Raw genomic sequence first — 144,179 nt, 5'->3', positions numbered from 1 at the left:
ATCCTGCCTGGGCTCTTGTGAGGGGCTCCCTGCACACAGGCCCAGGGATCAGAATGGAGGCTGAGGGCCACCCTCTTTGGAGTCATAGGATATGTGGTCCCTGGTGGCTGGCTTCTGTTGCATGAGATAATGTTTTCAAGGGTCATCCAGGTTGTAGCGTCGCTCTCTATAGCTGCACGGTATTTTCCTGTGCAGAGGTAGCACTCTTTGCTAAATAAATTCCCCTATCAGAAGCGTGGGTTCTTCCCAGTCTTTGCTTCTTCAAGCAATGCCACCACGAGTGACCTTGAACACATGTCATTCCCTGTGTGTGCTGGCACGTATGTATAATACCTTCTCAGAAGTGGGATTTCTGGAGCAGGTAGTATACGCAACCGTTATTTTGTTAGATGTGGCTGACTTACTCTATTACACTGCCACCGGCAATGTATGAGAAGCCTAATTCTTCATAGCCTTACGAGCAGAGCATACTGTCAAGTTCTTGAATTTTTGCCAGTTTGTGGGCTTTAAAAAAAAAATCTCTCTATAGTTTTCATTTGCATGTTTCTTATGATGGTGAAGATGGATGTCCATATATATATTGACAACCCTCATGACGTCCTTGTTTGAACGACCTTCCCTTGGCTTCACCAGAGTGATGGGTTGAGGGGCTTCCCGCAAATGTTTGATTTTCACGGTTTTGCATTTGGCAACAGGGTCCCGGTCATTTTAGTACTGATGGTTATAATAAAGGTGTATGTATTGTTTATTTTTACTTATTTTGAGAAAGAGATAGAGAGCAAGCAGGGAAGAGGCAGAGAGAGAGAGAGAGAGAGAGAGACCAACAGATTCCCACGCAGGCTCCTCTCTGCCAGCACAGAGCCTGATGCGGGGCTTGATCTCATGAACCAGGAGATCATGACCTGAGCCGGGATCAAGAGTTGGACACTTAACCAACCGAGCCACCCAAGTGCCCCATAAAGGCACATATTTTTAAGGATAAGTAATTATCTTTATAACATGAGTATCAAGAGGACTATAATTTGCTTACTTCCAAATCAGCTTGCTCTTTTTTTTAGATTAATTGAGTAAGAAATGATCTTTCAGTGGTGAATCATTTTGGTTGGCAACACGACTGTCCTTTTCAGGAGACTGCAACTCACATGAAATAAAAACAAAACATCTATTTATAACCAATCGAATTACTTCATTATAGGTTAGATGCTCCTCACCAGTCCCATTTGGAATTTCTCTGAAACAAACAAACAACAACAAAAAAGGCTCTAATATTTCCTGGCAGGGGGAGGGGAGGCCGTTTCTCTGAATATTCTCCCCTTTTTGTTAGCCATTTTACCAAGCAAGTTTTTCCATTTGAAACTAAGGTTTCTCTAAAGGACATGCAAAGACGTATACGCTTTGACTAATTTACAATTAATGTCCTGAGGTTCTGAGACTGGTGCACGAGATTTATATGTTTTTCTTAGCAGTGAGCCATCCGTCTCTCAAAGAACACTGTTGATTTGAGGTCTGATCTGCGTATCCGCCCAGGGGCCTCCTGTGTGGGTGACCCTGTATCTCCTGAAAGGAGCAGTGACGGGAGTAGGACTGATGGCCAGGCCCTCAGGGCTCTGACATTGACGCTCTTGCAGAAAAGGCAGAAGCAAGCCTGCCTTAACTTGTAAGGGGGCCATCCTGGTGCTTCGGGAGGACCAGGCACGAGACAGGAGGGCTTCAGTTCCAGAGTCTGGAACCATGATTAATTGCCAGCAGGCGGCCAGAAATCCTTTTGAGGCTACAAAGGAGGGGGTGACAGCTCCTCAGCATTCGTGGCAGGAAGACGTATACATTAAAGGTCGGACTCTGTTGACTAAGCCTAAAGCGTAAGCTGGAACTCTGAGAGGCCACGTCATTTTTCGTTGGGAAAGAACACCAACAGCCACGATAAGAATACAGCTGTTTCCGCTTACCCGTGGTAGCTCTGTCCCTCAAAGCCACAGTAAACTTTGAATTAGCCAATCTTGAAGCATTGCTCCTGGGCCTAACACACCGTTACACTCCTCCAAGCTTCCAGTAACAACATTTTTATCAACCTATCAGCGCATAACTTGTTTGCCATGTGAACTCAGAGTCAACAGCTCTGTAACTCGCGGCTGAAGGAACCGGATTTAACACACAAGTCTTCTCCGCGCTCGAGAGCACTCAGTAGCTCTTTGGTACTGCACCTGGGGGCCATTTTAAAATGGCAAAATCAGGGGCGCCTGGGTGGCCCGGTCAGTTGAACATCCGACTTGGGCTCAGGTCATGATCTCACGGTTCGTGAGTTCGAGCCCCGCCTCGGGCTCTGTGCTGATGGCTCAGAGCCTGCAGCCTGCTTCGGATTCCGTGTCTCCCTCTCTCTCTGCCCCTCCCCCACCCTTGCTCTGTCTCTCAAAAAAAGAATAAACGTTTGAAAAAATACATAAAATATAAATGGCAAAATCAACGACAAGAGCACAAAACCGCAGGTGATGTGCACTAAAGAGACTGCTGAGAGGACACTGGTTTCCAGTCTGAGAGCTGAAGCCAGAAAGTAGAGTGTCCCCTTGTTTGAGCTCAGCTGAGAACGGGTGCAAAGAGGGGCTGCAATTCGTGGCTGCCTGTCCACGAGTTGGTCCAACGCGGGAGGAATTGATCTGGGGGTTAGAATAAATATTAGCAAGTAGGCGAATTTGCAAGTCGGAAACCTGCGAATCATGAGGAGGGAGTGTAATCATAATTAATGAAAAAAAAGTCCTCTCTCCATTTGAGGAACATCACACTGGCTGCAGAAGCAATGGAACAGGTAAGCGGACCTATACAGAAGGGCAGCCTGGGGGGCCACCTTGTGCAGCCACCAAGGGGCCAGCCAGGGTCTCCGGCTGGTATTCGGTGGCCCACTGGCCACGTCATGGAATTTCACCGGGCCTCAGTTTCCTCATCAGCGAAATTGACATAATTCCTGACCTACCTTCATTCAAGGGGATGTTTTGAGGTTTAACTGTAGGGAACTTTTAAATAAGTTAGAATAAATTAGAAAGAAAAAAAAAAAACCCCAAGGGCCCACCACGGTGATTTCTCTCTTTCTTTTAAAAAATTTTTTTGTAATGTTTATTTGTTTTTTTTTTTTTTTTTTAATTTTTTTTTTCAACGTTTTTTATTTATTTTGGGGACAGAGAGAGACAGAGCATGAACGGGGGAGGGGCAGAGAGAGAGGGAGACACAGAATCGGAAACAGGCTCCAGGCTCTGAGCCATCAGCCCAGAGCCCGACGCGGGGCTCGAACTCACGGGCCGCGAGATCGTGACCTGGCTGAAGTCGGACGCTTAACCGACTGCGCCACCCAGGCGCCCCTGTTTATTTGTTTTTGAGAGAAAGAGAGAGAAAGAGTGGGAGCAGGGGAAGGGCAGAGAGGGAGAGACACAGAATCTGAAGCAGGCTCCAGGCTCTGAGCTGTTAGCACAGAGCCCCATGTGGGGCTTGAACTCACGGATTGTGAGGTCATGACCAGGGTTGAAGTTGGAAGCTTAATTGACTGAGCCACCCAGGCGCCCCTACCGTGGTGATTTCTGTGTAAGAATAGTAAAGGCAATTTTTATTTTCTTCTCAGTATATCTCTGAATTATTTCACCCTGATTTGTATTTAGTGTGTGTGTGTTTTCTTTTTTAATGCTTATTTATTTTTGAGAGAGAGGGAGAAACAGAGTGTGAGCCGAGGAGAAGCAGAGAGGGAGGCACAGAATCTGAAGCAGGCTCCATGCTCTGAACTGTCAGCACAGAGCCCGACGTGGGGCTGGAACTCACAAACCGCGAGATCACGACCTGAGCCCGAAGTCGGAGGCTTAACCAACTGAGCCACCCAGGCGCCCCTAGGGTGTATGTTTCCAATCCAAGAAAAGTTGAAAAGGAAAGAGCACCCATGAGCATAAGATTAATTCATAGGAAACTGCTTTGAAAAAGCTCAGCTAATGTTAAGAAGGTGTTGTGTTTCCATGAAATAAATCAATATATACAACGGGTTTGTAAACTGAAGTGGCATGCCAACCTGCCCCGTCATGCATGGAAAAACAAGTCCCACCTGGTCTGGGTAGTTAATCTTGTTGTCAGAGCCATTTGAGTCAGACTGGCTCTTATAACATTTCAGAAGCGCTCCTGCACCGGCGGCCTGCCTCCTGAGGCTGTCAGAACCGCCCTTGACTTCATTTGTACTGAAAGGAAAACAAAGGGGGCGGTGGGTTATTTTCCCCTTCCTAACGGCAGCATGGGCTATAAACGGGGAGAAAGGGAATGGTGTAGAGTGAGGTCTGCACCAGGTTTCCCCTTGATTTAGTAATGCAGTTTGTAAAATGCAACGCTCCTGTGTTCTTTTGGTTCCGGGAACCGACTCGAGTCACCGTTGTCGAAGCACAGATTCCTCTCTGCGCTTTTGAACAAAGAACAGGTTTGTCTCCCTCAGAAGTTCACTGCCTTCCATAAACAGTCGTTTACACACTCCTCCCGGTCTTTTCCATTGGACACGGGATTCTTTTTCATTTTCTAATCTAAACTGTCCCCTGGCGTCGTTGAGGGCATTTCAATGGCTGTGATGTTTTGTGATAGAGATGTTTGGCTCTCCATGCTAGGTAATGTGATCCTAAAATAGATTAAAGAGAGAAGCCTAAGCCCTTCAGCGCTGGCCTCTGGCTTACATAAAACACAAACCTAGTTGATATATCGGATCTATTCCTAGACAATTAGGTCTCCTGCAAAATTCTGCAGAACAGAAGCATCACTGTTGAAAGATTTAAAGGCATTTTAGATGTGTCAGAATGGAAATAAAACCCACAAGCCTCGCAGAAATAATCAAAAAAAAATGATTGCATGGTTATTATTTAATAAGAAATATGAAGTAATTAGTGTTCACCAAAGCGAACATTGTTTTAACATTCTGTTTACATAACTGATGTACTGTGTTAGGCAGATTTAGAACGTTAAGCGTGTTCCATGCAGAAATCCGTTCAGACTTCACAGAGAAGTCGGTGGTTTCACAATAACCCTTCGAAAGGTCACTTGAAAGGAGCCCAGAAATGCTTGCTCACTGGGTGAGAGATTAGAGAGCAGAGGGAGCCTGGGGTAATTAACAGGCTGGATGGAATCTTTTTTGCACCCAGCAAATGACTTAGAGCGGTCTAGGCAAGATCTGCTCCTGGAACGACTATCCAAATGCGAGAGATTTCGATTAAGCCATTCCTCATTTTTTAAGACGGATTAATTAGGAAGATGTTGCTTCCTATAATTCTCTTTTAGAAAGAAAAAAAAAAAAAAAAACCAAGCCCATGGTGACACTGCTGTTTGAGAATCACTAGAAAGTGCTTTCCTGTGGGAGGCAGTTGATCCCAATCCGAAAGAAGGAAATTTGGTTGTGGTGTGTGTAAGAATACCCGTGGAAGGAAACTCAGTCTGGAACGTGACAAAATTGATGATGATAGCCCTGGAGGAAACCAGTCTATTTGGACCTCTCTACTATTTCACATAAAAAGCCCTATTTGAATATATTTAGCATCATCTAGGGGCAATGCAGGCATCCTCTTGATTGTTGGGTTCTCAGACTGTTAGAATTTTCCAGGAGCAAGGGGGAAGAAGGACAGAGAGAGAAACAAGTGAAAATAAAATAAATCATGGGCCATCAGACCAAGCTTTGGTTTCAAGGAACATTCAGAGAAATCTACAGGCGAAGATCCTTTGCTGACATAAAATGCGCCTTTCTTTTTAAGCAGGGGACATAAGTGGATGCCAAGAAGTGATGAAAGGAGGTAGAATCTTGGGTTGGCCGAACTCCGAGGGACCCCTGACGTTATCCCACCAGCTCTGTCATCCGAAAGCTGGAGACAGTGGAGCCTCAAGAACTTACGTGACTTGCCCCACTGAGGCATTTTTTTTTTTCCTCCGCGCCTCACTTCTCTTGAAATAAAACACACTGAGGAAGCTAGCAGTTCACAGACCGTCTCTTGACTAGAAGGAAGAAGAGAAGAAAGGCAAGAAGCAAGAGGGAGAGATCCTAGTTCAAGGAGGAAGCCATCCCTTCTTGTGGCTTGGCCCAAAGCCCCCTAAGTATGTGTTTCTTAAACTTCGGGCTGCCTCTCCATCTGCCCTCTTCTTGCTATCTATGCTGATACATTAGCTCTTGAGGCTCTGCCCCCTATTAAAAATGAAATGAACTTGAGGATAGAATGTAAGAAAAGGTTACAAATAGCACGTGATATATCTGTATCAAAGAATAGATTGGCTGTTTAAATTTTAATATTAATGAGCCCACTGTCTTCCCCCTGCCAAAAAAAAAAAAATGTTTATGCATAACGCTAACCTGATAAAATGTGCTCCGTGGCCTGAATGTCCCTAATTTTAATTAGCAGGAGGATGCATGCCTGCAAGCGTGAAAGAATGACTGACGAGTCTTGGATTTTGTCTCTAATCTGTTGTGTGACCTTGGGCATGTGACTACACTTTTGTTGTAGCTTCTGAGTCCATAAAAAGGGTAGTAAAATTATCCACTGAGGTAACCTCAAAGAAATGTTGATGCTGATGAGGATGATGGCTTACGCACCTGAGATGAAAGGCAGCGTACAAACATGTCACGTCAGTGTTGTTGTAATCACTCTTACTGTTCGTGCACAACAGCGTTAGCCAGTTCAACGCCACTCAACCCCAACTCCTTGCAAAGTGCCCCCCCCCCAAGTACGCAGGATGGCTTTCACCTGTGCTCGCAGCCACGGTTTATTCTCAGACTTTTCATCCACGAGTTCATTCATCTAGGCACTTGTTTATTTATGTAACAAGCACTTTCTGAGTCCCTGGGATGCCATGCACGGTGCTAAATACCAAGATACGGTTTTGAATAAGACAATCCAATCCCCCTTAGGGACCTTATATTCTAACGACATCGAAACTTCTTCTAATACCTCTTCTCTTCTCCTGGACCTATTTGCTTGTCTCTTAATGCAGAGCAGGACCTTCGAGGTGATAAAGGCCCCCGACACCCGCATTCATTTGGAAAGTGGAGAAGGTACCTCTCGGTGTTGGCACTGGCTTGAGATCTGACACTTCTTCGTCGTGACAGATGCCGTCTGTTGGATGGTTTTCTGTGTCAGGCACTATGCTACACGCTTGTTTTTAATTACCTCATTTGATCGTACTCAGTAAGGCAGGTAGGATTACTAATGCTTTTTGACAGAGGAGGAAACTGAGGCATAGGAAGTTTAAAGCAGCTTGACCACGTTGGAAGACCAGTACGTGATCGAACTGGTTTTCCGGGGGTTAAAACGAGAATCGTGTGGCTCTGTGCTGCTGCTTTGTCTCGAGGAGGTTTACGGAACCACCTGTTTTGTGTTCTACTTACAGCCCCTCTCTCCCTGACTACTTCCCAGCCCCGCCCCCCACCGCCTCCATAAGATTGACGGTCACTACGGAGAATGTGCCAGACCTAGATGTGAACAAGAGGCTTGGTGCTCTCCCAGGAAGCACTCCTCTCCTCCTCTCCAGGGTTGGCGACTTTGCTCCTGGGTCAAAGTCTCTTGGGCATGGCTCCCTCTTCCCTTAGAAGAGGCTGTTTCTCAGCAGGAGGTTCCCAGCCTTTCATGTATATAAACCCCTGGCAGGCAATTCTAGTCGTGGGTATCACTGCCCTGTCCTGCAGAATTAGACAACACATAGAAGTTTGAGGGATCTAGGTTTTCATTAATTCTTTTTTTATTTTTTTTAATGCTTAGTTTTGAGAGAGAGAGAGAGAGAGAGAGAACGAGTGAGGAGAGGCAGAGAGAGAGGGAGACACAGAATCCGAAGCAGGCTCTAGGCTCTGAGTTGCTGGCACAGAGCGCAAAGCGGGGCTCGAACTCATGAACCGTGAGATCGTGACCTGAGCCGAAGTCAGATGCTTAACCAACAGAGCCACCCAAGCGCCCTTAGGTTTTCATTAATTCTAGTAAGGATATCAGCAAAACACCTTCGTGATTGTGGAGGTGGAAAAAACCTCATTAGATCACACCCCATTCTATCCACACATATATATATTTTAAATTTTATCTTCTCTGGGCATGACCAATGTATGCACGTATGCGGTTGTTGGGACAGAGAAACCATTCCATTCACCTTGCCACGCCTAGGAGCCAAAGTAGCAGTTAGCTTGCGTTAGGGCTGTGCTGCTTTACAGGACCTCCTCTTTCTAGCAGCAAAGGTACAGAGCGGGTGAAGACGGGCATGCACTGAGTGGGAAAAGAAAACCTTCCCTATGTTAAGGGCAGTCTTACTGTTCAGGCTAGCTCACTGTCCCGACGCAGAGGAGTGAGATCCGGAGACAAGCTTCCTTGTATCTTACATAAATGTTGTTATGGTATGCGGTCCTTGAAGATTTATAAAAAGCCATGCATAACTCAAAATCGAAGAGGCATAAAGAGTGAAACCAGAGTATCCGTCTTCCAAGATGAGAGGGATGTGAAGAGATCACGGTAGAATACACCAGAGGTGTTTGCATAGGTGTTCCAGGGACCTGAGAGAAACCGGGGAACCAGAACTCACTCTGTGTGCTGTGAAAAATTGGGTACTTTGGAAGGTGTGGGCAAATACCTTTCTAATGAGGTTTCTTAGTGCTGGACTTCCCAAACTGGGAGCATTGGGGGAAGAGAGGGCATTCAAATTAAAAACAGGTTTGGGGGCACTTGGGTAGCTCAGTGGATTATGCATCTGACTTTGGCTCAGGTCAGGATTTCTTGGTTCGTGAGTTCAAGCCCTGCATGTGGCTCTCTGCTGTCAGAGTGAAGCCCACCTCGGGTCCTCTGTTCCTCACTCTCTCTGCGCCTCCCCAGCTTGCGTGCTCTCTCTCTCTCTCAAACAAATATTAAAAAAAAAAAAAAAAAATTACAAACAGGTTTTTAGAAAATACCAGAAAATAAGTGTTGTTCTATGAAATGTTTGTACATATGTCTACGTATATACACACTGGGTTGCACACATTTCTCTGTGGGGGTGATAGTTTAAATGTTTGAAAGTCACCTCTAATATCTTCAGTAAAGGCCTAGAATATGAGAGAGGTTTATATTATAAAATTATTCTCTTGTTCCAAAAATGACCATGGGCACAGTTTAACTGCTACTGATGCCATTTTTTTCCTTCTCTTCCTTCTTTCTTCCCCCTTTATTTATTCATTCATTCATTCATTCATTCATTTTTGAGCGAGAGACAGAGAGAGCGAGCTGGGGAGGGGCAGAGAGAGAGAGGGAGAGAGAGAATCCTAAGCAGGCTATGCATTGTCAGCACAGAGCCCCACGTGGGGCCTGAACCCACAAACCGTGAGACCATGACCTGAGCCGGAACCAAGAGTCAGACGCTGAGCCAACTGAGCCACCCAGGCGCCCCTTCCCCTTCACTTTTGACAAGTATAATTTGCTGGTGTTCAATAGTGAGTTAAAGGACTTACACCTTCTTTTATGAGACAGTGGTTTTCTTTGGAAATCTCCTGTTTATTTTATTTTTTATTTTTTATTTTTTTTTAAATTTTTTTTTCAATGTTTATTTATTTTTGGGACAGAGAGAGACAGAGCATGAACGGGGGAGGGGCAGAGAGAGAGGGAGACACAGAATCGGAAACAGGCTCCAGGCTCTGAGCCATCAGCCCAGAGCCCGACGTGGGGCTCGAACTCACGGACCGCGAGATCGTGACCTGGCTGAAGTCGGACGCTTAACCGACTGCGCCACCCAGGCGCCCCTATTTTTTATTTTTTAAAAGAAAACTACAAGTTTAAATTGAAAGATGTGAAAGATGTAGATAAAAAGAGAGAAATGTGCCATATCCTTGAAGGCAAAGACTAAATTGCGTTGCAAGTTTATTGCGAATTGGATTTTTATTCCTTCGTAGGTATGCTTCACTTTTTGGTTTTATTTTTTCAATCCTTGCACTAATATTTATCTATTACACTTAAAAATTTCCAAGACACGGGTACCTGGGTGGCTCAGTTGGTTAAGGATCCTACTCTCAGTTTTGCTCAGGTCATGATCCCACGGTTCCATGAGTTCGAGCCCTGCAGTGGCCTCCCTACTGACAGTGCAGAGCCTGCTTGGGATTGTCTTTCTGCCTCTCTCTCTCTGTTTCTCTCAAAATAAATGAGAAAACTTTAAAAAAAAAGAAAAGAAAAGAAACAAAAATTTCCAAAACATGTAGTTATTTTTTTCTATGATATCCTCTCAAATCTTTCTAAGGATGCCACCTGTTAGAACATTTTTGCCAGCCTAATTAACTGTATTTCTTCAGGTATTTACTCTTTTTAAAAATTTTTTTTTAAAGAATTTTTGTTTTCAACGTTTATTTATTTTTGGGACAGAGAGAGACAGAGCATGAACGGGGGAGGGGCAGAGAGAGAGGGAGACACAGAATCGGAAACAGGCTCCAGGCTCTGAGCCATCGGCCCAGAGCCCGACGCGGGGCTCGAACTCACGGACCGTGAGATCGTGACCTGGCTGAAGTCGGACGCTTAACCGACTGCGCCACCCAGGCGCCCCTCTTTTTTAAAAATTATTATTGAATTTGATGTCTTTTTATGGTAGTGTTTCCCCCCCTAAAATCTTGATGATACTTGCTTTCCACTTATCTTTGTGTTGAAATTTTCTGGCTGTGTGCCCATCATATCTTGTGTTCTGGGGAGATGTGAGAGTGGATTGGAGAAGCCATGTTGGTAAGGGAATCTACCTTTAGCTTCTCCTCCGAGTACGGAAGCCTTTAGTGCCCATGGGGATGTGTAATTCCCCAGATCTTGCTTTTCCAGCACCAATGTCTACACTCAAGCTTTTTCCATGGGCAAACCCCCCAGTTCAACAAATAGCCCACTTCCCCCCCTCTCCAAAGTCATCTTCCCATTCATCACCTTCTGTGTATGCTGCTCTTTAGCTCCATGGCGTCTGAGCTGAGTGCTCTTCTGGGTGCTCTTAATGTGCTCCCCACATTAAGCTTTGTTTCCTTTTCCTGATTCATCCACAGTGCTGACCCTTAGGGCTTTCTGTTAGTAATTCTTCAACTGTTCTGGTCCGTTGGGGACACTCTTGTTTTCCAAGATAATGTTAATTTATTGCTGATATTGATCAGGCTTAAAGTTTGCCTCAACTCCAAACACAAAGTCTGACATAAAGTATGTCTCCTGATCCAGTCTTTTAACCGTCCCTTTGATGTTTGATATTAACTTTTCATATCTTGAATCGTCAGCTCTCCTAAAGTGGGTAAATAGTATCTCCATTACAGGTATTCTTATTTTAGCAGAGCAATATAGATTTTTTGCTTAGAAAAAGTAAGAAGTCCCAAGCATATACAGTTATGTTTTTCTTGTGGAATTATTTGTGTTTTTAATGTAGGGTGGGTCATAGTTAATGCTTAATATATATAGTTAATGCTTAATATATGCGGTGTGTATTTCCTTCTGGTCTTATCTAGGTAATTTCTATATCACCAGGTGAAGTAGTAAATTTCAAGTCCAGCACATTGGTTCTTATCTACATGATAGGTTTCCGTGTCCTTTTATTTTCTACAGGATTATCGGGGCAGACACTCCACTCATGCCTTTACGAGAATTGGCTTCTATCCCTTAGTAGATAGAAACAAGCAGAGACTGTTGAGTAAACAGGGTCAAAAGCCAAAAGACCCATCTTCTGAACGTCCCTCCGTGAAGTGAGGCTTGTTGCTTTCGCCTTTGTGTTTCTGCATTCTCTTTGCAGCTTTGCCTAATTGCCCAGATTACAATCTATATCTCCTTCAAGTCCCAGTGCAGAAGAGCCTTCTGGGGAGGTTATCCGAGGAAAGGCTGAATCTCTGATAAAATGAACGCTGACCTAGAACCAGACAAAAACCGTGTGTTGGTGGGAACTCTTTCCCGAGGGGATCAAAATCAACAGCGGCACACTTCCCACGACTAAACAGAAAACCCCCTCAAAAGCAAAGCCCATCAGAAACGAGTTTCAATAGGAATGATTTCACGAAATCAGAGAAGACCGGGAGAGCAGAGAAAAACCATCGAGAAATCTCTGCGGTGACTACATAGGAGTCATTACAGGAAAGACTGGGGACGTTTGCCTTCATTTGTTCTGGCATGAGAGATAAATCGGGGCCTGCTTTTCTCTGCAGCCTTACGTAACAGTCTTACTTTTTCAGGTTGAATGGAGCTCACAGTGGTTCCTAACCTCATTCTCTTCTAACGAAAATTGTGACTCATTTTAGATATGTAATTGCCTTACTCTTTCATTTTTCAGTGGAGCTAAAGGGAGGGAGGAGGAGGGAGGGGTAGAAGGAGATGGGAGGGGCAGGTCCTTAAGGGGAAGCCCAAAAGACGGGATGAAAGGTACTGATGCTGGCGAAGAAGCCCAGGCTTCTGCCTGCTTGGGTTTCTGGGACTCAATCCTCCTCTGCTTGGAATGTTGCCTCCTTTCTATCTGGGCTTGAACGTCATCTCCTCTGGGCAGGCTGCCCTGCCCCCACCCCCACCCAGGCTAAACCTGTCCCTAACTTTCTGTCCTTATCCTTCTTTAGATACTCATGTGATTATGTCTCCTGGACCTGAAGGTCACAAAGACGGTGTCTTGATTTTGCTAATAAGCCACACGGCCAAGTGACTAGAGCATCAGCAGCGTACTTTGCTGAAGGGGAGGATGACTTTTCTCCCCATCATCTAAACTGACATTCTGGGGCGCCTGGGTGACTCAGTCAGTTAAGACTCTGGCTCCTGATTTGGGCTCAGGTCATGATCTCCTGGTGGTGGGATCGAGCCCCACCGTCGGGCTCCACACGGGGTGTTAGGGATTCTCTCTCTCCTCTCTCTCTCTGCCTCTCCCCTGCTCTTGCACCTGCGTGCTCTCTCTCTCTCTCTCTCTCTCTCTCAAAAAAAAAAATTAATACATAAGAAATAAACCGACAATCTGATTAGGTGTGCATCTGAGTCATTGGGGAAAGTGAGGTGTGCCTGGAGCTCAGCAGAATGTTTTCCGTTTTCGCCTTGTCTCCCTTGAGTTTCCATTTTCATGCACCTGCTCCTCTCTCAAGCTTGGCCTCAAAGTGCAAAACATGACTTTGCTATTCTGCTGAAGGGCTTCTGCCTTTTTTTAAATCTGTTTAAATATCTCCCTAACACAACATTGGTTTTCTTTGTAGAATACAATAAGAACGCAGTTATAAAGTCCCTGGGGTAAATTGGTTATACGTTTTCTAAACTGGAAATGAAATATTAATGACATAAGAGTTCAGACACTTCTATTGCTATTCCTGTAGGAAGTAGTCTCTTTGGATATCGAATTTGTGACATACTCTTTTCGAAACAAGGAGTATTTTGATTGCAAAAAGTAAGCGGAGGGGGGAATTTTTTAAAATGATAACAAAAAAGCCCAATTATCATTCAAAATAGAATTTGTCACCCTGATAATTTAATGTTATCAAGTGAAGCACCATCTTCACAAAAGTTTAAAATTGAGGGGAAATAAAAACTCTGTGAAGCAATTTTGCCTAAAAAATTAACTAAATATAATAATTTAATAAGAAAGAGCTTTTAGGGGCACCTGGCTGGCTCAGTTGGTAGAGTGTATGACTCTTGATCTTGGAGTTGTGATTAAGAGTCTCTTTCCGGGGTGCCTGGGTGGCTCAGTCAGTTAAATATCTGACTCTTGATTTTGGCTCAGGTCATGATTTCATGGTTCATGGGATCAAGCTCTGTGCTGACAGCATGGAGCCTACTTGGGATTCTCTCTCTCTCTCTCTCTCTCTCTCTGTCTTCCACCCGCCTCAAAATAAGTAAAAATTAAAAAAAAAAAAAAAAAAGATTCTCTCTCCCCCTTTCCCCCATCTGTGTGCTCTCTCTCTCCAAAATTAAAAAAGAGAAAAGAAGTATACTAACTTGGACAAGTCTGTATATGAAGGTTAACTGTCTTCTATTGTAGTCTGGCCATGAATACAGAGGAAACGATTGTGTTGAAGCAAACACACCCATTTGGTCATTTATGGATATAGCACATTAATAGCTGGAGAATATCCAACACCTGCTGAGATCATAGCATTGTATTATTTAAATTAAGCCTAACCTGCTCTATCATGTTCAAGGTTCAAATAAGGTCACATCTCCCTTTAATCAATGGGGCCCTACTTGCCAGTTTGTGCAACGAATCTGCTTTCTCGCCTGGGGGGCTTTCTCGAGAACATCAACAGGTTACACAGCCGAGCCTGGCCAGGCCTGTTTCCAAACATCTCACCAACAGAATCTGAAGAATACGATTAGTCCGCTGATGGAGCTCACATTTGCTGAGGTCGCTGCTTCCACAGATGCCCTCGGTTTATGCTTATATGTTCTGCCTCAGTTCCCAAAGCACGGCTTTCTTGCCAGGATAAGCCATGGATTCTGCTGGAACCAGCTGTCAGTAATCTAGACCCTGATATCAGGCCTTGGAGTCCAAGCAAGTTTGTCTTTTCCTTCTTGGCAAGATTCCCCTTGCATACCGTTTCAACCCCTAAGGAGAATCAGAACCCCAAAGGGTAGGACTTGTAAGCCTCTCCACGTTCCCCAAAGCTCCCAGTTCTTCAAGCAGATTATGCCACCCTCTCCTCAAAAATGGACCACTCCTGTTGGGGCTCCTGGGTGTCTCAGTCAGTTAAGCATCCGACTTCAGCTCAGGTCATGATCTCACGGTTCATGGGTTCAAGCCCCGCGTCGGCCTCTGTGCTGACAGCTCAGAGCCTGGAGGCTGCTTCAGATTCTGTGTCTCCCTCTCTCTGCCCCTCCCCTGCTCATGCTCTGTCTCTCAAAAATAAATAAATGTTAAAAAAAAAATTTTTTTTAAATGTACCACTCCTGCATACCATGGAGTATTGGAGAAGCATACTTTGGTAAACCAAAAACATACCAACTTCAACCAAAAATAAAAATGAAGAAGCAATGCTTCCTTAAACCAAGAAAATATGCTTTGATTTATTTACTACTACCATCTAGGATGAGAGGTGACCTACATTAGTTAAATAGCAATCTCTCTAGGTAAATTAAATTCAGCACTAAGCGGTAAAACAATATACAAAGTACACCAGAGTTCAAAACCAGTTTATTACTCGACCCTTTCTTGCACCAACATCACTTTCTTCCAAGCTTGTGCATATATTATCTGTATCTCTGGATGAAGGGCCTTTTTAATCTGACTCATTAACTCATTAACGAAGAATGGGGCTACCTTTACAGCTTTCAAATGTATATTTCATGGTACAGACAGCCAAGAAATAGCTCTTAACTCAAACTATAACTTCCTGTAGCTTTGAAATCCTTATTTAACTTCAAAGGCTCTCTTCTTGGAAGAGAATTATGAATCAAATCTAAGTAATCTGACTAAAATTCAGTAGGAAATAGTAGGAATTTGTTGCAGATGGGTTACAATTTGATTATTTCCCTCATGCTCTGTAAATCGTGACAGTCTGACCATAATCAGATGTAGACTTAATATCTGAATCAAATAAAATCAAATAAACCAAAAAACCTCTTTAGTTATCTTTCCACCTAGTTTTTAATATGATGTCTTTAGATTCTGAATCTTCATGGTAGGGGCTTTTAAATATACTTTCTTAAAAAAAAAAAACATGTCTGGTTTTTATTTTCCTCTTAATATTTATGCATGCGCTCTGTAATCATCAGGGCTGGAAGTTATTTTCCCCTGTAACTTTTAACTTAAAATCTTATTTAGGGGAACAAAGACTTTCTGTTTCTAGTCACTTATGGAGTCTCTTTGTGGATTTCAAGAATTAAACAGTTGTTTGAAATGTACGTATTGCTTTTATGTACATGTCTCTAGATTTCAGTATAGTATAAAAAACTGGGAAATACCACACGTGTAGTTCCAAATACTTTACATACTGTATGTATTATATTTGTGTTTTACCTATTTGTATTTGAACTGATTTGTTAAGTAGTATTTAAGTAAGTATTTAGTTTTTAAGTAATAAGTATTAAGTATTTAAGTAAGGAGCCAGTCAAAACTAAAACCTTTCTGTGGGATTTTGCAGGAAACCCACTCAGGGTAGAACCTGTGCCTTCGGTAACTAAGTCCACCTTAACCAAGGTCTTTCAAAATGTATTAGAAGTTCATTTTCAAGGTCAGAACCCTATGTATATGGTACTCTCAGACACTGACCTCAGTTGGATTTTATGTCGGAGTCCGCACATCAGCAACATGTCACCTGGCCTGGAGGAAAGAAGACTCTTTTTGTAAGTGACAGAAAAACACCTGTAACTAATTTCGACAGTGAAAGGCATTTATCGACTCACATAATTAAAAGTCTCAAGACAGATAGCCTTCAGACAAGGTTTGAGCTGACAATTCAGACAACATCAGCAGGAGGAGACCATCTTCTGGTTGGTTCCCCAGGGCATCCCACCACCCTCTACCCACCCCGGAGCTTCAGGTGGCCATGTGGAGGCAGCATTCTAAGATCTCACCTCTCCATGCCTTCCAGGGTAACTAGCTCCTTCATAAGTTGTGGGATGCACAGTCTTTGACCAAAATCACGCACATGTCCATCCCTGGACCTATCTCTGTGGCCAAAGGTATGAAACATGTCTGTAGTCTCAAATTACCCCTCTCCTCCCCAGAGATGAAATCGATCCTTTGTGCAGGGGTGAAGTCCCTGACGGCAGCAGATGGGATAATGGATATAGAAAAGGCAGTCATCTGAAACCCATGAGGCCCTCCCTCTCCATGCTCTTTCCTCTCCTATCACCTTTTAGTTGGAGACACATAGATGTAAAACAAAACAAAACAAAATGAAACAAAACTATACAAAACAAAACAGCCCCCCAGATCTTGACAGCCTATTTGACTGCTTTCCAGTGGGGGTCCTCCAAGGTAACCTGTTGTCTCTGACCATTTCCATATGGCAAAAAGGATGTTTGCACTCTTTCTTGCTGATGTAATTCATTTATTTTACTTACTCGTTTGCTCATTCAATATATGCTTCTTTGCCAGGTAGTGTGGTTTTTTTCCCTCATCTTTTCTCTTAGGACCAAGTGAAGGAGCTGGGCCTGGTGGGAAGAGTTGAACCCATGTAAAGCCGGTGTGCTTAGAAACGTTTGAGAAATTTTCCCTGCTAATATGCAAGCCTGCGGAGGCCTGCCTTATGGCCTTATAACTCCACCCACTCTTACCTACAAATGCCTGGGGATTTTTAAGATTGTTAATTAAAGACTCAAAGACAATCCTTCGGAAGCCCCACTTGTCAAACCAAGTATGTTTCCATGGCATTTTACAATTCTCTCCTAGAGAACAAGGTAATCACTGCCACTTACTGGAGCACCTAGCAGACAAAATGTTATTTATTTTACTTACATTATTTTATTAAGTCTTTACAACAAAACGCCGAGGTAGGAATTGATTTCACCCATGACAAAATGAAGGCATGGGGAGGTCAAGTAAACTTCTCAAGGTAGAAAGTGACAAGGGGGCGCCTAGGTGGCTCAGCCAGTTAAGCATCCGACTCTTGATATCAGCTCAGGTCATGATCTCATGGCTCTCGGGATCGAGCCCTGTGTCAGGGTCTGTGCTGATGGAGTGGAGCCTACTTGGGATTATCTCTCTCCTCTCTCTCTGCCCCTCCGCCTGCTCGCGCTCTCTCTCTCTGAAAATAAATAAACTTGAAAGAAAGAAAGAAAGAAAGAAAGAGAACCAGGATGTAAACTCAGATCTGTCCAAAGCCAAAGCCAATGCTTATTCCTTGGGCTTATCGCTTCCATAGGTATGCTGTACTCTGTTAGTAAATGTCAAGTCTTATTTTCATTATTAGGTCGCACTTAACCCCATTCACCACATCAGAGTCTATTCAGTTCAATTAGTAAGTGTGACAGAGACCCTTCCTGAGTTCGCATTATAGTTGGGGAATGAGACTCGCAGAGACATCTCTACTCTTGGTTGTCAGAGCAAATTGTAAAATACAGCTGAATGTCAAATGGAGTGCTGTCAACACTTAGAACCACAGCATTAAAATACCAATGCTATCGATAGTAAGTACCCGACCATACACTGTTCCTACGATCTTTTTCTTCTCACAATTGTTGGAAGAAATCTTTTTCTTTTTTTTGCCCTGCCTCACTGTTCCGCACGGGGGACCTCCCATCAGAGCAATGTGCCTGCCCTAGAAATGAGTTCTCTGGGGCGCCTGGGTGGCTCAGTCAGTTAGGCGACCGACCTCGGCTCAGGTCATGATCTCGCAGATCGTGAGTTCAAGCCCCGCGTCGGGCTCTGTGCTGATAGCTCCAAGCCTGTGGCCTGCTTCGGATTCTAGGTCTCCCTCTCTCTCTCTGCCCCTCCCCTGCTTGCACTCTGTCTCTCAAAAATGAATAAACGTTAAAAAAAAATTTAGAAATGAGTTCTCTGATTGGTGAATGTCAAGGATCCCACGGCAAATGGTGCACGTCCCTTGACGGAATAAAAGTCAACCACTTAAAATCTGCAAGGCTGCAAATCATCAAAGATTCATGCTCTTCCCTCTGCCAGACCAGAGCAAGGCAGTGATCCCCGATATCTGCTCAGGTGCTCGGTTCCATAGTTCAGACTGCGGTGTGGGCATAGAACATTAGCCAGCCCTGCCCTTTTGGTGGCAGGTATAAATCCATATTCTGCAATCAGCTGCCACTTTCACATCCGTCTGTTGGTCTCCTGTGTCCTCTTTCTCAGATGCTTCAGAGCGCCATAGGGGAAGAAGGAAGTGTTATTGTTTACTGACCTCTTAAAACTCCCCAGATATAAAACATCTATTTTCTTCTTTATTTAAAATTCAGCAACCATCCTGGCTTATTACGGAATCAAAGACACTCAGTGTAAAACATCTTTGTTAATATTTCAATTTGCCTTGTAAGCGCTCAGCAATGATTTACCAAGAAACCCCTTTTAAGACATGTGCCTGCTTTTCCTAGGGCCCTTGGCAGTTTATGACCATGGTAAAGGTGTGTGGCCACCTACATCCAGCCCTCTACCCCCTCTGACTTCAGTCACAGCCGGTAGATGGTTCTCTGTGAGCTCAGACTGCACCACCTCAGGTGGGCACCCTGTGTTGTTCATTTTCAATGCCACAGCCCCGTCCCAAGCTGCGGGGTTGCTCACCCAGCCTGGAAGCACAGTGTGCAATTGTGGGGGAGTCAATGCCCACAGGGGCAACCCTCAGGCAGTGAAGAAGAGCCTGTGAGAAGAGCTCCACATGCCTGGCCTTTGGGTGGGCAATTCTGGGAAGCAGGTGGAACGTTTCTCAAGAGGTCCAAGGGAGACTGACCCCCTTTATCCCACAGAAGGGATAGATAGTACACCCCTTTACTGGCATTTCCTCCTTTCTTGTCTCTGCCCTTCTTTCTTGCCTCCAGGGGCCACCTCTCAATTAAACTACCTGCACTCAAATCCTGCTTCTGCCTTTGGAGAGACCCAAAGTAAAGTCATGACAAAAGAGGATACACTCTACCCAGAAGAAGCAGACTCCTCCTTCCTTGTGGTAGGTGACCCCATCCCAACCTATCCTGATACACGAGACATATTACACGCACATCCACACCCACATACACATGTGTGCACATGCAGATACCACAGACACACGTATACTCACACAGACACACAGAGATACCTACACACACAAACACGCATGTGCACATACAGATTAAACACACACAGTGACGCAAATCCATCAGGCTTCCGGTCATCGCCTCTGGCCAGATTTCGTTGTTACCACCTAAGGGCGTAAAGAAACACCACGTCGCCATCGAAACCGTGTCCCTGAATGCTGGCCTGGGCTTTTCCGGCTACACTCTCAACTTGTCCTGTTTACTACAATCAAGCAACTGGTTCAAGGGGAAGATGACATCTTATAACACTGCGGGAAGATGTGAAGGTCTTTGTTGTGCTGAATTACAGATGCGGTTCCAAGTTCCCCTGTTGGCTTATCCCAACTTTGAACAGTGAAACAAAACTTTCTGACATTTACTGCCATCTTTTCCCAGTTTACCCAACAGCTTTATTTTTGCATCCCGACCCATAAGTTTTTCCTGGTCACGTTCCTCGTCATTCTTTGGTTTGGGATATTGCTATTGAGTTCCCCTTGTGTTTTTGGAGGAATATTTTTTTGATTCCCATTTAGGTTCCAGGACTATTGCTTGAGGTGCTCGCTGAGACCATTCCTCTGGAAGCAGCTTCCCACACAACCTGTCCTGTGGTCTCACCTAAGCCACAGCCTAGAATCTGCTCCCGTTTTATTCCCACGGTAGACTCTTTTCCTCAGAGTCTTGATATTTGGCTCCCTGTCACAGGTTGGGTTCACCAGAAGCATACCCTGAGATTGTCACACAATAAGTTTTTCAGGGACTGTCCTAGAGATCAACAACTAGGTGAGGAACAAAAGTGGGCAAAGACAGGCGTGCGGCCACACAAATGCAACAGGGCCTCAGCCCACAGAGTCCTGAAGCTGAGAAGGCTCTTCAGAGTCGTCCTGACTTGAGTTGGCCCTGATTTTCTCCTTGTAGGCCAGTCATTGGATGCGGGCTGCTCTGGGAAGAAGATAGTGGCTGGGCTTTGACTCAGTCCAGCCAGTTCCTAAAGAGGGCTGACAGCTGAGGGCTATGGGCTGCCAACATTCTCAGCAGCTGAAGAAACAAATCCTTCAGCCCTGAGGAGTGGGGGAGGGATCTGGGGAGCAGAGCGCACCCCCCATAATCCCTCATTCTTCCACCAGCCATTCTCCAAGTCCTGGGCCCTGGGTTCTGTCTATAGATCTTCCAGGTGAAAACCAAAGACTCAGCAACATCTTAAAAAACAAGCAGAAACCCCTTCAAAAATTGTGGTACAATGTAGTCTTACTTTTTTACAAAACAGAAATTGAAATGTTAAATCTTTTTTGTTTGGGATAAACGAAACGAAAGTCTACGTTCCAAAATATATTTCTGAAACCCAAGGCATTCTTTTCCAGCGACACTAAACTTTGTGAATTCCGTAGGAAATGGAAACTTTTCCCCCCAAATAAACCTTGAAGCAGTTTGGAAATAAAGAGGACCTTCCTTTTGAACCGATGCTAAAAGTCAAGCAGGCCCACAGGCCCTGTGAACCAAACTTTTTAAGAGTTCAAAATTTGAAAAGATTGTAACAGCAGATGTACGAAAGTCTGTGGCAGGGTTTTTAAGTAACTAAGGGAGTAAACTCCCAGTTAGAAAATTATGCATTTTTTTTTTCTGAACTTAAAAATACATTCATACATTTTCTTTTGTAAATTTTTAAATTTTTTTTGTGTTTGAGAGAGAGAGAGAGAGCACGCACACACACACACACACACACACACACACACACACAGGGGAGGGACAGAGAGGGAGGGAGAGAGAGAATCCTCAGCAGGTTTCGTGCTGTCAGCACCGAGCTTAACTCAAAGCTCAAACCCACGAATGATGAGATCATGACCTGAGCCGAAATAGTCGGACAGTCAACCGACTGAGCCACCCAGGTGCCCCACATTCCTACATTTTCTAACTTAAAATGCATTAACATGTCTTTCAGACATTATAAACTTAGGTGAAGACAGGAGTACAAACTCATTTGGAGGTATGAACAACTCAATATTAAGTCATTGTTGTGGGTTGAGTTGTGGAATCCCCCCAAGTCCCGAAAAAGGATATCCTGAAGTCCTAACCCCTGGTACCTCAGAGTGTGACTTTTTTTCAGAGATAGAATCTTTCCAGAGTAATCAAGTGAAAAAAACAGGGTCATTAGGGTGGGCCTTAATCTAATACAACTGGCGTTTCCATAAAAAGGGGTGTTGGGGTCAGAGAGGAAAACAGACACAGAGGGAGAGCCATCTGAAGATACTAGGGGAATGCCATCTACAGGCCAAGGAATGCCCAAGGCCACCAGAGGCTGGGAGAGAAGACACAGAACAGATTCTCCCTCATAGCCCTTGAAGGAACCAACCATGCAGACACCTTGATTTTGGACTTCTGGCCTCCAGAACTGTGAGACGATGAATGTCTGTTGTTTTAGCCACATATTTGGTGGTACCTTGTGACTGTGGCCCCAGGAAACCAACACAGCTACTCTGACAGCACCTTCTCCATTCGGCTCACATTTCCTTCTTGCATGAAGGCGGCTCAGAAGTCAAATGGACTTGATCTTGGTTCAATCACTTGGGCGAGTTTCTTAATATCGCCAAGACTATTTCCTCATATAAACTAAGAACATTAATAATACCTACGAGAGAGTTCTTTGGATTATTAAAAGAGCTAAAATAAATAAGATCTTCCTTTTCTAGGTGTTATAAATTCAAGGGCTGAGGCTCTTGATAGCCCAGTTGACTATCTTTCAAAAAATGTTTATAAATCTATTGGCGGTCAGGCTGGTCCTTGTAATTTGTACGCCTCCTAGAGATTCAAGTTCAGCATCATTTTCTCTGTCCGTTAGTGACCATTAATAATATTGCTGTTATTTCTTAAGATATATATACCATTTAAAATATAAATATATTATGTGTGTATGTGTGTGTTGCTATTATTTCTCTTTAACTCTCAGTGATCAAAACTGTTAAACTTCTGAAACAAAACAATTATTTATGTTTTGAGGAAGTCATAAATCAGAAAGACAACCTTAGAGCAAGCATCCAGCCTTTCTTGACATGTCATAGTGGATCAGTCATGGGTCACTGTAGATTAATTAGCAGTGTGGGTCACAGTCAGGGAGTCACCCAGCCGGGGACCAACTTCCAGCCTCTTTAGAGCCAGATATGTACATGGCTTAAATGTATTTTTAAAACCAGATAATCATCGTTGCTTTCTGTGGCACAGACTCTTTCAAATAATGCCCAGATATTACGAAACTTCATACAGATGATCTTTGGACTGTTGGTTATATTTGATTATTTGAACTATTTTTCATTCATTGACAGAGATAATAAAATACTGATTAAGCTACAGTGAGATGCCACTTCACACCTACTAGGATGGATATAATTTAAGAAAAAAGAAAGGGAAAATAGCAACTGTTGGTGAGGATATGGAGAAATTGGAATCCTTGTACCTTGGCGGTGGAACGATGCTGTGAAAAAGTTTGGTGGTTTCCCCAAAAAGTTTAACACAGAATTACGATATGACCCAGAAATGCCGGGTCAATATACCCCCCAAAATTGGAAGCAGGGACTCAAAGAGATACTTGTGCACCAGTGTTTATAGTCGCATCATTCACAATAGCCACAAGATGGAAACAACCCCCTTGGGGCGCCTGGGTGGCGCAGTCGGTTAAGCGTCCGACTTCAGCCAGGTCACGATCTCGCGGTCCGGGAGTTCGAGCCCCGCGTCAGGCTCTGGGCTGATGGCTCAGAGCCTGGAGCCTGTTTCCGACTCTGTGTCTCCCTCTCTCTCTGCCCCTCCCCCGTTCATGCTCTGTCTCTCTCTGTCCCAAAAATAAATTAAAAAAAAAAAAAAAGTTGAAAAAAAAAAAAAAAGATGGAAACAACCCCTGTGTCGATCAACAGATGAAAGGGGGAAACAAAATGCTGTACGTGCCCACGCTGGACTATTATTCAGCCATAAAAAAGGAATGAAGTTCCGATACATGTCACAACACGGATCAACTCTGAAAACGTTATACTAGCTGAAATAAGCCAGACACAAAAGAACAAACATGTACGATTCCACTTACATGAGATATCTAGAATAGGCAAATTTACAGGCTCAACAAAGTAGACTCGAGGTTGCCAGGGGTTGGGGGTGTGGGACGATGGGAGTTAATTGCTTGATGGGTACAGAGTTGCTATTTGGGGTGATGGAAAATTTTAGAAAGGGGTGGTGATAATGGCTGTACAACATCGTGCATGTGATTAATGCCGCTGAACTGCACACGTACCGATGGCAAATCTCGTGCTGTCTATCCTTGATTACAGTAAGAGAAGGGAAACTTGAGAGAGTTTTCTCCAGTCCAGTTGATTGTTTATAAAGATAAGTTTTGCCTTGAAAGTGTTACTGGAATGCTTCTTGTATTTGTGACCTCAGTTATCTAGAACATAGCCCAAAACCCAGAAGCGATAACCCCAAATCCCATTACCTGTTACCACATAGGAGAACGGAAATGAGTAACATGATGTTAAAGGACCAAGCTGTTTACAGTGTAGAGGATGCAGCTTTTCTGCATATTCTTCAAATCCTTTTTTTTTTTTTTTAGATTGTATTTTTAAGTAATCTCTGCACCCATTGTGGGGCTTGAACTCACGACCCCGAGATCAAGAGTTACGTGCTCCAGCAACTGAGCCCGCCGAGCATCCCCAAAGCGTTGGTTATCTTCACTCCCAATCTGCAGCGTTAGCAGCTAGGAGGTGGAGTGGGGAGGGGAGGGGGCAGTTTTCCTAAAGAGAACTGCAAATGGCTGTGAGGAAGAGAATCTGCCCCTCCTGGTGTGTGGCATCCTTACTGCACCCTTCTGTGTCTCGTCCCTTCCCCTTTGTCTTCTTTTTGACTCCTCATTATTTACTGGACTTTTCAATGTTGGCCATACCCAGGGTTCTGTCCTTCTCACTTCCCTTTTCATATTATACATCCCTGTGACTGACCCATCCACGCACATGGCTTCAGCTACCCCTGGTCCCCAATGACATATTCCAGTCCTGACAGCTCTTAGAGCCGTTATACTGTCTCCAGTTGGATGTCCCCAACTGTATCCATCATCTTGTTCCGAAACCTTAGTTTCTGCTGGAATGACCGCATTAACCAAGCAGTCACCCAAGCCAGAAACCTTGGACTCTCCCTTTTTTCTCCTCTGTCTCCGTCTCCGTCTCCATCTCCCTCTCCCTCTCCTCCTTCTCCCTCTCCTTCTCCTTCTTTTCACCCTCCCTAGTTTTTCTGTCCTGTCAATTCTATCTCTGGTACGCGGCTAATCATTTTCTTTTCTTTCTCCCACTGTGCTTTGTTCAATTCCTCCCTATCAAAACCTACCAGGATGAAGTGGACTGTATTTGTCTCCTTGCCTCCAGGCGTATTTCTCTGCAATTGTTCTCCAGAAAATGACTGGATGAATGAAACCACACCTGGTCATATTTTTCTTCTGCCTTAAAGCTTTCAGGGGCTAATGCTTGCTTGCAAGATAACTTTCAAACATCCAGGCTTGATATGGCCGACAAGTTCATTCGTGTTCTCGGGGCCACTTTCCTATACATACCCTGAGCTGTAGTTATCCCCGTCAGCTTAAAATTCCAAAAATGCACCTTGGCCCCTCTTGCCTTTGTGCTTTGATATGTATTGTTCTCTCCGCCTGGAATGTCCCTCTAACTCCTCATCCCCCACCTCTCCCTAAACCTTACATGTCCTTAGGGATATAGCTTAAATATATTCTTTTAGAACTAGGCATGTCCTGACGGCCCTGGGCTAATTTTGAAGTTTCTCCTTCATAACTTTCCTCTATTAGCCCTATCAGTAGGGTGCAGAACTCTACTCTTTATCATGATGTCTTAATACTGATTTTCTTGGATAGCACTATCACAAGGCTACTGAGTACAGGTAGGAACTGGGTCAAGCCATTTGATACAGAGAAGGAATGAAACACATGTTGAATAAATGCTCCTTGCCTGGAAAATTGTTCTTCCTCAGTCCAAATCACAGGGGGTTATCAGGCAATCCTTCCCAGTGCTAATAGCAATGCCCCGAGAGCTTCTTGAGACTCCAAGGTTGAAAAGAGAAATTGGTTGAGAACCAAAAGTCAGAGCATGGCAGACAGACATTAGAGACATAAAAAAGAGAGTAACGATAATGAAACTTGATGATTCAGTGTGACTATTTGTCGGGGAAACCGGTAGACATTTTTTGTTTTTGCTTTCCAGAAATGCTTTCCCTTTGTACATTGGTATGTCTTTGGAACACCAACCCTTCTCCATCAACCCAGCCCTTGGGTTCAGGTGGGACTGATCCCCGGTTTCCACACCACTGGTAGACACATGCCCCAGGCCTGTCCAGTCAGTGTTCCATTTCCCTTTCCCAGCAGTTGGCTCGGGGATAGGCTCATGACCCAACCCGGACACTGAATGACGCTGAACGCCAGGACTTTCTCTGGAGCGAAATGGAAATTTTCTGTTTTCGCTGAGGTTGGTTGCTGGAACTCTAAGACAGAATTACAAACCTGCAGTGGCTGTTTGCCAGCTTGGTCTTCTTCTTGTGGGAAAAGATTTGAGAATGAAGCCCGTGGCAAAAGGAGGAAGAGCCGCGGGGCAGAAAAACAAATTGCTGATGATAACGTTTGAGCGCCAAATCCAACTTTGCATGAAGTGAAAGCCTGTTTTGTTTTGTTGCTTGTCATAAAATAAATTCTCCTTTTTGAATAAGGTAATCCAGTCTGGGTATCTGTCACTGGCAACCCAAGGAGGCTTTATTAGTTCTGAAATCAGGGTAGTCAGCAAATCTAGAAAAAAAAAAAAAAATGAATGCACAGACCCCTGGTTCTGTGGTCCTGTGACAAGGGTATGTTTCCTTCCATCTAAATCATTTCACCCGGTGACCCTCTGGGCTTGAGGTCATTGACCCTCTGGACATGTAGCAGAGGAAAGAATACCCTAGAGGGAGTTCTGGGTCTCAAACTATGGCCCACTTAGATGGGGCACATCTATGAGGCGCCTGGGTGGCGCAGTTGTTAAGCATCTGATTCTTGGCTTCCCCTCAGGTCATGACCTCACTGTTCCTGAGGTTGGGCTCTCGGCCGACAGGGCAGAGGCTGCTTAGGATTCCCTCTCTTTCTCTCTCTGTCCCTCCCCTGGCTCTCTCTCTCTCTCAAAATAAATTAAAAAAATTAAAAACAAAAAAACAAAAAAGCCCACAGATGGGGCACATTTGGTCCCCATCCCATTCTCACTCACCAAAAACATGTTTCAAAATTGATTTTGTTTCATATTAATTTTAATTACTATGCACACTTGAATACATTCTTCTGGTAGACATTGAAATACAGAGAATGCAAAAAGTCCCCTGTCTTTTCCTTGATCATCCCCCTCTAGAGGCCACCCCATATTCAGTTTGCATTTTTATTTTTATTTATTTATTTTTTTTTTCAACGTTTATTTATTTTTGGGACAGAGAGAGACAGAGCATGAACGGGGGAGGGCCAGAGAGAGAGGGAGACACAGAATCGGAAACAGGCTCCAGGCTCCGAGCCATCAGCCCAGAGCCTGACGCGGGCCTCGAACTCCCGGACCGCGAGATCGTGACCTGGCTGAAGTCGGACGCTTAACCGACTGCGCCACCCAGGCGCCCCAAGTTTGCATTTTTAAACACTTATAACCCAGTATGGACGCAAAAAAGAACGTCGAGGTTTGTTTTACATGGCGGCTATGGAGTGAATGGAATCTGCCTGCATCCACACGAAGGGTAAAGGCCCAGTTACAGAATCCCCTCCCCTCTGTCTCTGTCCCCCAACCCCAAGGATATCTCAACTTGCTCCTTCCTTCAAATCCCTTCTAGTAATTTAGCAGTCCTCTCCGAAAGGTTGCTACTGAACGGTGTCCGGGTAAAAGAATAAACTATACTATGGATTGTTCTCATTTTTTTTCCCATTCATTTTTTAAAATTACGTAAGTAATATATAAATAGGTGCTTAATGTAAAAGATCCAGAAAATACAGAAATATAAGGAACAAAAGGGTAAACTCCAGCCTCGCCTTACCATCTCCCCTCCACATTCTCCGCCCCTCCTCCCACCCCCCACCCCCACCCCCCCAATCGTGTTGTGTACTTTCCCGGTCCTTTTTTCTTTCCACTTTCATTATGTGTCTTGCAAAGCAACAGTATATTTTAGAAACTTTTCCGCGTCACTGTCCTACGACTATAGGATTAGAAAAAAAACAGAAAATGCCTTTAGGTAATGAGATACAGGATAGGCAAGTTTCAAAGGGTGAGGAGGGGCAGGAAATCTTTGTACACAAGCCTGAATAAGGAGGGCTGGGCTGCCAGGGTGTTGAGTGTGTTTGGGGCTAAGGACTCAGCAGGGCCGGGTCAAAAGCAAGCCTTCCTTCCTTCCCAGATTTTCCATCCCTGCTTCTCCAATCCTGTTAGTGTCACTGGGGTATTTATTTTAATAATTAAAACAATATGCATGTAAAACACTGATTCAATACACGAGTGCTAATTTCTCATCTTAACATTTTGACTTAGAGAATCGTCCATGGACCCTTCACGCCGTTCAGCCAGTTAATCGGGACAGAGGAGGAAAGAGTGACTCAGACAGAAGATGTGTCTAAAAGGAAACACTGCATTACCTTCTTTTTTACCGTGTTTACTCAGAAACCTGAGCTTGCCTGACCTAGTGCAGGAGGAAAAGGAAGCCCTGGAAATACGATTCCTGCTCTACAGAGATGGGGAGGTGGCATGTAGGCAGACTCCTGGTAAAAGGCTGAATGAGTCTGTTTACGAAAGACAGAACTCTCGATTTCCCAAGAGTGAGAAGCTACCTTCCAAGGCTTCAGTGAATTTCATTTTGAAAATCTCCTTTCATTTTCCTGCGTGTGTTAGGACGTCTGAGTTGTAAATGACCCAACCCCGGCTTTGGCAAAGCACACACGTGTCCTGACTCATTTTATCCGTCAAGATAGTGGTCGACACTGACCTCCAGAACCACCACCTTTGGGGGTTTCTCACCTTCACTTCTTCCCTGGGCTGTGCTGGCCCGATGGTTTCTGAGAGAGAGTTGATTTGGACTCGGTAAACTTCAGGCTTAAACCACCCCAACTCAGCCTCTGTGTAAAGAAGCAGACTGCTAGAGTTGGACTGACTGGGCCTGCTTAGATCATGTGACTACCCTTAAACCAAACCGTAGGTACGGAGGTATTGAGGGATGGGACGTTGTGATGGCAGGTTGGGGTTTTTACTCACCTCCGTGGCCAGTGTGGGGAAGGCTGGGTCACCAGAAACACAACGCACAGGATGGCGAGGAGCCCGTTCTCAAAGGGAAGTGGTGGCTTTTTTTTTTTTTAAATAGTGTTTTTATTTTATTTATTTTTGAGAGAGAGAGAGAGAGAGAGAGAGAGGGAGAGAGCGAGGTCTTTGTTATTATAGCCTAAAGTATTGAGGGAAACTACTATTTTTCAGAGCTGCTTTGATAGCGGCGATAAGAAGCGTTACATTGGATGGGGCACCTGGCTGCCTCAGTCGGTGGGGCACGTGACTGCTGATCTTGCGGTCATGAGTTCGAGCCCCACGTTTGGCATACCGATTACTTAAGTGCCCAGGCACTAGAAATTGGAGACGCTCTATTGGGTCTCTGGGCCTGTGGTTTTTTTCTCCTTCCGATGCCTGGCTCGTCTCAGTGGCCAGCGTATCTCCAGCTGGTGTAGACAAGCTGACACCAATGGTGAATCAGTGCTTCTCAGACTCACAGGAATCAGCTAGGGGTCTTGTTAGGTTACAATGCAGATTCTGATTCGGTAGATCTGGGGAAGGGCTGGAGAGGCTGCATTTCGACTAAATTCCTGGGTGAAGTTCGTGTTGCCTGACCATGGGAACACATTTTGAGCAACAAGGTATTAAAGTCATGGGAAGGCTTTCCTAAATAAATTAGGTGCCCTCACTGTGCTCTTAACCTTTGGTATTTTCAGCAATGTGTATTCGTTTAAGAAATACCCTCTTGGGGCGCGTGGGTGGCGCAGTCGGTTAAGCGTCCGACTTCGGCTCAGGTCACGATCTCGCGGTCCGTGAGTTCGAGCCCCGCGTCGGGCTCTGTGCTGACGGCTCAGAGCCTGGAGCCTGTTTCCGATTCTGTGCCTCCCTCTCGCTGACCCTCCTACGTTCATGCTCTGTCTCTCTCTGTCTCAAAAATAAATAAAACGTTAAAAAAAAAATTTAAAAGAAATACCCTCTTGAGCAAGGTGTGATGTAATCAATACCAGGGTGTGGTGGTTTAGAAATTACATAGAAAGTATATAAAACAGATAAAATATAAAACACATAAAATGTTTTCGTATTTGTTCACGGAGTCCAGGAATGTTTTCAAAGTCATTAGAGATTTAGTGTAACCAGGAATAAACTAAGCAAGATGTAAAAATAAATAAATAAATAAATGATAAATAAATAAATAAATAAATAAGCAAGATGTAAATGAACAATTTTCACGTGTAGATTTTTTTTTTTTGAAGTCAGGTACATGGTCTTCATGACAAATTTCTAGACTAAAACTGTGTTTATAATAGTAAGACAAATAGAAATAATAAAGGTTTTCAAGTCAAGATCTGAAGGAGAAAAAGGAAACCCTGAAATGACTTCTCTGTTTTGATTTTGCCCATAGCTCTCGATTCTGTCTGCCTGATGTTTCCACCTTTAAGAGAATGGAAAGGGAAGAAGAAAGGAAAGAAAAATGGAGGAGAGAGAAAGGTGAGAGAGGAGAAAAGGGATATTTCAGATTGACTTGTACCTTTTTGAAGGTAGGGTAATTTAATTAAAAAACACAGGTTCTTGGGGCACCTGGGTGGCCCAGTCGGTTGAACGGCTGGCTTCAGCTCAGGACATGATCTCATGGTTCATAAGTTTGAGCCCCAAGTTGGGCTGCATGCTGCCAGCTCAGAGCCCGGAGCCCGCTTCAGATTCTGTGTCTTCCTCTCTCTTTGCTCCTCCCCCGCTCTCTCTCTCAAAAATAAATAAACATTAAACAACAACAACAACAACACAAGTTCAGGAGTGGGCATTGCTGTGTTTTGCACACCAGCATTCTCTACCCAGTGTAAGGTAAGTTTACTCCAACTTCTTCCTCACCTCAAGCCTACGTGCCGCCTACCCCTGGTGGCCCCACTCTCAGCTCTGGGGACAGGCCCTGACTACCTTGAGCAAGAATATTTTATCTCTCTGCACACATAGCTGTTTTTGAGGTAAGGATAGCAGATTAGTCTTATCACAGTCAACACAATGCAAGAAGATGTTTCCCAGGATTTCTGAAAAAGATAGCTATTTTTTTCCTCGGGCTTAATTTGGCGATTTGAGGAAGGGTAGTTCAGAGCTAGGGGTTACCGGTCTGGTGAAGTCAACCCATGAAGAAAGACAAGCCCAGAGGGGCAGAAATACAGAGGAGCCTGATGACAAGGGAGTCTAGATGAAGTTGCACCAGAAGGAAACTCTACCTCCAGGGCTCCAATTACATGACTGAATACATGCCTTTTTTATTTAAATCAGCTGGAGTTGAGGTTTCTGGTCCACTGAAAAAGACAATGATCTTAGTCGGCTGGGGTGTTCTGGGATGCACAGGAATATCATTCCTCTTTGTTTCTTCTCCTGCTGTCCCCCCCGCCCCCCCCCAGGGTGATTCTGCACACAATAGGTTCTCGCTAATGAATGAATTTAGTGGAAGGCTTTCTGGGTTGGAAGTTGAGACCTGAATGTCCAATCCTAGCTTTGTGCATAAAGAACGGGTGACTATGCACAAATCACTTACCTGTCTGGACTCTGTGTCCTCATTTGAGATATGAAGGGATTGGACCCGGGCACGTACTCTTGGCTGGTGCTATGTCTGCCCTCGCCGATGTCGCAGTTATGGTTGTCGACGCCCTGTGTCAATTGTGACCGGTACTGGGGACCTATACTCTTTGGTCAGTGCTTTTGCTGTGCTGGTTAAATGTTTTAAACATCTCTCCTGTCAATTTATGAATTCAACAAGCATTTAGTGAGCGCTTCCTACCTGTCAGGCACTGGACTAGGCGCTGGGATACAGTGGAGAGTGAAACACACGCTATCTGTTGCTTTCATGCATCTTACAGTCTAGAGCTGGGGTGATCAATATGGTAACCACTAACCATATGTGGCTATTGAGCACTCGGAGGGGGTTAGTCCAAACTGAGGTATACTGTATGTATAAAATATAAATATAAATATGTATACATACCCAGGTTACAAGAGCACCCTCTAATCGTTTTTCATTAATATTTTTTATATTGATTATACGCTGAAATGATGATATTCGGGATATGTTGAGTCACATGAAATATATTACTAAAATGAATTTGGCTCTTTTCTTCGAACTTTTTTTTTTTAATTTTTTTTAACGTTTATTTATTTTTGAGACAGAGAGAGACAGAGCATGAACGGGGGAGGGGCAGAGAGAGAGGGAGACACAGAACCGGAAGCAGGCTCCAGGCTCCGAGCCGTCAGCCCAGAGCCCGACTCGGGGCTCGAACTCACGGTCCGTCAGATCGTGACCTGAGCTGAAGTCGGACGCTCAACCGACTGAGCCACCCAGGCGCCCCTTCTTCGAACTTTTTAAGTGTGGTTACTAGAAAATATGAAATCACATATGTGGCTTCCATTAGATTTCCAGTGGAGGGCGCTAGTTAGACCCGGAGACCAGTGATTCTCAATTTTTAATGTGTCTATGAATGACCTGAACAATCTTGTTAAAATGAACATCCGGTGTTAGTAGGTCTGGGCTTGAGATTCCGCATGTCTTACGAGCTCCCAGGTTGAGCAGACTGGAAGGGCTTAGAAGGCCTGCGAAATGGTCAGTTAAACGTGGATTGAAACGTATAAGTATGAATTCAGTAGCATTCATAGGAAGAATGAACATTAAGATAAACGAAAGCCGTCACAGGCGAAATAACGTTTCGTCTCGAACAGCTCAGCACGGAATCAGAGGAAGAGAAAGACACAACTGGCCTCGAGACAGCACAAGAGCTCATGGTGGTGCCATCTGATGTCCTTGTTTCCTTTCACCTTGACTAGTGACGCGCTCTGATTTCCCTGGGGAAGAGCTACGTCTGCCTTTCCACCACACTGCCTCAGTGCCTTTGGGGTGTGGATTCCTGAACCCCACTCTCACGTCCCAGGGGGGAGCAAGTCAATCAGGTCGGGACAGAGCGGGGTGTTCCGGGCACGCAGATTGGGCAGGGAGGGACGCCCAGGAGCTCAAGCGGAAAAGAGATTTCTGGGAAGAGACCCTGAGTTTCCTGTGGGCTCCGAGTAGGCAAGGGCCTCCAGCCGTCTTACTGCTCGGGTGGGGGGGGGGGGGGGTGGGTTTCAAACACCCGCACCAAAGGAAGCCGACCTGCGGAACGGAGAGAGAGTCCAAATTGCACTTTCCGATTTCTTTCGAGCTCCTTATCAAGCTGTCCCTACGGGTAGATAAACTCCCTTCAATTTTGTAAGCCAATAAATGCCATTTGCTTAAGCAAGTTTAATTTCCGTTTCCTATTCTTTGGAACCTAAAGAGGCCTAACCAATAACCCAATGGCACAAACAAAGCACAGAAAATGGGACGCGTCATTTTGCTTGGGAGCTTCACAGAGCACTTGACATTTAAATTAAATGCCTTAAATGACAAAGCAAGATCTAATGAAGCTTTAGATGATAGGACTGTGGTCCTGGTTACATTTATTGATTCTGCAAACTGGGCAGGATTCCTAAAAAGGCCAGGTCAAGTTCACGGGATGCAAGTATCTGTCTCTAGGCTCTGGGAAAAGCTCTCTAGAGCGGGAAGATGGTTTTCCTGCCAAAACTCTCAGCCAGTTCCTCATCAGGGCTGCAGTGTCACCTCTCTGAGTTGTCACCGCTGACTTCTCTATCCAAAAGTGTCTCTGTTCTTCCTTTCTTCCAGTTATCCTAAGGTCTAACGAGCGTCTTTGACTCTGTAATTATCTTGTTTCACTATTTTTATTTATTTATTATAGTGATCCTATCTTAGAATATAAACTCCTTACGGGTCAGGACCTTTTCTGTCTTGGTAAGTGCTATATTTGCAGCATCTGGTACAGTACCTGTCACCTCGTGGCACAGGAATATCTTGAACTAATGCGCAATTAATTAGAGCATTGAACCCCCGCTTGGCTTCCAAACATTTTATAATGATATAAAGAAACTATAGCAGGTCCAGAAAAAAGAAGCAAAAAGGATGAAAGCATGAAGTTCAGCAAGGAACTGCGAAGAAAATGAAGACCGATGGTTCCCAAGAAGAGAAAGGACATATAACCTCACAATTATACGAAAGCTCTTTGTCAGAAAAATGTAGAACAGTTGCCTTCTATTGTCACAAACTTCTAAATCAAAGGGAGAAATGAACAGGAGCACTTTCGTTGGCCCTAGGAAAACTTGAACAACATCGGGTTAAAGGCATGCATTTCAGGGGGACCTGAGTGGCTCAGTCAGTTAAGTGTCCAACTCTTGATCTCAGATCAGGTCATGATCTCACAGTGAGTTCAAGCCCCACATTGGGCTCTGTGCTGATGGAATGGAGCCTTTTTGAGATTCTGTCTTTCCTTCTCTCTGCCCTTCACCTGCTCTCTCTCTCTCTCTCAAAATAAATAAATAAACCAATAAAATGAAATGAAATGAAATGAAATAAAATAAAATAAAGGCATGCATTTCAGTGCTCAACATATTATGGTTTCCATCAACTGCCCCATCTTTATCAAGGGGGGGGGGGCAGACTGTAGGTTCCTTACCCAATAACTTCCCTTACCCAATACCTTACCCAATAACTTCCCTTCATGGTTAGTAACAGAATCATGATTTCATTTAGGATGGTAATGTGTGCTTCTGGGAGATTTCACATCCCAGTCTATTCTGGTCAATGGCATGTTGACCAGAAAATGGAAAAACCAAAAAATGGAAAATGGAAAAACAATTTCATAATTCTTTTAATTGCCTAAAGAGACTTACTGGGAGTTGCATGCCTTTTACAATCTTCTTTTCTTTGTTCCTGATGCCTGGAAGGTAGATGTGATGGCGGGAGCTCTGGCAGCTATTTTATGACCTTGAGTAGGGAAGTCACTGGCAGCTATTTTATGACCTTGAGTAGGGAAGTCACACATGAAAAAGCCACACATGAGGAATAATAGCAGAAAGAGAGAATCATCTTGGGTCCCTGATGATTACATGGAGTTTCCATACTCCTTTTAGGTGGAATTAAAGTCCTTGTTTGCTTCAGCCACTATTATTTTACATTCTCAGTTACATACAGTCAAACTTAATTCTAACTGCTATGTCTCAGTTATCTCTTTTTAATCAAACATATCAAGTCTCTATTCCAGAATACCTTTAAAAAATACTAGAAAACCAACTATTTTGGAGAGTTTACTATAACTTCCTGAATTCAGAGTTCTTTATGTCTATATTCAAATGAATTGAAAAATTATAAAGTTTAATGAAGATATTATAAGACTCTATATATGTAGAGACTCCCACATAGAGCAGCAAACAAGCCCAACAGTGGATTTAAAGAGACTTTAAGACACAGACAAATGTGTAGCTAATAAATTTCACTGCCTTAGGGGCACCTGGGTGGCTCAGTCGGGTTAAGTGTCACTTCAACTCAGGTTATGATCTTGCAGTTAGTGAGTTCGAGCCCCACATTGGGCTTGCTGCTGTCAGCCTGTCAGCACAGAGTCCACTTAGGATCTTCTGTCCCCCTCTCCCTACCCCTCCCCCACTTGTGCGCTCTCAAAAATGAATACATGTTTAAAAAAAATGTTCACTGCGGCGCCTGGGTGGTGCAGTCGGTTAAGCGTCCGACTTCAGCCAGGTCACGATCTTGCGGTCCGTGAGTTCGAGCCCCGCGTCGGGCTCTGGGCTGATGGCTCGGAGCCTGGAGCCTGTTTCCGATTCTGTGTCTCCCTCTCTCTCTGCCCCTCCCTCGTTCATGCTCTGTCTCTCTCTGTCCCAAAAATAAATAAACGTTGAAAAAAAAATATTAAAAAAAAAATGTTCACTTCCTTAATTGGAAATTATCCTTAATCAAAATGAACTTGGTATGAGAAAGTATGTGTTGTTACTTTCAAAAGCTAATTAGGGGTGTCTGGGTGGCTCAGTTAGTTAAGCGTCTGACTCTTGATTTTGGCTCAGGTCATGATCTCATGGTTCATGAGACTGAGCGCTTCATCGGGCTCTGTGCTGACAGAGCAGTGCCTGCTTGGGATTCTCTCTCTCCCTTTTTCCCTGCCCCTCCCCTGCTCATGCTCTCTTTCTCTCTCTCTCAAAATAAATAAACATATATATATATATGTATATGTATAAAGATAATTAACATTAGCTTATTTTTATGGAATTCTGATGGGTAGGGCTGGGAATAGATTCATACTGATAAGAGTGTTTATGCAATCTAGTGTCATTGAGGACACTGACATTAAGAATCTCAATCCCTAGGGGTCTTTATATAGAGTGGGTAGGAGGGTATCCCACTGTGATATCTTACGTCATGATCACCATGCACTTTCCTCCTGAATCTGATGCCTATGTTACAAAGGGCTTTCTAGAAAGACAGGACCACAGGATTTGGACACACAGGACCTCTTAGAATTCTCCTGATTCTTTCCTTGAAATTCAGTAACTGGAAAATTCCTTGAAATACATTCCATTCCCCCCCCCCCCCCCCAACAAAAAGATAAATGGTAGACACAATTGATTGCCCACTTGTGGCAGCTGTGTTGGTGCCCTGCACATACCTTATCACTCATATGTCCAGGATATGCTGATGGCACCTGTGAATCTCCACCTCAGGGCTTTCTCCCTACCAGTGTGTAGGGCAATTATTTGTCTTTACTGGGGCTGCTACAAAATCTTTGCACGGATTTGCCAATCCTGCCCACTGAGTCTTGGCTCACAGAGTGCCTGATTTGCCATCATGGAATCTTGCGTAACATTTGTCTGCTACTAAGGGACCCATTTTATGGCAGAGTAGCAACGATGGGCATGTGACTACGGGATCCACGGGTCCTATCATACTACTTCCTCCCCGGTAAGTACTGCCCGATAAAACTCTTTTTTTTTTTTTTTTTCTTTTTCAACGTTTATTTACTTTTGGGACAGAGAGAGACAGAGCATGAACGGGGGAGGGGCAGAGAGAGAGGGAGACACAGAGTCGGAAACAGGCTCCAGGCTCCGAGCCATCAGCCCAGAGCCTGACGCGGGGCTCGAACTCCCGGACCGCGAGATCGTGACCTGGCTGAAGTCGGACGCTTATCCGACTGCACCACCCAGGCGCCCCGAAAACTCTTTTTTAAAAAAGTAAGCAGAGGGATGCCTGGGTGGCTCAGTCGGTTAAGCATCTGACTTCGGCTCAGGTCACCATCTCGCAGTCACTGAGTTCCAGCTCTGTGTCTGGCTCTGTGCTGACTGCTCAGAGTCTGGGGCCTGCTTCGGAATCTGTGTCTCCCTTTCTCCCTGCCCCTCTCCCGCTCGTGCTCTGTCTCTCAAAAAATAAATAAATGTTAACAAAAATTTTTAAAAATAAATAAAATTTAAAAAATTTAAAAAAAAACCTCCTTAGAAGAAAGAAAGAAGAAAAAAAGGTAAGCAGAATGGCAGGCTTAACCTCACGGCCCTGAGATCAAGTGCTGCTTGATTTACTAACGGAGCCAACTGGGCATGCCCTGCCTGATAAAACTCTTAAAGGTCCCTTAAAGGACAGGGCTAAAGAGCCAGCTTGAGGCTGCTCCTCTTTTGGGGTGGGCCCTGTCCTTCACAGTGCCCTTCTTATAGTTTGAACTGGAGGTCAAATGATGCTGTGTCCAGCTGCTAGACTGTCCTTTCCCAGCCCTGGTAGGTGATCTGTGAGGGGGCTCAGTTTATCAGAGCATTTCACTTGCTAGCAAAATCAGGAGGGGAAAGAACATAAACACTGAGCTTGGCAGAACGCAGAGAGAGAAGCAGCTAGGCTCTCGGTAACACCAATTGAGCCTTTGAAGCAACCCCGGAAGTGCTTTCCTCTGGCCATTTTAAGCGAGCTAATAGATGGTTTTATTGTTTAAGCACTTTATGTCAGAGAGAAGTACTTTCAGGTGATATCTGTGGCAGATACTGGAGGCCTTCCCACATTCATTCGTTCCCTGTCTGCTTCCACGTTGACAGTGCCGGCCAACCATTAGGGAGGCCGGGAAGGCCAACCCTTCCCGGCCTCCCTTGCGGCTAGGCTATGAACATGTGACCTAATTCCAGCCAATGGGACTTGAGGAGCGGTCTGTCGCGAGCCTTCTGACGAAGGGTTTCCACCTTAATAAGAAATGGCCTTAGGGAACGTGCCTCTAGGTTTGGGCCAGTTGCTGTTGTGTTTTCATGTGACACTTGACACTGTGGCTGCCATCTGTGATGAAGCCGATCTGCTGAGACTGACAGTGAAAGGTGGTAAAAGCTCTGATCCTCAGCGACAGGGCAGAGTCTCTGGACTCATCTCGGACTTGCCCTGCCTCTGGATCAATCTTTATGTGACGCAAACAAAGGTCATCGTTTTTTTGTTGATCGTTCTGATCCTTGGAGCTAGAACCATCGTAACTCAAACCTATAGTACCCCGTGCTACCTCAGCTCCTCCCACCCCTTCTCAATCCCCAGAAATGAAAGAACAAAAAAGGCTTCCGTTACACTTTTGAACATCAGCTGGGCCTGGTTTTACATTATAATGATTATGGAAAATGTTAGCAGTAGTTAGCCAGGCGGTCACAGACTATTTCTGCGACCCTTCAAATAAAACAGATCATTAAGTGTTCTTGAGAATTACAAAGACATCTCCCTGGATTCCCCTGTAATTTGGAAAAATAACAAAGCTATAAAAGGTGCTGTTGGATGCTTTCATTTAGTTGGCCGTTATAGTTTCTGAATTGAGTTTTTCTGAAAGGAAGGAGAGCGAAGGCAAATCCTATAACTCTCAAAAGCTCTAGATAAAAATAAAAATATACTGAAAACTTTTTTTTAAAATAACTATTTTTAAGTTTATTTTGAGAGAGACAGGCAGAGTAAGAGCAGGGGAGGGAGGGAGAGACAGAGAGAGAGCCTGAGGTGGGGCTCGAACCCATGAAACTGTGAGATCATGACCTGAGCCGAAGTCGGACGCTTAACCGACTGAGCCACCCAGGCGTCCCCAGAGTCCATCCTTTGATAGTATTTCTATAGACTAGCAGCAACTGAACATATTTCCTAGTGGAAGAACAGGTTGCCTGAGTCAGGTAGCCATTCCTTTAGGTAGCTAAATTGGCCTGGGGCCCAAGGTGAGAGAGCTTTCTTTGCCGTGTGCATCAACGCTCCACCGAGTTCAAGTTCAGACTGCTTCGCTGATTTTAGAGATTCTCTAGGGAAGTGCGCCCTTGCTTTTAGCCTCCGGCTGGCTCAGAAACGTCACCTTTCACCTACTTAAAGAAAAGTTTTGCATAGAGGGGAGATTTACTATTCAAGTAGCTATTTCTAGCTCCTTCACTAAAAATAAAAAAATAAAAAAAAAATAAAACCCTCCAAATCAGTTTTATTTCCTGTGGTATCACATCTGACTTATTGTTATAACTTTGTTCCCAGACCAATTAAATATTTTGGTGGGTTAAAAAAAAAAAGCCCAACCCTCCTACTAGTGGGTAACGAAAGGCATCTTTTTTTTTCAGAGCACTGTAGTTTTTGTGTTAGTCATTTGTGTTTTGGTTTGCATTTGTTTGCTTGTGGGGAGGCAGTGTACCTGCACTCCTGTCCTTTTTGCTTTGCAGTGTTTAAAATGAGATATAACGACAAACTCTTTAAAATACAGAAACACTTCTGGATGCAGAAGAAGAATGTCTAAAAACAATAATGTGGAATAAACTTTATCCCTTGAAAACAATCAAATCTTGATGGGCTATTTACCGGGTTAAGTGGGGCCAAAACGAGAGAAATAATAAAGGAGCCCCTCTCGCTTCCGATTATTTCCGAAAATCATTTTATTTTACAAAATTTGCCAAAAACGTGTGCAAGAAGAAAAGGATAGTGATGCGCTTAAGCGTGAAAAGAATACGCGTATTATCGCACGGTCGATGTTAAGATTTAAACACCACAGCAGCAACCAACAGTGCATTTCCAGTTCTTTTTTTGGGGAGGGGCGGTCTTTTCCCCCTGAGGGGGCGGCCCTACTGCAGACCCCGCTGGACCCGCCTGTCCTCCGCCCACGTCTCGGCCGCAGAGCCCGCCTCCCCTCCCCCCCTGCCGCTGCGGTCCGATCCCTCCCGCCGACCGGGTCCCCGCCCCGCGCCGGTGGCGGCTGGGTCCCGTCCGCGGCGGCTCCGCCGAATGACCCGTAGTAACCCCGTCCCGCCCCGGGCCGACCGCGCCGCGCTCCCCGGCCGGAATTCGATAGGCCCAGCCCCGCACGCGCCACCGCCCGCGGGCCAATGGGCGGCGGCCTCTCTGCATATGCAACGAGCGCCGGCCGGGGGTGCGCGTCCCGGGCGGTTCGGCTCAACAGACGCTGGTCTGCCGGCGCCTGCGAGCGACGCAGCGTGTGTCGCCGCGGCCGGGGCTGGGACGAGGCGGTGGCGGCGGCGGCGGCGGCGGCTGCGGCCGGGGTAGCAGAAGGTCGTCCTCTCGCAGTGCGGGCGCGGCGGCTGCGCCGGGGTCCCCAGGAGGCGGCACGGGGCGTGAATTCTCTGGGGCGCAGCCAGGCCTGCGCGGGCCCGAGGCTGGAAGAACGGGGGCTCCTGCGTCGCGGTGAGTGCGGCGCCCGTTGTGGGAGCGGCGGGGGCCGGTCGGCGGCGCGGCCTCGGCGTGCGGCCGGGCTGGGCCCGAGAGCCTCCCGGGCGTGGAGGTGGGACGCGAGCGGCCCGGGGGGCCCCGGGTGCCCGACGAGGCCGCGGAGCCGGGCCCCGGGGGTGGGCGCGCAGGCGGCCGCGGGGTCGCGTGGCGGCCCCCGGCGTAGTGGGGGAGGCAGCCCGGCAGGGTGGGAGGCGCCGCCGTGGGGTCCGGGAAGCGGGTGACGTGGGGCCTGGGCCGAAGGGCTCACGTGAGCTGGGGGAACCGCAGCGCGGGCGTCCGCGCAGTCCGGGGGAGGAAGGATGCCCTGGGTCCTTCCCGGCTCTGTAGGGGCGGGCGGCTTGGCGGGCAGTGGGGGGTGGGGGTGGGGGTGCTGGCATCTTCCTTTGGGTGGGCCTTGACGCGGTCCCTGCGAGGATATAGCCCTGCGATTGCGGGAAACCCTGCTGGAGGGACGCGCGGGGGTGTCTGTTGCTGCCGGCTGGGGGCAGAAATTGGGTGGGTGAGCGGGGTCGACCTTGGCATTTGTTCTGGCCCCCTGGCTGGTGGGGCCACGGTTGGCCGATGGTTGGGGTTGAGAGTTGCAGGTTTACTTTTCCGTAAGTGCGTTTTAATTACACATCCAGTAATAGAATGTGTAACGCCGAGGTGGTGCTCCTTATCAGCAGCCCTGCGGGGGAGTAGTTATCGGGCCCGCTCCATAGGTGAGCCACCTGAGACGCAGCGACATTTAACTGGTTTCCCCGGTCTGGATTTAGAAAATGTGCTCTAAGCTGTTGTATGTATGGCCCCTCCAACATGGAAAGGGTAGAACAACGTCTTTAAAATTATATGGCAGCTAGAGAGGGAATAGGCCTTGCGAAAGCGATTACGGCTGAATACAGTGACACATAGTTGACATTTATTGAGAGTTTATTACATGCCGGGCTCTGTACAAAGTGCATTAGACGTGATATCTTCACACAGTTAACAGCTCTCTGTTGCGGTGCTCATTCCCATTTTAGAGCTAGAGAAACCGCAGTTTGGACACATAGCTTGCCCCAGATCACAGCAAGTAAGAGAAGCTGGGATTCAGACTAGGCTGTCTAAAACTCCAGAGCTCTTGAATCTAACCACTATATTATGCTGCCTCTCTTTGGTGGCTGGCTGAATTGTTGCCACGGTGGATTTTTTTTTGGGGGGGGCGGGCCCTGGAGAGCTGTAGTTTGAAGACCTTTCATGACCACTGCAACCTTGTTTGTGTCCCCAGGTTAGTCCTGGGAGGTGAAGGTTGTCGCTGAGTTGGCTCCTGAAGCGAATTAGAAGGTTATTACAGGGAAGAGGTGTGGTGACGTGGTAGTCAGTTGCACAGACTTCATCCTTTTGTTTTCTGGCATCTTCTTGCACGGTTCTGACCCTTAGGGATGACTAAGACTTCTGTAGTCACTGTGGCTTGTTCTTTAGGCTTTTCGTGCTGTCTCTCTCTTCTTTTATGAGCAGGGTCCAGGTGACAGGTCACCTGGTGTCTTTGGGTCTCAGTTACTGGATTTATTAAGATGTGTGGTCGGGATTCAAAGCTGAAATATTTTTTCAGTCTAAAATGTCCTTGAAGGGAGGAAGGAAGGAAGGAAGGAAGGAAGGAAGGAAAAGGGGATGGAGAAACGAAGGATGGATAAATTATGAGCGGAAAATCATGCCCACTGGTTTGGGGGGGGTCAGATTTTAGGGCCTCAGGATCGTTCTCATTGCTTATGTGCTTCCCTGCTTAAATGACTACTTCTATTCCTCATTCAATTAATTGCTCAGCTACAGCCTTTTAACTCCTGTTATATTTTAGGCACCATGTAAGTGCTGGAAATATAGCAATGAACAGAATTGAGGTGATCCTTGCCCTCATGGAGGAAACGTATGAAGCAAATCATCCTCCAGATAAATATATAATTACAGGTTATGAGAAGTGCAATGAAGGAAAAGTGCTGTGTGAATGAAGAGTATAGTGAGGATTGCGATTGAGGTGGAAATGAGGGAGTTTTTTGAACTGACGTGAGATTTTACAGTCTTGCGTTCTGAGTCTGTAATCGAATGTACATAATGCGAGAGTTTGAGAACTTTTGAACGATAACATTCCTTTCATTTCACGGTGTTGGTTCCTACCCAGCGTACTCTAGCTCACATCGCAAGATAGAAAAATGAGATGGGGAGCTTTTTGAAGCATTTTGCCTCCCGGCCTAAATGTTCCTGTAACACTTAAAATTTCCCCTCCAAACAAGAACGTTTGGGAACCAAGGATCTTTAGGTGAGCTTTGGACTTGATGGGATTTGGAGGTTGTCAGGAACGCCAGGCCAAAAAAGGTGACAGGGTTTTCTCACTTAGGTAAGCCAGCATCATAATGATCGAAGGTAACCAGAGTAGTTTACACTTAAAATTCTCACCTCTTAGGAGACAAAATAATAATGTGGTTTGGGAAATACCAGCTGTTAAGTATATGGATATTTCAGTTGAATGTGTATTAAGCCAATGCAAATAATGCATTGCAGTACGCTTACTCAATGCCATCTGCCTGCACAGCACCGTTGGTGTGCCGTGTGGAATAAATAAAAAGATGAATTTGATAAAGGCCCTGTTTTCAAGGAGATTTAAATTTAATGAATACTAATACTCAGATTTAAGTCCCCCTGTCTCCCTTCAAAGTACTATCACGTTAGCCCGTTTGATCCTCTTAAGAGCCTCATATCATGAGCAGAAATACTGAGAAAAAGGAAAATTGGAGGTAGAATTGCCAGACATGGTGATTAATAGTTTGCAGGTTGAGAGAAGGAGATGTCCAGCGATTACTAGTTTTACTGTTTTGGAGCCATCAGTGTGGAGGTGGTGGGTGAACCCTCTGGCCTGGGTGAGATTGCCTGTGAAGAGACTAGAATATGACCTGGGGGAGGCCTGGGATAGAGCCGGGTAGAGGAGGCACCGCAGATGGGAGGAGTGGCCAGGGAAGTGCGGGCACAGTCCGAAGCAGTGGGCCTGCAGGGGTGGGGGCTCCAATGAGAGGGGAATTGAGTATTGTTTAAATTTAAAAGCCGATGGGAAGGTGTTCCTTGGAAGGGAGAGGTTGAATACAGAGAGAAAAGTGCTAGCTTCTTTGTGCAAAGTTCCTGAGAACTTGGGAGGGGGTGGGATCCAAGTGAGGCCAGCCCCTTAGCTGGGAGGAGGGACACCCCTGCTGTAGTAGCCCAAGGAAGGCCTGGAATTGATTTTTTGCGAATCAGTACCTTCTAGTGGAGCCCTGGCAATTTCCAAAAAATTGCCAAGAATTGTTAAGTTAAAAATCAGCCCATCTTTAGCTGACTGATAGGGTCTTTACAAAACCTCACTATAGAAGCATCATGTGAAATTGATTTAATACATGGTTTAGGTTTGATTTTATCCACTTTAATAGGGAAAATCCTTTCATCTGACTTGTGATTAGTTCTCTTCTGAAAAAGGAGAAAAGGAGAAGATATAAACATTAAATCTTGTGATATCTTCTCGTACATGCTATTTTTAGTTTCATAAGAAAGTTTTTAGACTACTTTTGTTTCCTTGACATTTTAAATGCCTTAGTTCTTTTAATTTCAAAGTTTAGCTTCTGTTTTTACTGGAGTATACTTCCATACTTCTAATGTTTCCCACTTTGAGGCCTAAAGAATTGGTAGATAATGGGGCACGTAGGTGGCTCAGTCAGTTAACTTTGGCTCAGGTCATGATCGCATGGTTTCATGAGTTCGAGCTCCGCATCTGGCTCTCTGCTGACAGCTTAGAGCTTGGAGCCTGCTTGGGATTTTGTGTCTCCCTCTCTCTCTGCCCCTCCCCTGCTCACACTCTGTCTGTCTGTCTCTCAAAAATAATAAATAAACATTAAAAAAATTAAAAAAAAAAAAGAACTGGTAGATGATTCAGTGGTTTCAACTGATCTGCTAATTCTTAAATAGAACTGAAGATACCTAAATAATCTTTTGGATAAACCACCTCCAAATACAGGTTTCTACTGGTTTCTGAAGGTATTTGTCATAAGAGAATATAGTGGAATTGATTCATTCATTCACGTGCGTATTTAGTGCCTATCTTGCGACACACTGGGAATTTGCAAATGATTGCTGGTCTCTGTTCTCAAAGAGGTCCTCATGGTTCACGAAAAGAACGAGGCGTATGGACATTCTATGGTGTAGGCGAAGAAGGTGTAAGCGCAGATGGATTGCAGTATGGTACTGTACAGATGGAGCAGAGGAGGGGAAGGGGGAATCTTCACAGTGGAGGTGATAGCCTGGTTTTCTAAGATGAATTGGGCTGACAGGTGAACAAGGGAGCCAGGGAATAGCGTTTTACCTTGAATTTAGTCCAGGTGTGTATGTTTGCAAATATGTACACACTGGAGATGTTATAATGATACCAAAGACTATTAGAAAAATAAAACGCTTACCCTGCTACCCTAACATTGACTGCGCGGGAGGTGAAAAAGCTGTCCATTTTCCTGTCCTGTCATGGTCAGCTTTGTTAGCCCCTACTTGATTTAGAAAGCAACCACAATTATATTTTTCTGGTACAAATCCTGGTTTTTCTTCTAAACTAACGGTCTTTGGAAGAAGGCTAATAGCCGACACCTTTACGATAATTAATACTCTCTCTGGTCAGATGCTCGTTCTGTTTTCTTCTCAATTTTAATAGTTTTTTTTTTTTTGTTTTTCTTTTAAAATCCTTTTTATTTCACAGATGAGGAAATTGAGGCCCAGGGGATCTAAAGTGACTTGCTTAAGGTGTGCTGGATCTCCTGTCAGGCAGTTTGGTTCCAGAGTCTGTGTTATTAGCCCAGGCACTGGGCCTCCTCTCCGGGGCTCTTCCCTCTGAAGACACCATTATATCAGGAAAGGAGCCGCGATGACATTCAGGACAATATTTATTTTGATTACACATAGTTTTACTGCCCTCCCCCAGCCCCCACAGCCCTGTTTTTACAGGGAGAGCATAAAGAAAGAGAAATGAACTGAATTGAGAGAATTTAACTAGAATTTTCTTCTTGTACTCGAATGTGAATACTTAAGGATATATCCTCCTGTTCAGGAATCATTATCATTGCCCTTTTGGAATTTTTTGGATCAGGAATATAATGCAGTTTGGAATGCCATAATCTAATTATCACGTTCCTTTTTAATTTTCTTTCTGTTAAAAAAAAAGTGCTCTCTGTATGTCTGAAAAGTATTTTATAATGTTTAATCCAAAGAAAGAGACCTGTTTCCCTCCCTCAAATCCTCCACTGTCAAATCCTCCATGTCAAACCACTGACATGAACTTGGTGATCTGAATTTTATTATTTGTCTGCATTTCTGTACAGTTTTACTGTCCCCCAACAGTGTATAGTATTATGTGTTTTTAAACTGCAGATAGTGTTGTATGTATTTTGCAACGTACCTTTTTTCACTCCTTATCACTTAATCATTGTGGTTTCCTCCGTTGCATTTCATCAGAGTAGGTATGTACATATCTGTGTAGTTCATTTCTTTTCACGGTGACGTGCTCTGACATTTCAGGGCTAGACCACATTTTATTTCCCCTTTGCTCTGTTGCTAGACCTTTAGGTTGTTTCCTTTTTTCCTTCGTTTGTCCTTCCAAATATGAGCATAAGTGTTCCTGACCATCATCCCTTGTGTCCTTCCACTGTTGACACTGTAGTCATCCTTGCTCTTTTTCTTTGTTCTGTATATTTTTCCTAGCTCCGCTTTCCTCCAGTCTTGTCATTGTTTGACTTAAGGTTCTTCTGTCTTAGTTGTAGTGCAAAACCACAGTGGATGCTTTTCCTTTAAAGTTCTTTTTAGTAACTTTTAATCAACCTTGTTTGACTTTCTTCGCTTTTCTCCTTTTGTTCCTAGGCAGTTTTGCACATATTATATCTAATATTTCATTGTAAGTTTCATAAATGACTGTAGGGATAATTCATATGTGCCCTTCCCCTTGGGAAATTTTTGTGCATCTACTTTTGATTTGGCCAGTTCTGCATTTTAGTGCTTGTTTAAATAATTTTTCTCTAAAATGTGCTCGTTTCCGTTGTAATTTGGTGCGTCGGAATATGGACTCGGAGTTAAGATTGCTTGGATTTGAGTCCCGGCTCTAGTTATTAGCTGTATGACCTTGGGCAGCTTGTTTAACCTCTCTGTGACTCCATTGCTTCTTCTGTAAAATAGGGATCATAATAGAATCTACCTGTAGGTTGTTATAAGGATTTATGTGAGGTAAGTGTCTGCACACAGTCAGCACTTCATAAATGTTAACTGTTTTAACTGTATTTAGAGTGTGCAATATATTCTAAGCTATCCACTTTTTAAAAAATGTTTTTAATTACTTTTGAGACCGAGAGAGACAGAGCATGAGCAGGGGAGGGGCAGAGAGAGAGAGAGAGAGAGAGAGGGAGACACAGAATCTGAAGCAGGCTCCAGGTTCTGACTGTCAGCACAGAGCCCGATGCGGGGCTCGAACTCATGGACTGTGCCTGTGAGATCATGACCTGAGCTGAAGTCGGCCGCCCAACCGACTGAGCCACCCAGGCGCCCCTATCCACTTTTTATTATTGCCTTCTCTTCTGAAGCAGCATTATTATCTTTGCATATACAAATAATACTTCAAAGAAACGTCTAATGTATTGTAACCTTTAGTTAGGGGAGACTGAGAAGAGATATTGTAAGTAGGAGAAAATTGAGAGGGACATTACCTAGTTTATTGTATTTTAACACTAGTAATTTAGGATTTATCTTGTGCTTTCATTTTCCAGAAATGTATATAAAGCACATTGAAATAGGTTGACATAGTGTACTTATCATTCAAGTAACTTGTTAACAAGAGTCCCCTCTTGTTTTAAATACCTTTTGTGATATGACCTTGACAATGATTCAGGTGGCATTCCTAAATGCATTAATTATCCTATATCATCAACTCTGCTGTGGGGTGGAGAAGGAATCATTGCCAACCATGTGTATAAAACTTGCTATGTAAATTTGAGCTGGTTCCTTAACCTTTCTAAGCGTTTCATTTCAGTTTCTTTAACATAAATATTTTAATTAACATAAATATTTTAATTCTCCCTCACGGAGTTATTGTGAGCATTAAGGGAGACAACAGATGGTAGTTCAGGGCACACAGTTGACCTCCTGTGTTAGTTGCTTGCCGCCTTCTCTGTCTTCTCTTTTTCTTCAGTTTTTTCTTCTTTGTTCTTCCACCTTCCTTTCTCTGCTTTTTAATTGATATACAGAAATCTGCATATATTTAATGTATACAGTTGGAGTTTGTACATATATACACCTATGTAACCGTCACCACAGTCAAGGTAATTAATATATTTATCACTTCCAAAAGTTTCCTTGTACCTCTTTGTCTTTTGTTTGTTTTGTTTTTCTGTGTCCTTCAGGAGTAGTTTTTTGGTAAGCAATAACGAGGTATTATGAATCCAGTATGTGAGAGAATCCGTCATATAATAAAAGTGTACGTCATTTAAAGAGGAGTAGGAACTTTTTCTTAAAGACAAGAATGTTCAAGCTGTAGGAAGATATGCACGAGATGTGGTTAATGTTGAGTGAGCCATGCAGAGGTCAGAATGGTTGTGTTTGGCCAGGGCATCCAGGGAAAGGTCAGCTGAGCAAAAGGAGACATAAGTTGGATTTGAAGAAAGAGTTGAGTTTGAGTTTGGCGCACAGATGGGATGTCCAAGGCAGTTGGGGAAGAGCAGGGCTGGCAGATAGAAAGGGAACTAGGAGAGCTGTGTGGATAAATCACAGCCCAGGGGGAAGCACAAAACAGAGGGTGGAAAAACAAAACAATTAAGAGCTTGTGAAACTTTATTCATTGATTCTTTCAATTGAGACAATAATTGCTGAATGAATGGAAGGTTCTAGGAGTAGGAGGGAGACTGCTCAACCAGCAAATGAGGAGGCTCATGTGGGCTCTGAGTTGTTGCCCGAAGAGCATTGGGGGTCTGGCCCAAGGTGTTTCTAACCCTGTCACCATGGCTGCTGATGTGCACTGGCCATATCGTGCCTGGCGGTGTGGTGTTTTCCACACCAGTTAGCCTTTCTGGAGTTCAGTTTCCTTGTTTGTAATCCTTTCATGCTCAGTAGTGTTGTGATCTTCTCCATCAGCGTTCTTTTTCTTCACCTTCCTTTCCTCTTCCTCTTGTCTCAGGATTTTTGTTATCTGTGCCCTGTTTCTTTCTTTGGTTTCTTTGAAATTTTATTAGTTTGCTTTGGGCATTTCTCTGTGTGTTCATTTTATGTGTTTACTGCTCGGAATTCGCTGGGGTATTTGCATGGGTTTTATTAGATAGTAACTATGCTGATTGCTGCAATAGATAGCTCTTAACCTTTGAATATTATTTCAGTTCTGAATTGATTTTGTGGAAATGTAATAGAGTTCATTTTTCTTCATTGATGTTTCTTCTGATGTTTCTGTAAAATATTCAGTATCATTTTGGCCAGGATCTTCAACCATATAGGTTTCTTATTCTGGACCTTGTAGTAATCCTCATTCTGGACCTTGACTTTTTTTTTTTTTTTTTTTTTTTAACTGTAACAGTGAAACAACCAGAAATTCCTCTCTTCCCATTCGGGACCGTTGATCTCTGGACTTGAAACCTCCTGTTGAGTTTTAAAAAAAAATTTTTTTTTTTTTAATGTTTATTTTTGAGAGAGAGAGAGAGAGAGAGAGAGAGAGAGAGAGAGAGAGCGAGCAGGGGAAGGGCAGAGAGAGGGAGACACAAAATCCAAAGCAGGCTCCGGGGTCTGAGCTATCAGCAGAGCCCTATGTGGGGCTTGAACCCATGAACCACAAGATCATGACCCGAGCCGAAGTCAGACACTTAATCTAACTGACTAAGCCACCCAGGCACCCCTGAGTCATTTCTAAGATGAAGCATGGAGTTTATTTTAGTTCATAGACGACCAGAATAAACCACAATTAATCTTAGAACTGTATTTGACATAATTTTAATGTAAACAGAATTAACATTAATTGAAGTTATACCACATGGACCATAATACGTTTGTCATTATTTTTTTACATATCCATAGTGAATATTTTCTTAAGTCATTTTCCTTTTGAATTGTAACTCCTGGTGTTGCTGACAGGCTAGAGTTTAAGAATTTGTATTCATCATTTACCCTGAAACTAAGCCTCTCTTTGTAGACTGTATGCTTTTTTAGACAGCATAGCACTCTCTTTAGAAATTCATAGTGTTTGGTTTGTGTGTCATTTACTGAGGCATAAAAGGAATTCCTGTTTTATCTAGTAGCATCTTGAGGTGGGAGCATTGTGAGAAGTGGCAGCTGGCTAGGAGCTTGGTGTGAGGTCAGGGAGGGAGCTCATGGGACCCCAGGTGTAAGGAAGGAGATTGGCCTGGGAGAAAAGGGTGATGAAAAGCTTGAGCTTTGGGACCACACTGTTACTTGAATCCCCAAATCTAGTTTTGTCTCATTTTTATGAGCACAGCAAACTCCTTAACCTCTGAGCTTCAGTTTCTTTCGGATAAGGATGAGCCTTTCTTGTCGGGTCCTTGTGTTCCAGGTGTGTATGCAACCCATCGCTAGGGTGCAGGAAGAAAAGGTTAGAAACTTTACTTCTTTTTAAGAATTTCTATGTTTTATGCATGATTTGTAGTATTTACAGTATGCTAGGACAGTAGTACATATACACAGTATTAAAGGTACACGTGTTTGGAATACCAGTAGTTTTTACCAAAAGGGGCTTGTTGTGATCCTTCAAGTTTAGAGACTGAACTCTTAGACCGAAGCTAGGTCGGTGCTTGGAGGCTTATTAGTTTGAGGCGGCTTCAGAGATGAATCGAGTTTGGGAAGAGTTTCAGGAGCTTCGGTTAATGGGCTCTGGGAAATGAATTGAAGGGTATTGGATTTAGGGAGCGTGTCTCTGCAAGTTCATTTGAAAAGTGGTGCACATAGTAAAACTGGCATGTGTAATGATTTGAGTTAGTTTATGAAGTCTTAAAACTGTATATTTTCACACTATATCGTGTTAGAAGACTACATGGTAGAAGTTTGGATGGGATATAACCCAGAAACATGAGTCAGTATTAAGGAATTGCTCTTGATGCGTTGATAGTTTACCCAGGTAACTGAGAGCTGACTGCATGTGTGTTTAAGTTAATAGTGTTTGTTTGTATTGTATGATTTCAGTGGACAGGCAGGTTCACTGTAGGTGATTAATTATAGCTTTGTATTTCTTGTTACTGATTGATTTCACATTGGCTTCATGAAATAATAAATGTGTTTGTTATCTTGCTAGGTAAGTCTGGAACATGATGTGTTTCTTTGGGGCTCCTTAGGGGACAGTAGCTGTGTTTAATGTATCCCTGCGCTAGAAAGAAAGCTCTGTGAGGACAGGTATATTTTTGTGTTTTATCTACTGATGCACACCCAGTGCCCAGCATATAGAAGTAACTCATATTTTGTTGCATGAATTAGTGTTTGCATCCCGGCACAGTAAAGGATGTGAGATAGGGTCTATTAAATTGAGTTGAGAGACTTGAACATAACACCAGAAAAATTTTGGAAGGCCAACAACCTGACCCAAAATGACCAGTATATGCTTATTAGTGGGAGCTCAGGAATTCTGAAAGAGCGGACTTACTATTGATAAAATATGCATTTGAATAGCTAGCTGGTTGAGTAATATGTACAGATTATAATTTAGAAATTCCCTGATAAGGAAGATGAGAAAGTGTGATAGATTGTCTCAGGCCAGGCCAAGTACTTGAGCATTAATATTATATCTACTTGTTGCCTTCTCTGTAGCCTTTGACACTCCTGACAGTGTCCTTATTGACCTTCATCGTCTGCCCTTGGTTTGTAGAACAGTGTTCTTCTTTTTTTTTAAATTAATTTATTGTTTAATTTACATCCAGTTAGTTAGCATACAGTGCAACAAATGATTTCAGGAGTAGATTTCTTAATGCCCCTTACCCATTTAGCCCATCCCCCCTCCCACAGCCCCTCCAGCAATCCTGTTTGTTCTTTATGTTTAAGAGTCTCTTCTGTTTTGTCCCCCTTCCTGTTTTTTATATTCTTTTTGCTTCCCTTCCCTTCCCTTGTGTTCATCTGTTTAGTATCTTAAATTCCTCATATGAGTGAAGTCATATGATATTTGTCTTTCTCTGACTTGACTAATTTCCCTTAGCATAATGCCCTCCAGTTCTATCCATGTAGTTGCAAATGGCAAGATTTCATTATTTTTGATTGCCGAGTAATACTCCATTGTGTGTGTGTATGTGTGCGTCTGTGTGTGTGTGCGTCTGTGTGTGTGTGCGTCTGTGTGTGTGTGTGTCTGTGTGTGTGTACATCACATCTTCTTTATCCATTCGTCTGGACATGTGGGCTCTTTCCATACTTTGGCTATTGTCAATAGCGTTGCTATAAGCATTGGGGTGCATGTGCCCCTTCGAAACAGCACACCTGTATCCCCCTAGTAGTGCAGTTTCTGGGTTGTGGGGTAGTTCTATTTTTAGTTTTTTGAGGAACCTCCATACTGTTTTCCAGAGTGGCTGCACCAGTTTGCATTCCCACCAGTAGTGCAAAACTGTTCCCCTTTCTCCACATCCTCCTCAACATCTGTTGTTGCCTGAGTCGTTAATTTTTAGCCATTCTGATAGGTGTGAGGTGGTATCTCATTGTGGTTTTGATTTGTATTTCCCTGATGATGCATGATATAGAGCATTTTTTCATGTGTCTGTCCGCCATCTGAATGTCTTTGGAGAAGTGTCTATTTTTATCTTTTGCCCATTTCTTCACTGGGTTATTAAGTGTCTGGGTGTTGCAATTGATAAGTTCTTTATAGATTTTAGATACTAACCCTTTATGTGATATGTCATTTGCAGTTATCTTCTCCCGTTCCATCGGTTGCCTTTTAGTTTTGCTGATTGTTTCCTTCGCTGTGCAGAAGCTTTTTATTTTGATGAGGTCCCGGTAGTTCTTTTTTGCTTTTGTTTCCCTTGCTTCCGGAGACGTGTTGAGTAAGAAGTTGCTGTGGCCGAGGTCACAGAGGTTGTTGCCTGCTTTCTCCTCGAGGATTTTGATGGCTTCTTGTCTTATGTTTAGGTCTTTCATCCATTTTGAGTTTATTTTTGTGTATGGTGTAAGAAAGTGGTCCGGGTTCATTTTTCTGCATGTCGCTGTCCAGTTTTCCCAGCACCACTTGCTGAAGAGTCTGTCTTATTCTATTGGATATTCTTTCCTGCTTTGTCAAAGATTGGTTGGCCATATGTTTGTGGGTCCATTTCTGGGTTCTCTATTCTGTTCCATTGATCTGAGTGTCTGTTCTTGTGCCAGTACCATACTGTCTTGATGATTACAACTTTGTAATACATCTTACAGTCTGGGATTGTGATGCCTCCAGCTTCGATTTTCTTTTTCAAGATCGCTTTGGCTATTCGGGGTCTTTTCTGGTTCCATACAAATTTTAGGATTGTTTGTTCTAGCTCTGTGAAGAATGTTGGTGTTATTTTGGTAGGGATTGCTTTTTTTTTTTTTTTTTTTTTACCTTTCTAACTGGCTTTTGTGGCATCTGTCCTTATAGGTGAATATACTATTTTTGAGGGATTTCATGGTTTGGACTCTAATGCAGGTAGGGTCAGTGATGACTCTAAAATCCACATCTACACCTACAGCTCTGTTGGGAGCCCCAGTCCTATATTTCTGACAAAAATCTTGAATATCTCTCCTGGTCATTCCCACACACTTAGTATCCAGCCCTGTCCTCGTGCAGTCTCCCATGTGGCTGCTTTTCCTCCCATTTCCTCCTGTCAAGTACAAGTCACCCAACGTTCTAGAAGTGTTGATGCTAATCTTCCACGATTAATCTTCACATTCCCCATATCCTATTGGCTTTACTTGAGAAAAATCTCTACAGTTAATCCTTCTTCTGTAACTATTGCCCTAAACTTTGGACCTCTTTGTCCTTCACTTGGGCTATTCCAGTAACTACATACCTGGAATCCTTTATGGTTTCTTTTCTGTGATAGCCCAAGGAATCATGATAAAACAAATTGGATCAACCAACTGCTTTGCTTAAAAAATCCACCTCATTCTATCTGCTACCTGTTTCTATATTTCATTTTCACTTCTAACTTCCCTCATTTTCTGTGTTGCATCTGTCAAGCCACTTGGGATTACTCATTCTGTATTTGTTCATGCCTCTGTGTGTTAGACAGGAAGGGAGGGGGGATGAGTCAGTGTAGCTCTGTCTGTGGGACCGAGGAGGACCTCACAGAGAGGCTTCAACTCAATCTTGAAGGACAAGTTTACTTTGGCAGGCTTTTTAGCGTCTCTTAATTCTCGCAAATTCTCTTAATTCGACTCCAGTTTTAAGTTCTGGAGAGAATATTCTCACATCAACACGTCCATGTGTTTGATACGGGCCTCCTAGCTCATAGGCTGCTGGGTCCCTGTGAATGTCACGTTTGCTGTGGTTGTCTGGGGTAGAGACGGGAGCGGAGCGGTGTCACACACTTCGGACAGAAGCAGTGTTTCTCTTCGCAAAAGTTGCAGGCCAGGCACTGGGCTGTGCAGGCAGCCTTGCTAGCACGGGAGAGGATTCCGTAATCAGAAAAAAGACTTAGAAACAAATCCTTTTTGGGACGTGGGAACTGTGGAGGAGAGGGATTGCCTGGGTGATTGTTTGCTTCTCGGATCTGCCCCTCAGCTTTCTAGGACTTAAATCCAGCCATTGGCTCAGTTCTGAGTTTTCTTTAATGCTGCTTAATTTATTGAATAATCTTTTAACCACTGCTCTGAAATACTGCCATTGTCAAATATCAAAATCCAGTGACTGTTTCTGGTCTTAAAATTCTGTGCCAGAATAGTTAGCGTTCCTTTTGACGTCTAACAGGGCAAGTATGTACCAAGTATTCTTGTTCTCACGTTTTATTAGCAAATCTTAAAAGGTTTTTTTCTAGGGGCGCCTGGGTGGCGCAGTCGGTTAGGCGTCCGACTTCAGCCAGGTCACGATCTCGCTGTCCGGGAGTTCGAGCCCCGCATGAGGCTCTGGGCTGATGGCTCAGAGCCTGGAGCTTGTTTCCGATTCTGTGTCTCCCTCTCTCTCTGCCCCTCCCCCGTTCATGCTCTGTCTCTCTCTGTCCCAAAAATAAATAAACGTTGAAAAAAAAGTTAAAAAAAAAAAAAAAAGGTTGGGGCGCCTGGGTGGCGCAGTCGGTTAAGCGTCCGACTTCAGCCAGGTCACGATCTCGTGGTCCGTGAGTTCGAGCCCCGCGTCAGGCTCTGGGCTGATGGCTCAGAGCCTGGAGCCTGTTTCCGATTCTGTGTCTCCCTCTCTCTCTCTGCCCCTCCCCCGTTCATGCTCTGTCTCTCTCTGTCCCAAAAATAAATAAACGTTGAAAAAAAAAAATTTAAAAAAAAAAAAAAAAGGTTTTCTTCTAGATACACTTTGGAACTAGTATCAAGTAATCATACAAAAGAAACAAGTAACAGAGTTCTACCAGGATTTTGATTGGGATCGCATTTGGTTTATAGGTTAGTTTTGGCAGAATTATAATGATCTTTGCTACCCAGGAACTAACTGGTCTGTTTTTGAATTTAGTGTTCATCAGTAGCATTTTATACATGTGTGCATGCATACACTCATATGTTTAAGTAAGGTGTTGTGTGCATGAGGTATTTTAAAGTTGCTTTATTGTTGTGGCTAAGATCTTTTCTCTTTTCATGATCTTCTTTTTTTAAGTAAACTCTACCCCCAACCTGGGGCTCGAACTCATGACTCCAAGATCAAGTGTTGCATGCCGTACCGACTGAGCCAGCAGGTGCTTCCCTCTTCCCATTTTCTAACTGGTTACTACAGGTATATAGAAAAACCACAGACTTATTATTTACCTAGTGTCCAGATATCTGAGTGAATTCTGTCTGGATAGTTTTCGGATGATTCTTCTGGATTTTCTTGTCAGACCGGCAATGATCTACAAACAGTGAAGGTTCTGTTCTCCTTTTCCAGTACTCCTCCTCATTTCTTTTTTTCACCGTTGCACTGGCTAAGCTGCAGTGCTGGGCTCAGAGAAAGGCAGTGAGAGCCACAAATATGAGCCATATACATGACTTTAAATTTCCGGTAGACATAGTAAATAGAGTAAAAAGAAGCAAGTAATTTTAATATGTTTTATCTAATCAGTGTATAGTCGTGCCCCCTGAGCTGAGTTTCGCTGTCCATGGTTGTAGTTACTTGTAGTCAACCATGGGATGCTCCTGCCCCTGACCTGTCCTCGGAGGGCAGTGGGAGCTGGAGGCTGCCTCTCTTCCACACCTCTCTTCATCTGATCCCTTAGGCATTTGATCGTCTTGCATCATCACAAGAAGGGGGAGTGCAGTGTAGTGAGATGTTTTGAGAAAGATTACATTCACATAGCTTTTGAAAATTAAGTTTTTAAATCTTAATTCCAATATGGTCAACGTAACTTTCATTACAGCATGTTGTTGCAATTGTTCTATTTTATTCGTTGTTGTTGTTAAAGAAGACAGTTCAACCATTCGAGTTGAAGACCTAATTCGTTTTACTAAATGATTCACAAATCAGGCAGCATCCCCCCTAGCAAGGAGCGGGGAGCGCCAGGGAGTTGTACCTAATGGAAGATTTGTTTTTAACGTGACTGACATGATCGCACTTTTACCTCCTACTTAAACTGCTAATGTAGGGGCACTGGGTGGCTCTCAGGTCATGATCTCACTGTTTGTGAGATCGAGCCCTATGTTGGGGCTCCATGCTAACAGCGCAGAGCCTGCTTGGGATTCTCTCTCACTAGTCTCTCTGCTCCTCATCTCTCTCTGTCTGGAAAAATAAATACATAAACTTAAGTAAAAATAAAAATAAGCTGCTAGTCTAGAGAATGATAACAGAATTCTGCTGTGTAATACAAAAGTATGTTTGGTCTTTGTCCCCACTGCTGGTACCCAGCTCCTAAGACCCCTTAAAATTTCCCTGAATGATAGGAATCTTTTGTTATTCATAAACACTCCCTTTGATCACACCTGAGTTTATGCTAATGAAATGACTTAGGGCGGGGGGGGGGGGGGGTCTCTAGATAGCCTCTGGATGGGGCTGGTCACCCCAGAGACCCAGTGATTAGAGGGTTTAAACCTACAGACCCACACGTTGACCTCTGAGGAGGAGTGAGGGGCTGGAGATAAAAACTCGAACAATTAAATTGGTTACGCTTCCGGGTTCACCGGGTTGGTGAAGAGCCGGTGCTGGGAAGGTGGCGCACCTGGAGAGGGTTTGGAAGTTTCCTGTGTCTCTCCCTCCCCCTATACCTTACTATATGTACCTCTCCCATTTAGCTGCTCCTGAGCTGTTATTCTTTATAATAAACCACTAAACATAAGTAATGGGTGTTCCTGAGTTCTGTGAGCCATTCTAGCAAATTATTGAACCTGAAGAGGGCATTGTGGGAATCCCTGATTTATAACCAGCTGGTGACTCATGACTAGCAAGTGGGGAATACTCTTGTGAGACTAAGCCCTTAACCTGTGGGATGTAGCTCTTGTAAAATAGTACAAAACCGTCGGTCAATTCTAGCTTTAATAAAATTGTCTTTGAAACTACTATCAGGGGCACCTGGGGGGCTCAGTTGGTTAAGCATCCAACTTCAGCTCAGGTCATGATCTCATGGTTTGTGGGTTCGAGCCCCGCGTCAGGCTCTGTGCTGACAGCTAGAGCCTGGAGCCTGCTTTGATTTTTGTGTCTCCTTCTCTCTCTGCCTCTCTCCAGCTTGCACTTTTGTCTCTGTCTCTCTCTCAAAAATGAATAGCACATTAAAGAAAAAAAAAACTATGTATATGCACATGGTGGAGGACTTTTTAAAGTAATTTCTTAGCAGAGTTTGTTTGCAGAATAAGTTTAAGTCTTTGCCTGTCTGAAAATTTCTTTATTCTAAATGCAGCTAATGAGGAATTTAGCTAGGAGTACAATTCTAGATTTAAAATTCATTTCCCTCAAAACTTTGAAGGCATCCTTGACAGCATTTAAGGCCCGTCTCATAATCCCAGGCTGCTCCCTCTTCTCCAAACCCTTAATTTAATCACATCTACAAAGATGCTTTTCCTAAATAAGGTAACATTTACAGGTTCCAGGGATTAGGGGCTGATACCTGTGGGGTCATTTATCAGCCTGCTTTTATAGGTACTTAGGAGTTCCTGAATACCTCTGCGCTTCTGTAGATGCTGTTACTACAGCCTGTCGTGTCCTCTCTCGTCTCCTTTGCCAAAGATAATGTGGATCAGCTATGTTCTTTTTTTTTTTTTTTTTTTTTTTTATGAAATTTATTGACAAATTGGTTTCCATACAACACCCAGTGCTCATCCCAAAAGGTGCCCTCCTCAATACCCATCACCCACCCTCTCCTCCCTCCCACCCCCCAGATCAGCTATGTTCTTAGCCAGCCTTCCTTCACCTTTTCCCCCTCCTGGACAGAGGATTGCATTTGTCTGTTCTCTTAATACAGCCTGTGGACTTACCCAGCAGTTTTTGCCAGGTCAGGCCTGTTTGTCGTTTCTGTCTCTGCCACAGGAGTGGGAACTTTCTGAGTACCGTGGGCACATTTCCAGAATGGGAAGCATTAGGTATGGAGCCGAGTAGGCATTCACTAAATATTTGTCGAGGAGATTCAGCATTTATTAAGGGCCAATTAAATACTGTGACCTGTCACGTTGGACCATTTAATTAAAAAAACAAAATAGGGTAAAGTAAGTGTGCACATGTGCCAGGATTTCTCCAGGGCAAATTTTTTTAGAAGGGATTTGCTAGGTCATAGGAACTTACATCTTCAGCTTTGTCTGGGTGCTGCCAAGTTGCTTTCCAAAGTGGCTGCACTTCCCCCAACAAAGCCAAGAGGAGTTTGTTTCCTATATCCTTGCCAAGGCTTGTGATGTGTTTTTTTAATTAAAAAAATTCAATAGGGGGAAATGATAATGTTTTTATTTGTGTTTCTTTGATAACTAGTGGGGCTGACTATTTCATATTTGATGGGCATTGAGGTTTTTTATTCATGGATATTAATAGCCTGTTTTTTCTGCTGAGTTGTCCTGTATTTATAGAAATCCAAATATTGTGGATATGAATTGTTTATATGTTGTTGTCCTTATTTACATATGGATAAACTGGCACAAGAAATAGCAGGTAGATTTATAAGATTCCCCCCCCCCAACCCCCAAAGGATAGATGGGTGAATAAATGAATGATTTGTCTAAAGTCATAGCTAATGAGGAACAGAGTGGGGATTTTGGACCCAGGGATATCTGGTTTTAAGACCTATTCCTTTTTTTAGTATATCTGGCTGCCTTACAGGGAATGAGGAAATTAATAAACCGTTAGTTAGCTCTTACAGGCTCTGTGAGTTTGGGCTGATGTTAAAATATTTCTTTAATGACTATGATGACTGCAAATCTATTTGCTTCACAAGCAATTGAGCAAATCATTGAAATAATGGATAAAAGTGTTGTATACACAGTGAAATAGTGTTTATAAGTTTATTTTTGCAGAGAGATGGAGAGACAGAGCGTGAGCAGGGGAGGGGCAGAGAGAGAGGGAGACACAGAATCTGAAGCAGGCTCCAGGCTCCGAGCTGTCAGCACAGAGCCCAACTTGGGGCTCAAACCCACGAGCCTTGAGATCATGACCTGAGCTGAAGTTGGACGCTAAAACGACGGAGCCACCCAGGCGCCCCGAGACTTTATTTTTTTTGAGCAGTTTCAGATTTACTGCAAAATTGAGCAGAGGGTTCGGAGATTTTCCTGTAAACCCCCAGCCCTCACGTATGCACAGCCTTCCCCATTATGAGTAATCCCACACCAGCATAGTACATTTATTGTAGTCAGTGAACCTAGACTGATAAATCGTTGTCAAAGACCTTATTTTACACTGGGGCTCTCCCTTGGTGGTGTACATTGCATGATGTTTTGACAAATATGTAATGATACGTGTCTATCTGCTGTTATAGCATACAGAGTGGTTCCACCACCGTAAAAATCCTCAGTGCTCTGCCTCTTCATGCTGCTTTCCTTTCGGCAACCTTTTAGTGTCCCAGTAGCTTTTCCTTTCCCAGAATGTCATAAATTTGGAATCCTACAGTATGTAGCTTTTTGAGATTGACGTCGTTCACTTGGTAATATGCATTTAAATTTCCTCTGTGGCTTTTCATGGCTTGATAGCTTATTTCTTTTTAGTGCTGAGTAATATTCCATTGTCTGGATGGACCACAGTTTATCCATTCACCTACTGAAGGACATCTTGCTTACTTCCAGGTTTGGCAATTATGAATAAGGCTGCTATAAATGTTTGTATTTGTTTTTTGTCTTTTGTTTTTCTTTGACACATAAGCTTTCAACTCGTGTGGGTAAATATCAAGGAGGCTCAGTTGCTGGATCATATTGTAAAGAATATGTTTAGTTTTGTAAGAAACTGCCAAACTTGTCTTCCAGAGTGGCCGTTCATTTTGCATTCCCATCAGCAGTGAACGAGTTCCTCTTGCACCGTATTGCCACCATTTGGTGATGTTAGTATTTTGGATTTTGGCCATTATGATAGGTGTAGAGTAATAAACCATATGCTTTTTTCAGTGATAAAATGTCATTTGCTAGTGTGATAGATGGTGTTTTCAGAAAAAACCCACAAATTTTTCTGTGGGTTTTTGGAAGTAAAAATATTTCTAGGAAAAGGCTGGTATTTGGCTCCGATTAACTAGACCACAAGTAGTAATGTTTGTCTCTGTGTGTTTTGACAGATCTTGAAGGAAAGGCGCATACCTTGAAGGCACTAACACGTCCTACCGTTGTCAACTGGTAAAATGTTAATTTTTTAATTATAAAATATTTCTCTTAGGCATAAAATGTATTAAGTTAAAATCAAGTGTGTATAAACGGTCTAAGAGAAAAATGTTTATTAATTCTTCCCATTTTGTGATTGTAGAATAATGAAAGTTAGAAGGTAGCTTTCCTACTAATTTTAAGTCAGTACAAACCCATTGGAATATTAAGGCATGTTATTCACCGATATTACTGATTTTCCTTTTCTCAGTTTAATTTCATTTAAGTATCTGTGTGAATTTGAACTCAGTAGCCTCTTTATTTTGTGAAGTTTAGCACTGATTAGAGTGGTATTATTTCAACATGTGGTAGTCATTTTTTTATTATTTTTAAATTTTTTAATATTTGCTTTTGAGGGACATAGAGCGTGCAAGCGGGGTAGGGGCAGAGGGGGACAGAGAATCTGAAGCAAAATCACAAACCATGAGATCATGACCTGAGCCGAAGTTGGACGCTTAACCAACTGAGCCACCAGCCAGGTGCCCCATGACGGTCATTTTAAATTTGTGTTAGTGTTATTTTAAATTTCTAAATGGATATTTTAACAGAAGTTGTAGGTGCTAGGCCAGGAAAACGGCTGTGGGCTTTTTGTTAATCTGCAGTTAAGTTCTGCACGTCACTTATAGTTGTGATGGGATAGAATGTAGAATGTTTTATTTTTTTCCTTACTGTGGCTTCTGAAGTGAATTAGTGTTTTGAAATTTTGGGGCAAGAATTTGGGGATCCAGTGAACTGAAAATTTTCATCGTAAAAGTAAAATTGAATAGAACTGTTAAAAGGAATAGTCTGTGTTGATAAAATGCTTTGAGAATATAAAAGCTATAAGCATTTTTATCAATTAGAATCATGCTGGTTGATATTTATTTATCTTGTTTCAGAAGATCATTTCAGAGTCTTTGCTCCTTACCCCCAAAATCTTTGTCCATATCGGCCAAATTTACTGATTTTTATGTTATCTACTGATTTTAAAAAGAATCCAAACAGGGCACCTGGGCGGCTCAGTCGGTAAAGCGGCCGACTTCAGCTCAGGTCATGATACCACAGCTCGTGAGTTCGAGCCCCACGTCGGGCTCTGTGCTGACAGCTCAGAGCCTGAGCCTGGTTTGCATTCTACGTCTCTCTGTCTCTCTGATCTTCTCCTGCTCGCACTCTGTCTGAAAAATAAACACTAACAATAATTTTAAAAAAGAATTCAAACAAATATTATGTCTGTTATTAAAGACAGACATATAGGAGTGTGTAAGTAGCAGATAACTTTGCTGTTCCCGTGGTTCTTTTGCAAGGGTGTTATCCCTTACCAATTTGGAGTGTGTCCTTCTAGACCTTTCATGTGCATATCCAAGATTAGCATCTTTTAATGAAGCAGGTGTGATGGAAAAAGGAATATTCCATGCCCATTGATGTGCCTTCACTTTATTTTAGACCTTTCTTTGCCTACAGTTTGAGTGGTGTACTTGGCCGCATGAGGAGTGCTTTGAACTAAGTAAATGTCAGAACACGGTAGGAATCTCTGCAGATTCCTTTTAGTGATTAGTGGGTTTTGGAAACTCCAAACTTTGAATTGCTAGCTAAGAATGGGTCAACAGAATTCAGATTTACAATGAAATTGAAATCGCACATACAATTCACTGTGTATGAAGCAATGGGTATTAAATAGTAAGGCATTTATATAAATGACTACAGTTAGTATTGCCTTTATAGAGGCTCAGCTGGATGGGGTCAATGGGGAAGTGGTTTTAGAGTTTAAGTATCTATTTGGGGGATAGGAAAAAAGTGCTGTGGCAAAGGGACAAAAGTAATTTTGTCTCTCATAATGTTGCCTAGACTTGATCAGGTACCCAAAAAGGGAAAGGACATTTGCCATTGTATACAGGTTAAGTATATTGTGAAGTAAAAGGAACGTCCCAGACGGTTTTGGGGAACCCAGTGTCTTGAATTCTAAAACTTAGAACTCCTCCATGTCACATTGTCAACTGCACATATTCAGAAGGCCTGTGACTTCAGAAATGGTGTAAAAATTGAACTGATTCACATGCAGAGATGTCCATAGTGTAGTTGTTAGATTGCAGTGTTTTATTTGTACTCCTTAAAAAATCTGGAAGAGCAGAGTTTGATTACAGAATTTTATCTTAATACTATTTATTGGTTAGGGACACCTGGGTGGCTCACTCGGTTGAGCATCAGACTTTGACTCCGGTCATGATGTCATGATCTCGAGGCTTGTTAGTTCGAGCCCCTCATCAGGCTCTGTGCTGACAGCGTGGAGCCTGGAGCCTGCTTCAGAGTCTGTGTCTCCCTCTCTCTCTGCCCCTCCCCCACTTGTGCTCAGTGTCTGTCTGTCTCTCTCAAAAATAAACATTAAAACATTTTTTTAAATTAAAAGATAAAAAGGACATGTAGAATTTGAAAGAGAACATTAACATAGAATTGGGCAAAAATAAATTTAGAGCCATTACTGAGGCTATTATCTAGTGTTTTAAGTCTATTATAGATGCTCAGCAAGTTCATTATTGTTATTTATTTTTTTAATGTGAAATTTATTATCAAATTGGTTTCCATAAAACACCCAGGGCTCATCCCAACAGGTGCCCTCCCCAGTGCCCATCACCCACTTTCCCCTCCCTCCCACCCCCACCAACTGTCAGTTTATTCTCAGTTTTTAAGAGTCTCTTATGGTTTGGCTCCCTCCCTCTCTAACTTTTTTTTTTTCCTTCCCCTCCCCCATGGTCTTCTGTTAAGTTTCTCAGGATCCACATAAGAGTGAAAACATATGGTATCTGTCTTTCTCTGTATGGCTTATTTCACTTAGCATCACACTCTCCAGTTCCATCCACGTTGCTACAAAAGGCCTATTTCATTTTTTCTCCTTGCCAAGTAGTATATACATTGATTTTAAAAAGTGTATTCTGTCAGTGATTCTAGTAATTTACATTTAAATACTTTCTGGTAATTTATATTTAAAAATTTTCTTTTTTTTAGTGTTCATTTTTGAGAGTGAGAGCCTGAGCGGGGGAGGGGCAGAGTGAGCGGGGTCAGAGGATGTGAAGTGGGCTCCGTGCTGATGGCAGTGAGCCTGATGCGGGGCTCAAACTCATGAACCGTGGTATCGTGACCTGAGCTGGAGTCGGACGCTCAACCAGCTGAGCCACCCAGGTGCCCCTCTTTAAATATTTCCTAGACTAGACAAGTTCTGATGGACTTCAGGACTTCATCTCTCATCCTAATGATCCAGTGTTACCCGTTCAGATGGTAGCAGAGAGAGTTATCTGCGTGTAGCCATGCAGTAGGGGGGAATCATTCAGAATAGTGTCACTTGTACGTGAAGGTGATCTAGATTTGAAGGTTGGAAGGAGGTGCGGACAGCAGCAGGTGTGCGGCTTGTTGTGGCTTAGCAGGAAAAGGCTTCTTTGAGTTAGGCCAAATATTTCTCTTAACGGTTGAAGGTAGATTCCTTTTTCTTGTGCCTTCTATTTTTGTTGTTGTTTTATTTTTTATTTTTTTTAAATTTGCATCTAAATTAGTTAGCATCTAGTGCGCCAATGATTTCAGGAGTAGATTCTTTAGTGCCCCTTCCCCATTTAGCCCATCCCCCCCTCCCACAACCCCTCCAGCAACCCTCAGTGTGTTCTCCGTATTTAAGAGTCTCTTCTGGTTTGTCCCCCTCCCTGTTTGTATATTATTTTTGTTTCCCTTCCCTTATGTTCATCTGTTTTGTCTCTTAAAGTCCTCATGTGAATGAAGTCAAATGATATTTGTTTTTCTCTGACTGACTAATCTCACTTAGCATAATACCCTCCAGTTCCACCCACGTAGTTGCCAATGGCAAGATTGCATTCTTTTGGATTGCCGATTAATACTCCATTGTATATATATATATACCACGTCTTCTTTATCCATTCAACCATCGGTGGACATTTGGGCTCTTTGCATACTCTGGCTACTGTTAATAGTGCTGCTATAAACATGAGGGGGGGCTGCTGCATGTGTCCCTTCGAAACAGCACAGCTGTATCCCGTGGATAAATGCCCAGTAGTGCAATTGCTGGGTCGCAGGGTAGTTCTATTTTTAGTTTTTTGAGGAACCTCCATACTGTTTTCCAGAGTGGCTGCACCAGCTTGCATTCCCACGTGCCTTCTATTTTTAAAACAACAGTTTAGGTTTTGACCACGTGTGGAAAAGCTGCAGAGGCCAGAAAGCTGGGCACACTGGCGAATGGAGGAGAGGGAAGACTACTCTTTATCTTCATAGCTTTAATTTTGAAACTTCTTGTTTGAGAAAAACTTCCTTAGGGGTAAAATAGGTGGTTTATAGGAAGAAGAACATTTATGTAAAGAGCTAAAAAAGGAAACATAGAATGAGATCATATGAATAAAATGAAATATAGTGAAAACTAAGTATTGACTAGAGGAAGTATTGCATATTTAAACCTTATTCTTAGCTCTTTAATGTTTAGATAGTACAAATAATGAAGTTGATCTAATGTTGGTTGGTGTAATGCAGGTTATTTGTCCTGTAGTTCCATATTTCCACGACTTACTTATAGGTTCTTCTTAGTATTATTTGCTTTTTCTTAAGTTTGTTTTTAACTGATATGGCAAGATAAGGGCTTTTGGGTTGAGGGGAATGAAGGAAAAGATAAGCAAATAGGTAAAGAATCTTACTGAATCACTTATAAATCTTTGAAATTAAAATGTATAGATTGGGTAGACTTAGTGTAGATTAAAATTATCTTGAAAATCTTAATTTTGACACTTTAATGTCTTGACATTCTCAAAGGCTAAACTTTCCTGAGCTGCCTCTTCTCAAACACGCATACTTTATTTTGCTGATTTTATGCACATTTGCTTTTGCTGACATATTTCACATGCTTGCCACTATTTAGCCTCTGGCTTTTGAATTTTCTTTAATTTTGTGTTCTATTCTTACTGTAGGGAAGAAAATAGTTAAGTTCAAAAGTGAAGTTGTTAATTGAACCAACAACCAATCCACTCGCTCAGATTTAGGTTAATGTAATACTCAGTGAAGTGCTTAGCTGGATTGGGTTGAAATTGCTAAGACCCTCAAGTACCGACCAGCCGAGCTGATGTTATTATATAATCTAATAGTTTAGGGTCTCCTGAAATATTTACATAGGTGGCTCTCATTAACCATTTTGGAGATAATTGGAATAAGTAAGGAATTAGCACTGAAAGGAGTACATGGTCCTATTTAATATTGTTCTAATATGGTCTGGGCATTTAATTCTTGGCTGTTTAGGACACACTGATGAATTTGTCAAAACAGTGCTGTGAAGTAGGGCTCCACGGTTTAAGTTCTCTGCCCTAACATGTGGATAATATAAGGATGACTGAACATGCCATTCTCCCCATTTGCCTTCACTGCATCAACCGTGAACAAAATTATCTGATACAACAAGGTGTACTTCTATGTAGAGAATCTCAGATTACCTCTTCTGGGTACAATCATTAGAGCAGAGTTACATGGCTTGGAAGACGAATAGAAAGCACAGTAAGAATAGGTTTTCCCTTAGATGAGGAAGTTGAGGCAAAATGATTCAGAACTCTGAGCTGTGTGTGTGTGTGTGTGTGTGTGTGTGTGTGTAAGCTGTCTGGCTGGAGGGTGGTTGGGGATTGTCACATGACAAGATTGATGAAGGAACAACGGAACCACTTCTGAGTACTCTCCTGTGTATTGCTGAGTTCTGGCATGAGGTTGTTAAGGGTAGACGGGAGACTCTAAAAATCCTGACAGGGAAGTTTGTTGAGGATCATCTTTTATAGATGTATGGAGGCCACATAAGTTGAGTTGGTTAAACAGAGTTGGCCCTGAATTATATTCTATGTGTATTCTTTACCTTTGGAACTGGAGTGGGATCCACAGAGTGGGATCCAATATTTCTGTGTCCAAGGATATTTACACTTCACATGGAGTACTAGACATGAGAAAAAAGTGTTCATTTTTGTTTGTTTTCTTTTTTTTATTAAAATTTTATTAATGTTTATTTTTGAGAGAGATAGAGTATGAGCTGGGAGGGGCAGAGAGAGTTGGGAGACCCAGAATCTGAAGCAGGCTCCAGGCTCTGAGCTGTCAGCACAGTAAAACCAAGTAATGGTCTGCTTTGAAACTCTGCATAAAGAGAACCCAAACCAACTATACTAATAAGTGGCATTTAGAATGCCTTTGCATTTTCCAAAGTCCTTTATTATTTGCTGCATTCCATTTTATCCAAATGATGACACATATAGGAAAATGAAGTATAGAAAAGTTGTTTCATAAACAAAAGATCAAACTTAACTAGTGGAATCGAGGCTATAATTTGTTTGCTTATTCCTTGAGATGGTTAATTGTAGAGTGACCAGCTTGTCCAGGTTTGCTTAAAACTTTCCTGGTTTTATTCATTTTTTATTAAAACAATTTTTTATGTTTATTTTTGAGAGGTAGGGAGGGAAAGAGAGAGAAAGAGAGAGACAGAGTATGAATGTGGGAGGGACAGAGAGAGGAAGACACAGAATCCGAAGCAGGGTCCAGGCTGTGAGATGGCAGCATTTAGCCCGATGTGGGGCTCGAACCCACAAACTTTGAGATCATGACCTGAGCCAAAGTTGGACACTTAATTGACTGAGCCACCCAGGCACCCCATATTTTTTATTTATATTCTAAAGTTTATTTATTTTTGAAAGAGAGAGTGAGTGTGCATGGGTATGTGCAAGTCAGGGAGGGACAGAGTGAGAGGGAGAGAGAGAGAATCCAGACTGCCAGCACAGAGCCTGACTTGGGGCTTGATCTCACGAACCTCAAGATCAGAGATCATGACCTGAGCCAAAATCAAGAGTTGGATGCTTAACTTACTGAGCCACCCAGGGACCCCCAAACTTACCCAGTTTTAGCACTGACAGTCCTGTGTCCTGGGAAACCCCAAAGTCTGGGCAACTCAGAGTGGTTGGTCATCCTAATTAATTGTCACACTTTGTGGTCACCTGGGGATGGGAGTACAGTTGTCAAATAAAACAGAAGAAGGCACTCAGTTAAATCTGAATTTCAGATAAAAAACAATTAAAAAATTTTTTTAAAGTTTATTGTTGAGAGAGAGAGAGAGAGAGAGAGTGTGCATAAATGAGGGAGGGAGAGCGAATTCCAAGCAGGCTCTTGCACTGTTAGTGCAGAGCCCGACATGGGGCTTGAACCCATGAACTGTGAAATTATGCCTTGAGCCAAAATCAAGAGTCGGATGTTCAACCAACTGAGCCACCCAGGCGCCCTCAACTGAATTTTTACTACGTGATCCAGATCCTGCATGAGACATATGTACACTAAAATTTGTTCATTGTTTTTCTGAAATTCAAATTTAACTGGCTGTCTTCTGTTTTTATTTGTTAAATCTGACAGCCTTAAGTAAGAGTAAAGGGATGTTCTGATGTGTAAAAAGATCACTTAGCTGCTTTTTTGTGTAGACCTTAGGTTTTATACATTTATTTGCTTAAATAAATGCAGCATCTGGTAGTATTTGACTCTTGTTCTTTTAACTTTGTGGCTCGAGATGCCAGAGTTCAGGATGAATATATGGAACCGTATTGTGCTCAGTGCGTCGAAACGTGTGTGTGTGTGTGTGTGTGTGTGTGTGTGTGTGTTGGTTGGTTGGTTTGAAGTGGTTCTTCACTTGGGAGGAAATTTAGCCAAGACGGATCGAGCCTTGTCCCATCTTTGCTGGATCAGCCTGTCAAACACGGGCACATTCTCACAGACTGCCCATATTGCCTCTAGACTACGTTAAAAATCGCTGTTGTTAAGATAGTGCATTCACGTGATTCAAAATGAGAAGAAAGTAAAGGCTTTCCTTATTCGGTTCTTGGACCTCTTCATTTGCCCACCATGGAGATAGTCTGATCTGATTGGAAAAAATTAGAATTTTGGAAATAGACCTTAGAAATCTTGTTGAGTGGTCTTGCTTTTTTTTTTTTTTTTTTTAAAAGCAAGGGAACTCTTGCTCTACCCACCCCCCCCCCCCCCCCCCCCCCCGCCAAGGGGGAAGAGTAGCTTATGTAGAAGACAGAAATGGAATTGGGCTCCTCCTCCATCTTCAATGTTTGATGGTTGTCACTGCTCTGAAATTGATTTGGGAGCCCTTAGCATCAGTACAGTTTAGTCTTACAGTAGATTTATTTGAATCGCATCAACATTTATGGTGAGAAAATTACAATTTGTTGACTTGGACAGGGTGTCATGGTAAGTGGTGACAGAGCCGGGACTAGTATACTTGTGTATGTGTGTGTTGTGGTGTGTGTTGTGGTGTGTGTGTGTGTGTGTGTGTGTGTGTGTGTGTGTGTGTGTGTGTTACCCCTGTTCTATATCAAGCTGAGAAAGGTATAATAAGTTCCTTTGCCTCATTTCTATTTCCTATTTGATTCATTCAAGGTTCAACACTTTCCTTTTTTTAAAAAACATCTGGCTCAGACGTTAGAAAAGGAAGACAGGATAAAAGTAGATTGAAAAAAAATGTGTCTTAGCCAGTTAGGGGAGTCAGGGGACTATATTTGTGGTTCAAAGAGAATATTTGAGGCCTACTGTTATTTCAACTATTATGATAAAAGGATTGAAAAAGCTTAAAAATTACAGTGAATAACTGAAGATTATGTAAAGTTAGTTGACTCTGGTCAGCTGCTTTTTAATTTTTAATGTAAATATGTTTATGGCAAAGACTTGCTGAATTTTCCTCCCTCTCTCCCTCTTTCTTCCCTTTTCCCCTTCCCTCCCATTTCTTCCTCCTTACCCCCCTCCCTTCCAGTGTCTTCAGGGCCAGAATTTCATTTCCTGTGGTTAGAATAAACACAAGCTTAGGAGTTGTCTTAAAAAGAAAAGGACACAATTCTTATTTCCTCATAAAACTTTCTAGTTGTGAATTTGGAAGTTAATCTAATTCAGATGAAAATATGACTCAAACCTCTAATAATGCTTTTAGTAGACTTCCTGGTACAGAATTTCTTCACTTTTTTATTTGTTGTATTAAGGGAGTACTTAAATGGATTAATGGCCTCGATTTTTCAGCCATACAATCTAATAATCCATAGACCAGTAACAACTGTGGAGTCAGAGTTGAAATTTTCCAAGTTATTAATCACTGTATTAATATTGGAAGTTTTAGGAGAAATCCTTTGTGTTTCTTTCATTAAAAGGAAGGGTGAGGGGCACCTGGGTGGCTCAGTAGGTTGGATGTCTGTCTGATTTCGGCTCAGGTCATGATCTTGCAGTCTGTGGGTTTGAGCCCCGTGTCAGGCCCTGCACTGACAACTCAGACCCTGGAGCCTGCTTCTGATTCTGTGTCTTCCTCTCTCTCTGCCACTCCCCTGCTCGTGCTCTGTCTCTCTCAAAAATAAATAAAACATTAAATAAAAAAAAATAAAATTAAATGGCAGAAGCTTTGAGGAAAAAAATGTTAAAAACAACAACAACAACACATTCTCCTGAGCCAGAGATGCATTTTGTCATATTATTTCTGTTACGGTTTTAGCCTGGGGAAGCACAGAAGCAAGCGTCCTCATCAGAGTCAGGGTCCTGCCTCTAAAGAAACTTTTTTCTGAGAGCAAGTCATTGCTGGTTGCATTTCTCATTACAACTCCTTAGAGCCTCGCTCTGGGAAGGAAATCTTTCCTTCTGCCCTTCTTGACCCAGTTTCTTATTTCAAAACAAATAATTTAGATAAGTTTTTGGGGACTTTTTTGGTTTATGTAAAATGTGACTTTTGTGCAAAGGAGTGTCTCTAAAGTAGTGAAGGACTCCACTTTTTTTTCCTTTTATTATTATTAGTTTTTAAGTGTATTTATTTTGAGAGAGAGAGTGAGAGAACGCGCGCGAGCACGAGTGGAGGAGGGGCAGAGAGATGGGGGAGAGAGAATCCCAAGCAGACAGCATACAGAGCCCCACTTGGGGCTTGATCTCAGGAACCTCGAGATCAGGACCTGAGTGGAAATCTAGAGATGCTTAACTGACTGAGTGACCGAGGCGCCCCGTCCCTGTTTTGTTCTTAGCAATAAAGTATTAAGCCTAGAGTTCAGGAAGTGTGGAGGAATTAAAAAGCTTGGGTGGGAGTCAAACATACAGGTTAAAATTCTACTTCATCTGTTAGTTGTAAGTGCCTTTGGGCATGGTCTGTTTGAAATTGGGTTTTTGTAACAATTCAGTGAGATGATATAAAGCTCCCCACACGGTGCTTGCGTTATTGGTACTCAGAATTGCTCATTTATTTTAAGTTTGGTGAAAAATTCAAGGCATATTTCACGCCAGCAAACACAGATACCTTGATATCCATTGGTGTACAGTCCCCTTATTTATATACTATCTTAGAGACAACATGCTAAGCTGTATTTTTTTTTCCAGATATAAATATTTCTGGAGTGTCGATGCATGTTTGGGTTTTGTTGGCTATAAGGAAAATCCAGGTGGAAATAAGATTGGGTAATGGGCAGGATTAACCAAGAGATTGTGGAGAATCAAGGTACCCCTCTGGAGCATTGTCTCGTCGCCTCCCCTCTTTCCTGGGGTGTTCTCTCTGCTCCCAGAGGATTTGTAGGAGAATTTCTAAGTGTTGGGCTTCTGCCCCTGCTCTGGGAGTTGGAGCTTGCAGGTGGTGTTTTGGAGGGAGGTGGTAGTGAGCAGACAGACGCGCTGTATTAGTGGAGTAATGTAATGGTGTTACTGGCCGCTTCCCTCCCGTGAACACTGTAGAAGTCGTGGATTCTGAGCCAGACTCCCATTTCCGTTGGTCAGTCCTGCGGCGCATGGGGATGAATGGCTTGAGATACTACTGTGCCCTCTCTCTCCTGTGCCTCAGAGGTTCTTGAAGTCTCTGTAGGCAGATGCAACCAGATCTAAGCAGGCAAAGCCATTTAATATGTGCGTATGAACATGATCCCTGTGGCAACCTACTTATTGGTTTTCCCTTCCCCCACAATACAGGCATTTACAGGTTTTTTCCTATTACTAAAGCACATGGTGTCTGTGGAAGCTTTTCATATGACTTGTAGCTTTTTTTTTTTTTTTTTTGGCTTTTAAAGAAAATTGGGGAGTTAATACAGGTTGTAGGACTATGATAATATTCCTTAACAATTTAAAACATAAAATTTTATGTTAAAAAAACATAAAACTTTTTTTTAAAGTTTATTTTATTATTTATTTTGAGAAAGAGAGAGGAAGAGAGAGAATCCCAAGCAGGCTCTGTGCGGTGTGCCTGGAGCCCGGCGTGGGCCTTGATCCCACAAGTGGTGAGATTGTGACCCGAACCAAAATCAAGAGTCGGACACTTAACCGACTGAGCCACCCAGGCGCCCCAAAATTTTATCTTAACATCAGAATTTCATATGTCTCCTGAGTGTATTACTTGAGGATGATTTTGTAGGTGGGTGTTAATCTCCATTACCTGATGCACAGTTATTTTCAGAACCCCAGCTGCTCTGTCCTCAGCTTTCTGACAGTTACACAAAATCCTATATGCCCTTCCTCCTCCTCCTCCTCCTCCTCCTCCACCTCCACCTCCACCTCCACCTCCACCTCCACCTCCACCTCCACCTCCACCTCCACCTCCACCTCCACCTCCACCTCCACCTCCACCTCCACCTCCACCTCCACCTCCACCTCCACACTCCCCAGGTCTCCTGTGTTCTTCCTCTCAAGTGGTAGAAGCCACACAGAGAAGGAATTTTCTTAAACTTGATTGTTAGGATGATTTAAAGCAACTAACTGCTAAAGTGATGCAAGATGTGAGTGAATAACTTCTTTTGATGTAACAATCTCATTTTACGATTGTATTTGCTAAAAAAAAAAAAAAAGATTGTATTTGAAGGGTCATTTTCTTTTAATGTTGTTAAACTTGAGTCAGCTTGTTATTTTAATTAGCAGTTCTGGGAGTATAGTAAAGATGGAAGTTTTTATATTTTTTATGGTGGGAAATTAATGTACTTTGACCCAAAATAGCTTCCTTTAAAATTTATAAATAATTGCTTAAAAACCTTGACCTGTCCATACTGTTGTCAGACATAAACCATGCAGGCCCGTATATACCTTTTTTTAAGAACTAGCAAGGTGCATGGAAGTCCCTTCAGGTCAACTGCAAGTACATATAACTAGTTTTAATGGCTGCCTCATCGTTCATACTGCGGATGTATATGTTCTTCAGCTTTTCCTTTGATTGATTTAGATCATTTTGTTTTCAGTTGTTTAGAGAAAATTTCCCACAAACAATTTACCGATACAGTAATTCATTCATCAGGCAGCATCCAGTGAGTAGATAGAAAGGAGCTCCAAAGAGCTCTGAAAGGTGAGGTTTCTATAGATCAAAGGGAGCAGAAATACGGAAGGTATACTGGGCATTTGCTGATTGTTTAAGGCAGGGTTACTTTTCTCATGTGGCGCAAAGGAACGTCTTGGAGCCAGTTCAGGTAACTTGCTGAGAGGGCAAGCACCGACTGGTTGACCCAAGTCTTCTATTTCTCTGTGAGCTAACGGTGGAAGCTTAAGTTTTGGGGTGCTGACTTGGGTTTAGCCTGAGTGACTCCATCTTGGGCCTAATCTGGTTACTTTAACACAGTTTTTTGCCTCTGAAGTGATAGTGGCATGTCCTCCGAGCTTTGCCTTTAAATTGTACTGCTTACTGTTCCTTCTTGTTGCAGTCATCTATCCCCTTATTCCTGAACTACTTGAACATCAAGCTATGACTCTGCTTCTATCCTGTCATGATTCTTAGTGGTTTCAATATCTTCCCAGTTGAATTTCTTGACCTCCTGTCCTTAAATGATCTCATACTCTGCCTTTGCTGTCCCTTTGTTATAACAACCTAGTCCTCTTCATGAACAATGACTGTATGCCTTCTACACTGTCGGTCTCAAGCATTCGATTCAGACCATCACCTCCTTTTAGTAAGACAGTTCCATCTTGCTCTCTTTTAGTACCTCAACGCCAACAGTTCTGTAACCCAATGCAGGACCTGATTGCCTTGATCTTGTCTCTTTTTCACAAACCCTTTACCTCCTTAGGAGCTATCCTTTCCTCGGCTTAAAACTCCCTGATTAGTCATTGTAGCCACTGCCTTGGAAATAGCCTTCATTCCCTTGTCTTCCTCCCCTTCCCCACGTTTTGTTCTGGTACTTGCTGGTAAAACCCTCTCCTGGGTTAATGCAGCTCTCTGTCTGATTCACGTTTGTGCTCCGCCAGCCGAACTTGGCTGGGAAGCACACAACAGCTGGGTGGGTCTCTCTTTACATCAGGACTCAGACCTCAGGCGGGCTTTAGGCGCTGCGGAGGGAGCCTACTGGCTCCTGCTCCATCTATTTTCCTGTTCTCCTAGATGATTATTTGACACTTTACTTCTCCTTAATTTTAAGTTTCTTTATTTTGAGAGGATGGAGAAGGACGGAGAGAGAGAGAGAGAGAGAGTCAGAGTCCCAAGCAGGCTCCGTGCTGTCAGTGCAGAGCCCAACACGGGGCTTGAACCCATGAACTGCGAGATCACGACCCCAGCCAAAATCAAGAGTTGGATGCTTAACTGACTGAGCCACTTGGGTGCCCCTTTCTCCTTAATTTTCTAATACCTTTCTTTCTTCCTCCCTTTCAGCCAGTGATTTTGCTTCCTATTACTCTGAGAAGATAGAAGCACTCAGAGAAGAATCTTCTAGTAGCTCCTGGTACCGCCCACATGCATCTGTGCCCCTGTTCCTCTGTAAGGCCAACCTCTTCCACTTGTGTGCTGTGTCTCACTCTCTGTTCTGCTTAATCTTCTTCCTCTACTGGGTCATAGCCCTCAGTATGAAGACAAGCTATAACTATCTCTTATCTTTAAAACAGAAGAGCCTGCTTTGTCCTGTCCTAGTATCCACTTCTCTGTTCCTCTTTAAAGTGCTCCTCCTCTTCTTTCCTAAACTCTCTCCAGTTGGGCTTTGATCCTTAACACAGCTATTTTCAAGGTCAACAGTGACCTTCACACCTGTATGCATTTTTTCTTTTATTTTCCTCTACAACGCTTGACTCTTTTTTTTCTTTTTAATTTATAACAGCTCTGTATGTTTTGTCATGTGTTTTTTCCTTTTGATTTTCAAATAGTTTCACTAGACAAATGTTAAATCTTTAAAATTTATGTAGAAGAGTAAATCTGTGAGAATTGATAAGAAAGTTTTGAAGCACATGCAGAGTGTGAGTCTTACTAGATATTTAAAATAGTAGTTCTCAAACAGTGCACATAAAACTTACATGGTGGTTGTTTAAAAGTGAGTCTGCCAGTAGAGTTTTCAGCTTACAGGGTAGGGAGGAAAGAATGGGAAGACCTGTCTGAGGAGCCTTCTGTTTAAATACACTCTAAGCAATTCTGGTATGATTGGTCCATGTATCACAGTTGAGAATCACTGTTGTAACTACTGTATTTGGAGGCATGACAAAGCAGCAGACAGGTCCAAGGAGCAGAATAATGTCTAGACACAGATCCGGTTGTGAACAAGAACTCACTGTTGAAGATGACGTTTTGGTCATTGAGAAAAGTGGGGTTGATTTAATAAGGAGTTCAGGTAATTCATCTGAAAGAAGAAGTTGGCTTTCTCCCTTGTACAATGTGGAAAAACAAACTCCATAATGATTAAAGGTCTAAATGTAAAAATTATGTAAATCCTGGAAAAAATACAGGAGGACAGTAGTTCAACCCTGGGATGGACGAGGCCTTCTTAAAGTGGATTGGAAATCTAAAAGTTGTGAAGGAAATGAACAGATTTAATTGTTCAGGTTTGTTTTCTGAAAGGTGATACTCATTCTAAGACGAGGCAACATAAGAGGGTACCTGTGACTGCTTTCCTAGTTCTAGATTTTCCACAGCCCCTTCAGCAAATAGGATGCAGTTGGCCAAAGGTTTGTTACTTTACCTTGTTTGTCTAAAACATTTTAGAAAAATTAAATGTCTTAATTGCATGTGGCTGGTACATGTAGGCTGCGTGTGATGCTACTGAACGCTTCCTCCTCGGCTCTCCCAACGCTTGGCTTTCACGGTCCTGCCCTCTCCAGGTTCTGCTTTTATTGGTCTTGCCAGTGGGATTTTGCTCTTCAGTCTTGGCTTTGGTTTCCCTCCAGAGTTTTCTGTCCTTGAACTTGATCTCGGAGATTTCCTACCTTGTCCTCCTCCATCTGATTATGGCTCTAAAAGGTGTGCTTCCAGCTCTGGTCCCTCTTAACTCCCATAGTTTCTATGTTTGGATGACTCACAGGCATCTTAAACTCCTTCGTGTCAAGACTTGCATTCGTCTCCTTCCCACCAGCCATCCAGCTGCTGACCAGCTACTTCTCGTGTCCCTGTCTCGCTTGAACGCACCCAAGCCATTTCCCTTCTTTCACTGCAGCTCCTCTCATTCGGGACTTTCCTCGCTAGGATTCTGATCCACCTGCACTGTGTTAAGAAAGATTTCAGTTGTTGGGAAGGCCTGGAGGAACAGTGGCTGCTGCCACCCTCTGGGCAGTTGGGCAATTGGGAGCTGGGAATCCTAGCTGCTGGCTTCCCGTCACACGCGTTAGTCACCCTACTCCCAGGAGCAGAGGATTATTTTCAACTCTGGTTCATCTGATCGCCTCGCCTCATGTTTCTGCTGCCTTTAGCTGACAGCCGATTTTCTTTCTTTTTTTAATAATTTTTTTAATGTTTATTCATTTTTGAGAGAGAGAGAGAGAGAGAGATGGAGGGAGAGAGAGGGAGAGAGAGAGAAAGATAAAGCATGAATGGGGGAGGGGTAGAGAGAGAGGGAGACAGAATCTGAAGCAGGCTCCAGGCTCTGAGCTATAGCTGTCAGCACAGAGCCCGACGTGGGGCTCGAACCCACAAACTGTGAGATCATGACCTAAGCCGAAGTCAGACGCTGAACCGACTGAGCCACGTAGGCGCCCCATGGTTAACTAATTTTCTAAAACACTGGAATGCAGTGTACAATGGAACGCCCATGAAGTTTCTTCTCAGCATTAAAGGACCTAAGGATTTGACTTTAATGCCCTGCCCCTGTCTCCCCACCCCCACCCTGCTCCACTGGAACTCCTGCTGCTTCTGGTGCTTATTCAAATTATGTGGTGTCCTTTGTTTAAAAATCTCTATCCCCCCACCCCTCAATCCCTTTGCTAGTAGTACTACGCTGTCTTGATCACTATTGCTTTGTGCTGAGTTTTGGAATTGAGATGTATGACCCCTCCAGCGGTGTTCTTTTTCAAGGTTGTTTCGGCTGTTCTGGCTACTTTGAATTTCCATGCAAATTTTAGCTTGAAAGATTCTGTATCAAAGCCAGTAGAGATTTTGATAAGGATTGTGTTGAATCTGTGCACCAATTTGGAGAATGTTGTCATTTTAACGGTAGTAAGTCTTACAGTCCATATATAGCAGATGTTTTTCCATTTATTTAGGCTTTTAATATCTTTAAACAGTGTTTTCTGGTTTTCATAGTAAATTTCTTGTTATATCTTATCCTAAGTATTATTTCTGATAAATATAATTGCTTTAGCCTAATTTTCTGATTGTTCATTGCTACTGTATAGAAATACCATTGATCTGTATATATTCATCGTCCACGCTGTGACTTTTGCTGAGCTGCTTATTAGTTCTATTAGTTTTTTAATGGATTAGTTAGGATTTTCTGTACAGTCATCATACAGTCATTATCTGCAGATAAGATTTTTTTTATTACAGTGTTATTTTTTAATTCAAAACACAGACATGTGAAATAAAATTTCAGGGAGAATACTTAGGTAACATCCTTCCCCTGGATTATTGAGATGCATTTCATTCTTTGCAGCTCTGATGTCCTGGAAGTAGTAGGACCATTTGTCTTTTTGTTTTGTTTTTAAATGTTTATTTATTTTGAGAGTGAGTGAGTGAGAGAGAGAGAGAGAGAGAGAGAGAGAATCCAAAGCAGGCTCCACATTGTCAGCACAGAGCCCAACATGACACAGGGCTCCATCTCATGAACTGTAAGGTCAAGACCTGAGCCAAAATCAGGAGTCAGAAGCTTAACTGACTGAGTCTCCCAGGTACCCAGGACCGTTTATTTTTTATTGTGCCATTTTCCTAAATAGAGACTTCAATGGGTCCCCATTAATGGCATAAATCTAGATTCTCTGGACTCTTCCTCCAGATGACTTGTCAAAGAAAACAGTGTGGAACGGTGAACAGAGCCTGGGGACTATTTGAGGGTCGTGGCTTCTCACCAGCTTTGCGTGGGCAAATTTGGAGGTGTTCTTTATCTTGTAAAATTGCAGAGTTGGACATCTACTTTATTTTTGAAGGTTTTATTTATTTAAAAAAATTTTTTTAATGTTTTTATTTTTGAGAGAGAGAGACAGAGACAGAGACAGAGTGTGAGCTGGGGAGGGGCAGAGAGAAGGAGACACAGAATCTGAAGCAGGCTCCAGGCTCTGAGCTGTCAGTACAGAGCCCGACACGGGGCTTGAACCCACGGACTGTGAGATCATGCCCTGAGCCAAAGTCGGACGCTTAACTGACTGAGCCACCCAGGCACTCCTTTAGGGTTTTATTTTTTAAGTAATCTCTGTACCCAGCGTGGGACTTGAACCCACAACCCTGAGATCAAGAGTTGTTTGCTCTATTGACCAAGCCAGCCAGGCATCTCTGGATTTTTAATTTTTCCCTTAGTTCTTTGAACGTGTTTATGATAGCTGCTTTGATGTCTTGTCTGAGTCTGACATTTGGGCCCTCTTGTGGACAGTTTCTGTTGTCTGCTTTCTCCCACTGTGTTTGGGTCTTCCTTTGCTGTCTGTTTGTATGCCCCATAATTTTTTGCTGTAAGCTGCACATTTCAGCATTTCTGAATGCTGACTCCCCTCCCCCTTTCCCCTGGCTTCGTGCTGTTGTGCTGCTTGCTTGCCTATTTGTTTAGTGACTTGGCTGGCTTTCCAGCCAAGTTTCACTGCAGTTTCCACCCCCCACCCCCCCCTTGGGAGCACACAGAGTGCCCTTGAAGTGCCCTCTTTAGGGGATGACAGCATGGTTTTAGTAGGACGCTCTTTAACTATTTTCTTTCTCTGATCTCCTTGTTAAACTTCTGCCAAGTTCACGTCCAGCAGTTATTCTCTGCTGATAGCTAGCTGATTGCCTTATTGTATTGGACAGAGCCCTGGGCCGTAAATTGCCTCACCGTGTGATCCAGTCAAATTATATGGCCTTTGTAAAGGGGCTGTGTTTGAGGCCACTCTTTGAGCTGTCCTGACTCCAGAAGGGCTCTTCTTAGGTTCTCTTTTCCCTGATTCCATGAAACTTCTATTTACTCTACTCCTTCCTTGCTCTCCTGGAACTCCCAGCCTCGGCCGAATCGCTCCTCCCCAAGGTCTCCATTGTTTTCCTCAGCGCCACTAGGCCTGAGCTCCCTGTTCTCTGTTCTGATGAAAGTCAGCCCACTGGGGGTTGCTAAGGGGCTCTCTGTCCTTACAGCCTGCTTTGGCCTGAGCGGAACCCGTGTGCCATTGCTCCAGAGCCAGGGGCAGGGACAGCAGCCTGGCCTGTGTTCTGGGAGTGAGGTGCTGGGCTGCGGCTGTCGCCACTGGTCTTCTCTGGAGCTTTGCTCTCTGTCTGGACGTTATCGACAGGCTGAGGCAAGGGTAACTGGTGCCCAGCGTTCTTGGCCTGCTGTGCCCGCAGTAAAGCTTCCTCACATTTCTTGGCCACATTTGCCTGGAATAGAATTTCTACAGCATGGAGTTGGGGAGAGGAGCTGAGCATGCTAGAAATCATAACCCCCGGGTTTGAAGCTGGATGGAGTCATGAGTAGTTTGCTTCAGTTTCGTTTCTTCAAAAATGATGTTGTTACCTACCTACCACACAAAGGAGTGTTTCCTCTTGAGTGCTCAGTTTCCCTCCGATAGGCATGCGGCCCACTCTCTCTCTTCCTTGTAAGCCTCTGCTCGGATATCACTGGCCCTAGAACAGGGTTCTCCCACAGAGAAACGGGACACCGAGGCTTTCTTTGTCCAGGAAGCAACTTTGTTCGTCGTGCCGGCACGGGCTCAGTGGGTTTGTACCTGAAAAACTGAGCCCCAAGTACAAAGGGTTGTAGCCTTTTATGCAATTTCTACTTATTTGTGTCCCACATATGGTGACGCATATAGTCCGATTGGACATAGTCCAAGTTACAGAGTCGTGTCAGAGCTACGGATATGTGTAGAGAAGTTGATTGGGCCACGTTGCACGTTGCCTTCCTTTGTTCTGAGAAGGGACTCTGCCACAGCCCGGGCGGCTCTTGTGGGCCCCTCATAGAGCGTCTCTCCAGCCTTGCCCATTCACCTCGTATTTCCCTTCCCTGGTTCATTTTTCCTCCAGGGATTTGCCGACACTTGGCACGCGTACGTATGTTTGTTCGTCCGCCGCTCCCAGCGACTGCGTGGACTCCATGAGAGGAGGTTCACTGTTGTATTTCCTGTACTTAGGACAGTATCCGACACATAGTAGATTGTCAGCAAATCTGATGATATAAGTATAAAGACCAAGGTTTACAGCCTCCTTGCTTCACCATCCAACCGGCCTAAATTGGAAAATATCACACAAGAAGTGGATTCTGTGTTGTTTGCCAACTCCAGTTGCTTGTTGCTGCCTAGAGAGAGGGAATGGGGCCCACTGGGAAAGAATGCAGTGATTATTTAATAGTGGCTGCCGAGCCACGAGGGAGGAAATGGTGTATACCGTTGCGTTCCCTAGGGAAATAAGGAGATTGCCAGGAAGAGGAAATCGGTACGTTTTTGGTGTGGATTCTGATGTAGGTCTTCTGGCTTGCTCCTTCTTCACCACTTGGGGCTAGGTTGGAAAAGCCACCTGTTTATAGAATGATGTGGAAAGAGATACAAGACACTTGGAAGACACTTACATGTACCGTATCAGGGGTGGACAGGACATTGCTGGAGGCCAATACTTGTTGCTGCTTGATTGGAAAAAAATATCTTCATTTGCCCACCTAATATGAAGGATTTTTCTTTAAAGTTACTTAAAAATGATTTTGAACTAATACCTTTCTTTCTCTTCCTTCTAGATTCTTATGGAAATCTGTTAATTCTACTTTTTGAGCACTTATGAATAACCACGTATCTTCAAAACCATCTACCATGAAGCTAAAACAGACCATCAACCCCATTCTTTTGTATTTCATACATTTTATAATATCACTTTATACTGTTATAACATACATTCCATATTATTTTTTGTTTGAGACAAGACAAGAAAAATCAAACCGAATTAAAGCAAAGCCTGTGAATTCAAAACCTGAGTCTGCATACAGATCTGTTAACAGTTTGGATGGTTTGGCCTCCGTATTATACCCCGGATGTGATACACTAGATAAAGTCTTTATGTATGCAAAAAACAAATTTAAGGACAAAAGACTCTTGGGGACACGTGAAATTTTAAATGAGGAAGATGAAGTACAACCAAATGGAAAAATTTTTAAAAAGGTAAGGTGATCTTTCATTGCCTTTTGTTTTTCCTCTCAGTAAAGTGTGCTTGTAGAAATGGCGGCAAGGGACAGGTACAGCCTGCTTCTCTTGGACGTTGCTGGTGTGGCGGGAGGAGCAGGGTAGGAAGGGGACCTGACTGTGCCCTGATCTCCTTCTGTACTCTCTTGCACAGATTGGTCTGAGTTTTCACAAACCATTGAGACTGCCCACTGAGCCTGAATGTCTAACGTGGCTTGGAATAGAATGTCTACAGCAGTTTTGGGTCTGAAACCTTATTCCTGGGTAGTTACACAAGCGCTTGTGTGTGCTTGAGATGGTTCTGGGTTTTGGGATGTGGGGCCTGCTGTTTCTGATTTTAATGTAGGTTCTGTTGGGGGCTTTATGTCTTGGTACTTTGACAGTGGCAATGCATGTTTTGTAAAGAATTTTCTTTGGGACGCCTGGGTGTCTCAGTTGGTTGAGCGTCTGACTTCGGCTCAGGTCATGATTTCACGGCCTGTGAGTTCAAGCCCTGCATCAGGCTCTGTGCTGGCTCTTTCAAAAATAAATATTAAAAAAAAATTAGAAAAAGAAAAAATTTTCACAAATACAGACAAGCCTGCCATTGTCAATTTGAAACAGGATAAGATATCCTTAGAGAAAATATAAAGATAGTGGTTAAGAACCTGGATTCCAGATCCACACTATGGGTTTGGATCTCAGCTTTGCCACTTAACTAGCTGTGTGACTTTGTAAAAGTTATTTAACAAATCGGCCTCAGTTTCTTTATCTGTAACGTGGAGACAAGGATTATTGCTGGTATTTATTAACATTTCGTAGGAGTCAGGCTATTTTAAGTGTTTTACATATATCAAGTTATTTGAGACTTAAAATAGCCATATGAGTTAGTGTTATCCTTGTTATTTTACAGATGACAGCACAGAGGCATAGATGGAGAATGTACACGGGGACATTTCAGTTAGCAGGTAGTAAAGTGAAGATTAGAACCTGCTCCATCCATACCTCGTAAATGCCAGCTCTCAGACTTGTCGAGAGGATAAATTGAATGTGTGTGCACATGTAAACACGTGTGTAGATAGCTTGTGGCATCTGGGGTAAATGCCCTAGATTGCATTAGTACTATTGTCTTGAGAGTTTGGTGGACAAAATTATATGAATGAATACAGTACATATCACCAAGCAGTGCAACACTCTGAAGGGTAGGGAGTACAGAAAGGGCACGAAAATGCTGGTTTTGAACTTGGATACAGGATTTTTTTTTTTTTTTTTTAACGTTTATTTTTGAGAGAGAGAGAGAATGTGAAGCCCAACGCTGGGCTTGAACTCACAAACGGAACCGTGAGATCATGATCTGAGCTGAAGTCAGACGCTTAACCCACTGAGCCACCCAGGTGCCCCGACACATGGCTTTCTTATAAGCAGTTCTTAAAGTTCCAGTAGGTAAAAACCGAAGATAATTTTTTTTATTGTTTTAAAGTTTATTTTGAGAGAGAGAGCACACGAAAGCAGGAGAGGGGCAGGGAGAGAGAGAAAGAGCGTGAGAGAGAATATCCCAAGCAGGCTTATCACCACCATCAGTGCAGAGCCCAACAACCGGGCTCCATCTCACAAACCCATGAGAGCTGAAACTAAGAGTCGGTTGTTTAACCAACTGAGTCACCCAGGCGCCCCAAGATACACAATTTTTTTAGAAGCAGTAAGATGATCTGTAGCTGTTTGATAATTTGGTCAGGTTATATGTTTAGTACGTATGTAGGCGAAGTTGTTCTTTCCTCTTACTCTTTTTTCCATCCACATCCTGTCTCCAGCTGCTTTTTTTTTTTCTGTTAGTCACGAAGGAACCTCTCAGGTTTGGGGGAGAGTTCAAATAATCACACCATGGAATGAAATACTCAGAGCTTCTCCTGGGATGTTCCTTAACTTACCAGCCTGTTAATTTCGGCACTTACCCATACAAATTCTGTAGTCCTTTTCTTCTAAACATGAAGGAGGTGGCAAGCAAGTTAACATCAGTAACTCCTAGAAATTAAAACGTGATTTTAAGTCTAGACAACAGAACCTGTAAGTGTTCATCCCCTCTAAGCAGAGTGATCTTTTATCTTGCTTTGCCTGTCACGTTCAGGGTGTAGTGGCTTGGGGAAATGATAGGGTCACTCCACTTTTAAGGCATAGTCTCTCTTCTGCTGACTTAGATGAATTGTTTTCTATTAAGTTCACTTAAGGTGTATCTGGAGTTAATAGCACATTTCTTGAAACGGAAATCATAAAGTTACCTATGTTTGTTTATTCTTCTAGCCTATAGATTTTAACTTCTAAAACATATTTTATCATAATGGTATCTGATATTTAGTTGCCATATTTACTTTTTATGAAGGACCATCCTTGATTTTGTCTTTGAGAGATCTGGCAGTTATACAGGGTACCAAAAACACTTACACTTTTTTAGGTGCTAAAGTTTTCCACTCCTCTGCCTTCTCTTAAAAACATTCATTTTGTTTGTTTGTTGATCTAATGCTATTTGAATTCAAAGATTGGTTCTCTTGTTTTTAATCTCAGCATATGTAGCAGAAGTCCTCCGTTAGCAGGAGGGTTAATTTCTTTCTCCAGAATTGCACATGTGTTATAGGCATTTTATAAGACTGGCACTATTTTTCAGTCCTCACAGTAGCAAACTAGCTTCCAAGTATGTGAACAGGAAATCAGTATGGTAGACGTGAGATTCCTTCTTACTTCAGGTATCAGTGTAATTAGGACAAAATAAAATCCTAGAGCTATCAAAGTTTCTCCTTCAACGTGGCCAGATAACACAACGGATGCAAGGAAAGTTTTTCCCTGTCTCGTGTGTGTGTGTGTGTGTGTGTGTGTGTGTGTGTGTGTGTGTGTGTGTAGCCTTTTCCTCCCTGTCCTGCCTGAGGTGTCTTTGTTGTCCTCATTTACTCAACAAAGAAATATTTGAACTCAGATAGGAGAGTTGAAAAGGAAAACACTTGTAGTCAGCTGCCTTCTCTGTCTGTATCATGTTACTGTCAGGTCTGTCTGCCACGCGATGGGCATTTGTGATTCATTGGACTTTTTCGGGAGGGCTCTATGTAAATAAACTCTGATATAGAAAATGTCGTATTTGAAATGAGGCTAATTGGGAAAAAATTAATTTTTAGGTTTCGTGTGTAGTAAACGAATCACATGTTTTCTGTTAGCCTTACTCAAGAAGAAAGTGCCACACCACTGATTAGCTAAGACTCTGGTTTTCTCGGTCTGTGTTGTAACTCTAACATTGGACTGTGGGTATCTCAACTGGGTGTTATAAACATGCTGGGGGTTTTTTTTGACGTTTTGGTTTCTTGTTTACACCCACTGTATTGCAGCAGAAGCAGCCTCTGCTCTGGCAGTAAAAGGGGGACATTTCACAACAGGTGTTTAGGTAGATGTAAGAGTGCAGTTGCTTAGGGTAATGTGGCTTCTGCTCGGAATGCTTCCCAACTAGAGCGCAGACGTGTTTGTAATGAAACGTACCGTCATTCAGTAGTTTCCCTATTTGACAGTAATCTTGAATTGGGAAAGCCAGCCAATGATGTAGCAGTATCTCTACATTTCCTTCCTTCTTGTTTTGGGGGCTGAGCTTTGGGGTTTAACCCTAGAATGTATCTGATATAGTTGAAACAAAGATACCCACACCTTTATTTCAAATAAATGAACTCTGAAGCTTTGTTTCCATCATATCCTAAGTCAGTTTTGAGCTCCCAAGGGAAGATAAGCAGAGAAGTCAGTGGTGATGATTCTACTCTGGTAGTGTGGCCTTCTGCTTCACTAAGACCGGTCTCTCGGGGGGGGGGGGGGGGGGGGGGCACAAAGAGAAAAACAAAAGGCAGAGAAGCAGAGGCTGCTATGTTCTTGAGGCTTGGCAAGCTTTTCCAGAAGTCTCCTCTGGCTGTATGAAACTGCGGCGGGGCTCTGAGCACCTGGGACCTGTGTCAGCCTCTCCCAACACCAGCCTTCCTGGCCGCGAATGCATCGAATGCATCGTACTAAGGTCTTTGGAAATTAAGAACAGTGAAGGATTGATTTCCAGAGCGTCTTTAAAATACATGGACCTGAAATAGAACAAAGTTGCAAAGAAAAAAAATAATTTTACAGTGAAATAAAAAGGAGCATGAGGCCAGCTCAGACATTTAGTAATCTACCCACCAGAAACACTGTATTTTACACACATTAGAGAGAAGAAAGTAAAAGAGATCATATAATCATAGTGCTTAGAAAGAGAAGATTTCACTATGGTATGCTATTCTTTGTAAATTGATCCAAAAAGATCATAGAAATACTCGTTTCTGCTCTTGGAAATTGACTTAGCTTGCCTCTTCCGCAGTGCCTACATTTGTGTTATTGCTTATTCCAGAGTCATTCATATATATATATATATATATATATATATATATATATATATGTGTATGTATGAATACATATATATAAATCTATTTGCATATGTGTATGGTATTTATTTTCTGACCCGTTAGGACATTTACATCCTAATTTATAGAAAAAACAACGGGCAGTCTCTTGGCCAGGGTTCGTGTTTCGGTTGTTAGAGTGCTCTCCCCAGCCAGAACCTTGGCTTTCCTTTCCATGCTTGTTTCTCTCCTTGTCAGCCCGTTTGTGAGAGGCACCGCTGGGTAACAAATGGCTCGAGCCAAAGAACCAGGAGTCTGATCCCCCCCGCCTTAATAGTTCCCCCATCCCCCTTCTTACGGGTCTTCTGCTTGCACGCTTGCCCCTACTCTAACCCACGCACACTCAGCAGTTGAAAGGATCTTTTACAAATGTCAATCAGGCCACTGTTCTCACCTGCACAGTGACAGCCGCCTCCTTCTGTAGCATCCTCGGAGCGCTGTAATTTAGTCCTTAGATTCCGGAATGAGCCTGTCCGGGTTTGCATTCTGGTCCTACGTAGGCTGTGTGATTTTTGAGCACGTTATGCTTACTCTCTCTACGCCTCGGTGTTCTCATTGGTAAAATAGGGCTAATAATACTGTGTCTCAAGAGTTAGTGTGAGAGTCTTACAAGCTGCGGCTGCAGTGTGCTTTGCACGGCGTGAACACTGGCAACGGTTGGCCGCCCTCCTCCTCATCGTCGTTCTCCTCATGATCATCACCCATCATCCAGACCTGCTGAATATTTTCACCCTCTGGCTCCTTCACAATAAATTGTCATAATCTTCATTCGCACAGAGTAGGGCTAAATGAAACCAGGTGTGTACTTTGTGGAGGAAGGCAGGAAAGTGTTCATTTTGAAGTACTTCTCTTCTAAATGGCTAAAGTAAAAGAAAAGTTGGTACTTCAACTGGTCAAACCCTTAGCTACTGGAAAACTTGATCTTTATTTGATTGTGTCATTTGTCAGGGTCCTGAATAGTTAAGTATTGTGTGCTTTTATTTTACAGAATTTTCTGTATGTTATCTCCACTTTATAGTTTATCTTTTGAGATAAGAGGCCCTCATCTTAGCATCATCAATGTGTTCCTGAACAAAGTCAATTATTAAGTTTCTCTGTTCTGGGCAGTGGTAGTCTGAGTGATAACACTGATATTTACACATGTGTATGTCACACCTGTCACAGAATAAAGATAAGCCAATTAAGTGTGAGAGAGGAAACCACCTGAGGAAAGCAGCCGTAGGGCCTATCTTAACTTTCCCCCTAACTTTACAAATTAGGAAACTGCTCAAAGACTCCATGGTAGACGTTTACCTATCCAGACTAGTCATTCCTTTTCCTGACTCAGAGTCGGGAAAATTGAACAGATTAGTGTCTCAGGGGTCATGGATAAGAATATATGGTGTGTGTAGATGAGTGGGGGAGGGGCAGAGGAGAGAGAGAATCCCAAGCAGGCTCCAAGCTGTCAGCACAGAGCCCGACGTGGGGCTCGATCTCATGAACCCTGAGATCGTGACCTGGGCTGAAATCAGGAGTCGGATGCTTAACTGACTGAGCCAACCAGGTGCCCCATGGATAAGAATAGTTGAGAGGTGGCAGGCAAAGGATGTGCACAATGGAAGGGTGGCCAGAACAAAAGTAGCTCGAGGGGTTAAATGATCAGGTGGATGTGGATGTTTTTAAAAGCAGTTTTTTTCAAAAATGAGGCTTCTAGAGGAGACAGGGTCAGAAGACTCTCTGAAGGCCCAGAGTGAATTGAAATTGTGTTTAATTAACATTGCTCATTCTATGCGTATAGGAAATAATGACTGAGTGCCAACTATATGCCATTAGGGAGACAATAATGAACAGGACACACAGGTTACCCTTCTCAGGGCTCTTACATTTGTATTGGAGGAAGAGCGACAATAAGTAGTAATTTAAAGATTTAATATCTACTGTGAAGACATAATGCTAATTGGAGATCAGGGTTAGCCTCTCTTAGTGGAGGTCTGAACAACAGAAGAGCCACCTCTGCGAAGATCTGGGTAATGAACCTTCCGTGTAGTGGGACGGGGTAGTGCACTCACTGACTCTGAAACTGGAATGCAGCCTGTTGGGTGAGGCAGTTGGGGTGCAAAACGGAAGGAAGGTATTCTGACCCTGAGAACGAGCACCTCTCTAAATTTTGTGCCCATGGCACCCATCTTGCCTCATCTTAGCTCCTTCCCTGGCCCCGCCTGTTTGAAGGACGGAAAGGACAAAGCATTTACAGGAAGTAATGAGTTAGAGGAAGAGGGTTTGATATGAGCACAGAGACGCTGGCAATGGCTAGGTCCTAGGGCTTTGTAGGCCAGGGTAAGGTTTTTGAACTTGGCTATGCAAGTAGAGGTGGTTAAGGTTGGAGATAGAAGTTTGGGAAGCGCCTTGAAGTAAAGTCTTTGTAAGTTTGGCTTTTGCTAGGGGTGCTTCAACCATTGTGATACCATGAGATTCTGCAGAGACCAAGGACACAGATGTATGTAGGCTGTTAAACTTGGTGGTAGGAAGATAAGGTCATTCCTGTTGCATTTCTAATTTCTCAGTGATCTATGAGATCGTACCATCAGCTGAAGTGGAGAAGCGAGGGAGAGAGGGTGGGGCAGAGGATATTGGAGTGGAGAGAAGGTTTCAAGTAGCCATTTCAGAGGGAGTGAAAATGAATACAGCAGGGAAGCATAATAGGATTGCTGGGTCTGTGATCCTGGATAGAATGAGGTTGGGTGTTCTTTTTAGCAGTGTGGGCAGGGAGTAAATAAATGAATTTAATCTCAGGTTTGAGGTAACCATAGGGACAAAGTTAGAATTGGAAATTTTTTTCCAGTAAAAGACAAAATTGCAGGGTGGGTAGGGGCCTTTAAATGGAATCTTGATGGGAAAGATAGAAGATTCAGTGGTTTCAAGAATTTAGTGAAATTCAGTATGGTTACACTTCAGTTAAATTTGTGATTTGATTTCTTTGCCATATGGTGGCCCCATTATATGGATTTAAATACTTGGATTATACAGATAATACCTTTGAGAACACACACATTCTCTGAAACTTACAAAGCTCATCATTTAGATTGTGGAATCTAAGAGGTAGCTCATGCTTATCTTTGGAGTATAAAATTCTTAATAATTGTAATCCAGTTTGTGCACATTTTGGCCAAATTCTCATCTGTCTTCTCACCCCCACAGAGCTCCTTTTGAAGTCATTGGAGCTCCCCGTGCTGAGCATTTCATGGGGGTGCAGAGCAAGGTGAGAGTTTGGAACCACTAAAGTTAAATAAATATTTTAAATCCAGTTGCCTTAACCATCAAAATTAAGAGTTTATTTCTTAAGTACATTATGGAATAGGACACTAGAGGGCAGTATTTACCCCCCCTTTTTTCCTTTTTGTATCTTCGCCCAGCCTCTTATTTCTAGAACTGTCTTAAATGTATGCATTTTTGAAAATGAATGTGGTTAGATGGTTTTAAGGTGTGTGAGAGATGTATTAGTGAAACAGCCATGTTTGGGAACTATATGTATATATTTGTAGTGTGAGGAGGTTTTTATCCAATCTGTAGGTAATTGGGGATTTATGGTATGATACAAGTTGGAGAAAATTCCTAAAGAAAAATGTTAGCCAGTTCTAAAAGAGGATTATTACTAACGTAGACTTAATGTTACCTGTACTTATGGTAAACACACATAAAACGTTGAAAGGCCAGTGGTGCCAGTTGGTACTTAAGGCTTAGATGAATAATGTAACTAGTCCTGGTTGGATACAGCAATTCAAATTGAACAGCCATAAATATGTCTATATCTTGGGTCTGTCCAGTTTCTGTTTGTGAATCATATTGTATCATTTGATATTAAAATCTGGGAATTCATAAATAGAAGGAAAGTAAAATATTGGTACCCTTAGTACTTGATATTAGGCTAAATTTTAAGCTAACATCTATATTGTTTAAGTTAATGATCTATAAGTGAATTAATAATGTAGGATCCTTTGGTCAAAAAATTGATCTTTAAAATCCTGTCAAACTCTGAAGATTTTTGAAAATAACCCCCCCCCCCCATTACAGTGAAGGATTTAGCATGCGATTTGTCATAGAAAATGTCACAAAATAGCTAATTTTCAAAACAGGTTTTTTTCACTTGAAACTCACTGCCTAACTTTTGTTAGAAAGAAATAGTTAAATTACACGCAGACGTAACTCTGGTTTGTCCTAGAACTTGGAGCAACTCTTGGCTTTCTAGAAAACAATATTTTGGTTACATTAAAAGGTATTTATATGTTTTTTGTTTATCAGGTTATTCTCGGACACTATAATTGGCTCTCCTATGAAGATGTCTTCGTTAGAGCTCTTAATTTTGGAAATGGCTTACAGATGTTGGGTCAGAAACCAAAGACCAACATCGCCATCTTCTGTGAAACCAGGGCCGAATGGATGATTGCTGCACAGGCGTGCTTTATGTATAATTTCCAGCGTACGTAGGCTTTCTGATCTTCTGGAAGAGCAGACTTGAGTTACTGGGGGACAGAGGATATTGTTTGTTTATAAATATTTCATTCTTAAGAAATTAAAATCCGGAAGTTAATTTCACCTTGCATCTAATCAGGGGAGAATTCTGTTACAACTTCGAGTTGTGGGTCTACTTTGGAAAAGGAATCAAGTGTGGAACAGTTGGGGGGCCGGTGTGGTAAGGGGACTGGAACGTATGACTGTGGGGCTCGGGGCCTAGCGAGTGAGGCCTACGCCTGTGGGTCAGGGAAGGCTCGGCCGGTCCTCTCAGGAGCTCTCTTGTGAAGTTAGTGTCACTTTGTTGTGCCATTTCTGTTAGCAGTGACATGTGACGTCAGTACTCGAACCCAACTGCAAGTTCAATGATAGGGAGTTTTTATATTGTAGTAATTCAAGTGGCAACCCTGAGGCCCCAGCCCGTGAGGTCGTCCCGGGAGCTTAGCTCAGAGGCCTTGGTGCCAAAACGTGATGTGACGTCTGGACGTTGACTTACCTTTCAGATGAAACAGAAAAGATGACGCTTTTATCAGGTTTCCTGCTGTAAATATTTTTTAAAAAAAACTGACATACCCTTTGGCTTTCATAGGTTCGGGTTTACGGTATGCTTCTCTTGAGAAGCTTTAAAATAATTAGCTCTCAAAGTCACTTTAAGTCTAGCTTCTGTCAGTTAGGCAGAAAGCAAATAAAAGCCCACAGGATCATCATTAAATGTCAGCGTTTCTAGAATGTTTTTCTTTAGTTTTCTACTTTAGAGTAAGCAGTACTGCCATTTGTTCATGTTAACATATCACACCATCAACCCGGTACTCAGTGCGTCTTACTGGTATATCTTCTTTTCTCTTATTTTCGTACCAAGTAGTTAACTAAGGCTTTGACGTTTTAGGAGTCAAATATAATCCCTTCCATTGTGGCATCCCAGAGCAACATCTGTAGGTGAAACAAAACTTAAAAAAAATTTTTTTTAAATTATATTTGAGAGAGAGAGAGAGACAGACAGAGAGGGAGGGAGAGAGATACCAAGCAGGGGAGGGGCAGGAAGAGAGGGAGACACAGAATCCGAAGCAGGCTCCAGGCTCTGTCTGAGCTGTCAGCATAGAACCCGATGTAGGGTTTGAACTCGTGAACCATGAAATCATGATCTGAGCCAAAGTCAGATGCTCAACTGACTGAGCCACCCAGGCACCCCTCAAATTTTTTTGTTTTAAAATATTGGAAATCTTGGGGGAGCAATTAGGTAGGAAAGGGTGAGTGAGTGGGCATGTTTATTAGTATATTGAAATAATTTAGAAAGTCGTAGCACAGTTATATAATAAGCCATGGATTGTTAAATTTAGGGCTCAGTATACCACTATGATTCATGACCACTTTCAGAGACTTTGTTTATATTTGGTACTTCATGAAATGTTCAAACACTTGACTTGCCCTTCTTTTCCCTGTAGTTGTTACATTGTATGCTACTCTAGGAGGTCCGGCTATTGTTCATGGATTGAATGAAACAGAGGTGACCAACATCATTACCAGTAAAGAACTCTTGCAAACAAAGTTGAAGGTGAGGACTGCAGTTGTTTTGTAACTGTCCGAAACCTGAGAATTTTCAGTGTCTTGGGCTCTAATGCTGATGCTATTATGACCTTTCAAATCCTGAATATCTTTGTAAACTTTTAGGAACATCATACTTTATTCCTTTCCTTTAGAAAAGAAAAAGTAGATTTTGCCTGTATTTATGTATAAGTAGTGCATAGAGTTTCAGAGTGATTGGTAAGTATAATATATATGCCCGTGTCTAAGGGGAAGGGGTCATAACTTTCATTGTGTCCACTTGTGTTCTAGTCTATTTTCAGTAAATTTCTAATTTTGAAGGGTTGTTTCTAAACTAGTAACTCGTTTTATATCGGAAGCATTGGGTCATTATGAGGTTTTAGAATTTTTTTAAGGAAAAGGCTTTATGAAACTATAGGAGAAAAGGGGTTTAAGTCTCTAGATGACTCCCTGTGAAAACAGTAATATCTGCCTTTTTTTTTAAGTTTATTTATTTATTTTGAGAGAGAGAGAGAGAGAGAGAGGGAGAGAGAGAAGATCCCAAGCAGGCTCCATGCTGTCAGCACAGAGCCCGATGTGGGGCTCAGTCTTCTGACCCCGAGATCATGACCTGAACCCATGTCAAGAGTCAGACAGTTAACCGACGCCCCTGGCGATTTTTTTTTAAAGTTTGTTTACTTATTTTGAAAGAGAAAGAGAAAACCAGTGGGGGAGGGGCAGAGTGAGAAGGGGACAGAGGATCTGAAGCCGGCTCTGAGCCGGATGTGGGGCTCAACCTCACGAACCAAACCGTGAGATCATGACCTGTGCCCTGAAGTCAGATGCTTAACCACCTGAGCCACCCAGGTGCCCTTTTTATATGCAGGTTTGTAAGTGAATCCCCCCATCTTTGTTAGCCTCTTGAAAACATGTAGGGCGGTGGCTGCTCCATTGTTCCGGCAGCCTGTGTTTACACGCCTATTTTGTAAGGAAGTGACTTTGTTGATTAGGATTGTACCAAAGAACAGGGTACACAGTAAGTCTAATGCCATAAAATAGCAATGTAAATTTCCGACCGGTATTTCTCCATCTGAAGGAAGTGGTATTCATACCAGTGCACCCCCTCACCCTTTTTGGGAGGCAAGAAATGGATAATTCTGTGACTGCAGTAAACTACTTTTCTCGTGTCCTGGACTGGCTCTAAGCTGTTCGCTGACGAACAGTGAAGAACGTGAGGCACGCTTGTGTTTTTCCAGGATATAGTTTCTTTAGTCCCACGCCTGCGGCACATCATCACTGTGGATGGGAAGCCACCGACCTGGTCCGAATTCCCCAAGGGCGTCATCGTGCACACCATGGCCGCGGTGCAGGCCCTCGGAGCCAAGGCGAGCGCAGGTACGGCACACCCCGCCAGGTCCCTCCCGCGGTTCTGCAGCGGCTGTGCTCTCCAGAGTCGTTCCAGACCCTGAAGTCAGGTCAGGGACAAACCCACTTCCTAAACCGTCACTTTGGGAAGTACGGCCACTCTACATCTACTGTTTTCTGCCCTTTGAAGAAAGGTTTCAGGAAGAACCCACACATTAATTTATTCGTATTCTAAAAAGTAGTACGTATTTGAGATTAGTTGGAAAGACTTTTATGTTCTACAGGTTTCCCGTTTCTTTTTTCTGATAGTTTTGAGTGGTTTGAAGTTACTTTCGTAAATAGTGGCGTCAAACCAGTGCTATGTGAATTATGTGCAAGTATGAGCAGATGGCTGGAGTGGCTAATCCTGGATTCCCCGCTTTCATTCCCGGCTCAGACTCTCCCTCTTCCTTGCAGAGGGAATGTCTTCTCATCCTCTAGCTGGAACACGTGGGCATGGTGATGCTGGAGGTTCCCACTCTCAGTGTCAGAAAGTGCTAGTGTATTGGGATTTGGGAATATCACAGAAGCTGCTACGATGCCGGGACTGGATTTCCTTTGTAGCTGGAAACATAGTGCTTATTTAGATGTAAGCACTCAGCTGTGGAATGGGAATAGGGCTGTGCTGACATTAGTGTTGAGCATATGGAATTTTCAGTGCTAGTGGGACATTCAGTGTAGCACTTTTTTTAAGTCTTTATTTTTGAGAGAGAGAGACAGAGTGGGAGCAGGGAGGGGGCAGAGAGAGGGAGAGACACAGAATCCGAAGCAGGCTCCAGGCTCTGAGCTGTCAGCACAGAGCCCATCGCGAGGCTTGAACTCACAGACCACGAGATCATGACCTGAGCCGAAGTCGGATGCTTAACCTACTGAGCCACCCGGGTGCCCCTCAGTGTCGATCTTTAGTGGGGGTATGGCATATACTCTGGAGCTAAGTTTGGAGTTAAGAGATTCAGAGGCCAGAAGCACTTAGGTTTTAATTGTAGCTGTGGAAGTAGGTGAGGTCACCCACAGAGAATGGTGCCTCTGAAAGCAGCGGAGCGTTGGTCAGAGAAGAGGGAAGAAACCATGCTGTGTGTTCCTGGAATCCAAGCGAAAGGAGCCCATCAGTGAGGCAGGAGTCGTCAGCGGGAGTCAGGTGACACTGGGACTGCCGGAGGACCGCCTCAGAGCAGTTCGTAGGACGCGGTGGTGGTGGAGGACGGTGCCTGGGATGAAGGGCTGAGTGGCAGGCTAGGAAGGTGGGACTGGAACGAAGACCGTTGTCATGAGATCTGTCTGCGCATGTTGGAGAGGAAGAGTTCACTGGTGAACACGTTTAAAATCGCTTCCCCCCCACTTACTGAAGAGGTCCGGGGCTTCCAGGATTAACCCAGGCAGTGCCATCCGTGACCCGCTTCTCGTTGTCTTTCTGCTGTCTGCTGGACGTGGGCTGCTGTCCTTAGCTTGTGCCCAAGGAGGACACGGTCTCTTAATCCAGGACTCGGACTGTAGCCAAGTCAGCTTGGCTTCACCATGTGAGGCCAAGAACATTGTTTAGCAACCACCCTTATTTCTTAGTTGAATTGCTGGAATAGCCTTTTGTGTCCCTACTGCCCTTCGTCCCTTTCTCAAGTTGGGTAGCCGCGTAGCAGCCACAGGTGATGACGAACTGCCGTTTGAAACAGCATTGTTTTCTACCCCGGAGTGAAATCCAAAGTCTTGAGTGAGGCCTTGAAGGCTTTGCATGATATGGTCCTGGCTGTGACTTCAGCTTCCTTTCCTGCTGTTTTTCCTCTTACTCACTGGTCTTTACATATGCCAATCACACTGCTACCTCAGGGCCTTCGCTCTTGCCTGTTTTCTGCTTGAAACATTCTTCTCCCAATTCCAGGGTTTCCATGGCTCCCTTCCTCACTGTATTCAAGTCTTTACTAAAATGCCAACTTGACAGGAAAGTTTTTCTTGACTTTTCCATCTAAATTGCTTCTCCTGTCATCTCACCTAGTCTTGCTGTGTTTTTCTTTATAGCTTTTATGACATTATAGATTTATGATTTGTTTATATTCTATATTTCCTTTATGTGAGGGGACTTGATCTGTTTTGCTGACCTAGTTGTTGAATCGAGTTGACAAACATGATTATGGAAAAAATTGGTAAATATGGCTAAATTTCTCAGAAGTGTGTGTTTTTTTTCCTCCAATGCAGAAAACAAACCTCATAGCAAACCAGGGCCCTTAGATATTGCAGTAATCATGTATACAAGTGGATCCACAGGACTTCCAAAGGGAGTCATGATCTCCCACAGCAACATTATTGCTGGTATAACTGGGATGGCGGAAAGGATTCCAAGGCTGGGGTAAGTCATAGTAAATGTGGTCGTACCTGTTGTGAAAATTAACATTTGTGTCGTTTAGTAGTATATGGCCAACCTAGTCTCTCAGAGTCTGTTCACAGTTGGCATTTCCTTCAAAAAAAAAAAAAAAAAAAGGCAGGACGCTTAAATTAATTACAAAACAGTTACAATTGTGAGGTTTAAAATACAGTTTTGCAGGGGCGCCTGGGTGGCGCAGTCGGTTAAGCGTCCAACTTCAGCCAGGTCACGATCTCGAGGTCCGTGAGTTCGAGCCCCGCGTCGGGCTCTGGGCTGATGGCTCAGAGCCTGGAGCCTGTTTCCGATTCTGTGTCTCCCTCTCTCTCTGCCCCTCCCCCGTTCATGCTCTGTCTCTCTCTGTCCCAAAAATAAATAAACGTTGAAAAAAAAATTAAAAAAAAAATACAGTTTTGCATACAATATCATTGTTAATATTTACTTTTCACTTTAAAAGTGTAAATTTTAACTGACTCAAATCCCTTCATGTGAATTATCTTGATCCGTTGATAGTTTTGCCACTAGAGTCATTTTTATACCTAAACAGGTGTGATTCAGGTGGACAAATAACTTCATAGATTCCAGGAAATGTTTATTGAGCTTCATTCAGCCTCCGATTTTTCTTCTTAAGAGCAATTCCAGCACTAACGGGCAGGGTGGACGTGCCGTGGGAAGAGACTGGCGGAGAAGCCCAGATGGGACCGTGAGGGCTTGTTTGGCAGTGGGCAAACGGCTGATCTGGCGTGTGGTCATGGCTGGATGTTTCTGATGCCCTTGAGCACAGAAATTACCCTCATGCCAGTTACTGTGGAATTGAATTTAGGGATGGAGAGAGAAGTTTCTCTCATGAATGGATCCCTTTTAGAAAGAATTCAGAGCAGCAGTTCTCTGGGTTAGTCTTAGTTTGCCCTTCATATTTTTGGAGGTGGGGGCACTTCTTGAAATAGATACGTATACGTACATGTTTTCTTGTGCATGGTAGAATTTATTATTTGTAAATAACTCTCAAAACAGGAGTCTCTTCTGTAAAACTCCTGGCCAACAGTTGTGGATTCTGTTTGAACTCTTCCGTTTGGGAGCCCACCAGCTTTAAAGACCATTTCCTTTTCGGATGATTTCCCCTGCCCTTCGAGAGAACCCTTCTTTTGGCCCCCAGCCTTCATTTCTTCTCTCCTAGCATGTGGCTCCTGCAGCACTCCTAATTAGTGAGTGCCTTCAAGCAGGACCGGAGACGAGCCTCCTCCTTAGTGTCTGCCTCCTGGGGTTTAGGCTGAGCTGTGGTTCTCCCCCTGTGCGCCCCCGCCCTCCCTGCACACCCCCCAGTGTGGGTCTGCCACCCCCCTCCCCCACATGTACACACGCACACACTCTCTCTCACTCTCCCTTTCTCCCCACACGGGCTCCCTTTTGCAGTCGCTTCCTGCAGAGCTGGCCTCTGACGGTTGCTTTTATATCCCCTTGTCTTTCAGAGAGGAAGATGTTTACATTGGATATCTGCCCCTGGCCCACGTGTTAGAATTAAGTGCCGAGCTTGTGTGTCTTTCTCACGGATGCCGCATCGGCTACTCTTCACCACAGACGTTAGCAGATCAGGTAAATTAAATGTCGGTGACTTTAGATACTAACAAATTTCTTGAACACATTTCCCCCCATCCTTGTGACAGTATGTTGCAAAGGTGACAGTTAATCAGTTAATCACTTGCCTTTTAAGTTCTTTTTACAATGAATGAGTTAAAATGGTGAGTTTATAGTAATTGACTTTTTGGTCTGAGAATTCCACTGTAAGGATCACTTTATAGAGATCGCTTTTTCTTTCTGTAGTCTTCAAAAATAAAGAAAGGAAGCAAAGGGGATACAACCATGTTGAAACCAACACTGATGGCGGCTGTTCCGGTAAGAATTGACCATTAATCAACGTTGAGCACTGAACAAGCGTCCTCTGCTACAGAATGTAAATGCTACTGGGAAAGACACTGTTGACGAGGCAGTTTCTGTGGGACTTACTACTTCTTGATTATTTACGTCACCTTATGCGCTACGGGATTTATTCAGTCTTTTTTTTTTTTTTTTTTTTTTTTAGCTTTATTCATTGATTTAAATTTACTAAACACTCAACTTAGTTTCAGCTTCCCTATGATATTATCAGCTCCTTTTCCTAAATAAGCTTCTTACTCAGATCATTTTCATGATATGTTTGCTATGAGTAGAAACCTGAAGCCCAGTGGGAGATAGGGGGGAAGGTGTGATATCCTTCTCCTCAAAGCCAATTGTGTCATTGCCTTCCTGAGACAGGAGGTCTGGCCTAGTCACTGGAAAAAGGGACAAAGAAGTTGGTGCAACTTTGAATTAATTACCTGAGAAGCGCTTTGCATCCCAATATACCAGGCACGGGGAGGGGTCTGGTAATGAGAGGAGTAGAAATGGGTAGCAAGGAATTTTCTGTCTCCTTAATGTAAGATTTATGTGGCTTCTGATTTTGTCTCAAAGTGTTGGGATTGTTCCAAACACTTGAGTGCTCCCAGCCAGCAAAGTTAACGTAGTTACCACGGTATAAATGACCAGTAGTTTGATAGTCTCTAGAGGTGAGGAGTTTCCTTGGTGTAGTATCTTACTTTTTAGTTCATGTATCAGTTCATATAAAATTAAATATAATTTAAAACTGTAGAGGAAAAGCCATTTCAAGTCATTACAGTATACTGCATAGTGATAGGCCTAGCGAGCAAAATGCAGTGCAGAGAAGGAAAATTTCCTGCGTGTAGCATTAAAAGACAATCAACTGGGACGCCTGGGTGGCTCAGTTGGGTAAGCGTCTGACTCTTGGTTTCGGCTCAGGTCATGATCTCACGGTTCACAGGGAGAGCCCTGTGTCGGGCTCTGCACTCACAGCACAGAGCCTGCTTGGGATTCTCTCCCTATCTTTCTCTGCCCCTCCCCTCCCCTCTCTCTTTCTAATAAATTAACTTAAAAAAAAAAAAGGGACCATCAACCAACCAAAATAACCCTATGGTCCCCCTTTTTTAAAAAATTTTTTAACTTTTATTTATTTTTGAGAGAGCGTACAAGTGAGGGAGGGGCAGAGCGAGGGGGAGACACAGAATCTGAAGCAGGCTCCAGGCTCTGAGCCATCAGCACAGAGCCTGACGCAGGATTCGAACCCACGAACCGTAGGATCATGACCTGAGCTGAAGTTGGACACTTAACTGACTTGAGCCAGCCAGGCACCCCAACCCTATGGTCCTTTTATCAGCAAAGTGAGGCTGTATTTTTATAAGTTAAGGTATGAGAATTTAAGAAACCATTTCATATAGTTGTTCATTTATTTAGTTCGTTTATTTTCCAAAATAAATAAGACAGTTGCTTATTTTATTTTATTTTATTTTATTTATTTCTTTAAAAAAATTTTTTTTAATGTTTATTTATTTTTGAGAGAGAGACAGAATGCGAGTGGGCTAGGGGCACAGAGAGAGGGAGATGCAGAATCCAAAGCAAGCTCCAGGCTCTGAGCTGTCAACACAGAGCCCGATGCGGGGCTCGAACTCATAAGCTGTGAGATCGTGACCTGAGCCGAAGTCGGACGCTCAACCGACTGGGCTACCCAGGCGCCCTGACAGTTGCTTATTTTATAAGCAAGGCAATATAAAAATCAGTAATGATAACATTACTGCCCTAAGGCTTTTCTTTTTTCTTTTAACTACTCCTATGAGCATCTAGGTATATTTGTGCTATGAAAAATTATTTTTATAGAAACCTCAGTTTTAAACTACTTGTGGCTCTATTTTAAAAGTTTGTTCCTCTTAGAATATAGTTTTTAAAATGCCTCAGTACTGATAGAAATATTTATCTGTTGTGAAGATGTAATATATAAGACAGCTGATAGCGTTATTGATTATATTAACTCATTTTTATATATCTAGGAAATCATGGATCGGATCTACAAAAATGTCATGAATAAAGTGAATGAAATGAGTAGCTTCCAGCGCAATCTGTTTATTCTGGCCTATAATTACAAAATGGAGCAGATTTCAAAAGGGCATGGCACCCCTCTGTGTGACAGGTCAGTAGACTCCCCCTCTCTTTGGTAACTTACCATTTTTTCTTATTACTAGCCCGGTTAATTGAGATAGTTGTAAGAAATTTGTTTTAAAAAGTCAAAGGGACTATAAAACACCATCTTGCATAAGAATATGAGCAATTAAAAATATTGCAATATTATTCGAAAAAATGTTTCATTTACAGTTTTCCTGTGTTTAATAGCGTGCTTCTGCAGCGCCTGGGAGGCTCAGTCACTTTAGCATCTGACTCTTGAGTTTGGCTCAGGTCATGATCTCTTGGTTCAGGAGATCGAGCCCCGTGTCCAGCTCTGCTCTGGCTGTGGAGCCTGCTTGGGATTCTCTCTCTGCCTCTGTCCTCTCTCTGTCTCTGTCCCTCTCTCTCTGCCTCTGTCCTCTCTCTGTCTCTGTCCCACTCTCTCTGCCTCTCCCCCATTCTCCCTCCCTCCCTCCCTCCCTCCCTCTGTTCTTTTCTCTTTGCCTCTCTCCCATTGTCTGTCCCTCTCCCTCCCTCCCTCCCTCCCTCCACACGCCCCTCCCCCTGCCTCTCCCCCATTCTCTCTCTCTCTCAAAGTAAATAAACTTAAAAAAAAATGTGTGCTTTTATTTTTTGTTGACACATTATGTGGTATGTGATTTTAGTTGAGAAATAGTTTCTCTTTGCTTTTAAATTTATTTCAATATGAATATAAAATGGCAACCAAATATGAGTAAATGTTTTGTGTTTAAAGTGTTAAATGACAGGTTTTATCACCAGCCTTATTATTTGTTATTTTGTTTTTGTAGTGCTAATAGATTTAAGTAGATTTAATTGTAAATAATTTAGAAATTAGAACACAAAGGATGACATTTAACTTTTTAAAATCTATTTATTTTTTATTTTTATTTGAGAGAGAGAGAGAGCAAGCAGTGGAGGAGGAGAGAAAGAGAGAGACAATCTTATGCAGGCCCAACACTCAGAGTGGAGCCTGTTATGGGACTTGATCCCATGACCCTGGGATCATGAACTGAGCTGAAATCAAGAGTCAGACATTTAACCGACTGAGCCACCCATGCGCCCCAACATTTAATTTGTTTTTATGAGAATATTAATATAGTTTTCAGATACTCCACCTTATTTAAAACTTTGGCTTTTTTTCCTGCCTTATTTTAGCTTTTTTCTTAGTGGGATATATAACCTACTTTGTAAAGCCTGTTAACATACATATGAGTATGTATATGTATGTGTGTGTGTGTATATATATATATATATATATATATATATATATATATATACACACACATGTATACATGTATAACATAACTGGAAATTTTATTTATTATTATTTTTTAATGTTTATTATTGAAGGAGAGAGAGCATGAGCTGGGGAGGGGCAGAGAGAGAGGGAGATACAGAATTCAAAGCAGGCTCTAGGCTCTGGGCTGTCAGCACAGAGCCCGATGTGGGGCTCGAACTCACGAACTGTGAGATCATGACCTGAGCCGAAGTTGGACACTCAAGTGACTGAGCCCCCCAGGTGCCCCAAAGCCTGTTAATACTTTTTAAATGATTGCTGCTTAGTCTTCACCTTTTCCAGAGTTATATTAAAAAAAAAAAAAAAAAGCCCTTCTCTTTTTCTGATAAAGATTAGCAAGTAATCTTTTTATTAGTATCTTTCCAGAAATATTTTAATTAGATATTTGAATTTTATTTTTTTTAATTTAGCAGACATTTTTTTTTCATTCATTCATTCATTGTAGACAGCACGCAGTTGGGGGAGAAGGTCAGAGACAGTGAGCAGAATCTTAAGCAGACTCCATGCTCAGCACGGAGCCTGGAGCCCGACACGTGGCTGGACCCCATGACCGTGGGATTGTGACCTGAGCCGAAATCAAGAGACACTCAACCAACTGAGCCTCCCAGGCGTGCCCCATTAATTTAGCAGACATCTTAAAAACAATAAACACTTCAGAATCCAGTGAAATTTTTAAAAAGAGTTAGGTCATTCAAATATGTACACATTTCTAATGAAAAGCAAAAAATAATTTGCTTTTTTAACAAATTTTTTTAAAGTTTATTTTTGAGAGAGAGAGAGAGCACGGGCAGGGGAGGGGCAGAGAGAGGGACACAGAATCGGAAGCAGGCTCCAGGCTCTGAGCTGTCAGCACAGAGCCCGATGTGGGGCTCGAACCCACGAACCGCGAGATCAAGACTTGAGCCGAAGTCGGATGCTTAACCAACTGCACCTGGGTGGCTCCGTTGGTTAAGCATCTGACTTCGGCTCAGGTCTTCATCTCCCTGTTCGTGGGTTCGAGCCCCACATCGGGCTCTGTGCTGACAGCTCAGAGCCTGGAGCCTGCTTCCGATTCTGTGTCCCCCTCTCTTTCTGGCCCTCCCCTGCTCACACTCTGTCTCTCAAAAATAAACTAAATGTTAATGCTAAATTAAAAGCATTGTGTTAAGATCCAACAGGATTATTTAGTATTAATATATATATTATAGAATATAAAACTAATTGCTCTGGCCATAAGCAAGGGTTTGCCATCACTATACAAAGTTAAACCTGACAATTTTGAATTCAAACATTACTTGAAAAGTTAAGAGAAAAGTCATTATGTTCTTTACTTGGTGGTTGAACTTACAAGAGTTAGGATTTAAGTAGTGGGTCAGAGAATCTCCCGAATGGGTGGTGTGGCCTTGGGTGAGCCTGACTCTCAGAGTCAGGAGATCACTTTGGAAAATCCCACTCAGCTTTAAAATCCTGCGATTCTCTGCTTATTTATTTTTATTTTTATTTGTTGCAAGGTTTATTTTTCGAAAAGTTCGAGGCTTGCTGGGTGGAAACATTCGGCTTCTGTTGTGTGGAGGCGCTCCACTTTCTGCAACCACACAGCGGTTCATGAACATCTGTTTCTGCTGTCCCGTGGGGCAGGGGTACGGACTCACTGAATCTTCTGGTGCAGGAACGATTACAGAAGGTTGGTGTTATCAATGCCTGGTGTGGCCGGCAGAGGCTGGGGTGCAGCTCCAGGCACCGTGTGGTGGTGGTGGTTTTGGGCAGTGTATCCGATGAGAGCGGTTCAGGTATCTGTGTGCAGGATGATGGTGATTATTGATACGGTATTCAGACTGTATCAGCTACACCTAGTAGTCAGCAGTTGAAGGAATTTTTCCTGTTAGACTACAATGTGTCCTTTAAAAGCTACTTAGCGTTCTGGAAAGGAAGTTGTAGTAACAAGCATTGTCTTTATTATATACATTTATTTTCTTATATCAGGCAAGAAGTTTCTTTTTGTGTAGAAAAATTGCCATGTTTTGTAGAGTTGTTTAGGTGTGTATATTAAGGCTTAAACTCAGAAGTGGTTTATGGGCGTGGTCTGTGTGAGAGAGAAACTAGATTCAGTTCTAGAAAATATAATTTCCAGGGTATGAGAATATAAATTCCAGGGTAATTTCTGTGTCCTGGTGATGTGGTTGAAGAGGTGATCCACTATCCAAGTAGGTGATGAATCCCAAAGTGCTTTATGTGTCTGTCCCTTTTATGGAGGGAAGTTACTTTGCTTCTCACTACTAGCAAAAGCTGCTTTGCATTTTCTAGGTACTCACAGATACTCAAGCTTTTAACTGATCATTTTCCCCTACTTAGCTGAGTTGTTTCAGTGGTCCATTCTTATGGCAGGTTTATCTGGCATTACTTCTGTATTTTCCTGTTTTCAGTGATATTTTCTGTATTTTGGAAGCTACTTCTAAGTCTCATTTTGCAGGAAATAAACAAGCAACCTTAAAGATGTGCATATATGCTTCCTTTCTTCTGAGGATCCTTACGTCTTCTGTTTTTAAGATTCACGTTGAATGTGATTAATTGGTTACAGTTTATGGTGTAAAGAAAACAACCTGTAAAGTATTAAAGATAAGCCTTTTATTTCTGATATTTGCCCCTGAGAAGGGCACATAACACAGTAGCAATTCACAGTAATGGTGTGTGCTTTTCCCAGATCCTTGCAAGCCAACCTTGATCTCCAGACTGATCTCTGAACTCTCACTGCATGAATTTAAACAGATGATAGCGTATGCTGATTCGGGGAAGCTCTCTCTGAAATAGTGATGGGTGGGAGGGAGAAGGTAGGAGAGGTTATTTGTACTACAAAGCCATCAGGTCTAATAAGAAAGCAGACTAGGTGTAAACCATCGTGAGCCATCATCCTTTACAGAGCGGGGCTCTAGACTCAGGAAGCAGACAGCCACTGCGGGGAGTGGAGTGAGCCCCGAGGTAAGAGAATACACGATGGGTGTAAGGAAGGAGTCTGGGGGACCTGGATCAGGCGTGGCCATCTCAAGGGGCCACACTTGCTGCTGGGGATGTGGACCCTGTTTCTCCTGGAGATCCCACACTTCTGTGTAAAATGTCCTGGATTTTCAAATGTCCATAACCAGTTCAGAATCAAAACACAGAACAAGGCCACACGGCTTGTGGTTTACCAGTTCGTGACTCCTGCTTTTAAAGAGTCCCTGGGGATGTGAAAGCTTTGGGATAAGTCATCACTTTTGGTAATTCAGAAAAATGAAACTGTTTATTTACCACTCTAGTCAAATACTTTTTTTTTTTTTTTCATTTGTGTCTTTAGTATGGGACTACAATACTGGCCGAGTGGGAGCACCATTAGTTTGCTGTGAAATCAAACTGAAGAACTGGGAGGAAGGTAAATAGTCTGTTGTCCCCACCACAGAGCGTTCGCTGGTGTCATTTTCGACTTTAAAATGGGAATTGTGCTTCATTTTCGTCCTTATTCTAGAATATAAAATTATCCACAAATGCTCGTGTCTTTTGTGATAGAACTGCTCTATCGGGATCCATGCAAATGCGTTTCTTTTTCTTGTTTCAAGGATGATTCTGAAGAAATAGAATTGTTTTCATTTTGCTTATTGTCTTACTGCATAAATGCAAATAAGAATTATAGCAAAAACTTGAGAAATCTGCTTAATGAATAATGTCCATAAATTAGGAATGATCATAAGTGTATTGTATGGAAGCAAAATCATGAAGTGTAGTCTATGAAACGGAAGATTTGTACATTTTTTTTTCTTTCTTTTCCCCTGAGGACTTCAATCTAGAGTCATCAGAAGGAAAGTTTTACTGTAATTTCGTAAAAATCTGTTGCTTATACCATTTAAATACTAATCACTTTTTATTTTTTATTTATTAAAAAAAAATTTTTTTTCAATGTTTATTTTTGACAGAGAGAGAGAGACAGAGCATGAGCAGGGGAGGGACAGAGAGACAGGGAGACTCAGAATCCGAAGCAGGCTCCAGGCTGTCAGCACAGAGCCCTATGTGGGTCTTGAACTCATGAACTGTGAGATCGTGACCTGAGCCAAAGTTGAATGCTTAACCGACAGAGCCACCCAGGCACCCCAATACTAGTCACTTTTTAAAAAAATTATTTGTTTCAGTTAATGTGTATACATTTTCACTGATCGGATTAGATGCACTTTTATTCAAAGTAAAGATTCTGAGGGTTAGATGCCATTATCCAATTATCTTTTAGCAGAATTAGTGAAAATGTTCAATAAATTTAAACTTGGAATCATTCTGAAATTATCTGTAAGGCATAAATCTTTTTTTTTTTTTTTCAACGTTTATTTATTTTGGGGACAGAGAGAGACAGAGCATGAACGGGCGAGGGGCAGAGAGAGAGGGAGACACAGAATCGGAAACAGGCTCTAGGCTCTGAGCCGTCAGCCCAGAGCCCGACGCGGGGCTCGAACTCACGGACCGCGAGATCGTGACCTGGCTGAAGTCGGACGCTTAACCGACTGCGCCACCCGGGCGCCCCAGGCATAAATCTTTTAAATACAGTGTAATTTTGATTTTATACAGAGAGGTATTTGTTAAATATGTGATTTAATACTTTCATCAGATGTATAAGAATCTCTACAGAATCCCTAAAGGATTTACCTGTGTAGTCTAGGTAATTATTTAATACCGCAAGTGTTGGATTTTTCGGTGTAATTTTTTTTCTTGGACTAGTGGTTTTAAGTGCAGAAGTGCTTATGGTTAAGCAACTGAAAATTTGTACCTAGTTCTATATTAATGGGTTTTGCTCATTCATGCTGTCTGCCTTACTTCTTTTGGGAAACTCTTTGGATTGAAATCAGATGTTCCCCATTTAGACACTCCTAGTTTCAAATTTTCACATGATGGGCATAGGGATAAAAATGTTGAATTAACTCTAAATTATTTGTGTTTTCTAGGTGGATACTTTAATACCGATAAACCACACCCCAGGGGTGAAATTCTTATTGGCGGTCAAAATGTGACAATGGGATACTACAAAAATGAAGCAAAAACAAAAGCTGATTTCTTTGAAGATGAAAATGGACAGAGGTGGCTCTGTACTGGAGATGTCGGGGAGTTTGACCCTGATGGTTGTTTAAAGATTATTGGTGAGCTATCTCATTTTTTTTTTCCCCCTGATAGTGGACGTTTTGGAAATAGTTTTACAAAAGAGATAACTGTTTATTTAGGGAAGCTGTTCAATAATATAAGAATGTATCTTTCTGCAGTGTTGATATGGTCTATTGTATCATCCCTGGAATATAAAATTTTATACTAGGGACTGTGTGGGAGTTTTAAGGCTTGACATTTTAGAGGGTCTCAGTCTGTTCAATAGCAGTGGTATTTTGAATTATTAGATAACCCTCAAAGAATCAAATTCTTAGTAGGAAATATTTATTTTTTGTGCATTCTTTGCTGTTTAGAGGTTATTGGACAGGGCTCTCTCCTGTTGGAATGGCGTCGTGGCCTTGCCTGTGAGGAAGGCCTGGCAGTTCGAGTATTGATCCCCCCCCCCGGGGCAAAAAATAGCTCCCCGTCTTCCCTCTTCCATTCTTTTTCTCTTAATAGCATTTCTGTTCCAGTCATGCTACCTAGAAACCCGGGAGGAGATGAGACTCTTCAGTCAACTCCTCGTATCTTGCCCACACCCTACTGATGTGTCATGTGAAACACGCCTCAAGACCATTCTCTTCGTTCTCTGTGCCCTCTTCCCATGATCAGGCTTACACCTTCTGTCACCTCGTTGTAAGAAATTCCTCTCTGTTGACGTTGACATCCCTCTTGAAACACACCCTCTCACACACACACACACATACCGTGTGATTCCTCAGCACTGATCTCACTGGGCCACATTGCTGCTAGGGGCTCAGTACGGTGTACCTCTGTTAGCGGAGCCCCAGTTCGCCTCCACCTGCATCACTGGCTGCGTCCGCCCCATCTGTGTTCTTTACCAGTGCTCTTCTACTTGGTGACCGTCCGGTCTTCCCTCAGGACTCCGCTCAGGCCTCACTTGTAGGCATTCTTTCCAAAGCAGCAGGTTCGGGAGGCTTGACACTTCACCACTGCCATACTGTCCTGACGTGATGTGTCCCTGCTCACGCTGCTCTCCAGACGGTGTGTGAGCCTTCAGATGGCGCTGAGAAGTCTTTACCTTCCTGGTGTTAACTGGTCCCAGACACACGCCTGTTCGGCAGAACGTACCTGAGGCCCTGATGACGGGGTCCCTTGTCAGAAGCTGATTTTCTTCTTTGGAAGAGTTTATTTAAAACTACAAACATTAGGGTCTAATTTTACTATGTACCTTTAATTTTAGCGTAACTACTGTAATGACCTTAATTGATAGCACATGACTTCGGGAATGGCCAGTATTCATAGGTATGACTGTTACTGTCTCTCTTGTGCTCCCCTCCCCAGATCGTAAAAAGGACCTTGTGAAACTCCAGGCAGGAGAATATGTTTCTCTTGGGAAGGTAGAGGCAGCTTTGAAGAATCTCTCACTCATAGATAACATTTGTGCATACGCAAACAGGTAAGAAAGTAGAACTCCTGCTACTTTTGCTCAAAACGTTTGTGTGCCTTTGGCATTTCCTTCCTCGATGAATCTTCTTTGCCAGATTATACTAAGAACTCTCCTTTCTTATCTGTTGTCTCTGGGAAAGGCCTCTTCTCAGCGCAGTGTAGACACTAACTGATTCCTCCCTTGCGGTGCGTCTCCTCCTCGTCTTTCTCTGTGTCCCTGTTTCCTGCTCTGTACCTCACTGCGGTGTCCTGGCTGGTAGGGAGGTGAGGAAAATCACGTCCTCCTTCCTGCCACCTTGGTACCCCCAGCTACCTGTCCCCGGCACAGGGAAGCTTTCCAGAACCAGTCAGAGCAAAGGGGGGTGAAGAAGGAAGTTGGAGGAACAGAGTCATCAAGCCACACTCCGCTCAGCACTTACAATCCTGCTCTAAACCTGGGCCTGCTTGGGACCCGGGCCGGGCCAAGGGCTTCTGCCTTAAGCTATGTTAAGCTGTGGCTGAACACATAGCATCTCTAGTCCGTGATGATAATAGAGGCAGCTGGGAAGGAGAGCTTAAAGTTAAAAATCCCAGAAGTGTATTTTTGGGAAATGTGCCGGAATCTCAGACTGGCACTGCGGTGTTCTGGGGAAAATTATTCTCCGCTGTTCGCGATCAGCTACTTTGCGGGCAGCCTAGGAACCACACCACAGCAGTTGATAAAGTGGTGACTATGAAAAAATAAAATCTGCTGTCAGAAGAACCAACTTAGAAACTTTAGACATTTTAAAGATTTACTTCATTGAATTATAAATTATTCTGCCCTTTAATTAGCTATGAGGCAACTTCTTTAGCCATGCTACAGTTCTGGGTTTTATGTGTGTGATAGTAATCAGACCGCCCTTCTCTCCCTGGCACACTGCTTGCCATTCCGTAGTGCCATGGGCAGGCCACCTAAGGCTCTGTCACCAAAGGCTCATGATAACAAAAGAAAAAAATACAACCACATTACTTTGATTTGCTCCCAAATTTCTTTAGACACAACTTTTTTTTTTAATGTTTATTTTTGAGAGCGAGCACAAGTGGGGGAGGGGCAGAGAGAGAGGGAGACACGGAATCTGAAACAGGCTCCAGGCTCCGAGCTGGCAGCACAGAGCCCGATGCGGGGCTCGAACTCACGAACTGCAAGGTCACGACCTGAGCCGAAGTCGGACGACGAACCCACTGAGCCACCCAGACGCCCCATCTTTAGATCTAACTTCAAATTTACATTAGCTTTTATTTTTGTTTAGCCAGTTGATGTGAATGACAAACTTTTTTAAAAGCAGATTTTTCTAATACTTGTAGTTTTCTTTTAAGAGATGTATCCATGGAACTATTGGTAACAGTTACACATATTTGAAATTTGTCATCAAGTGTCAGATTAAGGTGTGCTTAGCAGTGAGCTCTGTCAGAGCCTGGAGCCCATGGCGAACCAGGCAGTCGCGGTGGCCGTCGCTTGAAACGAGTGGGCTGGTACCAAACACGCCTCGTGTGCGACCTTTCGACTAGTCCCGGGCCGATTGCGGCCGCGTCTGTGTCGTTGGTGAGCACGGGGCCTCAGCCACGTTGTGCTTCGTGTATCGCAGTTACCACTCCTACGTCATTGGGTTCGTCGTGCCAAATCAAAAGGAACTAACGGAACTCGCCCGGAAGAAGGGACTTGAGGGGACGTGGGAGGAGCTGTGCAACAGCTGTGAAATGGAGAACGAGGTGCTCAAAGTGCTTTCCGAAGCTGCCGTTTCAGGTGAGTGAGTGGTAGCCGGGCCCTGAGGCCTGAGAGGAGAGAGCGCTTGAATTTATCACGTAGGCTCTCGTGTCACGGGCCCGGTGACGCCGATTCCTGGTGTTTCCCTGCCGTTGGGTGGAGGCACCTGCTGGTCAGGCCTGCATCCGGGCGCGTCCACAGGGCTCGCGTCACCTGCTCCCGTGGCTCATGTGCATGAGTCGGAATGTCCTGGCCTCTGCAGCTTCTGTCTTCTGGGTTGGCCCTCGCTCTCTTACCTCAGCTGTTTCCTGGCCACCCTGGCCCACCCTGAACTGTCCAAGGCTCTCTTCTTGCATTTTCTACACTGTTGGTGTGCTGGGAGCTGCTGATACGGATAGGTCCTGTGCCGTGTGTGTGTGTGTGTGTGTGTGTGTGTGTGTGTGTGTGTGTGTGTGTGTGTGTGTGTGTGTGTTGGGGGGCTGCAACGAGACTGGGACATCTGGGTTGTTCTGCTTTGGGTTGGTAATGAATAATGCTGCTCTGAACATTCAGGTGCAGGTTTTGTGTGGCCGTGCTCTCGTCTGGGAAGATACATCGGGGTGGAGTTGCTAGGCCTGTGTTAACTTTATGTTGAACCTTTTGAGGAAGTACCAGACTGTTTACCAGAATACTTTTTTCCAAGTATTTCCCAAACTGTTTTCTAAAATGGTGACATCCTCTCACCATTCCCATCAGTGTCGGCTTCCGGTTTCCCCACAGCCTCGCAACGCTTGTTAGTTACTGTTCATCCTTTGGCTTCTAGCCATCCTACTGGGTATGAAGTATGGGGTCTTGTGGTTTTGATTTATATTTTCCTGGTGGCTAATGATGTTGAGCATCTTTTCTTGTATTTTGTAGCCATTGTATATCTTCTAGAGAAATATCTATTCAGATCCTTTGCCCATTTAAAAAAATTTTTTTTTAAGTGTATTTATTCTTGAGAGAGAGAGACAGAGCATGAGTGGGGGAGGGACAGAGAGAGAGGAGGAGACACAGAATCCAAAGCAGGCTCCAGGCTCCGCCCTGTCAGCACAGAGCCCGACTCGGGGCTTGAACTCACAAACTGCGAGATCATGACCTGAGCCGAAGCTGGACTTTGCCCATTTTTTAAATAGGATTGCCTTTTTATTATTGAGTTGTACAGGTTCTTTATATATTCCAGACACGACGCTGTAACCTGATAAGAAATTTGTAAATATTTTTTCCCATTCTGTGGGCTGTATTTTTACTTTTTTTAATGTTAATTTATTTTGAGAGAGAGACAGAGACAGAGACGGAGAAAACAAGTGGAGGAGGGGCAGAGAGAGGGAGACAGAGAATCCAAAGCAGGCTCCAGGCTCTGAGCTGTCAGCACAGAGCCCGACGTGGGGCTTCAACCCACAAATTGTGAGATCATGACCTGAGCCGAAATCAAGAGTAGGACGCTCAAGGGACTGAGCTACCCAGGCATCCGTCCCTGTGTTTTTACTTTCTTTCATGGTATCCTTTGAAGTAGAAGAGCTTTAATGTTGAAGGATACAGTTTCCCCCCTTCTGTTGCTTGTGCTTCTGGTGCCACATGTGAGAAACCACTGCCCAACTCAAATGACAGTCCCGTGTTTCATTCTAAGAGCTTTAGTTTCAGCTCTTACTTTTAGCTCTTACTGGATCCACCTGAGTTCATTTTTATGTGATGTGAAGAAGGGATCCAACCTCATTCTTAAGTAAAATGCTCTGTCTTCTGAATTAGTAGGTTATGGAGACGGAGACTTACTGTGCAGACTTGGTTTCTGAGATCTTTGGGGGCCGACTAGGCAAAGCTGGGAATCCATAAGGGCAGACTGCCTCAGCTCTGCTCCTACAGCCTTTCAGTGGACCGAACTGGACCCACTGTTTATCTGGGACAGTTTTCCTCCCATAAAGCAGACTGATTATGGACTTAATCATATGTACAAAATATCTTCAACCCGTAGACTAGCGTTCAGCTGAATAACTGGGAACTCGGACGTAGCCCGGTCGATACATAAAATGGACCTTCCCAGTCCGCGACTTGTCAGCCTGGCCCCCGTGTACATCTCCTTAGAGCTTAGTTGATTTCTAAGCAAGGACAGTAACAAAGAGCCCCCCTGATGTGCTACGTCCGCCCTGCACACAACTGAAAACACATCAGCCTTTTCTGCAGAAGAGGGTACATACTGTGTGAGAGATTTTTACTCTTCTTGTCTTCTGTGATATCCTGTCACTTAAATTTTTTAAATGTTTTTACTTATTTTTGAGAGAGAGAGAGAGAGAGAGAGAGAGAGACAGAGCACGAGCGGGGGAGGGGCGGAGAGAGAGGGAGACAGAATCCCAAGCAGGCTCCAGGCTCCGAGCCGTCAGCACAGAGCCCGACACGGGGTCTGAACCCACAAACCACAAGATTGTGACTTGAGCCGAAGTGGGACGCTCAACCGACTGAGTCACCCAGGGGCCCCTCCTGTAACTTAAATACAGTGATGCAAAGTTTTTTAATGTCTGTTATGACAGAGAATAAGAAGGGAGGAAATAGAAATAGTTGCTTTGACATATGTGCAGACACAAGATAAGAAGGGACTGTTCCCATCCCAGCGCCCGTTCCTCCGACGGGTCACGTAGCTGTAGCTGCATTTATTTTCCTGAGTGGAGGCTGTCACTACACGTGACATAATCTCGAGTCAAGGCACGGAGTCCAGTACTGAGCATTTCGAGATTGGAAACCTTAAACGTGGTCTCCATGTGTGCTTTTTAGTCTCTCCCACATCTCCGGAGTGCCAGACTCCTCTGCCCCTTGAGTCCTGAGGTCCGGGCCCGGCTGCTTTTGCTGACACTGGTTTTCCCTCTAGCAGAGCACTCTTGAAATAGTTGGGTTTTGTTTTTTTTTTTTTACTTTAAAGTTGTTTTTTTTTAAGTTTATTCATTTTGACAGAGAGAGAGAGAGAGAGAGAGAGAGAGAGAGAGAGAGAGAGAGAGAGCAAACAGAGGAGGGACAGAGAGAGAGGGAGAGAGAACCCCAGGCAGGTTCTGCCCTGTTAGCGCAGAGCCTGATGTGGGGCTTGAACTCAGACTGCGAGATCATGACCTAAGCTGAAATTAAGAGTCGGACACTTCACTGACTGAGCCACCCCAGTGCCCCACTGTTGTAGGACGTTTACCTCCATGCCCGAGGTTCGTTGTCCCGCTGCTTTGAAGAATGAAGAAGTGGGCACTGAATGAGCAGCAGGAGGAAGCTGACTGCGGGTAAGGTCAGAAAGGAAGAATGGTAGGAAAGCCGCCTTTACAGAGAGGACATTGGAAAGTGAATGGCCGCGACTGTAGGCGAGGGTCCTCGTTTTATAAGGTTCCGGTCACCGCCGCCCTCTCAGGTCCTACCCTTGCTGGCTGGATAAGTCAGGGTGCTGCGTTGTCCAGTTCTGATTGGCCCGATTCCACCGTGTGAGGGGTGGTCTGTGGGCACATCTTTTCCTTACGGGTCACACCTAAAAGTAAGTCTGCGACTTACTTTTTAGTCAGGTCTTGAGTCAGATTCCTGAGGGGAACCTGAGGGGGAGTGGTGGGGTCTGTTACATTCTTAAGCGGAACCTTAACGCCTGAGGGGGGTTGCTGTGGTCGGACACTCCCAACGTTGTTCCAGAAGATGTGTTTTCTTCCCTCCCGGGGGACCTCAGGTCCTAATCTTCCCTTCTCTGCCTACTGAATCCTACCCAGCTTCGCCTATTGTACCGCTCCTGAAATAGTTGTAATCTTCCAAGAAGAAAACCTTGGTATGTCAGTGTTTATGTTTACCAGTTAAAATGAATATCTCTTTTGCTCCCAAGGCACTTACCCGTCTTCAATTTAGTGAGCGAGTAAGCTTGTATTTACCTGTTCACCTCTTTATCCTTGTTAGATTGTAATACCACTTGAGAACAGAAACTATCTTTGTATTAAAAAAAAAATTTTTTTTTCAACGTTTATTTATTATTGAGAGACAGAGACAGAGCATGAGCAGGGCAGGGGCAGAGAGAGGGGGAGACACAGAATCTGAAGCAGGCTCCAGGCTCCGAGCTGTCGGCACAGAACCCTACACGGGGCTCTAACCCATGAACTGTGAGATCATGACCTGAGCTGTTAGCACAGAGCCCGACCCACAAACTGCAAGATCATGAGCTGAACAGAAGTCGGATGCTTAACTGACTGAGCCACCCGCGCACCCCGTTTTTTGTATTTTTTAAAGAGTGCTTAGTAAAGTGCTTTACGCGGTATTTTTTCAATGGATATTTGTTGAACGAATGCTGAAAAAATAAACCCTTCTTATTAAAGAAACATATTCCTTCAAAACAACATCTCCCTGTTTTCCCTCCCTTTCCTTTCCCATCCCTCTCTCCCTCTCCAGCCCTCTGCTATTGAGAATCTCCTGGGTATCCAACAGTGTGTTAGGAACACGATAGCGAGCAAGCATTGTGTCCTCATAGCTTCTGCTGAATATGCTGACAAGGTTCAATGACAGGGTCCTCTTTAAACTTTATTAGTTAAAGTGATTATGCTCTTTACAGTAAACTCGAAACAAATAGGTGTGTGACGTTTGCTTTTTTCCTTAATCCTCCATGTTAGGCCCCAGAGGTGTCCGTTTTATGGTTTGGTGTGTCTCCTTCTCGTCCTGAATATCTACCTGTGTAACATTTGTCTAGTATTAAAAAAAACCACCTATTTTTAGCCTAACGATATATTGCTCATATCGTTACATACCCATGCCATATAGATCTAACTCATTTTTAATGACTGGATTATATTCCATCTTATGCCTATCATATTCCATTTTTTGTTTTTGTTTTTGACGTGGGGCTCGATCTCATGATTGTGAGTCGTGAGATCCTGACCTGAGCTGAAATCCGACGGTTAACTGACTGAGCCACCCGGGCGCCCTATGGGCCTGTATCTTAACTTAATCCAACTCATTCTGTTGGCGGTCAGGTAGATTTTTTAAATGGCTTTTTGCTATTACGGTTCTCATACGTATCTATTTTTTGTTTATTTATTTGTACTCCTACTAGCCTTTTTTGAGGCATGGATTATCACGAGCGAGGTTCGTGGGATGTTGGGTGTTCACCAAAGATTGGGGAAGTTACACTGTTCGCTAAGAATCATGATTGCACATTTTTCATGCCTTTGCATTTATGTTTTATTTTTTTTCTTTTCCACCGTCCCAGCAAGTCTAGAAAAATTTGAAATTCCAGTAAAAATTCGTTTGAGCCCTGAACCGTGGACCCCCGAAACTGGCCTGGTGACAGACGCCTTCAAGCTGAAACGCAAAGAGCTTAAAACACATTACCAGGCGGACATTGAGCGGATGTACGGAAGAAAGTAGTTCTCCTCTCTCAGCACGGTTTGCTACAGGGAGCTCAGATCAAATAGGAAAATACTTGAAGCGCGTGTCTCCAGCTGTGAGGCAAACCCCATTCTTCGTATTAAAGCCTAAACTGTTACTTCTCATGACGTCGCCATTTTTACTGACAGGATTAGTAAAACATTAAGACAGCAAACTGGTGTCTGCCTCTTCTTTCTTGCCCCTTTCCAACTTACCACCTAGGACTGCACTTGTCAGCATGAGGACTTTCCGAATCATTTTGGGGAACGGTGATTTTAAAACCTCAAGTTTTTAAACATGATTTATATGTTCTGTATAATGTTGCGTTTGTAACTTTTTAAAGTTTGGATGTATAGAGGGATAAATAGGAAATATAAGAATTGGTTATTTGGGGGGCTTTTTTACTTACAGTATTTAAAAATGCAAGGGTATGGATGTGAAATTATGTAAATTCAGACGCTTATGAATCAAATCATTGTTGAACAAAAGATTTGTTGCTGTGTAATTATTGTCTTGTATGCATTTGAGAGAAATAAATATACCCACGCTTATGTTTTGAGAAATTGAGACCTTGTGAATATATGCCTGGCAGCGTCGTCTTTATGTATTTATTTTTTATTAGGGAAACAATGCAGTTTGGTTGGTGCTGCATGAAACGAAATAGCACTAGGGCTTTAGGTTCAGTAGCAAAGAAGAAAACACGGCAGGTGTAGCACCAGTGGATAATTAGCGTCCAGTAGCCGATGCTCAGAATGTTCGGGGTCTTCTAGGTAGCTTCGAAAATAGGAAGATACCTTAGCTGGGCTTTTTTGTTTTTGTTTTTTTTTAAGAGTTGGAAGCAATCCTAGAAATTGGGGTGGAATTTAAAACACAAAGCATAGAAACCTATCGACCATATGTACGCTGAGTTGTCTGTATTTACAGCACATCAATCCTGGGAGATTATTCTGTCCACTTCTGGACTTTGAGTCGAGATGTGTAATCCTGTCTCATTGCAAAATTAGGATGTTTCTCCTCTTGATAGTTTGCACTGGTTGTGTGTGTGTGTGTGTGTGTGTGTGTGTGTGTGTGTGTGTGTGTCGGCAGCTTATTGAAAAAGCACCTTACCCTTCCTGTGAAACAGAAACTGAGAACATGTAGAATGCTTCTGATACTGGCATTCTGACTAAGATACAGGAGAATTTAATTCACTTTATACCGAGGTGACTTAAGATTTAATTTGTAGGTGTTTGTTACTGTAGGAGTTATTTATGATTCCAAAAACAGTGCTTGTATGATAACATAGTCTTTTCGTGTGTGTTGCTTGCCTAGTGTTATTTGAGCATTTATCAAGAGTAATATTGCACCAACGAGGGAAGAGGTGTTCAAGACAAAAAAAAAACATAGGTACCATGTTTTGTTTTGTTTTTTTAATGTTATATTGGTTATTTTCTTGTTTCTCAGTTACTTTAGGCATCAAAGACAAAGAAAAAAGAAGAAAAAGTTCTGAATGTAGATCTGTGTAGCATAGTGGGAGTGTTGAGACCCAGGGCCATGTAGCTTTTGGTCACGTCACATACACATCATGTTTGGAGATACTGCAATATGGTGTTGTGTTTTGAACTTTTTTCTTGTATTTGTGTCTATTTGTGTTATGTTTGGAGTGCATTTCTCCTTGTCATAGTTTAAATTTTCATAAAGTTTGGGAAAATTGCCAAGAAGTTAAACCATGAAAGAAATGAAATGGAACATAGCAGGATGTTGGGAATCTAAAAATGAAAGCCAGGGTGGGTGGAGAATTTGTTTCTGATGCTTGATCTTTAGTATTATTATTTGCTTTCAAATGACTTGAAGTTGTATTTAGAAAAAAAGGTTCAGTGCTTCAAAGGAGAGAGAACAATATAATTGTGACTTGAAACAGCTTCAGGTGACCGTGCAGCTTACCCCTGATTCAGAATAAAAGTTGTTTCTTTTCGGAAGCATCGATGAAGGCTGGTTTAATCTGCATCTACTCCCGTTTTTCTTCCATTTTTTATGATTCCTTTGAATCCTAAAATCCCAGATGCCGGGTGTCATGCCACAGCAGAATGTGAAATTAAGTGAGGAGAATCCACTTTCAAACAAATGACTCTGTGAAATATTTTAAAAATGATATATTTTAATATCACCCTTTCAAAAAGAACCAGTTGGTGTAAAAACCAAAACAGAAACCCAACAACGAAAATTTTGTTATAGAAAATACCGGCTTAGCCAAAAGATGCCTGGGGAGAAAAACTTTGAAGAATTTCAAAATAAGTTGCTAACTCCAATACATCTGAAAATAGACCATAGACCCTCAAAGAATGATTCCAAAGAGCTTGTTTTCTGGAAGGAAGTTACAACAGAATTCTTCAGCCTTTCCTGTTACAGTAAGTGGAGGGGTTTCTAGAGGGCAGATTTGTGGCTAACTCCACTCCTCCTCTCGCCCGGCTTCCCGGCTTCCGCGACCTCTCCTGCTGGGATTTTTCAATTGCAATTAAACAGGTTTTTACAACAGAACAAAACTGAAAGTGGCCTCTACTTTATGAGTACTGCTTGTTTTTAAATAATGGATCTGATATCCATGGTGTTCTCTAAAGCTTGCAATTTTTTCAGCCATGTTTAAAAAAAAAGATTACCCTGGAATAACTTTTTGCTGGTCAAATCACAACATTTTACAGTTTTTAAGCAGTTACTCCCTGTGATACAACTTTAAAACGACAAAAAAAGATCTCTGTGTGTGAGTTCTCTCTTTTGTAAGAGTATTAGGTACGTCGGTGATGTTTTAAAGGGGATTCACTTTTAACAGTATACGTATTGGGCCACACTGAAATGTAATGTGTCCTTTCTCTATACTTGACAGTTGGTTCTTCACTGCGAGTTCATTTTCTGTGTATTCTTGGTTATTGCTGTTTTCCGCCCGGGGAAGTGTACATCATAGGCAACGTAGCTTCATGGTACAGACTATTCATTTGTAACTTGATACGAAGTTTGAAGAATAAAGATAAGTAAAAACTTTCTGATATTAAAACTCAACATTTTGTTTTATTCAAAAAAAACTATAATAAAGTCCAACGTTAATTGACAGTCCTGAAATACTTGTTGAAAAAGGAGTTTGGAGAATATTCTTTCTTGGCCTAGCCAATCCATTTGAAGGGAACTAAGAAACATTTTTTTTTTTTTTTAGGTGTTTATTTTTGAGAAAGAGAGCGTGTGAGCGGGGGAGGGTCAGAGAGTGAGAGGGAGACACAGAATCCGAAGCAGCTCCACGCTCCGAGCTGTCAGCACAGAGCCCAACGCAGGGCTCGAATCCACAGACCGGCAAGATCATGACCTGAGCCGAAGTCGGACGCTGAACCCACTGAGCCACCCAGGCGCCCTGGGAATTTTTTAATCTTAGAAATTCTGCTCTTAATTGACTTTGTTTCCTGTAGCATTCTTCTCTCACCCTTCCTGATGCCTCCTTTCCATTATGGTTTTGACTCCGCAGATGGTGGTACTGATAAAATGTTTTCTACACTTAGAATATTCACATAGCATGACGTGTTGAATTAGAGATGATAAAATTTGTGTGTGGGGGGTGGGGATTAAAAGCAGTGTGGCATAAATCAAGGTTTTATGCCAACATTTAATCCTGTAATGGAAGAATTCCATCCTGCCATGATGTCTCGGAGACCAACCCCTCCCTGTCTTCAGCGGCCACTTGATGTTTGTTTCTGATGGAACCCCAGGTATGTGGACCTTTAGGCTAACGTAGCACTTGTATAAAAGCAGGTGGTTGTGTGGAATCCTGCAACTGTAACAAAAAGGATCTAGCAGCTTCATTGTGTTTTGCATCAACTCAGATATAATGGTGCCTCATTTCTCTGTCGTCAACTTGGCTCATATTGTTATTTTAAACATTAGTCGCTTAATACCACACTAAGTAACACCTATAACTTTAGGCTAATACGGTAGGTCGATATTGTCATGGAAAGATTCTTCTGATTACCATCTAGGTACACATGTACAGTCTGACTTAAGTAATACGTTATCAGTCTGACCGCCTCCCGCCCCCCCAAACAAAACCAAAACTTGTCTCTGGTTCTAATCTGTCTACTTACAAGCATGTGTGCTCCAAGGGCACTTCTGTTTGGAGATCCCCTCTAAATGTAGGCTCTTAATAATGGTCCATGGTTCCCTGAGTGGGCATTCTGTAACTTTTCTTGAGGGAATCAAATGTTAACAAAACTATAACCACAATGCACGTCTGTGTCTGCGTCTAATGTTACATGCATTTTGCTAGTTCTGACTTTTCAAAACACTTTCCAGCAAACTCCCATTAACATCCTTGTTTACGGATACCTTTGAATAATACTGTTGACTTGGTGGGATTCATAAGGACGCAACTTTTCCATTTGGCGATGCCTTGTTAAGTTAATCCTCATTTCTTTGTGGAGAAAAATGACTCTCCTGCGTGAGTTCTAGGTTATGCAATAAGATGGGTGCGATTGAAGCTTTTCCTGAACGGATTACTGTACAGAAATAAGGTATCGTCTCCAATAGTTTATCGATGCTGAAAGTTCTTCTGCAGTGAGTGCTTTTTAAGATTCTCTCTTTAGAACATGTCCTCTGGGAAGAGAGGGTTGAGTTGCAAGTTTACCCCACTGCCTGCCCTCACCGGGTTTCTTCATAGAAATCTCCGTGTGAGCTTTTCTGTTTATTCAAAGGCAAGACACAAGTGAAGATTTTCCTACGATTTCCTACATTTGTGGAGTCTCTCCAGTGTAAATGCTTTGATGTTGACTAAAAGACGCATTATAGCTAAAGATTTCCCCAGTTTTTCACATTTTTTTAAACTTGCATGAATGCTCACATGTTGGGCGAGGAAGGGGCAGTCCCTAAAGACTATCGTATTTTACAACCCGAGGATTTCCTACCTTTTTGATTTTCCACATGGTAAGCCAGGAGTACTCTAACTTTTTGATCTCAGGACCTCTTTACAATCTGAAAGAAATTACAAAATTATCGAGGACCCTGGAAAACTGACTTATGTGGCTTACATCTCAGTATTTTAAGATCACAGACTTTTTCTTTCAAAAGTGTCTGTCCTTTACTATGAAAGCCTGGAGAGTTTTATTTTTTTTTTTTTTTAATTTTTTTTTTCAACGTTTATTTATTTTTGGGACAGAGAGAGACAGAGCATGAACAGGGGAGGGGCAGAGAGAGAGGGAGACACAGAATCGGAAACAGGCTCCAGGCTCTGAGCCATCAGCCCAGAGCCCGACGCGGGGCTCGAACTCACGGACCGCGAGATCGTGACCTGGCTGAAGTCGGACGCTTAACCGACTGCGCCACCCAGGCGCCCCAAAGCCTGGAGAGTTTTAAAATCCTTCACTTTAGGGGCACCTGGGTGGCTCAGTCGGTTAAGCATCTGACTTCGGCTCAGGTCATGACCTCGCGGTTCCCGGGTTCAGGCCCCGCGTTGGGCTCTGTGCCGACAGCCTGGAGCCTGCTTTGAATTCTCTCTCTCTCTGTCTCTGCCCCTCCCCCACTCACGCTGTGTCTCAAAAATAAACATTAACATTATTAACATTAAAAAATTAAAAAACAATTATTCACTTTAGTTTTCCCGAATGACCATAGTCCTGTTAAGAATTTTTAAGTGTGAGGCAGGAGGCAGGGGGTCATGGGGAGGGGTGTATATGTACCTCCTCCCATCCCTGACCCCGACTTCCCACCAGGGAGAAACATCGTAGCTGTGAAATATTTGCTCTGGGATACTGCACAGTTCCCTGGCCTTCATCAACACAGGAATGAAAAAACCTACCACTATGTGGCCCAAATCATTTGATGCCCCAGATTTCCAAATTTTATTTATAAAAGCCTATAGTTCCAATGCCCTTATGCTTTGTTTACTCTCATGGCCGTATTCTGGATGTTGTCAGCCCTCAGAAGGACCCAGTGTCTGAAATGAAGACGGAAGGTCAGAGGAGATGGGCGGATGGCTTTAACAGGAGGTCTGGTGGGGATCAGGGGATGGGCACTCAGGCTGGGTTGGACAAAGACTGTGAAGTTGTTTATAGTAACCGTCAATTGGAAACACCCTGACTGCCCTAATTCTAAACAGCTAAATACCATGGAACACGCATTTGATTGATCATACAGGCAACTTCTTATATCATGAGGATTATTTCCTATTATGAATTATTTGGGGGAAGAAAGTTGGAATCAAAATTAAGAGGCACTTCAGGTCAAAAGTGTGTGTGTGTGTGTGTGTGTGTGTGCAAGAAATGCGCCAACTTGGTGGTTGTGAAATTGCAGCTAACTTGTTTTTCTCCTTATGCGTTTCTTCACTAATTTTTTTTACAATGGCATTACTACTATCATAAAAAAATCCAAATTTGTGTGAATAGTTTAAACCTTCTTTATTTTTTCTTATCCCAGCAAAATCAATAATTTTTAAAGCTTTTTATTGTAATTACTTTTAAGTTTATTTTGAGAAAGAAAATCCCAAGCAGGCTCCGCACTGTCAGTGCTGAGCCTGACGTGGGGCTCGATCCCATGATTGTGAGATCGTGACCTGAGCTGAAATCAAGAGTCAGATACTAAACCAACTGAGCCACCCAGGTGCCCCTATATATATATATTTTTTTAATTTAGAGAGTTTGGGAGAGGGGCAGAGGGAGAGAGAGAGAGAGAGAGAGAGAACCCAAGTAGACTTCATGTTCTGCATGGACTCAGGGTTCCATCCCATGACCCTGGGATCACACGACCTGAGCCAAAATCAAAGAGTCAGACGCTCAACCCATTGAGCCACCTAAGGAGCCCCCCAAATCAATGATTTTTCAGAAAAAAATGTCTTGAAATCATCTCATGTTTTGGCAAAAACCAGAAACTTCTTTATTTTGTAATCTCATTGTATCTATATCAGTGTACCGGTTTCCTGGGGCCGCCGTCACAGAATACCACAAAGTGGGTGACTTACGACAAGAGAATCTGTTCCCTCCCGGTTCTGGAGGCCAGAAGTCTGAAGCCAAGGTATGCTGGCCTGGCCACGTTCCTTCTGGAACCTGTCAGAGAATTCTTCCTTGCCTCTTTCCAGCCACTGGTGGCTGGCCATGACGTTTGGCCTTCTCTGGCGTGTAGATTCATCTCTCCAATCCTGCACATGTCATTTTGTCTGTCTTCACACCGTCCCTTCTGTGTGCATCTGTACGTCCAAACGTCTCCTGTCTGTAAGGACACGGTCAGATTCGGGCCCACCCGAGTGACCTTATCTTAACCTGATCATCTGCAAAAACCCTCCCTCCAAATAAGGTCCCATTCTGAGCTGTGAGGAGTTAGGACTTCAAGATAGGTTTTATTTATTTTTATTATTTTTTCTTTTTATTTTTTGCGGGGGGAGGACCCAATTCAACTCCTAACCCATTTTTTTGAAAGTGTTCTTGAAATTATACTCTTGCTTATCAAATTTGTTCTCTTTGTTCTATCTTTATAATAGCCTATTTGAGTATCGCTTTATCTTCTTGCATCAAAAGTCTTTCCTTCCCTGTTTTTATCTTTATTTCCACATTATCCATCCTCTCGGTGACTGCTTTAATATTCAATTTGAGTTTGCCTATTTACGTGGAACTTTTGTTTCCATACAGCTCTTTTCAAACATTTTTACGTATATTTAATAGACGTGTCCCCTTTTTAATGTAGCACTTTATCAGTATCCGGTCAGATGGTATACATTTTTTCAGACCACTCATTTACAAAAATGTAAATAATTGACTAATCTTTTAAAACAGCTTTCTTGAGAAATGGAAAATTCAGAGAGGCGCTTGCCTCTGATCTTTTTTAAGTTATTTTTATTTGAGAGAGAGAGAGCAAGCAGGGGAGAGGCAGTGAGAGGGAGGGAGAGAGAATCTGAAGCAGGCTCCATGCTGTCAGCACGGAGCCTGAGGTGGGGCTCGAACTCACGAACCATGAGATCATGACCCGCTGAGCCACCCAGGCACCCCCTTTCCTCTGATCTCTTCCTGAAAGCTGCTCAGTTTATCTTTGCCTTTTTGTGTTGTTTTTGGACGATTTCCTGATTCTGGTTCTTGCCACGGGGTGCCATGCCTGTCACCCCTCCTCTCTGCTTCAAGGCAGTGTCATCCCTATGGGAGGATTGCACCAATGTCCTTTAGAGACGTGGCCTGTGGCTCCGTCCCTGTTGGCACACGCTTTAAAAACCAAAACAAAACTTGTATTTGGAAGCAACTTCAGTCATAAAGATTGATATCCTAGGTGTTAAAGAACTGCTTAGTTAACATAGGGAATGGGTGTGTTCGTTATAAAATTTCCAGCAATTCAGAAAAATACACTAAAAATGAAAATCCTTCTTATACAGAGTTTTTAGGGAGCTTGTTATGGGCTGAGTTACACCTGCCCACAATCCATGCACAGAAGCCCTGAACTGACCTCAGGACCTCAGAGACAGGTATTTGGAGACAGGGCTTTTAAAGCTGTAATTCAGTGAGGGGCACCTGGTGGCTCAGGTCATGGATCTTGTGGCTCGTGAGTTCAAGCCCCGCGTCGGGCTCTGTGCCCACAGCTCGGAGCCTGGAGCCTGCTTCGGATTCTGTGTCCCCCTCTCTCTCTGCCCTTCCCCCGCTCACACTCTGTCTAAAATAAACATTTTTAAAAAATTAAAAAAAAAATGTAATTCAATGAAAACAAGGCCCTTGGAACACTAACCCAAAATGGATTAGTTGCCCTTGTTAAGAAAGGGGTTGGGACCGAGACGCACAAAGCACACCGTGACAAGACAAGCAGAAGGAGAAACTAACGCGGCCAACACATTCATCTCAGCCTTCCAGGGGCGCCTGGGCGGCTCAGTCAGTTAAGCGTCCGACTTCCGCTCAGGTCATGATCTCACTGTCTGTGAGTTCCGGCCCCGCGTCGGGTTCCGTGCTGACAGCTCAGAGCCTGGAGCCTGCTTCGGATTCTGTGTCTCCCTCTCTCTCTGCCCCTCCCCTGCTCATGCTCTGTCTCTCTCTCTCTCTCTCTCTCTCTGTCAAAAATAAATAAACATTAAAAAAAATTAAAAAAAAAAAATCTCAGCCTTCCAGCCTCCAGAATTGGAACAAAACGGTTTTTATTGTGTAAGTGTCCCAGTGTGTGGTATGTGTTACAACAGTCCTAGCAGACAATACACAACAAAGTTGGACCATGGTGTCTATTGTGTAACTCACCTTTTTTTTCATTGATACATTGGGTATCTTCCTGTGTCAGAATGCAGAAATTGACCTAAAAAACTGATCTTTTTAATGGCTACACAGTTTTCCGTAGTATGGTTGTATTAATCGTATCAGTGTACTTCATCATGCTTTCATTACAAGGCATCTATGTTACTCCAGTGTTTGCCACTAGATTCAATGTGACCACAAAGAGCCCTTAGTAACAATTTTGGGCATACGTGGAACCCGCTAGAGCAAACCTTGGAAGTTTTGCAAGCTATCCAACTGTTACTTTGTTTTGAACGTATCTATCTGGACTCCTGGGGTAAATTTCAGTTCCCCAGGACACAGGGGGCTTTGGCAATTCTTATATTCCACAAGTCTAACATACTATTCTTTCTTCTAGGAAGTTCTGAGTAAGTGTTGGCTATAGTATCATTTTCACGAATTAGCTTTGAGTCCAGGTTAAAATGCAGGGAACAAGGAGAAAGACGGCGTGCAATGCGATCTGTTGGGATTTGGGTCACATGTTCCCTCCCTCCCTCCCTTTTCTCCTTGTTTATAAATAATAATTTCATATGCCTCTTGAGTCACTTGTGAAATTCTTTTGCTCTGTCCTTTCCCAGGGATACACTAATAATGAATGAAATAAAAATGAAAACAGTCCCATTTATCAAACAGACGTGCAGGCGTTTGCTGGGGGCCTCACGGCAGCCTTGCCTTTGTGGATCTTGCCTCCCTCCTCCGCGGCGTTGACAGGAAGCAGCAGGGGCTGTGGGGGGGTAACTGATGCTGTGTCTGCGACAATGGTCTGCCACCCATCCCCCTCCTGTGAATCACCAGCCCTGTGATGCCGTCCACCGTGTATGCTGACGTGCCCCAGCCCCGCGGCTTCCTGTCTTCCCAAAGTGACGATGGAGCCTTTCTCCTAAAGAACCCTGGGAACCTGGTCGATCAGGACATGCTATGTTCACAGGTGGAGGAAGTGACGGACCCAGACTCACCGCAGCAAGATACCCACGGACAACGGTCACTGGTGCGCCCTTGATGTCAAAATTGACTATGGATGTGGGAAGAAGAAGAGGGCTTTTGGAGGTCAATAGTGGGAACGAGAATTGCTTTTTTGAATTTCCTGATGGGTCTCCTCTTACCCCCCGCCCCCCGCCAAGTCCTTCCTCTTTATTTCTTCTGCTTTAAAGATACAGGAACACGATGTCCCTTTTTATTAGAAAAACCTCTTGAGAAACCATGCTCTGGAAGACACTAACGATTCTCACGCTTGTGAGTCCTGGAAAAATAATTCTCCTATTAGTTAACACTGAGAACTTGCCACGTGTGGGGTGCACGTTACCTCCACGACTCCCCATGACAGTGCCACAAAGACGGGTGTCCCTAGCCACCCTGCTCGACAGATGACGAAGCTGAGGCTTCCACCGGTTAAATGAGCGACAGACGTGCGTCAGGAACCCAGGCGGTCTGAGGCACAGTGCAACTGGTGTGTCGATTCCGATCTCCTGGACGCCAGACTCGCTTGGTGTGTGCCTTCAGGGTCGTTCCGAGCTGTCCTGCTGGTCCTGCCTTGTTGACCGGCTATCCTTACCCCAACCTCTCATCCCTCCCTGCCCCACTACCTTAGTGGCTCCTGCGGCTCACCTGGGCTCCCACCGTCGCCTGTCTGAGTCTGGGCTGGAGTCCGAGCATAGCACTGACCGTCTGCTCTGGACAGTCAGTGAAGTGAGGACAACTCAGCGGATGGCTTACTGTGCGCCTGGCTCTGTACCGGGTGCTTTATACGTGCCCAGGTGGAAATGACCACGCTGGATGTGTGCCAGCAGGGACATTGCCATATGCCTCGGACAGAGTTTTGTTAACTCTGGCTGAGAGTAGGCAACCTAGGTATCCTGTTCCTGACATGGAAGTCATGCCATTAATTTCTCTTTCCCTTTGCGTGTGAAAATTACGACCCTATTTTCCATCTGATTTCCTTTTTCTCTTTCTTTTAAAAAAAATTTTTTTTTAATGTTTGTTTATTTTTGAGACAGAGACAGAGCATGAGTGGGGGAGGGGCAGAGAGAGAGGGAGAGACAGAATCCGAAATGGGCTCCAGGCTCCGAGCTGTCAGCACAGAGCCCGACGCGGGGCTCGAACTCACGGACTGCGAGATCGTGACCTGAGCCGGAGTTGGCCGCTCAACCGACTGAGCCACCCAGGCGCCCCTCCTTTTTCCTTTTAAAAATAGCTTTATTGAAGTATCATTTATACACCAGAGAATTCACTTATGTTAAGTGTGTCATTTAGCGATTTTTAGTGAATTCATAGAGTTGGGCAACCATCGCCACAGTCCAGTTCTTGAACATTTCCTTTACCCCCACAAAGGTGCCTCAGGTCCATTGAAAAATCACTCTGGGGGTTCCTCTTGCCCCCTCCTGCCCTCTGCTCTGGACTTTTAAACGGTTTCCCAGGGAGGGAGGAGAATTTTCCCTGTGGACCCCCGGGGCCTTCTTTCTCTGTTAGCTCTAGCCGGGGTGTGTGACATATCTGCTCGGGGCCCGGATGTTGGTTCTGCTAAGCAGGTGGCTTCTGATTGATGTCGACTCCCCCAGGGGACCCTCAGACGCCTGCAGCCACTCCCCTGACAGCCTCGTCCACAGCCTCCAATATGGGGGCTCCTATGGGAACAAGGACCCCCGCCATAGCCCCAGCGGGAATACCACCCTCTCTCCCTGGCCTCTCTGTGAGGCCTTTCCACCTCCATGGGGAGATCCTGGGGGAGGAGAAGAGAGCTGGCATGTCCTCAGCTGCTCCCGGCAGCCTTCCCCGGACCCACAGTTAGCCCAGACCTCCCCACCCTGCCCATCTCTGCCGGGGGGTAACGGTGGTAGGTGGGGTTGCTTCCATGGCTTCTCCTGACTCAAGAGGTGGTATTGTCATCTTCCCGTTGTCCCTCTTCAGGTCGCAGTGCCCCCGGAGTGCTTTGCCACTCCGGCTGCTGAGTGGGGGTGCTGGTGAGGTATCAGGGCACCGGCCACCTCGTCTCGGGGGACAGTCTAGCGACGGCTTGCCAGGTTCCTCCCTCTCTTCGTGAGGACCCTCAGCCCCAGTGGGATGAGGGAGTGATGGATTCGGGGACCAAGGGCGCTGTGAACGAACTGGGCCCCAGCACCAACCAGCCGTGTGATACGTGGCTTCTCTCTCCCAGGCTGACTTTCCTGGACATACTAAGAGCGGAGCACTGCTTGTGAGGACTCCATCAGGTACCACATAGAGGGATGTCTGGAAGACATCCGTGCTAGAGACACGGTAGTTGGACCTGAATCTATGCAGTTCGCACGGCCCTCTTCCGGGCTGGATTCTGTCCTAGAGCCTTGCTTCTCTCCCCATTGGTCAGAATCCTACACATCTTCCAAGGCGGAATTGAAAACTCTCCTCACTCCCCGAACCTTCGTTCCCACCTCTGCCTTCTCACCGGCTTGTCCTCCTTCTTTGACCCTTTTCTCTCTTCCCATTTCTCTTTTGCCAAAAGTCCTATTACCTGCTCCTGGATCCGTGGATGAGACCTGTTCTCGTCTCTTTTCTGTCTTTCTTGTTTTGTTTTGCTTTTAATCTCTTGGGTTTGGGACCTGACTTTTGGGAAGTCCTGTGGATTTTCTTTTCCAAACCGTCGTAATGAACTTTCTGTTTGCAATCGTTTACAAGTTCTTGATAGCTCTTATTTTGGTCTATGATTTTCTTCTTTCTTCACATAGCATCCTATTTTTGTTTTCTGGGTACGGTTGCTAATTAGAGTTTTCGTTTTTTGAGTTCTTGTCTTCTAACCCAATTTTCCTTTACAGTGGTGGGAGTCATTTAAAAAATGGTCTCCGGGGGCACCTGGCCGGCTTTGTTGGTGGAGCGTGTGACTCTTGATCTCAGGGTATGGGTTCAAGCCCCACGTTAGGGGTAGAGATAACTGAAAAATAATAATAATAAAAAAAAGGTCTTAAAATAAAGTTGTCTTTATCTTGAAATGTCATCCTTGTGCCCATTCAGATTGGATTGTGAGGCAATAAAAAGGTCCTGTATGTGGGCAGGACCCGTCAACTGGAGGGGCTTGCCTCTGCAAGGTTGAAGGCATCTTAAATGCTGGAATGCAGATATGTTTCTAGTGGTGCCATTTGGTTTGTTTTGAGGAGTCCCCTCTAATGATTAAGTTGGGGCATGGGGAGGGTGGGGGCAATGTTTGGAGTGAGCACAGCGGGCAGACCAGCCGTTCCTTGTGCACACCTTCATTTCACTACCTCATCATCCTTGCTGTGTCTGAGTCCTGAACCACATCAGAGGGTTTGGCTGTTTTTCTGGAATGTATTCCACCTAGACTCTAGGTTGTGATTTCCTTTGATACTCATTTTCACAGCACCCCCATCCAGCCTCTGTTTTCCAGACATTTGTTGAATTCATCTCAACAATAGCCCTTCTTGTATTTTCTTTACTGTCGTGGGCTTACATTCTTTAAAATTTTCGGGGCGCCTGGGTGGCGCAGTCGGTTAAGCGTCCGACTTCAGCTCAGGTCACGATCTCACGGTCCGTGAGTTCGAGCCCCGCGTCGGGCTCTGGGCTGATGGCTCAGAGCCTGGAGCCTGTTTCCGATTCTGTGTCTCCCTCTCTCTCTGCCCCTCCCCCGTTCATGCTCTGTCTCTCTCTGTCCCCAAAATAAATAAACGTTGAAAAAAAAAATTTAAAATTCTCTTGCTACCATTGAACGGGAACTCAGGAGAGGGAGGCATTAAACACACATATTCAGTCCTCCATCGAGATGGGAATTCCTGCTTTCTCTCCTCGCTATTTAATTAACTATTCAAATCAGGAGAGTTTTCTGTTTGTGGGACTCAGTTTCTAAGAATGTAAAACTGGATTATAATCTAGAATGGGGAGGGGCGCCTGGGTGGCTCAGTGGCTTAAGCATCTGGCTCTTGGTTTCGGCTCAGGTCACGATCTCATGGTCCATGAGTTCAAGCCCCACATGGGACTCTGGGCTGACAGTGCAGAGCCTGCTTGGAATTGCCTCTCTCTCTCTTTCTCCCTCCCTCTCTCAAATAAACTTAAAAAAAAAAAAACACAACAGAATGGGGAGGGATCATGTTTGATTCTTTATTTTGTAGGCGCCTAGCCCAGTATCTTTTATGTGATATGTGCTCAACATGTATTTATCGATCGCGTCAGCTTTAACATGGAAACCTGCCTGTTTCACATTTTTATCTGTCCTTACTAAGTGTAATTTCGCATAGAATGGACTCACAGATCTGGGGAGCCATTTGGATCTCCCTTTTATGGCCTTTTATATTTTTAGTCTTGACTCTGCTCTTCTGCCAGCTTTGAAAGTGATAAGAAAATATAGTAGGTGCCCTATTTGGAGAGATTCATATTCTGTAACATGTCTTCAAAGTTATCGTCCTCTTAGCTTACTTTCCTTCCAGGGAAAAGCATCTAGTTATCCCTTAATCTCTCGCTCTTGTTTTGTTACTGGGGACGGTAGGTTATTTCCTCCATAAGTTCCAGAGTTTTCCAAGTTGCGGGGGGGGGGGGGCACCCTTCCCTCCTTCCGCATGGCTGTGAACCAGTGTGTCCCCTCCACACGCCCTGGCTTACTCTGGACATTTTTCCGCTCAAAAGAAAACTAAATTGGTGGTTTAATCTCATCCAAATAAAGACCATCAAGCGGAGCAGTGTGATATGGTCCTTAAATCCCACAGGTCATGTTTCTGGCAAAGAGCCATGTCCTGCAACCATCATTCCCATGATGTCCAGCTTACGCATCATCTAATGCATGCCATTCTCTTGGTCTTGGAATGTTCCAGCTTAATTAACATTGGAGGCAAAACAGTCTTTCTTCTACATCGCAAAGAGTTTTAAAGTACATCATGGAGACTTTTTCTCATCAAGGCTGTAGAGGAAGAGAAATGGCCTGCCCTGCCCTCCCACCTCCCGCCCCCAGGGGGAGGCAGCTGGTCCAGGACGGAATCAGCTCAGGAGGAAAGCTGGAAGTGATGTTTCATACTTGGGAAAATTCACTGCAATATTTTGCCCCTTTGTGCTTCCGTGACCAGTAAAACGACCCCGTTAATTTACAACAGCAATGCCCACCTTTTGCAGAGACCATCACTTAACCCACCATTCAACACATTTGGAATAAGACAGCACAGTGGAAAAGACGTCGATTTGGGGGGGGGGGGGCTGAGAAGGTCTCGGCTTTGAATAGTAGCTCAGCACCATTTTCTGTCCATCTCTTATTGTGGTAAAATACACATCAAATTTAGCATGTTAACCACTTTTACGTGTGCGGTTCGGTGGCACGAAGCGTGTTCCCAATGGGCCACCTTCACCGCCACCCGTTTCCAGAAGGCTTACATCTTCCCAAACTAAACTCTGTCCCTGTTGAACCCTAACTCCCCATCTTCCCTCCCCCAGCTCCTAGCAACCTCTCTTCTATCTTTTGTCTCAATGCCTCGAATTTGCCTGCTCTCAGTACCTCATTTAAACGGGATCATATATATTTGCCCTTCTGCGTCTGCCTTATTTCACTCAGCATCACGCTTTCAAGGTTCGCCATTCTGTAGCTTTGGATCAGAATTCCATTCCCCTTTAAGGCTGAATAAGAATCCATTTTACGTTTATACCACGTTTTGTTTCTTCAGTCAGCTCTTGATGAGCATTTGGGTTGTTTCCCCTGTTTTGTTATGGTGAATAATGCTGCTCTGCACAGCGATGGACAAATGTCTCTTTGAGTTCCTGCTTTCACTTCTTTCGCGTGCATTCCCAGAGGTGGAATTGCCGGATCCTGTGATAATTGTGTATTTAACTTTTCGAGGAACCGTCAAAGTGTTTTTCACGGCATCAGCGTCATTTTACAGATGAGAAGACTTAGGCTCAGAGAGGTTAAGTGACTAGCCCAAGCTCACAGAGCTGGCTGCCGAATTTAGCTGAACGTGTCGGTAATGTGCCCGGATAGTGCTTTCCATAAATAGGCTCTTAATGATGTTTGATCTCTTCCTTTCTCCTTCTGATGGTAATTCAGGTCTAACTGTATTTGAAACCCCCCACACTCTTTCTTTCATTTCTTTATTGATAACAGGAAAACAAACAATCCCCCTAATCTTGGCCAAAGGGATTCAAGAGCCTTTTCAGACCTCCGAAGTGCAAAGCCTCTTTCAAACAATGCACGTGCTGATTTCATTCAAATCATTGTTCTTTGTTGAGAGTCTTTTCCCCGGGCAGACTCTGATGGCTGTCGTTAGTGGATCCTGAGAAACTTAACAGAAACCCATGGGGGAGGGGAAGGAAAAAAAAAAAAAAGAGGTTAGAGTGGGAGAGAGCCAAAGCATAAGAGACTCTTAAAAACTGAGAACAAACTGAGGGTTGATGGGGGGGTGGGAGGGAGGGGGGGTGGGTGATGGGTATTGAGGAGGGCACCTTTTGGGATGAGCACTGGGTGTTGTATGGAAACCAATTTGACAATAAATTTCATATATTGAAAAAAAAATAAAAAAAAATAGTGTTTGGGGTTCTGGGGCACCTGGGTGGCTCAGTCCGTTAAGCATCCTGCCTTTGATCTCAGCCCAGGTCAGGATCTCACGGTTTGCGTCCTGCCTTTGATCTCAGCTCAGGTCATGATCTCACCCTTTTGGTTTGTGAGATCGAGCCCCACATCATACTCTGCGCTGACTGCGTGGAACCTGCTTGGGATTCCCTTTGTCCCTCCCCTGCTCACGCTCTCGTGCTCTCTCTCTCTCTCAAAATAAATAAACTTAAAAAGATACTGTTTGGGGTTCTTGAGCGTAATTGAATTGCTCTATAGATTATTTAACGTAGAGTTTTCCCCAGTGATGATAGATCTGCCCCCTTTCCCCTCTCTAATCCCAAATACCCAGAATGGAAGCAGTGACATCATGGAAGGTGTAGGCACGTATGGGAGGCAAACTGAAAGTGTGTGGAGTGGAATTTAGAGGCTTCGTTGGCTTTCTTTGTCACAGGCCTTGCTGCTTGGTGTCCATATTTAGCCCTTACTTGGTGGGGGGGGTGGGGGGGGCAAATGGCCTTTTTCTTCCGCCCCAACCTTTCAACACCTGTCTGTAGGTTGGCTACCACTAATTTAGGTTGGAAACCAAGCTGTTACTTCTCCCAGGGCTATTTATACCTAAAACCAGAAGAGAACTCCCAACAGCCGAATTTTGGGAGCCAAAGGTGGGACGACCTCCCATCATGCCACTGAGATCCCGCCTCGTCGTTCAGTCACTTTGGAGAGTAGCGACTGATGTCACCCACAGTGTTTCCGGACAGAGGGACTTGAATCGGATAAAGCTGCTGATTAAGAACAATTTGGGAGGCGTCAAAACCCCGAGCAGCCTCCAGTTCTCTGCTTTTTGGTCCACAAGGAAATTCACTTTTCTTTTTTTTTTCCTGAAAAAGAGTGGGAATCACCAACCCAAGGCACTCCCAAACCAAAGAGAGTTTGGAAAGTCCAGGACGGGGGAGGAGTGGAGACAACACGGTCTTGCTTTGGGGCCGGGAGGAGACGGGTAAACAGAGGCGGTTCACGCACAGGGACACAGGGCGCTTTCGGTAGGTGCAGTTCCCAGACTGTCCACAAGATGGTGCAGAAAGTCTGCTCACTGCCCGTCCTGGGCGATTTGCAGCCTCTGCCAGGCTCCGGGTGGATTGGTAAACTGGCGAGGAAGGCACGAGGAAGCCTTCACCGTGGCGAAGATGCATTTTGACATTTGCAGCATTCAGACTGAAAATCTGATTCAAGATAGAGTGAGTTCCTGATACATTGCAGGCAATTAGCAATTTCATTCCACTTGTACAAAAGCTCCTCGTCCAGGGCCTGGCCTATGCACGGGGGTGTCAGAGAAGAAAAAGGAGGCGTGACCACGACATTGTGCAGGGAGATGCAAGGCGCCCCCGTTGCCAGAGAATCTTTATGAGGAGCCAGGGACTCGCTCGTTCACCCCTTTGGGCATTTGCTACGGACGGCACTACCCTGCGTGCTGTGGAGACAGCAGTGAAAATAATCCCAGCCCTCGGCCAGCCAGCTTGCATCGTGTTGGGAGAATCGGATAACGAGTTAGCTAAGAAAAAGAAATCGCGTGCCAGACGGTGTCACACACTGTGGAAAAAATATTAAAACCAATACGTGGAGTCGGGGGGTGGGCTGCGAGGTTCAATGGCGTGGCCACGCGAGGCCCCTCTGAGAAGGTGACATGTCAGTAAGACCTGAAGGGTTGACGGGGCAAGTTACGGGGATCTTGGGGGGAAGATCATTTTAGGCAGAGGGCACAGCGAAGGAGCAGGTCCAGAGATGGGACTGTGTCTGGAAAACTCAAGGGAGAGCAAGAAGCCAGTGTAGATGCTGAGGGAAGGGGGAGAGTGGTAGGATGTGAACTGCAGAGACACCGTTGGGGATTTGGAAGCAGACAGATTTTATAAACCCTTGAAAGGCGTTGTAAGAACTTTGGCCTTCACCCTGGGATTGGTAGGAGCCGTTGGGGATTTCTAAGTACAGAAGTGACATGATCTGAGTCGCATTTTGAAAGGATCACGCTGGCTCCTGTACTGAGAAGGTGGAAGGTACTAGATAGAGGTGGAAGCAGGGAGACCAGGGAGGGGACTGGTGTGAGGTTCCAGGCGAGAGACGATGGCAGCTTGGGCCACCAGTGGTGACAGCGGTGGGAGTGCCGAGAAGTGGTCACATTTGGGCGTATTTTGAGTCAACAGGATCTGATGGTAGATTGGATGAGTGTTTGAGAGAGAGAGAGAGAGAGAGAGAGAGAGAGAGAGGTGTCAAGGATGATGACAAGGTTATTTCCCTGAGCAACTAGGCATTAACAGCGATGAGTTGGGAGAGCAGGTGTCTTGGGGGAAGATGAGGAACTCGGTTCTGGATTTGCTGACTTTGGGATGCCCTGGTGATGTCCAAGTGGGACACCGGTGTCCAAGTGGAATTCAGGGAAGGGGTCCGGGCAGAGATATAAATTCAGGGGAGGGGGCCTGTGGATCTACAGGTATTTAAGGGCGGGGATTGGAGCGAGAATGGAGTCCAAGGACCAAGCCCAGGCACACGCTACCATTCAGAAGTTGGGGGGATGAGAAGTAACAAGAGAACAGACCTGAGGTTGGAGGAAACTTGGAGAGTATGGTGTCCTGGAAGCCAAGGAGGAAAACGGCCAAGGAGGAGGGACATCGACGGTGTCTGCTGCTGGGGCATAGACTGCTGCTGCTGGGCCAGCATGCACATCACTGCCAAACGTGGTTTCTCAACCTCAGTGCTGCAGATGTGTGGGACTGGGTAATCTCGTTTTTGTGGGGGTCACCCGGTACACTGCAGGATGTGTAGCAGCACCCGTGGCCCCTACCTACCGAATGCCAGAAGTACCTCCCTCTCACTTGTGCCGAAAGTGCCACCGCTCTGTGGAGAACTGTGGTTCAAGGTCTGAAGAGCTAACGTTCGGGAGAAGAAAGAGGTCTTCTAGCAGAGGGGAGAGAAAGCTTCTGGAGAATTTGACTTGAAAGCTCGGGTAGAATAACACAGAGGGACCGGGGCAGAATGGGCACGGGCATGGGAGCCAGGGGAAAGTTCCTGATGCTTGATAAAACGCCTCTGTGTAGAGACCAACATCTCCTTTTGGAGTCATGGAAACAGTTATATATCATTTTCACCACGTCTTGTTTTAGGCACATGGTCACAGTTTCCATGACATCTTTCTTCCCCACAAAGGAAGACTGGAGATTACAGGATTTTTTTTCCCCCTGAAAAATGATTTCTAGAGGTTTAGGTATGACAATACATAGTATACTATTTTAAAAACCGTGATTAAAAAAGAAAAACTACCCCCCTGCCCTCCTCACCTCTCCTGCCTCCCCACCTCCGGCATCTTTCCAAAATGATAAAAGAGAAGCTCGTCTTTCCCCCCAGCTTCCAGATACAAGGTCAGAATGTTTTTCCCCTGTTGGAATAAAAGATTAATTTATTGCTTTGCGTAAATCGGACTCAAAATCTCTCCTCCCCTACAACACACGCACACACACACACACACACACACACACACTCACAGAGTTGAAATACAGCACTCGCTATTTGTTTTTGTTTTTTTTTTTAAAGCAATACTTCATGGGCTCATTAGGAATTTTGCTGAGCACCAATGGGAGTGATTCTTTTTCTGGACATTTAGCCACTATGTTCAGAAGACAAATGCAATGTTGCACTTACAGGAATCTCAACGGGAAAAATGTTCATCATGAGAAGGGATAATTGGATTCCACTTTGAGAGGGGGGAGTCCAGATACAGTTCAAGGTAAAAGACAGTTTGAGTGGGAGGTGTTAGGACTTTGGGAAGGGCTTTTTTAAAAAAAAGTTTTTATTTAAATTCGACTTAGTTCACATACAGTGTAATATTATGTTCTTGTGTGCAATATAGTGACTCAACACTTCCACACTTTACCCGGTGCTCATCACAAGAAATGCACTCCTTAGTCCCCGTCACCTGTTTATTTATTTTTTTAAAAAAATGTTTATTTATTTACTTTTGCGGGGGGAGGGGCAGAGTGAGAGGGAGAGAGAGAATCCCAAGCAGGCTCTGTGCTGTCAGCGCAGAGCCTAGCGTGCGGCTCAATCTCCTGAACAGTGTGATCATTACCTGACCCAAAATCAAGAGTCGACAGCCTAACCAACTGAGCCACCCAGGTGCCCTGCCCCACCACCTATTTAAACCCATCCCACCGCCCCATCTCCCTGCTGGGAACCATCACTTTGTTCTCTATACTTAAGAGTCTATTTCTTGGCTTCTCTCTCTCTCTCTTTTCTCTCTTTGCTCCTTTGTTTTGTTTCTCAAGTTCCACATGTGAGTCAAATCATTTGGTATTTGTCTTTCTCCGATTGACTTCTTTCACTTGGCGTAAGTTCTATCCACATCATTGCAAATGGCAAGATTTCATTCTTTTCTATGGCTCAGTAATATTCCAGTGTGTGTGTGTGTATACACCACATCTTCTTTATCCATTCACGGACACTTGGACTGTTTCCATACTTTGGCTGTGGCAGATAATGCTGCTATAAACATCAGGGCGCATGTGTCCATTTGATTTAGTATTTTTGTATTTTGGGGGTAAGTACCCAGTACTGCAATTGCTGGGTGGTAGGGTGGTTCTATTTTTAACTTTCTGAGGAACTTCCATACTGTTTTCCAGAATGACTGCACCAGTTTGCATTCCCACCAACAGGGCAAGAGGGTTCCTTTATCTCTACATCCTCATCAACACCTGTTGTTTCTTGTGGTGTTGATTTTAGCCATTGTGACAGGTAGAAGGTGGTATCTCACTGTAGGTTTGATTTGCATTTCCCTGGTGATGAGTGATGTTCAGCGTCTTTCCATGTGTCTGTTGGCCAGCTGGATGTCTTCTTCGGAAAAATGTCTATTCATGCCTTCTACCTATTTTTTAGTTGGATTATTTGTTTTTGGGTGTTGGGTTTTTAAGTTCTTTATATATTTTGGATACTAACTCTTTAGCAGATATGTCATTTGGAAATACCTTTTCCCATTCTGTAGGTTGCCTTTTAGTTTTGTGGATTGTTGGAAGGGACTTTTTGCAGCAGGGGAGCGGGAGAACCTCTGGATAAGTAGAAGCGACTGGCTATTGGTGTTACATTATCTTCCCGGAACACACTGGGCGAGCTTCCCATGGTGGATTATAAGGAGGACCATTCACGAGGAGATGGTGTTCAGGTGTAGACTCTGTAAAGCTAGGCATGGAAATGGCCTTTTCCAGGGATTCGCAAGGTTGGTCACCCATCACAATCACCACGTGCTGAAATCAATGGGCCAACCCCTAGGCTTCTAGATCAGTCTACATGGGATAATCTCCTAGCATCTGTAATTTGTAAATGTTCCCCAGGTGATTCTGACCAGCCCTGGATTCCACTTGGCATCTGGGAATTATGTGTCCAATTTTAATAGAACTGAAGGAATTCTAGGCCTCAGACAAGAGGTTCTATGACTTGGTGATCAGGACTTCTCCTTTTTAAATTATTATTATTATTATTTTTATTTATATCAATGAATTGGTTTCTAAATGAAGATAACATGGGAGCAGATACACAGCTGAGAAAAATGATTTGGGGGATTTTTGTTTTTAATTTTTTTAATGTTTATTTATTTTTGAGAGAGACAGAGACAGAGTGCGAGCAAGGGAGAGGCAGAGAGAGACGGAGACACAGAATCCAAAGCAGGCTCCAGGCTCTGAGCCGTCAGCACTGAGCCCAATGCGGGGCTTGAACTTGTGAGCCTCGAGATCATGTCCTGAGGTGAAGTTGGACACTCAACCGACTGAGCCACCCTGGCGCCCCCGGACTTTTTGTTTTAAGCTGACGTGACTTCTGTCGAGCGTGTGGCGAACTTTTGCCTTCCTCTTTTTTTTTATTTTTACACTTTATCTTGGTCGTGAACACTAGGCGTCTAGCAGTATTTGTGCTTTGGTCCGTGATTCTCTGTCAGATGACGCTGGCGTCTAGGTCAGAACCAGTCACTGGGACTCGGCTTACTGAAGTGTTTATATACATTGTGCATCTGTCATTCACCTGAAGTGATGTGACTTCATGCTTTCTGTCTTTTGAGGTCTATCTGCTTCAAAGAAATGTCCATCTCTCACATCGTACCTTTCAGAGTGTCCCTGGTAAGCAGGGCTAGATAACTCTATTCATCAGGGATGGGAAGAACCAAGAGTTTCCCCATGGATGGCCACTGCTGCTCCATAGCATTTTCATTAACGATTATGTGAGCTTTGTAAATCCCACTTAGCTTGGAGGGTGTTCCTTGATCGCCTTATGTCTGCTGTTATCTATTCTTATGGCAACATGCCAGCACCAGTCTGAGAGATTCTTCTCCATTAGCAGTAGAAGGAACAAGATTTATGGAAGACCACTCTTCAAAGATCTTGGTTTACTTTGGAGCTATAAACATATGATGGTGTGCAATGTTTATTTTTAATTTTTTAAAATTTACTTCCAAATTAGTTAGCATATAGTGAAACAATGATTTCAGGAGTAGATTCCTTAGTGCCCCTGACCCATTTAGCCCATCCCCCCTCCCACAGCCCCTCCCGTAACCCTCAGTTTGTTCTCCATATTTATGAGAAGAGTCTGTTTTGTCCCCCTCCCTGTTTTTATATTATTTTTGTTTCCCTTCCCTTATGTTCATCTGTTTTGTCTCTTAAAGCCCTCATAGGAGTGAAGTCATATGATTTTTGTCTTTCTCTGACTAATTTCCCTTAGCATAATACCCTCCAGTTCCATCCACGTAGTTGCAAATGGCAAGATTTCATTCTTTTTGATTGCCGAGTAATACTCCATTGTATATACATCCCACATCTTCTTTACCCATTCATCCATTGATGGACATTTGGGCTCTTTCCATACTTTGGCTATTGTTGCTAGTGCTGCTAGAAACATGGGGGTGCATGTGTCCCTTCGAAACAGCACACCTGTATCCCTTGGATAAATGCCTAGTAGTGCAATTGCTGGGTCGTAGGGGAGTTCTATTTTTAGTTTTTTGAGGAACCTTCATACGTTTTCCAGAGTGGCTGCACCAGCTCGCATTCCCAGATGGTGTGCAATATCCAGAGAATGTGTTCTGTGTAGCGCCTCAAAGACTCCCTGTGAAATCCTAAGTAACCTTCATCAAAGAGTTGTCTTCTGAGCTTGAAGGTAGAAATCTGTACATACGACCATCTCATTTGTAGTTTCCTCCATAAGCAGAGATCCCTTTTTTTTCTCCACGGATGGTGTCATGACTCCAAAGTGGTTTATGCTGTGTAAGGAAAGAGGGTGAACTTACAGGACATTTTTCAGAGAACAATAAAAAGCATATTACTTCCATTCGCACTTATCCTCCCAGACTCTAAAATCTGCATTCTCAAAACATCTTTGCTACACTGCACTGTATGAACTTTCGACATGATCGTGACAGTAAAGGCGCTGGGTCCACAGGCAGCCTGGCTCTGTGATTCCTGCACATCTTACCGAGAATACCCATCCGTATGTGGAGACTGCTGACCTCAAATGGCGACTATTGGGCCGGCGTGGAGGGAGAATTATTCCTCTCGCTCAACTGTGTCCTCTGTGTACCCATATAAAGGCTCTACCAAGAATAACATGCCCGTTTTCTCTGCTCGTGTCTAGTTTAATCCCCTCAGGAAACCAAGTTAAAGATTAAGCCCAGAGAATACACCAGTGTTATTAGTCAGCGCCATCAACGGCTTCCGCCCATTAGGCAACAGGCGCCCCTGACACGTAGCAGATTTGTTAATTAGCAGCTAAAGAAGGGAAGAAAGCTCCATGACCCCGCATCGTCCCACCATTCCAGTCGCTCTGTGTGGGAGGGCTCTGAAAACCTCACACTGCCATCAGCCCTTTCAGGATCACCCAGGAAACTTCCAAACGTCTTTAAAAGACGTTACTTTTCCGGGACGTTTTATTTCCACTAACGAGACCCAAGGGCAAGGCGACCTTGCCGCTCTCTCCTTTCGCGCTCCGTCTCCATCCTTCGCTGTCTGCAATTTACATCGTCACGAGGGCTGTCTGCACCGAGTCTCCGCTTTGCTGAAGTGTCCCCTTGAATTTCAAACACTTTAGTTTTGCTTCCCCTGGAGAGGCAGCGATGCCTCCGGCTCCAGACCGCGAGTCGGCCCCGGATGTCCGCGAGGCGGTGTCTCCGCCAGGGGGCGTCCTGCCGCAGAGGCGCCGCTGGGGGTCCCGGGACACCTGCTGCATGCCCCCCCCCCCCCCCCCCCCCCCCCCCCCGCTCGGGACGTCTGGGTGGGCGCGGCCACCCGGCGGGTGCGGGGGCACGGACAAGACTACCAGGCCTGGTTTCTGTCCGCAGGGAGCTTACGGTGCAACATGGAGGAAGAGGAAGCTGGAGGCCACTGGCCCTGAAAACCCGCCTGCAATTCTTGGCTAGGAGGGATGGACGGTTGAGAACTCAGCCATTTCCCTTAACTGAATTTCATTTCGGTATTCCTTTCCCTCCGTTCAGCAACTTTCTTCTCTGCGTGTTGCCCCGGTGCCCCTGAAGGCCCCCCGCCCACGTTGTCGGGGTCAGGGGACCACACGGCCAGGCGGAAACGGGGCCTTGGGTGGCTGTTTCCGAAGGGCCTGGAAGAAGGAGTCCCCAGCTCGCCCTGGCTGCTGAGCGCGCTCCGTGGAGACTCGGTGCTTCTCCAGCCGGTTTTAGGTCTCCTGCGTACCTTCTAACCCCCAGGAGGAGACCTGACTTTGAAGGTTACATCCCCTGGTGGGGCTGGAGGGTTCTTTCCCCCTCGTCCTGTGGTCATCCCTCTTCAGCGAAAGTCGTTAGGAGCTACAGCTGGTCTCTCCCCGCCCCCTCTCCCCATATTGCTTGCTCCCCCCACCCCACCCTGTTGTTTCTCGCACCCACTCTCCTTCGTGGGTCACCCCATCCGCCCCCCACCCCCAGCGCTGAGTGCCGGCGTCACAGGACTCGGTCCTAGACTCCCTCCCTGCTTCTGGCTTTGAACCCACCTGTCCCTTTGAGCCACCGGATCCATTCTCCTCATTTGTAGGGACTGAGGGGTACTTTACTGGCCTGGGATTGCGCACATCTTTGCTCTGCAGTGCGATGAACTGTTAACTCCGGCGTGCACGCGCTCCCAGGCCCCAGCAAAGCTCCCGCCTGGGCCCTTCCTTCCGTCCGTGCCCCACAGGGGAGCCTCTGTCCTGACCTCTATCACCACCGATTAGCTTTGCTTGTGTTTGAAGTTCATGTGGATGAGATCACACAGTACATTCTCTTTTCTGTTTGACTCGACATTTGTTTGACCCAACATTGCGCCTGTGAGATTTAACCACGTTGTATCATCAGCTTGTTCTGTCCATTAAGGTGTACAATTCTATTCTAACAATATTTCAAAATTTATTTATCCACTCTAGGGTGGATGGGCATTTAGGTGGTTCTGTGTTTGGGCCCATTCTGCCCGGAACATTCCTTTGGGGGACCCGAGCATCCTTGGGTGTGTTCAGCAGTAGGTCACAGGGTGTATGCATTTAGCCCTGTGAAGGATTGCCACGTGTTTTTCCAAAGCGATTGTGCAAATTTACACACCTACCTGGCGCGTAAGAGAACTCCAGTTGCCTCTTATTTTCTTTTGGAGTCGTATTTTTTTAATATGTATTTTGGATATGGGTGTCTTGTTGCTTTAAAAAAATTTTTTTTTTAATGTTCATTTTTGAGAGAGAGAGAGAGAGCTAGAGCGTGAGTGGGGGTAGGAGGCAGAGAGAGAGGGAGACACAGAATCCGAAGCAGCTCCAGGCTCCGAGCTGTCAGCATGGAGCCCGATGCGGGGTTCGAACCCATGAACTGTGAGATCATGACCTGAGTCAAAGTCTGATGCTTAACCCACTGAGCCACCCACGTTCCGCTTCACTTTTTTTTTTTTTAATCTTTATTTTTTTTGAGAGAGAGAGAGACAGAGTGAGAGCAGGGGAGGAACAGAAAGAGAGGGGGAGACACAATCTGAAGCAGGCTCCAGGCTCCGAGCTGTCAGCACAGAGCCCAATGCGGGGCTCGAACTCATGAACTGTGAGATCATGACCTGAGCTGAAGTCCAACGCTTAATCAACTGAGCCACCCCGGCACCCCTGAGTGTCCCGTTGCTTTTTAAGTAAAATCCCAAATCACCAAAATGATGGCACGCAGGCACTGCCCATGACCTGACTTCAGCCTGGCCTTGTACCACTCACCCTCTCTGTCTCCTCTGTCCCTCTTCCATAGTCTTCCCTGCCTCAGGGCCTTTGCCTCTTCTGTTCTCTCTGGTTCATTCTACTATTTAGGTTCTTTCCCTAAACAACCAGTTTTTTTCTGCTTTTGTTACCCAGCCAGCTTGTACTCACCCCTCACCCTCGGGGTCTCAACTTACACTTTACCCCATCCCCTCCCCTCTCCCCCGACTATGTTCAATCTTTCTGTTAAATGTTCTTATCCCACCTGTATATAATCTTCATGCTATTTATCGCAAGTTTCAACAATTATTTGTAAGATTCTTTGGTAGATCTGCCTCCTCAATCCCACCAGAAACTTCCGGAGGGTTTGGAGGGAGTCCGTGTTGCCCCCCGGTTGTGCCCTCGCCGCTTAAAACAAGGCGTGATGTGTAAAAATTGCTCAACAAATACTTTTGAAAACATAGAAGGGTGATGACATGAACAAAGCAATATATTGTGCTCAGCTCTGTCTGGTTCTACAGTTGGGGTTGTTTATTTCTATTACCAAGAAGCTTGCATTGCTGTTGGAAACTATACAGGGAGAAAAATCTCCAGCCCTCTGTAGGGGTCAGAAGCCTTTGATCCTGAATGTGAGACCCTGTGCGCCGTGGTTGTGGTGCTATCAGCAGATTCAGGGCCTGGAAGAATGGCAAAGGGGGGGCGTGAGAATAGGGAGACGGCGGTGTGGCTGGAGAGACTTGGAGGGCAGGTGGAAAGGAGACAAGGTGTCAGGGAGAGGGGAAAGAGAGAGGTGGGGGGGGGGGAACATTAAAAGTAGATAGAAAATTCCAGAAAGAATGGCCCACACATGGCCGTGTCTCATGAGCGTGAGGTCTGCAACAGAGGGGAGGAGAGAAGTTGGGGGCCAATTGCACTCAGCTAGAAATAAAAATAACACCAAATTTGCTGACTCTTACGGCTTGGGAATTCCAAGATATTTTAAAGATTGTAAGACTATCTCAGGTAGTGATGAGTCTTTGGGGGTTAAAATAGAGTCCAGCACTGTTTCCAGCCAGATGGCCCTTTGAGTCAATGGTGTTTTGACATTGGGGAGAGTGCCTCCTGGGGGAGGGACATTGTCCCTGTCACAGTGTCAGGCTCTCCAGTGCTTTGGTGTGATGTGGCTGAGCTGTTGGGTGTCTGGACCGACAGAGCATGTTTTGAGCAGAGCTTGGACCTTATGGTCCCGGGAACTTCAAATCCCTGCGAGGAAACAGGTCAGTCTGTGTATCAGGCACTAGACTCATGAATACTGCATCTTGCAGATGTGTTTACTTTCCTGGTCTATGTAGATGATCTTCTAGTTGGTAAATATACATCTTTTTAAAAAATATTTTTTAAATCTTTATCTTTGAGAGAGAGAGAGAGAGAGACAGAGTGTGAGCAAGGGAGGAACAGAAAGAGAGGGAGACACAGAATCCGAAGCAGGTTCCAGGCTCTGAGCTGTCAGCACAGAGCCGGATGTGGGGCTCGAACTCACGAACCGTGAGATCATGACCTGAGCCAAAGTCGGACACTCAACCAACTAAGCCACTGGAGTGCCCCAATATACATCTTTTTTAAAAGATGTTTTTATTTATTTTTGAGAGAGAGAGAGAGAGACAGAGACAGAGAGAGAACGAGTGGGAGAGGAGCACAGAGCGAGGGAGACATAGGATCTGAAGCAGGCTCCAGGCTTCAAGCTGTCAGCACAGAGCCCGACGTGGGGCTCGAACTGGTGAACTGCGAGATCATGACCTGAGCTGAAGTCGGATGCTTACCCAGGCACTCCAGTAAATATACATCCTAAGAGTACTTTTGAGCCCATTGCTTTCTACCACTTAGTTTTAAAAATGAAGCACTAGGAAATGTACAGTGACATTCATGTCGAAGCGTTTTGAAAATTTTCTGGTGTTAAGCGAGATGATCTTTTATGCCTGAAAAGGTCGGAAGCCATCTTCTCCTGTTGAACCTGGAAAATGGTTAAGGCTCCAGATGTGCCTTTGGATGTTGGACAGATGAGGAGGTGCTGCCCCCAGGACAGGCAGTGGCTGAACTAAGGTCTGGTGGCACCTGGTGGACAAACTGCCCAAGACGCCAGGTCTCAGGACTCCCAGAAAGGTCTAGATTTTACCCCTAAGGTTCTGCGTGGAGAGTAGTTCCTGAGGAACACCCCCTACCCCATTATATGTCTGGGTCTTTGTTATGAAGCTTTCTCCCTTGGACACCAAAGTCTCCAATAAGCCACTGAAGATTGTAGACTTTACACTGAAAACAAGGTGGCACTATTTTGTCATAGTGCAGAAGTTAGAACTCAGGAGCAAATGCTATGCTTTCACTAGAATGGTGTGATTGCTTTTTAGTGATGTGATTTGAGACACTTGGAGGTTTGTGCAGAGGCAGCTCAACCCTGCCTAACTGAGCCCCGAAGAGCATGCTGGGTCCCACCTGGAGTAGTAAGGGTGCCCCCTCTCTCTCTTGTCTCTCTCCTTTCTGTCCCCTTCCTCCTTGGGTGCCTAAGGGTGTGGTGAGGTGGCCTGAGCCCCCTACCCCCCCCTTCTCTTTTTCACAGTAACGATTATTTTCTCATAGCTTTATTGGTAAACAAGAAATTACACGGATTCAAGGCATGCAATTCGATGTGATTGGAGATATGTGTTCGGAGGTGTCAAACCCACTTTATAAAGGTAAATATAAAGACATGCAAAATATGATACTAGTGTAATAGTTGTATGTCAATTTTAGTGTAAAAGTTAGAAGACAACGCGTTAAGAACATCTCTGATTTCAAAATTGGTTCACGGAAAGACAATTATGAAAAGGTGTAAATTATGACATCAGTTACCCCCTCCCTTTGGTATTCAGGTCGGCTCAGCGTGTGTTCAGAGAGCGAGGACACACTCTTCCTGGAGGAAAAGAATCTTCTCTCAGCCTCATCTGTATAGATGTGGGCTGCTTTCATCTTTTACTAAACAGATTGCAAATCAAAGTTGCCTGGAAAGAGATTCGGAAGGGGGGGGGAGGGGAACACAAAGCCAAAACAAGCAAAAGAAAACAAGACAAGACAACACGAGGCAAATCCACGATCATTTCTCGAACGGGGCATGTTTCTATTTCGGGTCCTAGGGCTCAAATATTAATTTAAGGGATTTTCAAAAGATTAAAAAGAAATCTCTTTGTTGTCAGATTAAAGAGCATTTCCCACGTAAAGTAAAATAAAAAACTCAGATTAAAGAAAGCGACATTGCCAACCAGCTTTC

At 43.9% G+C, this 144,179-nt stretch overlaps 1 protein-coding gene across 4 annotated transcripts; it reads left to right on the top strand.

Moving 5' to 3' along the window:
* The first annotated feature begins 40,122 nt into the window (after window positions 1-40,122).
* ACSL3 (acyl-CoA synthetase long chain family member 3) lies at window positions 40,123-114,517 on the top strand. 4 transcript variants are annotated; one of them, XM_047870029.1, is made up of 17 exons: window positions 40,123-40,397; window positions 60,218-60,275; window positions 73,900-74,004; window positions 80,333-80,750; window positions 89,477-89,654; window positions 91,129-91,238; window positions 92,464-92,602; window positions 94,799-94,949; window positions 96,431-96,554; window positions 96,783-96,854; window positions 98,876-99,015; window positions 101,796-101,968; window positions 103,616-103,690; window positions 105,243-105,434; window positions 106,741-106,855; window positions 108,453-108,610; window positions 113,793-114,517. In XM_047870029.1, exons 4-17 carry the CDS (start codon window positions 80,373-80,375, stop codon window positions 113,948-113,950), a joined length of 2,163 nt encoding a protein of 720 aa, XP_047725985.1. In that variant the 5' UTR covers window positions 40,123-40,397; window positions 60,218-60,275; window positions 73,900-74,004; window positions 80,333-80,372; the 3' UTR covers window positions 113,951-114,517. The 4 variants fall into 4 exon arrangements, with proteins under 4 accessions (XP_047725985.1, XP_047725984.1, XP_047725986.1 ...); XM_047870028.1 differs by lacking the exon at window positions 73,900-74,004; XM_047870030.1 differs by lacking the exons at window positions 60,218-60,275; window positions 73,900-74,004.
* The last annotated feature ends 29,662 nt before the right edge of the window (window positions 114,518-144,179 follow it).

The sequence above is a fragment of the Prionailurus viverrinus genome, chromosome C1 (assembly GCF_022837055.1).
Source record: "Prionailurus viverrinus isolate Anna chromosome C1, UM_Priviv_1.0, whole genome shotgun sequence".
NCBI classification, from domain to species: Eukaryota; Metazoa; Chordata; class Mammalia; order Carnivora; family Felidae; genus Prionailurus; species Prionailurus viverrinus.
Note: the sequence above shows the minus strand (reverse complement) of the source record. Positions and strands in the feature narration are given on the sequence as shown.

Coding starts and splice junctions, on each gene's coding strand:
- ACSL3 (XM_047870030.1), top strand. CDS start 80,373: ATGAATAACCACGTATCTTCAAAACCATCTACCATGAAGCTAAAACAG. Junction 96,555..96,782: donor CACAGACGTTAGCAGATCAG/GTAAATTAAATG, acceptor TTCTTTCTGTAG/TCTTCAAAAATAAAGAAAGG. Junction 108,611..113,792: donor TTCCGAAGCTGCCGTTTCAG/GTGAGTGAGTGG, acceptor CCACCGTCCCAG/CAAGTCTAGAAAAATTTGAA.